This window comes from Mytilus galloprovincialis, chromosome 1, assembly GCF_965363235.1.
Source record: "Mytilus galloprovincialis chromosome 1, xbMytGall1.hap1.1, whole genome shotgun sequence".
Taxonomy (NCBI): domain Eukaryota; kingdom Metazoa; phylum Mollusca; class Bivalvia; order Mytilida; family Mytilidae; genus Mytilus; species Mytilus galloprovincialis.
In genome coordinates, this window is record NC_134838.1 from 69,244,138 (window position 1) to 69,388,316 (window position 144,179).

General features: G+C 32.1%; 2 protein-coding genes across 6 annotated transcripts; one reads left to right on the top strand and one right to left on the bottom strand.

Annotated features, from left to right (window-relative positions):
• Positions 1–13,849: 13,849 nt before the first annotated feature.
• Positions 13,850–72,919, bottom strand: LOC143082610 (tetratricopeptide repeat protein 41-like). Of its 5 annotated transcripts, none has more exons than XM_076258375.1 (19): positions 72,819–72,919; positions 63,307–64,214; positions 61,625–61,829; positions 60,247–60,467; positions 55,312–55,466; positions 54,126–54,570; positions 53,074–53,313; positions 52,133–52,186; positions 47,002–47,206; positions 46,476–46,641; positions 46,053–46,205; positions 40,725–40,827; positions 39,985–40,118; positions 36,876–37,065; positions 36,311–36,461; positions 31,988–32,137; positions 30,945–31,051; positions 29,871–29,963; positions 13,850–17,116 (listed from the first exon to the last, which is right to left on the bottom strand). In XM_076258375.1, exons 2-19 carry the CDS (start codon positions 64,091–64,093, stop codon positions 15,903–15,905), a joined length of 4,773 nt encoding a protein of 1,590 aa, XP_076114490.1. In that variant the 5' UTR covers positions 64,094–64,214; positions 72,819–72,919; the 3' UTR covers positions 13,850–15,902. The 5 variants fall into 5 exon arrangements, with proteins under 5 accessions (XP_076114490.1, XP_076114511.1, XP_076114519.1 ...); XM_076258396.1 differs by lacking the exon at positions 72,819–72,919 and adding an exon at positions 67,525–67,632; XM_076258404.1 differs by lacking the exon at positions 72,819–72,919 and adding an exon at positions 66,835–66,851.
• A 105-nt stretch (positions 72,920–73,024) lies between these two features.
• LOC143082640 (uncharacterized) lies at positions 73,025–105,560 on the top strand. The gene is made up of 19 exons (XM_076258438.1): positions 73,025–73,233; positions 75,871–75,976; positions 80,480–80,621; positions 81,131–81,247; positions 82,232–82,430; positions 82,997–83,126; positions 83,452–83,563; positions 84,754–84,956; positions 85,420–85,609; positions 86,210–86,287; positions 86,947–87,107; positions 87,685–87,856; positions 88,427–88,809; positions 89,114–89,192; positions 89,900–90,055; positions 90,342–90,410; positions 96,474–99,150; positions 103,068–103,418; positions 103,940–105,560. The coding sequence occupies exons 1-19, from the start codon at positions 73,182–73,184 to the stop codon at positions 105,256–105,258; spliced, it is 6,696 nt and encodes a 2,231-aa protein (XP_076114553.1). The 5' UTR covers positions 73,025–73,181; the 3' UTR covers positions 105,259–105,560.
• Positions 105,561–144,179: the final 38,619 nt, after the last annotated feature.

The following is a 144,179-nucleotide window of genomic DNA, read 5'->3' on the forward strand; positions in this document are numbered from 1 at the left end:
GATGCTGGTATAATTTTGATAATTGACGATTTTTTCAATGGTGTATATTGAAATCAAATAATGTTTATGGTACAAAATGGAATAATGAAAACCAGAATTTGAAGAAAAATTAGACACTATACAAAATTCAACCGAAGTTCTAAACTCGTAAATTCGTTTGAAATATCCAAACTATTGAAGAAAAAACCTATGTGATTCGACGAAAGGGTGAATGTCTTCTGCTTTATCCATCATCATATAACCACATGGACTATGCCTCAATTTATGCACTAGGAGATCAAACGGATTTAGTGACTTTATAGTGTCGTTAGATTTCAGACGACGAAAACATGTACTTCTTTAAATTAAAAACTGAAACATCGTACCGACCATTCCTTTCGGGATATCAACCTTTGTGTTGTGTAAATGGGATTTTTTGGGGGGTTTTCCTTGTTTTTCTGGTTATTTATTTGCTATTGAGTCGTCAGTTTGCCAGTTGACCATGTGTATTCAAGACATGACGAATAAAGGACTTACTGTTCTTGATATTGTCAGTATAAGACATCAGATTGATGACCATCTGTATTCAATACATAGCGATAACAAAACTTATCTTTCTTGATATTGTCAAATATAAGACGACATCCGTGCATTTTTCTAAGTTAGTACTAGGTAGTAAAGCATTATGTAACACAAAATGTATACATAGACCATCAGTGACTTAAGATTGTTCTTTACAAGGTTAAAAATCGTTTAAAAGTATATATATCATACCGGTATTAGGTCAATAACGGCCAGTGTAGTAAAGCGTCTCATTCATTATCTAATTCACTTAAGAATATGAACTTGTTTACAGGTAAATCATCACAATACTCAAAAGGAACAGAATTACCTGATAACAAGTCAACAGAATTTGTTACCACATCATTCAAATTATGTAGGTAACAAATATCTAAAAATCTGTACATGCACAGCATAAACACATGAAGCAAATAAACAACGCTTAATAAACATAAACAAACTTTGCCAAAAGTATATACCAGTATGTAAACATACTTTTTGTTTCTCAGTTACAAAATACATGCAATATCCTAAATTGGACAGCATATTCCTATTTCGAAAAATGTGCGTATAAAAAAGACAATAATGCAGCTTAAGATCAAGTCGCTATTTACAATAGAAACCACTCTTTGAAGATATTCTGTTTGAAACTTTGTCAGAATTGTTGGATTTTGTTAGCAGCATGAATTAGTCGTATTTCTATCTATTTCAGCAAAATCTAGCCGTCCTTTTACAACTGGTAGGCCAGATGTGAAGCAGAATGTTAACCTTCAAAAGAAAGGTAAGTATGATATAGAGATACAAATTTATGCTAACATGAATAGCATGGTAATTTAATTATTGGTTAAACCAATTTGGAAATTTAAGTATTTTCTGGCTTAGTTTCTTGATGAATAACCTTTTATTTACAGTAATGTTACTGTCATGGGTTTTGTATGCTAAAGAAAAAAAATTAGATTGATATACTAAATAGATAACAATAACTGATAAACCGATATTTGCAAAATTCATAGATGCTTATTATTGTATTTCCTACATTTGAAAGTAGCAGTTGTGTCGGGTTTTGTCTTTGTGGTGATATTATAGTAGCAAAATATGCAAGTATTTCCAGGCTGTGAATGCTATCCTATGGTACGTAAATAACATCCAAAACAGCAAGAAAAGGGAATACTTGAAAGATATAGTCTTTATAGTCATTGTTATCTTACATTATCGTTTCGTCTATGAAAAACACGACATTCTCTGGTGATTGTTTTGTTGTTTTCCTATTATTAAACACCACTGACCCAAATAAAATGTGTGATTTCTTGTCCTGAGATTTGTAACCGTCAAGGCATAAAAAGTTTATAGATCATCAGTTTTTAATATTCAAATGATTTTATAAATTATAATATATCAAGAATATGCATCTTTTGGACATTTCGCCTCGTTCGATCTTTCAAATTACCATGCCCAGTAAACTGCTAAACCTCAACAAAAAATAATTACGTGATACGAAAAGGACGAAATCATATGAAATAAAAGAACAAATATGCCAGGAAATATATGACCCGTTATTGTTGGAGGTCGGGCATTGTTATTGATCCTTTAATAAAAACATGACGATTCTTTAATGTTTCAATTATTGTGGCTTCAAAAATTGCATTACATGTTCTAAGCGATAATCATTTTAATTGATTGGATAAAATTTTGTTTGTATCTATTTCACCGGGGGAACGGTTTGAAGATGATTTCTCAGAGAATTCAGAAGACATTGGTAGAGGCTTTGGTTACTTTGTGATGCATTTACGATATCATAATGCATTTTATGTTTACGTTGTCTCTTTCCGCCTAAAAATTAAAAACAAAGAATTACAATTTGCTCGTTACACTTTTTTTTATCCAAAAAAACAATTTGAGACGAATAACGGTAAAAATTAACGAAATACGTTACGACACCTATTTTTGAAGGCGCGAACCTTCTCCATGTAAAAGTGGTGTAACAGCACAACATAGGACGAAACTACAAAAATCAGTCGCAAAAGGGCTTAACTTATCCAATCGGTACAAGGCAGGAAAACGTATGAAATAAACACGTAAAGCATGCAGACGTTGTAGCATACTATATTCATATTGGTAAGTGTCCGGAGCCTGTTTTCAATAAACACTATATAAGTTATTAAGCAATTCAATGAAAGGTATAACAAACAACTTTGGAAATATTGTCCAAAAACAAACATTCTAATGCAATTTGTATGTAACAATTTTTTTCATTGGCTAAAAGTTGCCGTCAAATCCACAGTTGACCAGGCGTAACTAAGGAGGGACAACCATTTTGAAATGATTGAATCAACAAATGTTCGATTACTAATGTATAATCCAAAAAAAAAACTCCTACCTCGAATTCGCCGTTTTAAAGTTATTTTATCCGAATTTGAACGTTCAGGTAACGTAATAACCTCTAGTTTGTAAGTTTTTGTTTGTATGACGTCACGTTTACCCATGATGTCTTTGCGCCAAAATCATTCATGAAGTTTTGCGGATTTTTTTTTATTTGTCAAATTTAGACTTTTTTCCAAGTTTTATCGTATTATTTCTTTTTGAAATGCATTAGAATCGGAATAACAGTACTGTAGTTGAAGAGTTGCCACCGTCAATTTTGATTTGACGGTCGCAAATCTCCGTTTTACTGTCTCCGCTACGCGTCGCCAGTAAAACTGCATTTGAGACCGTCAAATCTACAATTGACGGTGGCAACTCTTCAACTACAGTACTGTTATTCCTTAATTGTTTAGCAATTTTTGGTTAAGCGATCTATGACTGTTTTTCACACCTACTTTTTTTTTAACGGGGACACGTTAACAATTAGCTCAGAGGTGTTAGTAAGTGAACATATGTGTCAACACAGCAAAACATATATACAATCACTGAATTGTTGAAGCTTCCGACAATGGACTTCTTCAAATAAGACAGCCTAGGATGATGATAAGGCAAAAACAGTTTCGCTTTACAAGGACCAAGCAAAACCCGAGTGCACTACAAGGTGCGATTTCGGATGCATTGACAGGCTTAACTCGTCACAACGAACCCACTACACATCTATGCAGCGCCACGACATGTAATTTGGTCAAATCGCCGGTCATCTGTTATCGTTGTACTACATTCGCACGACAGTCACACGATATTTTGAGCATCGTGACGCTGTCGTTTGTCGTGGGACGAAAATTGGACATGTACCTTTTTGCTCTACGATTTTTTGTCGTGTTACTTTCTTGTTGCTGTCGTGAGAGCTTCTTACTACAGTCGTGCGACTGTCTTGAAATTAAACACAATGTCGTTGGTACCAACATAAACAATTTTAATAAAAACAAACGAACGACTGTCGCAAGACACTCGTTACATAGTCGTACGATTGTCTCACAAATACAAAATTTCGTACGATGCTCGCACAATATTGATTGTCTGTCGTACGACAGTGGTACGTTTGTCTTGCAACATGATTTCGTTTTATCTAGAAGAATACAACTCAATGGGAGAAGAGGAAAGCTATTCCACCAGAAAGATTCCGCTTGGCCCTGCTTAATAGGCGCCTTGCCGGACAATATGGTCTTGTTAGTGTTGATTCGAGCCCGTGACAGTATAGGAAACAACGATACGCCCGACGTTGGTGTGTTAGGCCAAGAATCGAACGGTTCAATTTCACTAAAGAATTATAATATAAACTAATACGAAAAACATCTTTTACTTGGACTGAACTTATAATGACACTGAACAATATTGAAAGCAAATGGCAAATGGCACCCGACGAATCGGACATTCTTTATAGATTAGTAGTTCGGAGTCAAACACGCAAGTGACTCACGACTGTTGTGCGACAGTCGTGCGACAACCATACGACAGTGACACGACAGTGACACGACAGTGAAACGACAGTGACACGACAGTGACACGACAGTGACACGACAGTGACACGACAGTGACACGACAGTAAGACGCGCATCCAATGACATGAACACCTGTTAATCTGTCGTGTGTCCATCGTGCAACCATCGTGGACATGTCGTAGCTGATGTGACCACTCGAAATATTTTTTTGACATTTTTCACGACAACTTTTTTTATAGATCTTCCACGACAAAAACTCTTACGATCTGATGTGACCGGTGCTTTAAGTCCCTTGTTATGCATGCACCACCCGACATGCAAATTCACATCCATTCAAATGGCACACAAGGGGATAGGACACAATAGGCAAAATTACAAATTAGACGACTTTACTGATATCTTCTGATCTAACACCATACACACATTTGTAATGAGTTGTGACAATGATACAACTTGCGGGTCAACTAATTCGCGATGGTGACAATAACACCTATGAGTATTACGATTTCATTCATTCTTTCCCAAAACTCTGTCGAAGCAGTTTTATATAAGAAGCCTATCCATGTTAATGAAGTCTGCATGTAAACGACATACAATAGGTATGTTACTGCTGAGAAATGGAAAATTGACAATTGAAAAGTTAAAATCCTCGCACACTTTAAAGACAATTTTGGTTTGTATTTTTATTTCATCATGCAATACAACGACTTGCAAAAATGATCAGTTGTTATCCAGATTTTCTATTCATTAATCACAATTTCGATTTTCTCATTTTTTAAAACTGTCTCATTTTAAATTTTAGGATCTTCCTCGTTAAACAACGACCTTATAGTTTATGTAGTATGTACTGGAAGTCTTGCTGTAGTTATAGGTCTAAGTATTCTTTTTAGACGGTTCTGTCCAAGACAAATGAGTACTTTTTGTTGGAAATTGAAGAACACTGTTCATATTGCAAACCATAGAAATGAAAATAACAACGATGATTTCTTACATGAAATATTTGAATTAGAAAGACATGGGAGCATTTATGATATTATTGATGAACAAAACATGATTGAAAATATTGAACACTTGTAAGGTGAAATGAACAGCCGAGATGTTGATGTGCCTTATTATAATGTAGATTAACTTGTGTTTGACGTTTTATGATTAATTTTTCATATTATTGATATTTGAATATATTTATTTAACTAACAACCCTTGTTCGGTTTGAATTTTGACGATAGTTGCGATCTTGGAATTCAATGTATGCTGTTTAAATTGTTTACAGCCAAAATTATTTTGGGGCCGAATAATCCAGGAGACAATGCAATTGCTTCGGGTAACTTTTTCTTATGTCATACTTTATTTTAAACAAATGAAAAAAGAATAAGTGGAAGATGTTTATGTGTATATTGAAACATATACAACTCAATATTTCATGAAGTAAATTATCAACAAAATTGATTAGATAGTTTTTTTTTTATAATATTGATAGTGTATTCAATCAGCTTTATTGATGTTTAGGTTAATATATTTGTACGAAAAAAAAATCCTTACAATATCAGGTGATACATATATATTTCTTTGACTGTATTGCATAAAGGCATTTTGCCGGATTCCGGGATAAAATTGATTAATTGCACATCACCCCTAGTTTTTGGTGGGGTTCGTGTTGCTTATTCTTAAGTTTTCTATGTTGTGTAATGTGTACTATTGTTTGTTTGTTTGTCTTTTTCATTTTTAGCCATGGCGTTGTCAGTTTATTTTCGATTTATGAGTTTGACTGTCCCTCTGGTATCTTTCGTTCCTCTTATTTTCTTATTTTTGAGCTTGTAGAACACTTATTTCGTTCCAATGGAATCCCTAAATACTTAGTGAACATTAACTATTCAGGCATGTTCAAGTGAAGGGAAAAACCTGTGCAATACTGATGAATTTTATTTTATAGAAATATACAAGTGGATGGAACATAGAAGTGAAAGTTAAATGCTGCCTTTTTAAAATACGAAATGAAGTTATTTAAAATTAAGGGAGAAGATATTTTGCCAGAAACTATTTTCGGATTAAAACAAAAGTTTACCAATGCCCTTTCAAATAAAACTACTGTTTAGATAAAAACAACATAAAACCTAAGTGGCTGTCAACATTCATTAAATGAAATTTGTCAGTAAAATTAACATTACACAGGTTGGGTCGGTTCAAATATCTTGCTAGCTACAGTGATAAATTCTGCATCCTTTATGATAAAACTGGTGTACACATAAATGGCATTGTTTTTGTGCAGAACATGAAATATAATTTCAGGTGTATAATATAGATAAAAGAATAAACAATTTCATGACTGTTAGTAAGGATAAAAAAGAAATCAACAGAAAGTAGATGTTTGGTATAAACATTTCAACTAGTTATAATAAATAAGAAGATTTAAATAGATAACATTTTACATTCAAAAATGCATGACAATTGGCATTTTCAAAATTCATCTTATAAGTTATTTTGCACTTTCCATGTATCACACAATTTAAGTTAATAAAATAAAGAACAAAAAGGGGGGTTGAAAAATTAAAATAAAAGTTTCATTTAAATTTTACTAATGAATTGGAAATCCATAAAAAAGGATTCACAATTTATTCTTTTAGTAAATTTCACTAAGGCTCTAGCAGAATCTCCTCCCACTCCACACACATCCTTTAATAATGATCCATTATGTTTCAGGACAAATGTAACTGTTAGTTTATCATTTAGTCATCTGAGAAACAACATTCCAATTCTGAGCTGACCACACTTTGCAGTTACTCTTTAATGATTTGTGCTTTGCGGAGAAGTCACAAACACCAATCTTATTTTGTATTGACTTAAGCACCTCCTACCCTATTCGAATCACAACGTCCAGACTATAAAATCAATGATTTAAATTTATTAAAAAGGGGATTTTCCAGTTTTGGGAACAATTACTCAAAAATGCTTTCAGCAATTCTCATGAAACTTTGGTGAATTGTTAATACTTATTGATGTAAGCTCCCTTTTGATTTTCATAAATTTCTAATTTGACATTGAAAAGTAATTGAACTTTATTCTATGAAAATGTAACGGGCGTATCATGCACTCAAGGCGCAGCTATTTATTCATAATGTGAAATCTTCATCTATGACAAAACTGTAGTCAGGTAGTGTTTACATTGTTGGGAATCATATTACACCATCTTTTACATAGTTAAACTTTTAACAGATAAAAATTGAAACAATAATATATTTAATTGAAAGTGACAAGTACTTAGATAATACTAGCTTATCTGACATTTAATACCAGATAAAAAAAAAGCGCTCCAGAAGAGCGAAAAATAGAGGGCTGTGTGGTGAACTGAGTTAAAGATCCTATTTCATAAACTGTATTTGGTGTAGATTTGGAAAATGTATATTATCAATTTAAGATTTCTGGTTGTGTGAGGGTATGGACTCGTAAAATACCAGGGTAGTCGTCTGGTATGTAAACTAACCGAAGATGTCCTTTTCCTTATTTTGTTATTTTTACTGAGTATTAGTGCTGATTCGTTTGGAAGCTAATGCATGCAAAGAAAGAGACGAAAATTCATCTCTTAGTTGCATATAACATCTCAAATTTTAGTATTTCCGAAATATAACTTCAAAATATTGATCATGAGAAATTTAAATTAGAGAAACATATCAGTTTCAACATTGATCTTCTCTTCCAAGAACATTAAGTATTTATTTTATTGAAATAATTTATTGAGAACAACTTAGTTACACAACAAAACAATATAGAAGCAGAAGAACAAAGTGATCAATTTGACCTACCCAACGCAGAAAATGCATCTACATCATACGTCAATCTCCGAATAGTCTTGAGTGTACAAATAAAAGCAACAGTAGTAAACCGCTGTTCAAAACTCGTAAATCTATTGACAACAAACAAAATTGGGATAACAAACTAAAACTGAGGGAAACGCATTAAATATAAGAGGAGAACAACGACACAACATTAAAATGTAGCATACACAGAAACGGACTAAGCATTAGACAAAATCCGATGAGAATAACAAAAATTATGAATTAATTCACATTGAATTGTTTATTCAATCTGACTAGAAACGAATTTTAGAGTAAAGCGATAATGATCATGCATATTGTCCCTAGACTTGATTAAGGGTATTTTGTATGGATATCACTGATATAATTACTAACCAAAAGTCTACACATATTAGTAATCTACAAGTTTCCGTATAGGGTTAGTTTGTTTTGATTCATCAATCAAATATATGATAACCCTAACAGAAATCTTAAAATTAGTATCATAGTCACCCATTTGGTTCTTGTTTCGTATGTTATATTCTGTTCTGTTTTTTTTTTTTTTTTTTTTTTTTTTCATTTGAGTCATTTTTGTGATGTTTGTAGAGTTTTTGGTTGGGGATAAGGTTGTATCGACGATGTGTCATTAACGAAAACAACCATATCGTTTTATTCATAGAGATAAAAAGTGAAAACAAAAAGTTATAAATTACAAGCGTTCGAATTGCTTTTCAGATTAACCTTTAGAAGGAACGCTCAAAACCGAATATTTTAAAGTCAAAGACGAACAAGAACCGAACCAGTTGAAGGGCGATATAACACAAATCGACATAAAAATAGACAAATCCATCTAAGGTCAAGTTTGTTTGTGGGAGTTTAAACCATAATCTCTATACAATTTCAAAATTTAAATACATCAATGAGCGATTATTGTTTCTCTTACTTCCATAAAAGATATACGAGAGAAAGCAATTGGTCCTTATTTTATATCATTAATTAACTTTAAAGATATGAAATGATAAAAAAAACTCTCGTTCTATATGTCATTATATACCCAAAAAAAATTAAAAAATAAAAATTAGTGCAATATCATGGAGATTTCTTTTACCCGAAGCATGCAAACCTGTAAGAGAAATATGAAAAATTTATAGATAAAGAAATATGTAGACGAAAAGGGAAAATATCAAGGAAAGAGAAATGTCATATCAACTATAACATGTATAGGATATTTAACCCATCGTCTCAATAGAGCAATTATAGGTCTATATTTCTATTATTTTGAAACAGCTTAAATAAAAGTTTAACAAATTAGGGGCTAAAAATATTAAATGACTAGCATCATAGCATACATAATATAGTTAAGGTTTACTAGTGCTTTGTTGTGCATGATTTGTCGAAACAAATCGAGGTGATGCAATATTTTAGGTTTTGATAAATGGTTCATAGTAAATGGAGTTTTTTTTTAAAGGTACATCATCACAATATTCAAAAGAAACTGATAAGTCTTATTACATAACAACACAATTTGTCGACACAACATTCAAACTGGGTGAGTACAATAATCATCTCTCTTTTTCTCCAATCCTCTTTCTTTTTAAATAATTTTTTTTCTTTTGATATACACTCTTAATTAGTTACCATTACATTTTCTTGGACAAGTGTGTTTTCCCCGAATAATAAACATGGAATATACAATATTCAAGGTCAAATCAATTTTAATCATTTTTTTTTGGCCAGTTATAAGTAATATTGGAAGTACTGTTATATATTATTATTCGGCTCGGTAAGAATTAGTGAAATCAATACATTCACTACATCTGTATTCCAAAATGAAAAGATGAATCTTCCAAATTATTTTAATATAATCTTTAACTTCCTTTTTGATTGCATTATATAACATCTGATCACATCAAAGAACACTATTATAAATTTTATGCGTTGAAGCTGTGTTTATGGTTTTTTTATTGGTATTTTCTCCGTCAAGAAAGAAAATAATACGGTTTATGTAGTCTGATGTGTATGTTGCATTTACAATATCAGACCACTTTCTATAGTTCGTTGCAAATTTCGTCAAAAAAATGTTTTAAGCGACATCAATCATGCGTTTGAGGGTATCATCACTTCCTTTCCAATTTTAAACGAGTGGCTGGAAAAATATAGTGTTTACGCGCGTCTGGCGTATTAAATTTATAATCCTGGTTCCTTTGATAACTATTTACACCACTGGGTCGATGCCACTGCTGGTGGACGTTTCGTCCTCCGAGGGTATCACCAGCCCAGTAGTCAGCACTTCGGTGTTGACATGAATAAATTTATATGATCATTTTTTTTTATTTCCTGTAAAAAAAAAACATACAATTTTTGTAAAAAAAGCTAAGGATTTTCTCATCACAGGAATAGATTACCTTAGCCGCATTTGACACAACTTTTTTGGTCCTCAGCGCTCTTCAACTTTGTATAACTATTTTGATCTGAGCGTCACTGATGAGTCTTATGTAGACGAAACGCGCGTCTGGCGTATTAAATTCATAATCCTTGTACCTGATAACTAATTAAAGAGGGGCGAAAGGTACCAGAGGGACAGTCAAATTCATAAATCGAAAACAAACTGACAATGCCATGGCTAGAAATGAAAAGACAAACAGACAAATAAAAGTACACAAGACACAACTAAAATCTAAGCAACACGAACCCCATGAAAACTAAGGGTGATATCAGGTGCTCCGGAAGGGTAAGCAGATCTTGCTGCATGTGGCAGTCGTCGTGTTGCTCATGTTATAACAAACCCGTTAAGTAGTCTAATTCGGTAGGTGACATTCATGAAAAGGGAAGGGGATTGTAGTTACGACGTAAGGAACGTATCCGTTATCATCTGTGAGACTGTTATTCCATAACGTTCAACCAACTCGTGAAGATATGAGGCAGGCTTAACTGTATCTGTTGTATCCTAGTTCGATGGGATAGATTCGTTCAACATAGTCACCAAATTTTGAATATTTAATGAGAGAACATCATCAATATAGCGGAAGGTAAAGTTGAAGGATAAATTGTACGAATTATTCGGCAAATAAAATTCTTATAATTGATAATCAGCACTGCTATCATTTGGGACTTGTGATTAAGTTCCTACGAAACAAACATTAGTTCCTGCACAATGACGATCAGGAGGACTCTTATTGAATTTTAATAGTGCAGGGATACACTCAATCTATTAATTGATGTAACAAATATGCGCATAATTGACGAACGTGTTCGTGAAGGACATAACTCAAAAGTGGTCTATTAATCAATGTCAAATCTGAAACACATTTTTTTCAATTGAAATTTTGATTTGAGATCGATATCAACTTTAGTTTCCCCTTATTTTGGTATGTTAAAACATCGAGTACTTGCTATTTAAGTTGCCGAGAGCGAAAAACTTCTACAGCCGTAAAAATACAACAAATGTAGTTCAACTCATTACATGTTTTATATCGATGATCATGATTTTAGAAATTGTTTTGATTTTAATTCTAGGGGTTTCTTCTTCAATCAGCAACACTGTTGTGTATGTACTGTGTATAGGAGGTGTTGTGGTATTAATTGGTCTGAGTATTTATTTCCGACAGCTCTGTTTGAGAAAATTGAGAAGTTCGTGTTGGAAAACAATTATTGGTGGACGGATCGCAAGCCATAGAAATGAAAATGAGTTCAAAATTCAATTTTTGGAATTAGAGAGACAAGATAGTATTTTGAACAGTATTGATGAACACCACACAATTGCAGGTTTTGGACATTTAAACCAACGCATGTATAGCGATGAGAATCACATGTACGATTATCCTTTCAATTAACAGATAGATAAGGTTTTAAAAAATATATATATAAAATCATCATAGATGCCAGGACTAAATGACTGCACTCATTCAACAAGCCACCGTTGCCTTGAAAATTGTTTGGACTGATATTGTGAAAATAATTGTATAAAGTTCAATATTGCATGTTTGTTTCGTAAGTGCGTCACTGTTTTTGATGTCATGAGGTGTCTCTCGTTGATGAAAGATGTTAGTTGTTGTTCTGCGGTTTGCATGTTGTGTCATCTATTATATTATATTACGTGTGTTTTTGCTGTATTTATGTCAAGTAGTGGTGTCATTTTAGCGATATTTTTTAACAGTTTTATAAAAGCAGGAAGTTTGGCTAGCCATACAACCAGGTTCAACCCACCATTTTTTCTATTAATGTCCTGTACCAAGCATGGAATATGGCGGTTGTTATCAAATAGTTAGTTTCTATGTGTGTTTGCTGTTTTTTTGTATATTTAATGCGTTTCCCTCGGTTTTAGTTTGTTACCCCGATTTTATTTTTTGTCCATGGATTTATGAGTTTTGAACAGCGGTATACTACTGTTGCCTTTATTTGTTGTTGCACTTCAGTGTTTCTCTTGTTCGTGTTGTTCCTATTATAGTTGATGTGTTTCCCTCAGTTTGAGTTTTTTAACCCGGATTTGTTTTCTTTTCTCAATCGAAAGATCACTTTTGAACACCAGTATACTACTGTTGCTTCTATGTATGGTCAAGTAATGAATGGTTGTTTTTGCATGCATATACTTAATTGTACTCAAAGTTTACATTAAGATATTGGATAAAGTTTGAATCTTGTATAGAAAAAATAAACCATTTTTATTATTTTCTGACTTTGTTTGATTAAAATGAATGAAATATGTTAGTTCAATCCAGCATTTTCTACTTTTGAAAATGCCTGTACCAAGTCAGGAATATGACAGTTGTTGTCCATTCGTTTTTGATGTGTTTTGTCATTTGATTTTGCCATGTGATTAGGAACTTCCCGATTGAATTTTCCTTGGAGTTCAGTATTTTTGTGATTTTACTTTGTAGTTTGATAAATGTCTGATTGTCTGTACGTCAGACAATAAACTGGTATAGTTCTATGGTTCACTTCCTCGAATAACAGGCATAATTGCTCCTATTATAATAGTGTAATAATGACAAAACATTTATGAAAAGAGTTATGACAAAAGGTGTCTCAATCAACATATAAACTTAAAAGTATGTAAAACCAATATAAAAATGAAAACAACACTATGAATTGTATGTGTCTGAAGCAATTTTCTTGTTTTACCTTCACCAAGAACGCTAAAATTCGAATATCTGAAAGCCAAAGATGTACATATATGAGAACCAAAATCAAATGAAGAACTATATTACAAAAATTGACATAAAAATAGCCAAATACTTTTGAGGTCAACTTTGCCTAGGGATGTTAAAACAGTTTTACTATAATTTTAAAATTGACTGACAAACAAATTCAGAATGGTTCATTATAAATCCTGTCATTACCGAAGTATGGACAACAGAGCTGCTGATACCCTCGGAGACTGGTAGTTCACCTGCAGTGGTATTATCAATGTCTGGAACCTGAATTAAACTGGTTGTCGATGATTGCCGTTCCGCATCTATCACAATTGTTCTCTGTTTACTTTTTTGTGTCTGGAACAAGACCGTAAGTTTTCATTCGAATTGTTTCATCTTAGAGATTTGAACATAATGATCAGTAAACTACTGTTGCCTCTAATTTGTCTTCAGTATTTTCTGAGTTTCAAGACATTAAATGCCTGAAATGTCTTTTAACTTACCTAAGTTATTAATTTAAAACAAGTTAACTACTTAAAATTTTAATTCATGATATTTTATCTAATTATAAAAGTTCTAAAAAATACATTAACAAGTAAGTAGTATCACAGAGAAATTACATTTTGCAGGAAACACTTGTTCAAGATTCTCGTGTCTTATTTATTGGAAGCACATATCTCAAACCTGTAAGCAACTCCAAGTAAAAGTTAAATAATAACGATTAAGTATTTGATAGATTAATAAAACTTATTAGGCTAAATTTTACTTTAAGGGAAGTGTTGGTGTTACAGTTATGATTGCACAAATATAAAAAAAAATAGTTTGGTCAGGAGCCATGATATCATAATAAATTAATAGAAGAAAAAAAATCTAAATTTATCACACTTGGGTTGAAATCAATGATGTCAATTTTGAAGAATTCACATTGATGTCACCGAGGTTGAACATTTTGATGTATTATTTTCAGAGAAATCAATAATTCTTCCTGAATTGAAAATATATATAAAACCAACACTAAAATAGTTTATACCTATAAAAATAAAATGTTTGTAACAAAAGTGTTTGAAATCCATTTCATTTGTTTTTTCTTCAAATTTGTCATGAATCTCTGAATAAGTGACAATTTTAATTTAGGAAAAATATCATATTCACTTTGATCATTTTTTTTTTTACAAGTTTGGCAATCATCTCATCAACCAGTTTGGGGGATATGTTACCATTGCTGAAATTTTCAAATTTCATATAACAGATTTGATAATTTTGAGAATCTAAACAGTACAAGTATTTCCCTTGAAAATGCATAACAACCATAAATATATAACAAAATTACATATAACTAATACTGACTAAAAACAGAGATCGCCTAGAGTAGATAAGTACATGCTTTTACAAGAGGAGAAACGAAAATTCACATTACAATACACATTTACACACATGAAAAAAATACATTGTTGTTCTACTTTTGCATTCATATATGTTTAACTCATAAAAGTAAGGAGTTGTGGCACGATTGCCAAACTATCTACCAGATTTCAAATGACGAAAATATAGACAATTAGTGTTTAAAAAAAAATTGTGCACAATCAAAAAGGTGTAAAACATTTAACATTGAAATCTTTATAAATGGAATGTCTATTAAATGTGCATTCTACAAGGAAAAGAGTTGAGATTGGAAACATTTGCTGTATATTTATGTAGATTATTAACTGATGATGAAAATACCCCTAAAAGTATACACAGGGTTAAAAAAAATACCATTAAAACTCTATTATCTGATTACAGATCAAAGTGTGTGGTTGAACTGTATGTTACTAATTCTCTTAGTAAAACTGATGGATTTTTATTGCATGATAATGACATGGCAAATGTTTTGTTGAGCTGACAGGTGTTATGGTCATAGAAATTCATTCAAATCTTGTCACAATTAAATGTAGTCAAGAGTACAATCCAGTTTTGAATTTGAACTTTCAATGGCTTTGCTTTCTAATATAAAAATGTATAAATTAGTTCTTCATGTCTGAATAGAATGGAGAAGATGGCTTTACAAAGTGACTAGGTTTATAGAACAAAGTAATGACTATTAATGTTGTTAAAATGAATAAAATACAGGAAAAATTTAGATAGAAGGAAATTGTTTTTTAAATAATGATTCAAAACTTTTGAGTTTCCTCTACATTTAGGATATCCTGCAAGTTTGTTTTATGGACAATTAAAAAAAAAGTTACACTTGACCAAAAATGTATAAAGTATGAAAAGTTGAGACATGTTTTTTTTAATACTATCCATAGAATGTCTCACAATTACATCCTTGCATGTTATTCTGTTTTTCCACTAAAAGGTCATATGCAGGTTTTTTTCAACTAAATATGTATTAGAAAAATAAATTTTCATAGTATGCTAGTTTATGCAATAAATTTAAAGTATGTGTGTATACTGTCAAATATAGGTAAAAAGAATTTCATCACATTATATAAACATTTAGCATCACAAAAAGTTTAAATACAGAGAATGTCAACAAGAAGACCCGCTTTAAAGAAGAAAATGTTGAAGTTTTTTTTTTACTAAGCACAGAAAGAACATTACTCCATATAATAAGCACCTCTAAAAGTAACAGTAGAACCAGGATTTTCATAAACATCATCTATATATTCACTTGAATAAGCTTCAGAAGCTACAGGTCCAATACCTTTTACAGTAGGACCAAAATTATCATTGTTCATATGAGACTCGTTGAAATATTTATGTTTCTTGAACTTCGTTGGAGTGGTTCCATTTCTGGGTGCAAATATTTTCGGTGGAGTGTTCATATTTAATCGTCTCATCATAGCTTTGACATCCTGTGTTTTTTGTGATCGTTTTGGCGGAAGTTTATCTTCATCTGTGAAGTAACGCCCAGGAACATGATACCATGCAGATTTATGGTGGACTTTCCTAGAAATATCTCTTGGTGTTTTAGAGTTACCGAGTAAACTGCTCAATGAACAATTAGGCCCAGACGTAACTGTGGATGTATTACCTAAATTTATAGAATGTGGATTTGTATCTTTCTTTGATGAGTAACTTTTTAAGCTACTTCCTGTCCGATAACTAGTTCCATAGGAACTTGCACTTCTTGCACTGCTTTCTCGTGGAGGTCTGACATTATGTTTAGATGATCTTGAACTTTCAGCACTTCCAAATCTTTTGAATAATTTAACAGGGCCACTTTCCTGGGTCTGTGGCATAAACTGTGTTCTCTTCTGGGCAGGACTTTCTTCACTTCTTGCAATATCGACACCAAAACTGTCAATGATATTATCTTGCAATTGTGTTTGCTGCTGCTCTGGACTTTGCCTCCTCTCTTGTTCCTCTTCATTTTCTTTGTCTTCTGTGATTACACTCCTCCCATAATCAGGCATACCTGAAAAACCATTTACCATTTGTTTTCCAATTTTGAGACGTCTTTCGACACTTTCTCTATTTAGCAGACGTGCAGGGCGTTCTGTTTCAATCATCAACCTTTCTGATGCTGTTATATGACTTGCATTGCTTAGCCTGCTCATTGAATGAAGACTTCTTTCATCTCTACTTGTTGGGCGTGAACTGCCTCTACTTTTTGCTGATGATCTTAATTTCGACCTTTTGTCCAGATTTTTCAGGTCATTGTCCCTCCAAGACATGTTGCTGAAGGGTCTTTCGACGGTGCGGATATCTGTTTCTTTAGCTGGACCAAACTCATATTTTCCCATCTTTAAAGTAACTTCTAGTGTTTTGAGATAGTTACGTACAGACACTGTGTCTATATGATCACCACCTGGAAAATACAATATATATGATCAAAATTTTAGCAATTCATTTTTAATTAAATTATTAACTCTTATAAACAATTAAGCTAACAATTTTTAAAAGATTTTGAGTTGTTTTTTTAAATCCATGAAAAAGGACATGATATTAAATTATATGACATAAAAATCAAATATGAATTTTACATTCGAATTCCAGGACTAAACTTCACCTGATCACTTGTTAATGCTGATTGACCTACAGGCACTTGAACAAAATTATATTCCTCTTGTATAAATGTTATATCTTTTGATAGAAAATGTTTAATATTTTTGGAGAATTTTGTTTTATTCCTGGATGGACACTATATATTTTTGTTTATGTATAATGATTTCAGATAATGATTATGAAATAAAGGTTCTTGAATACAATGATGGGATAGACAGCCCTGACAATTTCATTTTGAAACTTTGATTTGAGGTAATAATCGGTTTTGATTTATCTCCCTTTGAACTACATTTAATATTTTCTACATATATAATGTTCTACCATGACCTCTAGGTACAAACCAATTGTATTCATATATAGGATCTGAGTCAGTTTGGATGACATTTCCAAGTTTAAATCAAATTGTCAATAGGTCAATTGTGTCATATGATGCATTTTGGTGAGATTTATTATAGCCATTTTCCAAGTTAAAATTAAACTCAACAGGAAGTTGTTAAATTACTATTTGGAAAAATCTTTAATTTTTTTGTGGTGTGTTGTTTGGACTCTAATTATAAATCAAAACATCAATTTGAATAATTTCCCTTTAAACTGCATATAATCTGTTCTTTTTTAATGCTATATGGAAGAGTAAGGGTGTCGTCATGAATATGATTTATCCTGATTGGTCATTGTGTGGACTGCAGACGTAAAAATATTTATCAGGCAATATAGGAATTATTTGTATTGGCATATACATATATACTATATTTTTATGCTAAAAATAGTTATCACTAGACACCATGTGAACTCCTTTATTTATCAGAGGCAAAATAAGATGTGTGTCTCTTTTCATTAACAAGCTTAAAAAAAGTATTTTCTAAACTGTGAAAAAGGCCTACTACAAATTTTATTAAAATTAAATAGGACTCTTCATTTTGGAACTTGAAAATAGTAAGACATTTTTTTACTTAATTGAAACAATGAATTAGTGCATCAAATTTGCTTATTTAAATCCCAACCCTAAAGCAAATTTTACGCAGTATGTATTATATTGGGAAATTGTTAATTCCAATCTGTTGGGTGGTGGTGTATACAGCACATCTACTTTGCAAACTTATAATATTCAATTTAATAGCACATGCTTAAAATTTGTGTGCATGGCAGGAAATTTCAATCCCTCTAGATCACCCGATAACACTTACAGTTTTTAAATAGGTGCATATTCTTGAGCTTTGGTTAAAATAGTGCTATATAATTTATTTACATTTAACTATTCTTTTTATCATTTTCTGTTGCTGGTACAACTCAATTAACTTTCGTTTAGTGTTAATTGTCTATATCACTCTTGATTTTCAAATCTCACATTGTTCAAATTTGTCACCTCATAAATTTTCTAGATACACGTACATAGAAAGGGCATTTTTCAATTTACATATAGCCATTGGTCAGAAAGATCATACCCCAGCCAATGGGTACTTCAAAACGTGGGGTAATATAAATCACATGATAATACGGTAATATGACAGGCTACTATTGACTTAACACCCTCTTATCGTTGGATTATAGTCCGTAAAATCTCTTTAATACAACTTTTATCAGTTACTTAAACTACTTTGCTGACTCTTGATATCTGTCAAACGCACCTTTATCAATAACATAAAATCAGTACAGTCTTTAAAAATACTTATCAACTGTCAAGTATTTCTCTAAAACCTTTGATCAAACACTAGTCAAACAAATACTAGTTACTTTTAGCTTATGACGTCTTAACTCTTCAAGTCTATGAAATAAAATGGTTTATCTGTAGTATTATGATTTATTAGAAGATGTGGGAGTATATGTCAATGAGACAGCAATCCAACAATATATAAAAAACTAAACTTACTAAAATTGTTACTTTATTTGAAGAATTTAAAGGACTTGATACAGATTAACACTTAAAAGAGGACTGCCCAATTTCCAAGAAATTTATTCCAAACTAGGGAATGTTTTAAAACTCAGTGTATCTGTAAAGTTTTAATAATTGGTATATATCCAAACAATTTTTCATGTGACTACATTATAAATGCTCGTAGATGACTTTCAACTGTAATTTTGACAGATTTAGACAAATATTAGTATTTATTAAAATAAAATATATGACAAGACGACAACCAAACCTTAAATGTTTACTAATGATTTTCAGATAAAATTATGTCAGTTCAAATTGTCTTTTTATGTAACTTTATATACACAAAAGAATTTAAAATTTGCAATACATGTACTTCTATCAAATTTTCTTTCAAAAGCAATTTATAAAGCATTATAGATTTGAAAACTTTCCAATTCTAAACCTTTGAGTGAAACAAATACATATAGGAAACTCAATGGCATGAACTATATCCAATTGGTTTCAATTTTTTTTTATTACAAATTATATTGATGAAATAAGCCACTTGAAGGATTTTTTTTTTAAAACTAGAAGGATGAATAAAAAAGTAAATATTGAAATCCGTTCTTTAGTTTAGTTTAGTTTAGTATGAAGTCCATTATCACTGAACTAGTATACATATTTGTTTAGGGGCCATCTGAAGGACTCCTCCGGGTGCGGGAGTTTTTCGCTGCATTGAAGACCCATAGGTGGCCTTCGGCTGTTGTCTGCTCTATGGTCGGGTTGTTGTCTCCTTGACACATTCCCCATTTCCAATCTCAATTTTATTGGTGATATTAAATTTGGAAAGTGACTATAATTAAAACTAATCTAGTATCTGTTCTGTATGCAAAATTTGAAATTGATTCAAAGAATATTACCATCCAAAAAGGGATCACAATGACTAAATCCATTGATCAATATTAGGTCAAGGCTTATGTTTTGTTTAATAGTTACAAAGATTATTGTGGAATCACTACCTTTTTTATCTTGGTTATCAAATTTTGTGGATTAAGGATTTTTTTTTTCTTGGGATATTTGACTTTTGAAATCTTCATGGAAGTTTATAAACAATTTGTTCTTTGTTGAACATTCAAATTAGCAGTCCACCTATAACCACCAATTCCATGAAAATTGGTATCTCACCAATAACAATGATTATCCACAGTTCACAAACAAGATTTAAGTTAAAAATGCCTTGCTAAAAGTTATGTATTATTAATTCCAAGAATCAAACTTGTACAGTCATCTCAAAATTAAATTTAAAAGTTTTTTTTCTTTATGATACTTAAGAAGCTAATAGGTACATGCTAGCAGTAAATTTTATGAAAGACATAAAATGTTTTAGTGAAAGCAAATTATTTTGACATGTTTATAATTATTAAACATATCTTTGAAATATGATATGACATGAATTATAATTCATCTTGAAAGAAATAAAGATGACACTTTTATAATGCACAAGTTTGCAGACTCACTATTTAGTCTGTTATAACTGGATTTTACTATGTAGAAAGATAGGACACTGCAGATTTGCTGACCAAGACTGTGAAGCACTTAAAAATATAGAAGTTTTCATTTATTTTTTATTTGATTGAAATGTAGAATAAGTCAATTAGACGAAACCCTATGACATGCAGGGGCAACATACAGTCTTCAACACGAGACATATGGATTATTCCATGCAAAACGTCTAGCTCTAAATTGCCTGGAGTTTGACAGCTGTAAATGAATTCAACAAAACCATCATTGATCTGCCATTTAAACATTCAACTCTCCAATTATATATATACAAACATATGATCCTGCAGTAGAAATCCCCATTTGTCAGTACTGTGAGTGAGTGAGTTCAAGTTAAGAGACTAAACCAATTTGTGGGAGCTAGGTAAACTAGACCATAATTTTTTGGAAAAGAAGAAAAAAGAAATACAAAGATGAAGAATCTTACAGAATCAGTGTTAAATAAAAGAACTGGTTTAAAAATGGTAAACTAAACTACCTGGGGGTAAATAGTAACCAAAAACTTGTATGGTTTATTATTCTAAAAAGACCTCTGTGACATCGTTTCCAACAAATTGCATATTGATATATCAAATTTGGCAGATAATAAGTTTGCCTAGCTAGTATTCTTTGATATTGTTTGCCTTCCTAGAACTATTGAGATTTATTCATAAACAGTTAACTCCTTTATTCTACATTGATTGAGTTCAATAAGAACATCAAATTTCTATCACCTAAGCTTTTGTCATTATGGCAGCACAAACAAAGTTGTTAGCAAATTTTCCTGCAAAAAGAACTCAAATTTTTCTGACAACCATAAAAAAACACCAATTTTTGCATTCCTATTGTCTAAAATCATTACAAATTCAACCTCTTTATATTAGACCTTTTTATTTTTGTCTCAATTACATTGCGAATAAATTCATACACAGTAAAATATCCTTTACAGCTTAATCCAGTAATAGAATCTTTAAAGTGATCTGATTATATACCGTAGGAAAAAATCTGATTACTGTTTTTTCTTAATGAAGTATATTTTGATCAAATTACTGTCTAGCAAATAGTTGGGTACCACCCCTCTCCCCTTTTACCTAATGCTATTTGTTCAATGACACAGCCAGTCAACATTCTATAACATGTCCAACTGACATATAGAACTTTATATGTCAAATTCAATGTAAAGTTTACTTTGGTTTGCCTCATATTCAACCTTGTTGATTCAAAAGAAGATCAGAAAACATTTCTATAAGAAAAAAATGACATTACATTCATAAACAAAACAAAAATACGTACCCTGCATGACTAAATGGCCGTTAGGCACAGGAGGCAGATATTTGCTAGTTATCCAAATAGACATTGTTTCACTTTAGCCGAAAAACAAAGCAGGATATAAAATATATAACCACCATAAAACACTTGTGTCTCCTACTGGGTTATAAACTATTGTACGACATGAATATTAAATACTTCTGTGGTAATCTGCATGAAAATACCCATCAATATGTTCTCCGTTTTTTAAACTCTGATTTCATTCCCATAAATGATATCTAACATAATCTCTGAAAAGAAACGGCAATGTTCCCATGAAGCTCGACAAAAATCAATTCTAAATTAAACTACCACAGCTCATTTTTCCTTTTGTTAATTAATTTATAGACTGATTTTAAATTCAAATTAGTTTTTATTCCATGTGAGGTATGATTGATAGTTTTCTAATTGTTCCCACTACAATTCTGAATAATAGTTTAACACAGTATTAAATATATTGATATCATTTACATTTAATGGCACGTGTATGCACATTAATAAGTTTAAATCCATCTGCACAACTAAATAACAATTGAATATTTAAATAATTCCAGAACTCTTCTTCTTGATGTTTCCGTCTCTTTCCAATTTTTCAAAATGCAGAAATTTTTTAAGTTATTAAAGTTAAAGTTTCAGAATATTTCAAAATGAACAATTCATCAGAAAACTGCTAAGAATTCTCTCCAACATCTTCCAAATATATTCCCATGTTTAACATTGACCATTCATTTCCGTCGATTTAATTAAAATTTCCATATATAGTGGTACGGTTCTAAATTCATACCAATAGCGAGATAAGTTACAACGTGGAACAATTTTATCCTTAAATATCGAGGAGATTAAATGACTGGGAGGTGTACGGTCCACACGATTAGTGGTGTTAAAATTACAATAGATGTTTTATATGTAAACGTCAATGTTTATCTCAGTGAGGTTAGACTTGGCCTTTGTGGTTTTTAACACCCTGGTTTAACCTGTACATTTAAATAAATGTATATACCCAAAGTCATAATGATTCTTAATTCAAATAAAAAGAAAAGATTTTTTTTGACGATTAATTTATTTCTTTGTTTTGATGACGCAGCCCTTTAAAAAAAAAATCTACAGAAGATAATGAATGAATAACATAATGCAAAAGTACAGGTGTAGGGGTAGTGTCATTGCATTAGAAAACAAGAATGTGTCCAAAGTACACGGATGCCCCACTCACACTATCATTTTCCATGTTTTATGGACTTTGAAATTGGGTAAATATCTAATTTGGCATTAAAATTAGAAAGATTATACTATAGGGAACATGTGTACTAAGTTTCAAGTTGATTGGACTTCAATTTCATCAAAAACTACCTTGACCAAAAACTTTAACCTGAAGCGGGACGAACGAACGAATGAACGGACGGACGGACGGATGAACGAACAACGGAGCCACAGACCAGAAAACATAATGCCCCTCTACTATCGTAGTTGGGGCATAAACAAATTTTTAATTCAAATGTGTCCCTGCAGTAAAAAATTTTTTTTATATTATTCAAAAATACAGTTAATTGTTGAAAAACAAAATCAACTTCAATCAATGACTGCAATTTTTGAATTTGTTGAAACAACTCAAAATCAACTCAAAATAACTTGGCTCATTTAATTTGATTATATGATCTTTTCAATGCTCGTGATCTTCAACTTTGTACTTGTTTGGCTTTATAAATATTTTGATATGAGCGTCACTGATGAGTCTTATGTAGACAAAACGTGCATGTGGCGTACTAAATTATAATCCTGGTACCTTTGATAACTATTCGTTTTTTTAAAAAGGAAAAGAAAACTTCAAATGCAGGAGTAATTTCATGCATCTGGTGCCCTGTTCTGGATTTAACTACATCTAGAATGCTCAAACCCAAACATTCCATTATGTATAAAGGCAACAGTAGTATACCGCTGTTCAAAACTCATAAATCCATGGACAAAAAACAAAATCGGGATAACAAACTAAAACCGAAGGAAACGCATTAAATATAAGAGGAGAACAACGACATAACATTAAAATGTAACACACATAGACAAAATCCCACGAGAATAACAAATATAACATATATATATAACATCAAAACCAAATACATGAATTTGGGATAGACAAGTACCGTGACACGTCTTATCGCAATGTGAATTTACACTCAAAAATAAGAGAAAACAAACGACACAACGTTATAATGTAATACACACAGAAACGAACTATAATATAACAATGACCATATTCCTGACTTGGTACAGGGCATTTTTAAAGGAAAAAATGGTGGGTTGAACCTGGTTTTGTGGCATGCCAAACCTCGCACTTTTATGGCCATATGAAATATAACATCAAAATGACAACACAGGACTACCATATAAATAAATTGGAGAACACAATTGACAAAGAATCACACGAACAACAGCCAACAAAAGGCAACAAGTTCAAAATTTTAATACGCCAGAAGTGTATTTTGTCCACACAAGACCTATGTGTGACGCACAGATACAAAAGTTTGAAAGCCGAAACGAGTACAAAGTTGAACAGCATCGAGGACCAAAAGATCAAAAAGGTTGTACCAAAAACGGCAAGGGTTTTCTGTTAAGTTACCAGAAAATCCCTATAATTTAGAGTAATTTATACTTTTGCAAACAGTAAATTTAATAAAATGAATATACAAAAGATGTACATGATAAAGCTGAAGTATTAACAATTACAGGAAACAACTGAAATACATTTACATAACCAGACATTTGAAACACAAAAGTAGACACATCCGAATACGTTTAAACCTCTACGCCAAGTGACGTCCTATTTGAAACTGAAAAATGACGAAACAATGACGTCATTTGAATTAGTAAAACAGAGCATCAAAAAATGAAAAATGACGTCACATAAGAATGAATAAGATAGAATTAGGATTAATTTAAGATTATATATTTGAACTAAATACTGATATTGCATTTAATTTAATTTAAGTGTAAGGGGTACTACAGAGAAGAAATCAACCTATACCATATGTGCCGAATAAAAAAAACAGGCCCTTAAATTAAAGAGACTGAATATACCCATAATTAATCAAACTTAAATTATTTTCTTAAATATGCCAAAAATGCCCTGTTCCATCAACCAAAAAGCAAATTCAGAGTTTTTTGTAACTTTATGTTTGTCTTTTCATCTCTTATTGTTGGCAATTGTGATGGCTGTTTTCTTCAACCGTGGTACCTTCCCCCTTTTTCAATAAGCTTTTTAATATAATATTTCATCTTATGTAATACATATTTAATGAAAACTTATATCAAATGTAAATACATTTTCATTAAAAATCAATTACATTAAATCAAATCCTTATCAACCTGCTCACACATTCAGATACAAATAATTTGTTTGTAAAACATCAAAGGTGCAATCAATCTTTAATCTACATTGTTAAAGCCTAATACACAATTGATATGACTTTAAGAGGCCATAAAGGGAAATATTTCCAAAAGTATAAAAATTCAATCAAAATTTTATCACAGGTACATGCAATTATGCATATTTTCAATTTTTCATGTTTGAATGCCTATAACAGGTGCACCTCGGATTACATAATTATTACGGGAACTTCTGGGAGCCAAAAGTGCAGTTCCTTCCGTTGGTGAATTCTCATAGGTCAAAGCAATCATTGACTACACTACATTGAAATTTGGTTATCAGGAACTTCATCAAATTTAATTAAGAATATGATCTCCTATGCTGAGGGTTTGACATATTAGGGGAATTTACTTCAAATTTGGTAAATGAATACACATATAAATTTAATTAAGATTTACTGATAAGTGTCTTACATATATGAATGTTACATTGACCTAAGCTTACCTAGTAACATACAAATTACACCACCTGCACTCAATAGAAGGTCAAGGCCAAATTATGATGAAAAACTTGAAGTCTTTTGGCTAGACCTCGGAAATCAATTGGAGAATGTCCATCACAATTCAAAATTATATTTTTTTTTCTTTAAAATGGGGAATTTTATTGGGGATTCATGAGTGAGGAAAAGATGAACAACACCATTGCTCAAAAAGAAAAAGGCAAACAGATATACAAACACAGACACAACAAGATTGTGTCCAAAGTACACAGATGACCCACTCTCACTATCATTTTCCATGTTTAATGGACAGTGAAATTGGGTAAAAATTCTAATTTGGCATTAAAATTAGAAAGATCATACCTAAGGGAACATGTGTACTAAGTTTCAAGCTGATTGGACTTCAACTTCATCAAAAACTACCTTGACCAAAAACTTTAACCTGAAACTTGCACTTACATTTTCTATGTTCAGTGGACCATAAAGTTAGGGTTTAAAGTCTAATTTGGCTTTAAAATTAGAAAGATCTTATCTTTAGCAACATGTGTACTAAGTTTCAGGTCGATTGGACTTCAGCTTCATCAAAAACTACTTTGACAAAAAACTTTAACCAGAAGCGGGACGAAAGGATGAACAAATGGACAGACGAATGAACAGATGGACTGACGCAAGCACAGGCCAGAAAACATATTGCCCCTCTACTATCGTAGGTGGGGCATAAAAATTAAGAGACTGAAACCCCAACAAGACATTAAAACATTTCTCAGTTCCACGTTCAAGTTTATTTGCTAAATTTAGCCTTATATGATAATTTGGTATGCACTCACAAAAGTTCTTCTTGACATAGAATGACAAAATTATTCAAACTCAAATTAATTTCTTACCAAATATTCATATATAGGCCATTAGAAAAGAGGGACAGACATATGTGGTAAATGTTTAGAAGGAAGGAAGAATAGACAATGCAATATTGCCCCCAACTCCTTGAGTGGGTTATAATAGGATAATAGGGAGGATGAAACTTCAAAAGGGGCCACCACTGTTTTGACTGTTGACATCTTTTTTATGAAAATATAATAATATCAATATTTCCCTTTGGAACAGCTGAGACAAAACGGGCTTTTCAATGACAAATAAATGAACACTATTTTTTTTAAATATTTAATTGTATATCTTAACATCTTCTTTGGAATATTCTTAAACTATATCCTTTCTCTCTGTATTCAACATTTTTCGCACAATGAGTGAACATCATCTTGGTCTTTAGACAAGCAACAAGAACCCTTAGGTCAGCAAACTCACATACCCAACACAAATCCCCCACTCCTGGAAAAATTGTCTCCAATTCAGATGTTCTGCTTATTTCAACTGATATGGTTGTGGTGATTCAAAACCTTCATAGAATTTGAAAAGGATTGGACAAAAATGAAGATGCTGTCCTGGCAACATTTAAGTGTTGAATGACGTCAAAAGCAGACGGTCAAAAAAATTATACCCTCTGAAACTTTGTTGAGAGGGTAAAATTAAATTTGGTTTGATTAGCCATGGTGTATCAGATTTTTAACATCCGACTTATTCAGTTGATCATTGGATTAAATTTGGACTACTTACTTATAATTACTATATTATTGCATAATAATAAAATTCAAAAATTTGACCTCCATTTTTTGTTATATAATCAAATAATTGAAATAACTGACCTTTCTTACAAATCCCCATATCAAAGCAAGTGAGACCGGCTGCCTTGAGAATGATTTGGTACATATGTATGAACGCACACTATAAATTGATCCTTCAGATTAAAATTTAAGAAAAACAGACTCAAGGTATACAGTAACAACTGGATTATAATTGATCCTCTTAAAAAGGATTGACTTCTTACCTATGCCTTGTATGGATTATAGTTTTATAGGATTTATTATCCATTATTATCACAAAAAGATCAATAGACTAACAAGTAAGATAAAAAAATAATTATCATTATATGTAATTCACAAAAACAATAGAGAGCCAAAAAGATACATTTCTCATAAAAGGGTGCTAAAAAGGTACTAGTATTTAGTACTTACAACTGTTAAAAAGTTCATAGAAATTCAGTAAATCAATAAATGCTGAGAATACAAGAAGCTACCCTTTTGTAAATAGATAAACCCAATCTTTGTAAAAAGAAGAAAGTTAAACTAAAATTCAGAATACAGTCTTAGAGCAGTTGGTGATACAAGATAGTGCCTGCGACAGGATGATTACCTCTATTTTTAGGCAAATCAAAATCAATGTTGCTGTTGGTTATTATAATACATAACTTGAAGAAGAAAAAGAGAAGAAAACTAGAGGCTTCAAGAAGCCAGTGTCGCTCACCTGATATTTTTATTTACAATTGATGCATGAAATAATGCAACTGTTATACTTTTGCTTTAGTTACAGAGATATCAGTCAAAAACTGCATTTTCACCCCTATGTTCAATTTATAGCCACATCTGCCATGTTGGTTGACAGGCAGTGTCATCGGACCAATTTTACAAACAAGATACCTAATGCTTAATGTGGTCAAGTCTGGTTATACATTTTGTATTTGTCTCAGTTGTTTCAGAAGACTCTTGTAAAAGATAACAAAAATTTACAAAAATTATTTAATTTGACTTTAAAGGGCAATAACTCCTTATGGGGTCAATTGACCATTTTGACTTATTTGTAGATCTTACTTTGCTGAACATTATTGCTGTTTACAGTTTATTTCTATCTATAATAATATTCAAGATAATAACCAAAAACTGCAAAATTTCTTTAAAATTACTAATTAAGGGGCAGCAACCCAACAACGGCTTGTCTGATTCTCCTGAAAATTTCACTGAAAATAAACTGACAAACAATTTTATCCATTGTCAAATCTGCTCTAAATACTTTAGTTTCAGAGATATAAGCCAAAAACTGCATTTTACACCTATGTTCTATTTTGATCCATGTCTGCTATGTTGGTTGGTTGGCCGGGTCATCGGACACATTTCACCCCAATGATGATTGTGGCCAAGTTTGGTGTAATTTGGCCCAGTAGTTTCAGAGAAGATTTTTGTGAAAGTCAACTGCGGACAACAGAGGCCAAGTGATGAGAAAAGCTCACTTGACCTTTCAGGTCAGGTGAGCTAAAAAATGGCTTATTTTTCTTATTCTCAAATTTACTCTTCTGTGAGCCAAATCAAAATTTTCAAATAGCAATGCAATCAACTCCCTCCCTTTATTGATTTGTTCATGTAATAATCTCAATCATTAATTATTTAAAATATCAATTAAAAATAATTGTTCTCTATAGATGCAGGTTCTTCAATGCATTGGTTTTTAAAACAAATATATTCAATTTCTTGAAAGCCATATGAATTTTTCATAATTTCATTATTTTCATGAGATTTAAAATAGTAATCTTTTGCAATTTAATGGATCTGTTATATCTATTTTTTCATAAAACAAATGAAAGGAAATAGTATTGCGATTGAAACCCATACAAATCTACAAATGGTACACATCATAATAATGCCTTAAATTATGATTGATTGTTGCTATTTAACATGTACACAAAATTGAAATTCACTTGGCTATATCATGGCAACAAGTTTTTATTGATGGGAACGCAGGCAATCCCAGAGAAAACCATTAACTAATTATGGCTGCAAAACTAATCCTAGTCAATTAAATTGGAGTCAATTACACCTAGTTATGTGCTGTGTTTGAACATAAAATATGAGAAATTTGTTTGGCCAAAAATAAAAATTATCTGTAAAAAGTTACATTTTTGTTTATATACCCTGATTCAGTTTCGATTTATTTCAGAGGTCTACCAAGATCCATATTTTGTACCTCATTCACACTGCTGGTCTTATTAGAAAACAGGCAGGCCACTAGTTTTGACTAAGAACTTAGTTTTCTTACCTAAATTTGTGGTCTTAATGTTTAAATCTCTTCTAAGTAAGGCTACTACCTTTGTTTTAACTCCATAACTGATTTCTTACCTAAATTGGTGGTCTTAATGTCTAAAGCTCTTCTAAGTAGGCCTACAGCTTCTGTTTTAGCACCATAACTGATTTCTTCCATCAACACTTTTCCTATAAAATTGAAACATAACAGATTTCAAAACTATAATCCTAATACTGATAGATTATTGCTGTTTAATACCACTTTCAGAAAACTTATCATGTAGGCCAATTTTCATTAGTGGAGAAATATAGGGATCCAATCTTCAAATATGAGGAAACCACATACCTTGATAAACAGACATGGCTACGGGTTGTTGTCTCTTTGACACATTCACCATTTCCATTCTCAATTTTATAATTCAAATTAAACCACTGCCTAACATCTCAAGTTTACAAAACCAAAAAGTTACATCGGAAGACCTGTCAATCACTTACTCATTTAGAGTTGAATCTCCTTACAACTGGAGAGCACCTCAAATTACCTTTTATAGACTTGTTCATTTTTTTTTTCATTTTTTACCATTTATATGGTTTTTGTGTTTCCCTTTGGTTAACCTCTACCTTTTTTAACATTCTTCAAATCATAAACATCCATCTATTTTTCAATAATGTTAAAGCAGCCAGGAATGAAATGAATATCATCAAGGCAGAAATGTTCATTAGCAAAGGGAGATAATCAAAATAATTTATAAAGAAAATTTAACCATTTTAGACATTTTTTAATAATACATGCATAAAATATCTCAAACAAAATTTTCCTGGATATTTATTTGGATTTACATCATATCTTTTATTTCATAAGAGACTAAAGACCTGTAAATGAAAAGTTCAGGATATTGGAATTTTGTTTTTAATTGCATATTGCATATTATAATCAGTTGAGAATTTAAAGTTGTATGTAGAAATTACAGTTTCGAGAAGAAAATTACCTACAAAAATAAAATGCTTCACAACTCGAAAATGAAATGTGCATGTTTCAGTCTTATCAAAACATGCGTTCAATTATGTTTTAATATGAATTTAATCAGTTACAAGACACAACTTTTTTTATTACATATATCCCCAAAATGCCATTTCAATACTTTAACTTTCAAACAAGACCATAATTACCTAAAGCCAGTAATGTGTCAGCAACAGCTAAATGTGTAGATCCCAGACAATCTTCCCTAATCTTTACCGTCTTTCTATACAGTGTCTCTGCCCGAATTTTGTCATATCTGTAAGTAATATTTAGAGAAAACTTTGTAATTTCAATATTAAGGAGGAATCGTTATTATTCATTTTCAGTTTTAAATTGAGCAATTTCTGATTTTGATCTGTGTTAGAAAATCTAAAATTACCATATATTCTAGTATATCTGTAATTCACTTTTTTAACCAGGCAAAAACAAAAAACAAAAAACTTATCTACATACTACAACTTGAAACTACTTCAATTTTGACTGTTACATAACATTTATATGATTAAGAACAGGAAAAACACATTCTGTTGCTTTTTTTTAATGTGTACAAAGGAGTAAGTTCGGTAAGGGCCATATTTGGCCCCAATTATAAAGTTCATAGTAACAAGCCAATGAAGGTTTTAAGTTGCATTAAATACATGTGAGAAAGTTAAACAGAACTGTTTTTGTCAAAATTTAAGTCTAATATGTTGATTTTTACATCCCAAAAAGGTCAAGATAAGGGATTTTGTTGAAATTTGACAAAATGAGCTGGATTTCAACCAAATTAAGGACCAGGAAACATAGAGCGCAGCCGTCGACAAACTTAATATTCAAACAAGACATGTGAACTGTCTTCACAAACATTATTTTAAAAGATCTTTGTTGTCGACGTATGCGCTCTATGTTTCCTGTCCAATAATCTATTGAAATTTACCTATTTTCATTGATTTTTTCGTGAAAAAATCAATATGAGTGCAACTTGTGACGTCATAATGTAACGTAGAAAGGTAAAGTTTTCAACAAAATAGCTTATTTCCTATCTAGTCACTATATTAGCTTTAATTTATTGTGATATTGGTCAATAAATCCGAATTTGAAATTTACGCTTAAAAAGGGGGCCATTTTAGGACCTTACTGAACATACTCCTTTAACAACTCAAATGAAACTTGTCAAATGAAGAAGAGTTTTTTTTTTTTAAATGCAACATACCCTTTTGAGCTATCTTTCTTCACCATCAAATCAGCCAAAGCAAATAAAGTATCAGCAACCAGTGGATGTGCATTACCGAACCACTGCTCTCTTGTTGACAGAGATTGTCTCAGATCTGACTCTGCTAATATAAAGTCTGATTGCTGTGTCCTGCAACAAAAGAGAAAATTAACAGCTACATGTACTAAATTAGTGGACCAGTCAGATAACATACAACAATATGATAAGGGTTTGCTATTTTAAACTTTTAGGTTTCTCTGGTCTCGTCCTAATGATACAGCTTTCAAGAAATTATAGCCAGATATTTCATTTTCTTATGTAATAATTACCAGAACAGAAGGACAAATAAGATCTGTATTTTACACATGAAAACCATGGTCTGTTTTGTGTTTTAGTTTTGTTAATGAAAATTTTACATACAGGCCAGGTTACAAACATTGTTGCAAAGTTTTTTTTATTCTATTAGAAGAAGATAATCAATTGATATAATTCTTTGACAGAGAAATTAACCCTTTCAACGCTATACACGGCACATGCCGCGATGACATACGCCGTCCGCCACTGCTATTCGCGGCATATGCCGCGATGACAACGGATTTTTCATAAGGACTTTTAAACCATTCGGTTTTCATTCGGATCCTCTCTAATTTTTTTTCCTTGTATGAATCGAGGATATGCAAGGTCTCATTTGCGCTTGAAATCCCGGCAATTTTTATTGTAAAATCATGCAGTAGAAGGAAAATTGAAGGAAAATAAAAACAAATATTTTGACAAATGCAAATGGCGGAAATCGGAAAAGAAGCTGTAAATATGGAAATATTTCAGCATTTCTATGGCGAAACTGATGACGAGGATTAGTTAAAAGGTTTCTTGTTATCTCAATGTGTTTATTACATTCAATTCGTGTGGGAAATATGATTTGATCGATCATTACAAGACGTAGAAAAAGGGGGGAAAACGGAGGTTGACTGAAATTTTTGAAGACGGAGCCACTGATTTGAGCTATGATTACATAATACGTTGTGTATGGTGCAATACGCTACGGAATCGAGCAATTGGTGTCTTCTTTATTATATGGCAGATAAAAAAACAAAATAGATGAAGACGAAAAGTAGTTTTTATTCAAAATTCAACACAAATGTAACAAATTACACCTTTTACCTGTTAATTACCTGAAAGTGCAGGTAACCTGATAAAAATTTTACTGAAATAACTGCCTAACATTACAGTTCATACTCTCCTGAGCATTTTTCATGCAATAACTTTTTCTGTATCTCTTATAATAAAAAAGATACAGCAGTCTGAAAAGGAATATACTGTTCTAACACAAAAAAAATGCAGCAGCAGCAGCCATTTTTCTATTTTTTTGTGTAGCGTTGAAAGGGTTAAAAGATTGCAAAATTATTTTACCGAAAAATTGACAATTAACCCTTAGACTGCTGTATTGATTTCTATTGTGTTATTGTGCAATGCTGAATAAAAAATGATATTTTTATGAAATTGTCTTGTTTACTTTAAATTGGTATATCTCTGTGAATATTGACTGTACATAAATAAAACTTATATGAAAAAACATTGTTAGGTTCTGAATTTTGCATTTCTTGTGGTTGTTTGTGTTTTCGGTTATTTTTTACCTGTGTAGGTGCAAATAAAGGTATACAAAGGTAAAGTTTTATAATTTAATATAATTTAACAATTCAATAAACATAAAACTTTGTAAAACAAGAACATTTGTAAGTATAGATATTTGGCAAAAAATATTTTGCAAAAAAACTTGTAAAAGTCACAGGTAATACTGCAGGTATGGCACAGGTAAGTCGAAAAAACTCGTTAAGGACAAATAACACTTTAAAATGTAAATAAAACAGTATAAATATAACACAATACTTTGTAAAATTAATTAATGTTACTAATGATCAAAATTACTGATCAAGAACAGTAATACTAGGTAAGTTAACTGTTTATTCAGAGTCCGAGGAATTTTCTCCTGCAGGTAAGAGGATTGCGCGATAGTTCTGTCGCGTGTGGTACACCTGGAAACAATTAGGCACACACAATGCAACTTTGCATGTAGGACACCAGAATATTGTTTGCTTTCTTTTGCATGCTTGTCTCAAAGACTTTTTATAGTTACAAGCTACACAGTCTCTAGCGGGATGTGCGCGTTTCGCTCCAACCTTTGCAGGTATATGATTAGGAAAATGACGATCAAGTAATCGCGTTGGTTTTTCTCCCAAGATTTTTCTACCCATCTCAATTTGTGGTCGGGGAGCAGTCAAAGCCTCCTGAATAAGAGCAGTAACTATTGATGTTCTAAAAGTGTTATGCTCTTTCTTTGTTTTGTTTACTGGTGCATATTTCTTGTACAAGATAAATGAATTTATGACGCACAAGTTCAACAGGTAAAAGAAGAGCTTTTTATACCACTTGCTCGTTTTACGTAGGCACGAGTAATATTGATTGATCTGATCAGATAGATCTACTCCTCCCATGTAAGAGCAGTAGTCTACCACACATGTTGGCTTGACAATTGGATTGTTTGTCCTTCTATCATTTTTGTTAAGAACACTGACTGTTGCGGGATGAATAGTTGAAAGCATATGTACATCTCGCTTATCATGAAATTTGACAGCGAGAAGACCTTCCTTCCGTCTAAATATAACCTCACCACGTTTCAGCTTCAGATTTGTTTTTTTAAGGGCGTCGGGTACCCCCACACGGTTTTTTCTCAATGTGCCACAGGCATAAGTATTTAATAAGTTCTGTAAAAAGTTCTGGTGACACATAATAGTTGTCCATGTACACATGGTGACCATTGTCCAACAGTCCACAGCGGCTCATTAAACCAATAACTTCTTTTGTGGTTATATTGCAGTTGTTCTCACCCAGAACAAGGTCAGCCTGTTCACCAATTTCAGAACAACCAGTATACACATCAAACCCAATGCAATACCCGCTACTAGCCTCGCACACTTCATAGAGTTTTATACCAAATTTTGTCGGCTTTGCTGGATTGTACACTTTGAATCTCAAATTGCCTTTCCAGCCACAAGTACCCTCATCAAAACTTAGTTCCTTTTCAGGGGTATAAACTTCGGGAAACCTCTCCATTATCAATGTTATGAACGGACGAATTTTGAATAAAGGGTCAAACCCTACGTGTCCCCTTTGTACCTGTCTCTCGTTATCCACCAGGTGCAAGTTACTGTGGATAGCAAGAAATCTATCTCTACTCATATAATTACGGAAGAAAGGAGTGTCCATGACTTCTGAGTTTGACCAATATTGTTGGATATCACTTTTTTTAACAAGTCCCATGGCTATTATTAATGACAAAAACACCTTCATCTCATCTAGCGTAACAACTTGCCATTTTTTTATCCGGCTATTTTCTTTCAAACTTTCATCATCATTGGCTTTTACCTCGGCATATTTATTAGTTTGAAAAACAAGTTCATTCATAAAGTCATCAGTTATAAATAATTTCATGAAATCCAACGGTTCATTACTTTGCATGACATGGTTAAGTTTTGATTCTCCGGTAAACGGGGCATTTAAAACATCAGTGTCCTGACGTGACCATCCATTTCCGAGATCGTCTGGGAAATCCCGGTCATTCTCAGGTGAAAAGTCAAATATTGGCAAGTTAGCAAGTATATCATGATTTATATCTTCTAAATCTTCAGGACCAAATCCCTCAAAATCATCTTCACTATCGCCATCATTAAAAAAATCATTAATTTGTTCGTCGTCACTCCAGTCAATATCCGCCATTACGACTCATTTTTCAACAACAAAATATTTTTGTTTTTATTGATGATTACTGTTGTAAAGTCAAGAGAAACTCGAATCGCCGTTGATTATTAACCAATCAAAACCCGTTAAAGTCGTTAGTGCTGTCCTTTTATGATTAAGGAAACCTCCCTGTCCATGGTAACCGCATAAATAAACAAGTTACGTAAACGACAATAGTCGCGCGTAGCAGTGGCGGACTGCTAAATCGGAACGACAATAGTCGCGCGTAGCAGTGGCGGACTGCTAAATCGGTACGACAATAGTCGCGCGTAGCAGTGGCGGACTGCTAAATCGGAACGACAATAGTCGCGCGTAGCAGTGGCGGACTGCTAAATCGGAACGACAATAGTCGCGCGTAGCAGTCTAAGGGTTAAACAGATTTTGAATATTTTCATGTTAGAGTTGCAACTATCTATTTGTTAACTAAGTCATCAGTTTTTAAACATAAATAAAAGTTAAGTCAGTCTTTTAAAATCTAGGAGTTCCAGGTTTTACTATAAACACATCAGCAAAAGTAGTCTAACATACCTTAGAAGTCCTAGGTTATACTGTATATCAGCCCTGGCAGTCATGTTACCACACTCCCTCACATACTCCAGCCCCTCCTTCAAAAGATCTTCAGCACTGTCATATAACCCTTCCTTCATCCTCAGGAAACCAAGATGACTGAGCAGGCAACCTGGAATAACAAGAAAATGGTTGGCATTTAAGAAAACTTATGATTCTTGGAATGCAAAGATGTCAATGTAGTTTTTACACTGTCAATAACATGTATCAATGAATTTAAAAGTTACTTTGTTATAAAAACCAGAATTTGTGCATTTTGCCTTGTGGTGTATGTATTATCAGAATAAAGAATTCTGTCTGCCTTTAAACATGTCCTTTAAATGAAATTTTATTTTGTCGAACTTTTCATATATAAATATTGCAAAACAAGTTTATGGTAGAGGGACTATCGATAAGCAGAAGTCATGTTTATGTGAGATATCATTTTTTACTACAAGTACAATGCATTCTAAATATCTATTAGTATCAATACATTTCTATTCCATCAACTAATACCAACATTTTTTTCTATGAATAAGTTTTATACCTTTCAGATTAAGTAAATCCAAGTCTAATTCTGTTTCTTCTTCATCATCACTAGCATCCATGACAATACGAAGGGACTTAACAAACCACTTCTCTGCTTCCTGCTTATCTCCCCTATCTTGACAAAATCTTCCTAACATTTCCTGTGTTTTGGCTTGTAAGAACAAATCATCTCTAGTCAATGGGTAGTTCTACAATAAAAATATAAAAAAATAATAACGTAAATCCAAGGTCATGAATACTGTTCCCATAAAGTAACATTTCTAAACAAGTGAAACTGCGAGCTACTGCTCACTGATGATACCCCCGCCGCAAGTGGATAATATTAATTAAATAGTGTAAAAATATGCAAGTGTTCGGTAAACAGGAAGTTGTCGAGTGATGAATCTGAAAACGCATCACACGGTAAAGCTGACTTATAAAAATCCTGAAACCAAATATCAGAAATCCTTGTATTGTAGTTCCTGAGAAAAATGTGACGAAAATTTTTAACTTGGTTATCATGTGTAAAATCATACAAGTGTTCGGTAAACAGGAAGTAGTCGAGTGATGAATCTGAAAACGCATCACACGGTATAGCTGACTTATATAAATCCTGAAACCAAATTTCAGAAATCCTTGTATTGTAGTTCCTGAGAAAAATGTGACGAAAATTTTCAACTTGGCTATCATGTGTAAAATCATACAAGTGTTCGGTAAACAGGAAGTTGTCGAGTGATGAATCTGAAAACGCATCACACGGTATAGCTGACTTATATAAATCCTGAAACCAAATTTCAGAAATCCTTGTATTGTAGTTCCTGAGAAAAATGTGACGAAAATTTTCAACTTGGCTATCATGTGTAAAATCAGACAAGTGTTCGGTAAACAGGAAGTTGTCAAGTGATGAATCTGAAAACGCATCACACGGTATGGCTGACATATATAAATGTTGATACCAAATTACAGAAAGGGTGGATGTGTAGTTCCTGAGAAAAATGTGACGAAAGTTTCATGGGACGGACTGACTGATGGACGGACGGACGGACTGACAGACAGGGGTTAAACAGTATACCCCCCCCTTTTTTAAAGCGGGGGTATAATGACAGTCGTAAGAAAAGATCAGTACTTCATAGACTGAAAAGTTAAAAGGGTTAAATATAATTAAAACAAAATGATAATACAGAGCGATTTTTGTTCACAACAGTTAATAGCAGTTCTAAACAAATTATTGAGACTCTTACCACACAAACCCATTTTGGTGAAGTAAATTTTGTTAAACTTTTGTCTTTGGTTTTCTGTTTAGTATTGATATTTTGTATTCAGTTGTTTGTTCTTTTTCTTTTGATCATAGTGCCAGCCATCTGATTCAAACTACAGTTTTCAATTAATACCTTAGTAGCCTTTGGTCCTTTTTTTTTAATATTCTTATTTACCTTGATCCCATATAATGACCTTCATAGATTTATTATACATCTATATTAAAAAAAAAAAAAACAACCTTGGTACAAACCAATGTTTCTTTTATACCTCTTCTATTAACCTTAATCCAAAATATAAAGTCCTTTAAAAAAACCTCTCAATATATATACTCTATGTAATAGACATTAATTCTATCCAGTTTTTGGTATTTTTAGTTTTAATTTAGTTTCAAATTGGGTAAGAGTCTTAAAATATTCTCTTTTTTTGGAAAACATTGCATGAAATCATATATATACTGAGAAATAATTAGAACAGAAAAATGTATTTCTAAATTCATTACATCCTGATAAATAAATTTTCAAATTTTTAACAATTACCTGTACCCAAAACCGAAATTATTAGGAAAGTAAAGAAAAAACACTGTGTATTCCAGTACACCTAATATTGCTGTTTTAATCAGAGTTAATTATCATTAAAGAACGTTCGTAAACAGTATATAAGGATACACATTGAAATTGAAGTTTTATTTGAAGTTGAACCTTCACCAAGAAAAAGTACAAATCAGTGTAGATAGTAATAATAGAACAGATCTCTAATAGCTACAAGTAAATCTTCATATATCTTAGTTAAAAATAAAGTGAAGTACACCAAAAATGTCTGTGAATCTTCTCCCAAGCAAGATTATACATAAATATCTCATTTCATAACAAAAGTGTTCCATGTAAAAAACAAGCTAAAAATTTCTGTGGCTATCATAAAATCATTACCATATCTATGAACTGAAATACAAATGGCTACCATCAACAATTTATTCACAAACGTTATTTAAATTTTCCAAATGAAAATACTTTTCCAACATTTTATTTTAAATTTTTATTTAATACAATGTTCAAAACTTATACAATCAAATAGCATCACACTATAATATAGGTAGGGACATTTTTAGCTGCTGCTGCATAGCACTTATCAATTTTTTTACATGATTTATTTTATTTACATTTATGCAAAAAAAATCACACTTGTTAGGCTGACTTTAAAATTTGAGTTCAAGCCTTTTGTCTCTAGAATATTTAACATTCATAATGGAGCAACAATTTGAAACATTTTTTACAAGATTCTTTTTTTCTAAATAGAATCTAATAAAATTTCAAAATGGAGCATTCTATTCTTTTTTACAAGACATGAGTTGTCTCCCATTGGTAAAAAGTTGTTGTTCTTTGGTAGATGGTATATGAATATTTGCTAAGATTAAAACATTTTAGAAAAATAATAAATATATAGCAGACTCTAATTTGTATTTACAATTGACTTTCCAGAAAACATCATTTCAGAAAAGAGAAAAAAAGTTTGGTAAACAATGAAATCATTAGGCATAAATAAGAGACTTTTAAAAACACTTGTTAGATGAAAAGACATTTAACTTTTTAAAATGCAAGAAAAAATCTTACTTTCAAGCATATCATTATTTCTTAACAAATAGCAATAAATAGAATTCAAAACTTTACTATTTATTTACCTACCATATTGAAAATTTGCCCATATGATACAGAAAAACTCAGATTAAAACTTTGATTTAACTGAATTCAATCTAAGCCTGAGTGTTTCAACATCTGTTATTATTTCAAATGGAACTTGATCAGTCTAAATCACAATTAACAGCTGAAAAAGGGTTAACACATGTATGCTTTATGCTATAAATTTGTACATACCGTCTGTAGTTTATTGTTGAGTGATGTAAGGATATCTTCAGTAGCCCCACTATGTCCCATGTCTTTCAGGAACATGGCAACTAACCATGACAACTTTGTAGCAAATGGTGGGAATGCTGGCCCTTTTATGTCATCTGCAATATAAATATAAACAGCTATTGCTTCAGTATTGGTATGATTCTATTGATTCAATTTGTCTATAAATTTTGACTGTGATGAAAAGAACTTTGTTGGGGAAGAGTGCTATACATAGAACAAGACATAAACAAAATGCTATTTAAAATTGATGAAATTTCTTATACATTGTTATAATTATGCTTATCATTTTCCCCCCTGATGCAAAAAATATGTCTCTATGAAAATAAGAGTATGTGTGATACCTTTACCACAGATGCTTACTTCTAAGCCATGTAATCTCTGGTGAACAGTTTTCTAATTGACCATCATATCATATTTTTATTTAAATTGAAAGCATTATATTGATCATACTAAGATTTTAAAAGTCAGACTGTTTTTTAATGAATTTTCAAATTAATTTAAAAATTCTTATGTCTGAGATGCCTACAATATGTGGGAATATTTCCCAGTGTTGAAGACATATTAGTGCTCTTAAGCTGTTTCCTGTCCTTTAGTCTTGTTGTTGTCTCTTTGACACATTCTCTATTTCCATTCTCAATTTTATTGCTTAAAGGAAATGCCAAGTTTCAATTATATTATTCTTGATTTATCAACAATTTTACCTTTATTTTGAATCTCTACAAGTTTGTGTTTTGATTCTGTCAAGAAAATTGTATCAATTCCATCGTCCTTTGCTACACTTTCTTTCTTTGTGCTTTCTTCCAACTAAAAAAGAATAAGATTTAACCAAAATAAATACTTTTGTACAATATGGGAAATTGCAGAATTCTGTCAGGAAGCTTCATGACTGGTTTTTAGTCTAGTCGTTTACTAATAATTAAGTAAACGATTTAAAGCACATTAAAATCTAATTTTTCCTATCAATCCCTTCACACTCCATAGTTTAATTTTTCATATTTTCAAAATCTTGAAAATTTGTAAAACAATTGACTACTAATTAGCCAAATCTAAACAAACAAAAAATTATTATTTCTCGTTCTGATTAGTGTACGTATGTTTGTAAAATAAATAGACTAATGTGGCCCTATTAACATTAATTTTCAAATTGTACATGAATTTCATTTTTTAAATTTGCTTCATATCCCTGCTTGTAAAAAAAAACATTTTTTTAGACTCAAATTAAACAAACTTAATAATTCCAAAGTAAGACATCTTCGTGAAATATAGGTGTACTTATATAATTAGTCATAACTTTTGGCATGGTTTGTGGTAATACAGGGTCTTTGGAACATGTGGTTGCAATATACAAAACAATATAATATACTATTTTCTAAACCAAATCCACAGGAATCCCTTTCAAACTACCCTCAACTTGGCCCCCTTATTTTCTTTCATCAGATTATGTGTCTAAAATTAATGTCAATTTGTATCTCAATCAGATATTTTAATTTATTAATTTATCATTTTATAATGTGGATTACTGATTAAAAATCTAAAGTCTATCAAGATAAACTATTTACATACATGTGATATATGCAAGATAATTTCTTCTTAATGTTGAATATTATTGATTTAAGGTTATAAGTTATAGTAAATAGTTGATGTCAAAGTTTTTTTTTATTTGCAAACAAATTTGACAAAACATAATACATAATTTTGCAATATCTCTTATTCATTTTGAAAGCAAGTAAATTTATTAATGAAAACCAAGTTACAAAATCTTTATTTCTCAATAACCTGTCCTTAGATTAAATAAATGATTTGCTCCATAGATTTTTTTTCTCACATACTTGATTCACATAGGATTTTTTCAATAAAAAAAATTTATCAGGTTTAAAGTATTAAGGCATTGTGAAAACGAATATTTCATCAATGAAATTCAAGTAAGATATTTTTATGAATGTCCTTTTCATATTGGATACAAATTTTTTTTTAAGTCTGATGCAGACATTTTGTAGTCAAAGTGTTTCAACTGAGGTACTACACAGGCGTCAAAAGGCGTCATTATCGAGGAAAGGGGGTGGCGTCAAAAAGCGTCATTATGGAAGAAAGGGTTAATTCAAAATAGTTAAAGAGTCACTTAAACTTCCTTTTAATATTAACAAGAGTGCACACGCTGAAATGTCTCGCCTTCTATACTAATCATTGATATTATGTTGATAGTCCTAAGTATAAAGCTAAGCTTTATTACAACTGTCACATAAACTTAAGCTTAACCAAGATAACTAAACAGAGACCAATGAACCTTGAAAATGAGGTCAAGGTCAGATGAACCATGCCAGGCAGACATGTACAGCTAACAATGCTTCTATACAACATATATAGTTGACCCATTACTTATAGTTTAAGAAAAATAGCCCAAAACACAAAAACTTAACACTGTGCAATGAACCGTGAAAATGAGGTCAAGGTCAAATAAAACCTGGGCGACTGACATAAAGATCATAAAATATTTCCATACACCAAATATAGTTGACCTATGGCATATAGTATTAGATAAAAAGACCAAAACTCAAAAACTTAACTTTGACCACTGAACCATCAAAATGAGGTCAAGGTCACATGACATCTGCCCGCTAGACATGTACACCTTACAATCATTCCATACAACAAATATAGTAGACCTATTGCATATAGTATAAGAAAAACAGACAAAAACACAAAAATTTAACTATAACCACTGAACCATGAAAATGAGGTCAAGGTCAGATGACACCTGACAGTTGGACATGTTCACCTTACAGTCCTTCCATACACCGAATATACTAGCCCTATTGCTTATAGTATCTGAGATATGGACTTGACCACCAAAACTTAACCTTGTTCACTGATCCATGAAATGAGGTCGAGGTCAAGTGAAAACTGTCTGACAGACATAAGGACCTTGCAAGGTACGCACATATCAAATATAGTTATCCTATTACTTATAATAAGAGAGAATTCAACATTACAAAAAATTTGAACTTTTTTTCCAAGTGGTCACTGACGGAAACTTCATAACATGAAGCATCTATATACAAAGTATGAAGCATCCAGGTCTTCCACCTTCTAAAATATAAAGCTTTTAAGAAGTGAGCTAACACCGCTGCCGCAGCCGCCGCCGTCGGATCACCATTCCTATATCGAGCTTTCTGCAACAAAAGTTGCAGGCTCAACAAAAACCTTTCTACAACATTGTTTCAAGTGACAAATTAATGTTAAAAGAAGTAGATTAGTACTACAGTTGACATTTTGTTTCAGTCCTTTGGGATCTTTGCCCCAAAATGTAGTCTTGGAACTATTAACACCTGATAACTAATAAAAGTACCACCTTAAATTCTGTCAGAAATTATAGTGCTAAGTTTGAATGAATTTATGTACCCTGATTTTTAAAAAAAATAACAGACTAACTTATTACCCTGATTTTACATAACTTGATAGAACATAAAAAGCAGAGCAATCTCACCAAGAGATGTATTCAGGTTGACCTTATACCAGATGATTCATTTTCAATGGTATTTTTAATCACTGTATAAAATCAAAATTTACTAAACATGTGATAAATATCAACAAATAAGTTAAATATCTGTACCTGGCTACTGTCTTTTATCAACGATAATAAATAAAAGGTTAGGCTGGTGTAATGTGAAGTGGGAAGATATACTTCAGTTTTTATATCTGGATGGCTTCTACGATATTAAATGAACTATTTTATGACCAACTGTGTCTATGTAAAGTTTCTGGTGAGAAAAAATGGAAGTGTCTAAACTGCAAAGTGTTGCTTTGTGACTTATGTAAAGAACTACACTATGCTAAAGACCATGAAATTGTAGATATACCAGTTAAAGAGATTATTCCTGATGAGAACAACTCGTTTGATATCGTTTTAAATCAAGTGGTTTTGTGTGAACAACACGATCGGTCGTATTGGCAATATTGTGAATCATGTGATATGTTAGTTTGCTTGACATGCATTTCAAATTGCCACAATAATCACAAATTGAAAGAAATTTCTGACAGTTATAAAATCAAAATGGAGAAATTAAAAGAGCAACAAACAGCACTTAGTAAGTCAACTGCAGAACTAGATAGAAATTCTACTGAAATTTATAAATGGCATAAAAAAGCAGAATTAAAGTATCAAAATGCAAAAGATGATATTATTATCAAGGAAAAGGTTTTGATAGATGCTGTACACGAATACACAAGAAAACTTCAGTCAGATTTGGAAAATAAGTGGAACACAATGCATGAAACATACACAGCCAACCAGAAACATGTGCAGTCAACTAGAACAAAGTTCAACAATGAACACACCAAACTTCAAGATATAATTGAGTCTAAAGACCTTGCAAGGGTCTTTGGAACATCAAAATCAGATGAGTTAGCTGACACAAGTCAAGAATTGAACATGGACTCTAAACCAATGCAGGTTTTCATTCCTGGTGAGACCCCTGAGATAAACCAGTTCAACTTTGGAGAATTGCGCACTGATATTGAAGTCAAGCTAATGAATCTATTTGCAACTGAAATAACAGATGTGAATTACTTATTGTGCTCCCGCGATGGAAGTGTTTGGATATACGATGAAAATGAGACTTTATTATACCATGCAATACCCGAAGGAAACCATCTTACAATTACGTCACGTTTTCAAATATTTTTCTTAAGTATGGACACTCTTCCAAAATCAGATGACCTCCTTCTTTGTTCCGGTGAACCCACATTACAACAGTTGGACCGAATTCATGGAAAACTAACCGATTCTAAATATAGGACTGACTCATATGTATATACAACTGCCATCCACATCACCCATGATAAAAGAGTAATAGTTGGGGGTAAAGGTCAGAAGGGTGGGAATGTAGTAATTGTGCTCAATAAGAAAGGAAAACAAGACACATTTTATGAACATGGCCGAAACAGTGAAATTCTTTTCAAGAGAAGTCCTTGCCATATAACGACATCTGCTCAGGGCAACATCTGTGTGGTGGATCGTGAGAGACTGACAGTACTGGACGGAAATGGGGAGGTTCTTAATATATATGATGGAAACGACAGAATAAATACATCTGACGATGAGTTTAACCCAACAGATATGGTAATTACACCACCAAATAATCTTATCGTAGCAGACTCTAAAAATCATTATCTACACGTTCTTAATAGTTCCGGAAAACTGTTAACTTATTTCAATACCAAAGATATTGGAATATTATTCCCAAGAAGCATGAGTTTTTCAAAAAATGAACACTTGTTTATAAGCGGCTCTACTGAGGAAGAAAATTCAAAAAAGACTATTCTTTTTGAAGTAAAAATTGTTGGATATTGAAATAAACAATTAACTGACAAAAAGCCATTAAAAGCACTATGTTATTCACAAATATTTCTTGTCTTGATTTTCATTCAGCCTTTCAAATCAAGTTTTGTTTTGTTTTTGATTAATAAAACTTAAAGTTAACATTCTAATGTGCATATAACACACTGCCTGCCTTTATGACCCTATGAGTATCATATCTATAACCTTAAATGTTGGCTTAAGTTCAAACATGTTCTGATCCATTAAAGTTCATAATTTTTCTTGATTGATTGATTTATTTCAGCCCTTTTTGCTAATCTATGACAGCCATATTTTAAAGGCTGTGGAAGCCAGACTTAAAATAAGGAACCACCTAACTTCAAAAAGAAAACTGGCAACTATTGGGAAGAAAGAGTAGTGTTGATTGATAGATTGGTGTTCAATGCACTTTCAACACTATTGTGCTTAGTTAGTGGTGGCTAGTTTTTATTGATGGAGGAATCCTGATTGCCCAAAGAAAGCATTGGAAAAACTGGTAGCTGGTGAGCAATGAATGTGAAAATAAAATTGAGAATGGTAATGGGGAATGTGTCATAGAGACAACAACCCGACCAAAGATAAATATTAATGAAATCAATGTATGGCCTCTAAAACCAAGATACATTAACAATAAATTTGCTTGACCTTTTCTTAATTAAAGAATCAAACAAACCTTTTGAAGTTCCGTGTCTGGTATACTGCCTGTTTCTTCAATGATAGATAATTCTCCTTCTGGTGCTGGTGTTGTTATTATTATAGGTATGGTAGGTGTGTCTGATTTCTCTTCCGTAGACATACTAGTGGACATTTCTTCTCGGTCAAAATCCTACAGTAAAAGGTAAGTATATGTGATACAACAGATTACTAGTTTACTACCAAAGTCTACCATATATTGACCTGTAGAAATCAGACTGACAAAAAACTTTGATACAAGGTTAAGAGTAACAATGAGAACAAAAAAAGTGTGAAAAATGTATGCCATTATTCATCGCCTCAATGTTAATCATAAATATTAGCTTCAAAACTTTTTTTTTTCACGGTTTTCTATGAGTTCATTGTTTTATAAATTTTAATCAAAGGCTTAAATGTTCTGTACCTCACTATCATAAACCACAGGATCCAGTATACCAAGTTTCATTAACATCTGTTGGTATGTTGTTGTTACACTAATGCCCTCATCTTTCAGGATATTCCAGTAGAATGCTAGATCCTGTCTGTTCGATGGGTTCTTCTTGGTTTCATCTAGGAAACCTTCCAAAATCCTAAAATTTAAATAATAATTACACATAAAATCAGTACAAACTACTTGTATAAGAAGTTCAGTCATTCAATTCTTTAAATTCCATAGAAAATCATCCAAATGAAAAAAATACGATGTGTCAGTTTACGACATTAAGAATCTATATCACAACAACCAGCAACACCAGGTACCAAATGACAAAATACGATTAGTATTTCATTGTGACAGCAAACAAACAACACAATTTAAGCAAAATAGACATAAAATAGGTCTAGAGATTTTACATGTATATTAAACTTCAAGACGGACTGTCTATTGATGTAAAGTATTCAATAGTATATCATAAGGGTGTAAATTCTTTGAAAAATAACAAACAACTTACACAGGATCAGTCAACACCTTAACAAGAGTTTTTATGTCACCAGCACTCAACAGTTGCCATGGTAACTCTTCAATGGTTCTCTGACAAAATGGCTGCTTGAGAAAAAACTTTGCTACATGACTGTGGAACTTTTTCTTCTGTTCTTTCCATTCGTTTTCTGGTTCATTTGACGTGGCAGCAGATCCACCACCCGCTTTTAATGAATCTGGAATATATTAAATATACATGTCAATCTAGGGTAGGGTCTTTGATCATTTAATGATTTTTAAAGCAAAGTTAACCTGGTACAAACAGGATTTTAACAGACCCTTTTATTACAAATATCAAACCATAGCGTATCCACTGGGCATTTTTTTCAAAGTTTTGATTATTTTATAAGAACTGAATCTAAATATTTATACAATTTAATTGACATATTTTAATCTTGTAAATATAATTTGGATGCTCCTAAATAGGTACAAAAAAGGTCTGCACAGACTGGAAAAAATAAAAAATTCTCATGGGTTGTTTTTTTAAGATTTAGACCAAAAAATAGAACTTGACAAGGAAAATACATGTACATGTATGTAGATTATTGTATGTCTACTGGTAGTTTAATGTGAATTTATTAAAACCACATCTGCATAGAAAAGTTGTGTTTGTAAATTTTTGGTAAAAGTATCTTTAAAATAGTTTCAGATACACAGAACTAGAGGCTCTCAAGAGCCTGTATCGCTCACCTGATTCTACTTGGGTTTTTGAAATCATATAAAAAAATATAAAATTTGGCTAAAAGTGACAACACAACCTCATTTATAAGGAAAGGAACATGTTTAATTTCATTCAAAAGTCCCCCACTGGTGGCCATCTTGGATGACGGATCAGCTACAAAGTAACAACACTTGGTCAGCACCTCATAAGGAACATTCATGCAATGTTTGGTTTTATTCCATTCAGTGGTTCTCTAAAAGAAGTCATTTGTATGCATTTCCCATAGGGTCCTATGTTAAACTAAGTCCCCCACTGGCGACAATCTTGGATAATGGATCGGCTACAAAGTAACAACACTTAGTCAGCACCACATTAGGAACATTCATGCCATGTTTGATTTCATTCCATTCAGTGGTTCTCTAAAAGAAGTCATTTGTATGCATTTCCCATAGGGTCCTATGTTAAACTAAGTCCCAAGCTGGCGGCCATCTTGGATGATGGATCAGCTACAAAGTAAGAACACTTGGTCAGCACCACATAAGGAACATTCATGCCATGTTTGGTTTCATTCCATTCCGTGGTTCACTAGAAGAAGTGATTTGTATGCATTTCCAATAGGGTACTATGTTAAACTAAGTCCCCCGCTGGCGGCCTTCTTGGATAATGGATCGGCTACAAAGTACCAACACTTGGTCAGCACTCCATAAGGAACATTCATGCTATGTTTGGTTTCATTCCATTTAGTGGTTCTCTAGAAGAAGTCATTTGTATGCATTTCCCATAGGGTCCTATGTTAAACTAAGTCCCCCGCTGGCGGCCATCTTGGATGATGGATCGGCTACAAAGTAACAACACTTGGTCAGCATCCCATAAGGAACATTCATGCTATGTTTGGTTTTATTCCATTCAGTGGTTCTCTAAAAGAATTCATTTGTATGCATTTCCCAAAGGGTCCTATGTTAAACTAAGTCCCCAGCTGGCGGCCATCTTGGAAGATGGATCAGCAACAAAGTAACAACACTTGGTCAGCACCTCATAAGGAACATTCATGCCATGTTTGGTTTCATTCCATTCAGTGGTTCTCTAAAAGAAGTCATTTGTATGAATTTCCCATAGGGTCCTATGTTAAACTAAGTCCCCCGCTGGCGGCCACCTTGAATGATGGATCGGCTACAAAGTAACAACACTTGGTCAGCACCCCATAAGGAGCATTCATGCTATGTTTGGTTTTATTCCATTCAGTGGTTCTCTAAAAGAAGTCATTTGTATGCATTTCCCATAGGGTCCTATGTTAAACTAAGTCCCCTGCTGGCTGCCATCTTTGATGATGGATCAGCTACAAAGTAACAACACTTGGTCAGCACCACATAAGGAACATTCATGCCATGTTTGGTTTCATTCCATTCAGTGGTTCACTAGAAGAAGTCATTTGTATGCATTTCCAATAGGGTCCTATGTTAAACTAAGTCCCCGCTGGTGGCCATCTTGGATAATGGATCGGCTACAAAGTAACAACACTTGGTCAGCACTCCATAAGGAACATTCATGCTATGTTTGGTTTCATTCCATTTAGTGGTTCTCTAGAAGAAGTCATTTGTATGCATTTCCCATAGGGTCCTATGTTAAACTAAGTCCCCTGCTGGGGCCATCTTGGATGATGGATCGGCTACAAAGTAACAACACTTGGTCAGCACCCCATAAGGATAATTCATGCTATGTTTGGTTTTATTCCATTCAGTGGTTCTCTAAAAGAAGTCATTTGTATGCATTTCCCATAGGGTCCTATGTTAAACTAAGTCCCCGGCTGGCGGCCATCTTGGATGACGGATCAGCAACAAAGTAACAACACTTGGTCAGCACCTCATAAGGAACATTCATGCCATGTTTGGTTTCATTCCATTCAATGGTTCTCTAAAAGAAGTCATTTGTATGCATTTCCCATAGCGTCCTATGTTAAACTAAGTCCCCTGCTGGCTGCCATCTTTGATGATGGATCAGCTACAAAGTAACAACACTTGGTCAGCACCACATAAGGAACATTCATGCCATGTTTGGTTTCATTCCATTCAGTGGTTCACTAGAAGAAGTCATTTGTATGCATTTCCAATAGGGTACTATGTTAAACTAAGTCCCCGCTGGTGGCCATCTTGGATAATGGATCGGCTACAAAGTAACAACACTTGGTCAGCACTCCATAAGGAACATTCATGCTATGTTTGGTTTCATTCCATTTAGTGGTTCTCTAGAAGAAGTCATTTGTATGCATTTCCCATAGGGTCCTATGTTAAACTAAGTCCCCTGCTGGGGCCATCTTGGATGATGGATCGGCTACAAAGTAACAACACTTGGTCAGCACCCCATAAGGATAATTCATGCTATGTTTGGTTTTATTCCATTCAGTGGTTCTCTAAAAGAAGTCATTTGTATGCATTTCCCATAGGGTCCTATGTTAAACTAAGTCCCCGGCTGGCGGCCATCTTGGATGACGGATCAGCAACAAAGTAACAACACTTGGTCAGCACCTCATAAGGAACATTCATGCCATGTTTGGTTTCATTCCATTCAATGGTTCTCTAAAAGAAGTCATTTGTATGCATTTCCCATAGCGTCCTATGTTAAACTAAGTCCCCCGCTGGCGGCCATCTTGGATGATGGATCGGCTACAAAGTAACAACACTTGGTCAGCACCTCATAAGGAACATTCATGCCATGTTTGGTTCCATTCCATTCAGTGGTTCTCTAGAAGAAGTTCAAAATGTAAATTGTTAACGACGACGACGACGGGCCAGCTGAGCTAAAAATAAGTTGCTGTTCTGCTTAGAAAATATGACAAAACATAAAAGTTATCACAAAATGTTTGTTAACTTTTGAATCAAACTAAGTTATCCCACGTTCGGAGGGTTTTAATAAAAAAAAATATAACACAGTTTATTGAGAAACTGTTGTAATATTTTTTCCTGAATACAAAAAAATGACTGAATGACACTGTCATACTTTTCACATATTCAAAATGCATCCAGTTTTCTGTTGTATAACATAACATAAATATTTCATCATAGTAAATATTCAAATAATTTCTAAATTTACACCATCAATCTTTATTTTAATCAAATGTCAATATTTATTGACAAGAATTGTTATCAGTGTTGACTCTACTTTGACAGACTTACAACTGTAGCTTTAAATTTATGTTTGAAATGGTGTCATAGTGACCTACTTCATACAGTGTTTATGTTTTTAGTGATACTTCTAATAATATGTGATTATTTAACCTACATTTTGTTTATTTTGAACTTTTAAGAATTAGAGCTTATAGAAACAAATAACGAGAAGGCAAATGGTGTTAAATTTAAGATTTTAAGCATTTTTAAAAACTAAAATATATTTTAACATCTAAGAAATATTAAGCATTGTACTGTGTATATGAAAAGCTATTCTTGCAATTTTGAACTTCTATTTCTGAACAATTTCAAAGTTTAACACAATAAAAAGGAAGGTTAAATGGTACCAAAACATAAATGGTGTTTCGAAATAACTTTTTAAAAGGACCTAGTAAAAAAATACATGTCACAGTACTGATCCTGCTACCATTGTTAAGGATGGCACCAATACCTTGACAACAGTCACATCCAAGACAAAAAAACAAAACGAATTGTTTACTTTATGACTAAGTAAAAAAAAGTCATGATCACTGAGCAATTATGAATCAAATTTTATAGGCAAATATAATCTGTAAAAATTTACATTTTACATATATCACAAACAAAAGTGACAGATTTTGACAATTTTTAAGATGGAAACATACATATAGAACAACATCAACCATAAAACCAAATGGGGAGGGGGGATTTTTCCAAGGTTACATATATTTTTCAATGTAGCTTAAAACGGTATATCAAGATAGCATACATGTAGATGATAAGCAAAATTGTTAAGGTGTTACATATAAAGTTTTTATATAAAGCAAACCTGCAAATAAAATTGACAATTTGGAATTTTATTTATGAAGGGCCAAAAAGCATAATACAATGAACAATTAATTATTAGAATTATATTTGAGTGCCTCAAACAATATCAACGAGTCATTTTTTTTCATCGAAAAGAAATTTCAATATTTTTTTTGTTTTTTTCCAATGATGTAATATATACTAAACTATCAATTGCAATAATACACACTAAAATATGTCACTGGTTCCAAATTAATTTTGCTACTATTAATGAAATGTTTTTGAAAGATGCTTTTCTAGCAACGAGCAATATATATTACATTGTTTGAGTTTTTTTCCAAAATATATAGCTATATACCGGGTAGCTAACATTTATTTTATTGAGTTTGACACTAGGATTATCTACATTGATTTGAATTAAGGCACTAATGTTAATGGTTAGTCCAGGTCTAATAACACTGTTATGATGTAAGGCAGGGATTTCTCAAACCTACGGAGACTAAACTGCTTCATTTGGTTCTTTCTACTGTCTTTCTTTTTAGCACCTCCTAAAATAGCATGCATATATACATAATATTGGACTAGAGACTAACAGGAAGGATAAAATCTAAGAAACAAAGCAATGTGTGAGCATATTGGATTCTCGACTTGTGTATCTAATATGTCATCTTGTGCATATGACAAGGTACACCGGCCTATTTGTCACTTAGTTAAGTCAATATCAGAAAACAGCAAACAAACACATTTTTAAGTCTAGCCTGAAAAAAATTTAATACCTGCATCAAAACAGTTCAACATCGTTTCATACAGAAGAATTCTTGGATAATATACAACTTAAAGAATGATTTTCTAATACGAACAAATTTCAATCTTTGAATAAACATTTATAATAGAAGGTCAATGTGTGTTTCTTCATCTCAGAATTTCTAAATGCTATTTCATATTAAATCACTATAAAGAACAAAATTAACATCTTATACCCAAAAAAAAATTTAAGAAACAAAATTGATGTTTTATATATATAAAAAAAGTATTCAATTTTTGCCTTCAAATATTTTTTTTTCAGATTTTAAAAGGAAAAAGAAAGAACACAACCTGAAACATGAAAAAAAGAGAAAACAATATATCAAACTTTAATTAAGCTCAATACACAATCCACAACTGATGGTAGCAATATTAGCATGCAGCATGCAGATGCTATTTTGTGAAACTGTGAAACAGCAATTATATCATGATGTATTAAATGTCAAGCCTGATGATATTTTGGCAAATGACATTTTTAAAATAAAGAAAAATAGTCATGATAGTTGGGAGTTGCAAAACCCATCAAAATATAGATCAGAACTAACTATTGAACATGAAGAGGCAAAATGTTTGTACACAATTTGATATCTTTTCACTATAACCAAAGAGCTTTTTGTTCTACAATACTTACGTAATAAAACATATTCCACTATTTCTTTTAAATGCTGATGCGAAAAGTCTAAGAGACCATTTGCTTTCTCAAGAAGGAAGTTGCCAATACAATTTCTGAACTGCAACCAATCATAACTTTTCACCTCTCTCGTATTACAATAACCAAGAGTCTGTAATATTGTTAGCACTTCCTCTACTGTTAATCCACCTCGACATACAGCGAACAATCTTAGAGTATCAGGTATCCAACCCTCTAATTCTTTAAAGAAGAAAAGAAAAGAAAATCATGATTATTGATATGGGTGTATATCATTCAAAGGGAGATAACTCAAATTTATTTCTATTCTAATGCTGTTACATTTACAATGTTAATGACACATAAATCTCAGCTTCATGTTTTAAAAATGTTATTTTATAAGTTAATAGTTAACTATGTTATGCATGTTTTTGTGTTAAATCATGCTCAAGTTGTTTAAATTAAAGGATAACTACATATAAATACAAAAACTAAACAGTGGTTAATAAATTATGTATGTACTTTTTGATATTTGGACAATTGTTGTAAATTTAACATCTTATTTGACATTTGGATTAATTCATTAGTTAATGTCTACAAGTCAGCGGTTTAGCTAGCTTTAAAACGAGGTTTATTCCACCATTTTCTACATAAGAAAATGCCTTACCAAGTCATAAATATGTCAGTTGTTATCCATTTGTTTGATGTGTTTGAGCTTTTGATTTTGCAATTTGATTAGGTACTTTCCTCAGAGTTCGGTATTTTTGTTATTTTTCTTTTTTCTATTTGCTAAAGAAAATATGATGCTCGGTGTATTGTATGTACACATGTCTGTTGTTTGAGACTGCATATATTTTCCTCTAGATGTATTTTGGTTATTTTTTGGTTGCTGTCTCGTAAACATATGTCCCACATATCTTTACATTTACAACTATGATGGGCTTGTCTACTTCATTAAACTTTGGTGGATAGTTGTCTAATTGGCAATCATATGAGGTCCCCTTATTTTTATAAAGTAATACTCCACTACAGTAACCATAGAAACTATACCCTACCTAATTCAGCTTCATCTTCTGCATCTCCGTACAAACTTTCTTTATTCCAACTGTATTCTTTTGTCCATCGTTGAAAACATCGAACACATAAGTCCCTTAATGATGAAATTTTGTCATAAGTCTCGTCAAGATATTCGGCTAAATTTGAATGAACACTGTAAGATTCTATTTCATTTCCTAATATATTCAGAAATAGCGGATTTTTTGTGAGTTTGACGTCGTTAATTTGTTGATAGTGGTTTTTATTTAACAAGTGAAAATGTTGTTGCATGTGTTCTTCAAGAAATTGCATTTGTAATTGAATGGTATTAAATACAGGCATTGATAACAATGTACAGTCTTGTCTCCGTGAAAGTCCATGATACACCAAATCTGACCTACTCATTGTACAGATGATCTTACACTGAGGCGGGAATGGAAATGGCAGCCACTGTAGTTCTTTAACCTGCAAAGAATATTCTTCAGTAATATACAATAAACACACAGGGATTCAGTTCTTAAAGAATAATTATTGATTTTGGTGATAAGATCTGAAATAACCCACTGCCAACTATTATTTCAAAGTACAAATGTATAGAAAAAAACAAGAATGGGTCTCATTGGGGTCTAAGCGTGACGCAGGATGCCAATTTTTTTGTAAGCGTGACACGTGAAAGTCAAATTATTGTGTCGTGAAAATGGGAAATGAGGTCTAGCGGGACCCGGGAAATGACAAAAAAATGAGAATTGCTTACGTAAATAGTGTAAGCAGAATACGGGAATCTGACAAAACAATAAGTGGGATCCGGGATCGGAACCCCCCAATGAGACCCCCACAAGAAGTACTGGTGTCTTATAGATTCAGGCACACAATTCAACTACGGTAAACCATGTACAGCTGCTGACCAAAAATTAAGTTAATTTCTACAAAATGTAAAATATTTGATGAATTTTTTAAAATTCATTCAACATATTGAAAATTAAAGTATTAGCAAACAGGAAGAATGTATATATCTGACAGATTAAAATTGTGATCATCCAGTACATTTCATTGCTGTCAAGCAGCAGACCAAAATATATATAAAGTTATTGAGTTAGGTAAATTTTGTAGTTTCTGAGAGAAAACTGACCAAAATATTGGTTGAATGAACAAACTGATGGATGGAGGTGATTGCAATATATCCCACACTACTAGAGTATAAATTACCTGTCTGATAGTCTTCCCAAGTGTTGCACCAATTTCATCCAAACCATCAATAACTATGACAGATGGACCTAACGATGCCACAGCATTAAATGCTTCACAGACTTCCTGGAAGGTCCAAGGTCCACCATTATCTGTTACCACTGTTGATTCCCTGTCTGAAAAAAAAGTAAAAAAATCAAATTTATTAGCTTTGTTGACAACAGACACAATTGGTCACTGTTTACCTGATTGCGTGTGGGCAGAATATATACATGAAAATTGGGTTATTTTTATTAATCTTCATGATGTCAGTTTAACAATCATGCGAGTATTAAGCTAATTTTGGTCAATGATAAAACTTATTTACAATAAATTTAACAAGATGCTCTTGTACTGTTTTAATGAAGTCATGTTTCATTTTTCAAAATGTGATTCCAATAATTAGCCTCTTATATGGCAAATTTAGATTTCAAAATTAAGAATAACATTTTATTCCAATTAATTCAGATATACTTTTCATATAAGTTTCATAAATATGCCTTTCAACTTTCTCTAACTTAAATGGAAAAATTGCAAATGCTTTGTTATAAATTAAGGGTGTTTGTTTTTCTCAATAGAACTGTTTCATAGTTTCTCGTCTGTGTGATGTAAGCAATTATCTGCAAGCATAAGCCCTTCAACAATGACAAAAAGTCAGTTATCATTTGAACTTTGATGGATAGTTGCTTTATTGGCAATTAAACCAAATCACTTAATTTTCATAAAAAATATACTTTAAATTTATAGAAGAAAAATAATTTACAAATTGGAGATTATAAGATGAAATTGATTACAGGTGGGAACTTTTATTATGTTACTTTTATAATCTTCATTCCTTTGTCTTGGCATTATCCCAAGATTTTGGACTAACACACTTTATTAAAACTTTTCCTATTTCAGATTTATGAAGATTAATCTACAGTTAAATATATTCAGGTGAACTTTAAATTAATCTATTTGTTGACTTTAAAATATAATTCTTCAGGATTGTGATTAATATGCTGGTTAATTTGGTTAAATTCATAAACTATAAACATGATAAAGTAAAACATAATGGAATATAATTTTAAAAGTTTTAGAGGAAAGGAGTTGACTTAGTAGAATGATTTTCTATACAATAAGTATTGGCTCAGAAAGTTTTATTGGAACATTTATATTCAGTTTACTAAGTGTAGGGTTTTATAGGCCTTGTTTTGTCTTTTCCTATTTTTTTTCATTTACATTTTTTTCAACAGACATTAATTACATTAGATGTATGTTCCATTATGATACTTTATTCTGATTGGCTAACTGCACATCACGTGTTTGTCCATAAGCAATTGCATTGCTCAATAAAACTTTTCATTCGTGATAACATGTGGTCCCACAATAAAGTGCACAGGTGAATTAAATAAAACAATAATAAAATTCGTGTTTTCATGATCATTGCTAAAAAAATGTAATTGTAAGTATTTAATGCTTCTTTTTGTAACTTCATAGGGTTGTAAAAGCGTTGACCGTGCACACATTTTTAGTATGAAGTACTTCTGCGCTTCATACAAAATGTACTTCGGTCAACCATTTTACACCCCAATGAAGTTACAAAAAGAAGCATTCAATTCTTAAATAAGTTTTGTGTTGTCTGTTGATTATGGTGTAATCAGGTGTTGTTTATTGTCTGGTATTGTTTTCTTTTGGTCCTTGTTTTGCCTGGTGTTGTCGTCTGTTAGTCATGGTTATATCTGGTGTTGTTTTCTTTTGGTCTTGGTATTGTCTGGTGTTGTTGTCTGTTAGTCATGGTTATATCTGGTGTTTTCTTTTGGTTATGGCATTGTCTGGTGTTGTTTTCTTTTGGTCTTGTTATTGCCTGGTGTTGTTGTCTATTAGTCATGGTAATATCTGGTGTTGTTTTCTTTTGGTTATGGCATTGTCTGGTGTTGTTTTCTTTTGGTTATGGCATTGTCTGGTGTTGTTTTCTTTTGGTTATGGCATTGTCTGGTGTTGTTTTCTTTTGGTCTTGGTATTGCCTGGTGTTGTTGTCTGTTAGTCATGGTTATATCTGGTGTTATTATACCTTACATATATTTCAAACAATTCTATTGGGTGAAACGTTATCACGTGACATGGAATAATTCAGTTAATTTTCATTCAATTGCAAGGAAGGACGAATATCCCTAAAAATTTACACCAGCGGTGAATAACCCTATTATTCACCGGTGAATAACCTTTTGAGTTTGCCTTTATTTGTACTTGATTTACCTCCCATGAAAATGACGTCACAGACGTAAATAAACAAAAAGGCAGCGTTCACGTTACACTAGAAGCCCATCGAGAGACAAGGAAATATGGCATTAGACATAAATAGAGCTGAGAGTCCCAGCAGCCAATGATATCTCTTATAAACGGTCCTTTTCAGGGCCATCAACATTTTACAAAAAGATACTACTTTTGTTGTAAACTCGAGAAAAACGAACACAAATGTATTTTCAAACATCAGTCTGTGTGTTATGTTAAAAATATAGACTAGTAAGTGTTCGAAATGGCTTTCCACTGTTAGTTCGGTATAATAAAACAATTGTGGCCCCTTAAAATCGATGAATATCCAAAATTGTCAACCCTAAAAAGTTATTTCACTTCGGGTTGCGCCCTCAATGAAATAACCTTCTCGTGTTGACAATTTTGGATATTCACCTCTTCAACAGGCCATAATTGTATATTGTTTTCTTTTGGTTATGGCATTGTCCAGTGTTGTTTTCTTTTGGTCTTGTTATTGCCTGGTGTTGTTGTCTATTAGTCATGGTTATATCTGGTGTTATTTTCTTTTGGTTATAGCATTGTCTGGTGTTGTTTTCTTTTGGTTATGGCATTGTCTGGTGTTGTTTTCTTTTGGTTTTGGCATTGTGTGGTGTTGTTGTCTGTTAGTCATGGTTATATCTGGTGTTTTCTTTTGGTTATGGCATTGTCCAGTGTTGTTTTCTTTTGGTCTTGTTATTGCCTGGTGTTGTTGTCTATTAGTCATGGTTATATCTGGTGTTGTTTTCTTTTGGTCTTGGTATTGTCTGGTGTTGTTTTCTTTTGGTTATGGCATTGTCTGGTGTTGTTTTCTTTTGGTTATGGCATTGTCTGGTGTTGTTTTCTTTTGGTCTTGTTATTGCCTGGTGTTGTTGTGTATTAGTCATGGTTATATCTGGTGTTGTTTTCTTTTGGTCTTGGTATTGTCTGGTGTTGTTTTCTTTTGGTTATGGCATTGTCTGGTGTTGTTTTCTTTTGGTTATGGCATTGTCTGGTGTTGTTTTCTTTTGGTCTTGTTATTGCCTGGTGTTGTTGTCTATTAGTCATGGTTATATCTGGTGTTGTTTTCTTTTGGTCTTGGTATTGTCTGGTGTTGTTTTCTTTTGGTTATGGCATTGTCTGGTGTTGTTTTCTTTTGGTTATGGCATTGTCTGGTGTTGTTTTCTTTTGGTCTTGTTATTGCCTGGTGTTGTTGTCTATTAGTCATGGTTATATCTGGTGTTGTTTTCTTTTGGTCTTGGTATTGTCTGGTGTTGTTTTCTTTTGGTTATGGCATTGTCTGGTGTTGTTTTCTTTTGGTTATGGCATTGTCTGGTGTTGTTTTCTTTTGGTCTTGTTATTGCCTGGTGTTGTTGTCTATTAGTCATGGTTATATCTGGTGTTGTTTTCTTTTGGTCTTGGTATTGTCTGTTGTTGTTTTCTTTTGGTTATGGCATTGTCTGGTGTTGTTTTCTTTTGGTTATGGCATTGTCTGGTGTTGTTTTCTTTTGGTCTTGTTATTGCCTGGTGTTGTCGTCTATTAGTCATGGTTATATCTGGTGTTGTTTTCTTTTGGTCTTGGTATTGTCTGGTGTTGTTTTCTTTTGGTTATGGCATTGTCTAGTGTTGTTTTCTTTTGGTTATGGCATTGTCTGGTGTTGTTTTCTTTTGGTTATGGCATTGTCTGGTGTTGTTTTCTTTTGGTCTTGTTATTGCCTGGTGTTGTCGTCTATTAGTCATGGCTATATCTGGTGTTGTTTTCTTTTGGTCTTGGTATTGTCTGGTGTTGTTTTCTTTTGGTTATGGCATTGTCTGGTGTTGTTTTCTTTTGGTTATGGCATTGTCTGGTGTTGTTTTCTTTTGGTTATGGCATTGTCTGGTGTTATTTTCTTTTGGTCTTGGTATTGCCTGGTGTTGTTGTCTGTTAGTCATGGTTATATCTGATGTTGTTTTCGTTTGGTTATGGCATTGTCCGGTGTTGTTTTCTTTTGGTCTTGTTATTGCCTGGTGTTGTTGTATATTATTCATGGTTATATCTGGTGTTGTTTTCTTTTGGTTTTGGCATTGTCTGGTGTTGTTTTCTTTTGGTTTTGGCATTGTCTGGTGTTGTTTTCTTTTGGTTTTGGCATTGTCTGGTGTTGTTTTTCGTTTGGTCTTGGTATTGCCTGGTGTTGTTGTCTGTTAGTCATGGTTATATCTGGTGTTGTTTTCTTTTGGTTATGGCATTGTCCGGTGTTGTTTTCTTTTGGGTCTTGTTATTGCCTGGTGTAGTTGTCTATTAGTCATGGTTATGTCTGGTGTTGTTTTCTTTTGGTTATGGCATTGTCTGGTGTTGTTTTCTTTTGGTTATGGCATTGTCTGGTGTTGTTTTCTTTTGGTTATGGCATTGTCTGGTGTTGTTTTCTTTTGGTTATGGTATTGTCTGGTGTTGTTTTCTTTTGGTTATGGCATTGTCTGGTGTTGTTTTCTTTTAGTTATGGTATTGTGTGGCTTTGTTTGTTTATGATATAAGTTTTATAAAAATTTGACAAGCATTATACACTTGAGATTGCTAACAAGTATGGATAGATAGATGCACAGGCTGCTCTGTATTTCTATGTTCACTCAAACGCCATACAAGGGACAAATAAGTTATAAAATGCTATTAAATATCTGAACCATAAATACCTTGTCTTAGAAATTCATAGCGTAATTCCTGAATGCACTGTCTTAAAAAGTATGCAATGTCTGTATTTTTGGAACATGACCCAGTATATTGATGAATGACTTTTATCTCTGGGTTTTCAGATTTGAACTTTTTAATCCAGTTGGCGATAAGAGTGCTTTTCCCACAACCTCTGTCTCCATAAACAGACAATATTGACTTGTATTTTATTTCCACAGATTTTCTGAAAATACAAGCAAAAGCTTAAATATTATTAATATACATGTACACCATCTGACATTTTTATTTTACAATGTATTTTCTCCCTTAATGATAACATCAATAAAATGTAGAATGAACAAGTTTTATGCCGTTAGTTTTCTTGTTTGAATTGTTTTACATGTCATTTCAGGCCTTTTATATCTGAATATGCAGTATGGGCTTTGCTCATTGTTGAAGGCCGTACAATGACCTATAGCTGTTAATTTCTGTGTAATGTTGGTCTCTTGTGGAGAGTTGCCTTATTGGCAATCATACAACATCTCCTTTTTTTATATTTGGAGTCAGTTACATGTTAACTCCATGTATAAGTTATATATATATATGAGTAATCTATGATTGATGGACAGATGGATTGTGATTAACATCCAGTAGCAAATATTACATATTGTTGAGTTGGAAAAGTTGCTTCAAAATGAATATGACAGGAAATTGTGCCAATTTTGAAGTCTTTGGTTTTACCCAGCCGAGAGGAAACCAACAACCTCCAAGACCATTGAGGGGGTAGTGATATATGAAAATATTTATGAACTCCCTTTACAAAATGTAGTTTGAATTAAGTGCAATGTTCGTATTGCATATATGAAATTTAATAAATGTATAAGACTTATTAATTTTCTTTTCAAATTCCATTTAAACCTTTTAATCTAAATGGTACACAGAAATTGAACTTACATGAGCATGCTGAACTTCATGATCCCATACAATGACATATTTGATTATTCATATAATAACTTTTCCTCATGCATTGTGGTATTGATTTTTTGCATTAAAAAAAGAATAATCTTATTCAAAATTTGAAATTAAAGATATCAACACAAACAATTGACAACTCTATAGAATGTACCATTAGACCTCAGACATATAGTCCATTAATTGTCAAGGTGCATTTAAAAAAAAACATGCCCCTTACTATCCAACATCCATTTTTTTTAAATGTGTATAGACGATTTACAGGCTACATGTACATATCTGACCTGTAGTCAAGTCCTTAGGGAATGTATTTTAACAAAATGAAAGGCAACAATAAAAGCTACCTTTTATTCTCCAGACTGAAGATTTTGAAAAAAAAATATCCCCTTATTACAAATAAAGACTAGTGATGTGCAGAAATAGTCATACTTTTTCTTCAACATTTTTGTGAGTGTATGAGTTCTAAGTTTTGACAACTCCGCTTCAGGTTCAAATGATGGTTCATCAAGGGCAGTAAGAGCAAATTCAGTCATTTTTTCCATGGCAGTCTTGGTAGCAGGGGAGGTAATGAACACTTGACGTCGAACTTCAGCAAATGTTTCATTTGCTGCCCAATCTCTGTATTCTTCTTGATCTGTAATATACAAAATGTAAAATTTTACATTTTTGTTTGCCCTTATATAAAACATGAAAATGATACCACATATGAATAAAAAATATCAGCATGATCAAACAGCAGATCCCATGTACACCAATTCACCACTCGTAGTGTTATGGTGAACACTGAGAAACAATTGTTCAATCATTAATATACATGTATCATATTCATTCAATTTATCAGATTTTTAATTGTAGTCAAAAGTGTCCAGTAGAGCTATTCCAACTTTTATTTAGAAATTTTAAAATACATGTATGTATGTACTGCCCCAAATAAACTTGATAAAAAATGTGATACTGATCAATGCAAATAAAAAATCAAAATATTCATGATATTGACAAACAGGATGTGATTGTGTACCAGATTTTTAAATTAATTTAAAAATACATAATATATATGTTAAGGCTCATATACATTTTTTTTGTATGATGAATTCCAGACCAATTATCATACCTAAATACATGAAATACAGGTTTTGAGATATTACACAATTGTAATAAAACTCACGAAGGACAAGTACAGAGAAGTATAGTGTTTATCATAACAGTTATATATGATATAATTATATAATTATAGTATATTTATAATTCATCCCAGTTTTTTCATAACATGCATATTATTATATACATGTATAAAATTTGGATATTTTTTTTTAAATACAACCATGTATGACAGGCTTAATATTTAAGATAACATGAAATAAAAGTTTCTAATTACATTTTGTAAAATGACATGAATGATATAATATTGATTTTTGCATTTAATACACTAAAGGAACTTTTAAAATGTTTTAAATAATAAAAAGTAAGATGTACTTTTCTGTTTAGAGATAATTAAATCAAAAAAATTAAACAAGTTAAATGGTTTCATTATAAAGTACATGCACCATGTTTACATTGTACGTTTTTTGTACCTCTAAATCATTGTAAATAAATTATAAATTGAAATGAAAAAATCAGTAACAATATTTGGGCCTTTTATGGCCATCTATATACGATATGTTTTCTCATTGTTGAAAGACGTAAGCTAAGGTTGCTTATAATTATTTACATCCACTTCATTTAAAATTTGGAAGAATAATTATAAGTTGTCGCATTGGCAATCATACCACATCTCTTTATTTTTATATACATGTACATCATATATACATAGTAACATGTATATTTTAGTGAAAGAGAGATTTTTTTTAAACAGATTGCACTTTATATACTGTGACGAAATTGGTGCCCATCAGATTAAAAAAAAAATTCAATTACTAGAATGTCTCACTAAATAAATTTTTGTAGTAACTTTCATAAATTGATTAGTTCTTGAACTATCATGATTACATGTATAAAGTACCGGTATACTAAAATACAAATGTACAAAGAGAGTATACATGCATATCTTATACTGATATTTTACAAATAAAGCAGTTGAACAATTTTTGTGAACTTTCCAATGAGTTTCTTACCTAAAATCTCTATTGGATACTCCAAAAAGGGGAACACATTTTCTATAATTCCACTCCAGTCTTTCATCACATAATTTCCAAGCTCCTCCAAAGTTTTAAAGAATCGAACAGGAATACCCTTGTTAACAATTCTCTGTTTTAAATCCCTAATGTTTAGATCAGCATATTCGCTATCTGGTAAATGAATTTGACTTAGCTTTTCTTTCTCTTCTGATGGTAAATGTCCGTACTTATGATTCAAATGTTCAGGTTGACGATAATAAAAATGGCAGTGTTTTGTATTGTTAAGGAAAGCAGCCTGAATTATTTCCAATTCGGTCAAACTGGTATTCTGATGACCTTCTTGTAAAACCCAATCATAACCTGCTGATGCAGCGATAAGGTAGTTTTTATCCAACCAATCGGCATCTTCATTGATTTTAAATCGTTTCGGCAGTTTTGGAGCATCTAGAGATCTGTAGGGTCCATAAGTCTCGCCAAGAAGGCATATAAAATAAGGACAACAATTACAAATATAATCTAGTAGTAACTTTAACAAATGACCATTCACGACTTGTTCATCATCGTTTTCCCATCGAATATCAACAGGTGAGAAATATCCTCCTCGTAATTTACAAATCTCACGTAGTTTTGGAAAAACATTTTCCAGTAAAAAATCTCTTTCTTCACTAAAATCTCCAGGTGTTGAGCAAATATAAGGTTTGACTGGTTTCCTAATATGAAATTTCTGGTTTTGTTCTGGTTCCTCGTCCTCATCTTCATCAAAGATGTAGCCCTCCATCACCATATTGGTTTTACAGAAACTTTACCTACTGCATTATGGGTAATTTGACATCTTTCATTTTACTTTTTTACTTTTACCATCCCTCTCTGTTTCTTGACTTTACGTTAAATCATTTTAATTTCATCTGAAAAAAAAAATTAAAACATATCATATAATTAGCATTGACATTAGTCAATATATATATCAATATATCTAAACGTTACCTCTTTTTAGAAAAACATTAAAAATCAAAACAATTTAGCTCCAGTTTTAAAGAACAGCTGTCAGTTGAAGTCTCCTTCAAATGATGAAGAGTAAACCAGGAAATGATTCATTTTTTGTGATTGCACTCCTTAATTTCATGATTTTAATCCATATATCAGCATTTTCTCTGTTTCAATATGACTACATGTAGTTATTGTACAAAATGCCCTTAGCGTGTCTAGTTCCACTCTTTCCAATTCTTCCTGACAAGTTTTAACTGAAAAAACCTGCTTACTGTATTTTATAACTTAAAGTAGCAAATGATTTTCAAATATACCTAAATTTCTTATATATACAGTTATTAATCCTAAAGGTTTCCACCTTAGGTCGTAAATTTCTCAAGCCTCCTACTTGCAACCAAGCAAAAGCCCTTTGTAACTGAATATCCGTTAGCCTCAAAGGAATATCCTCAGATAACCTGTAACTTATAAATTGTTCACTTATATGAAATTCAAACAAATCCAGGTCCTGTTTCTCTGACAATACATGAACAAACTGTCTCCCTTTTTTAACAATATGGTAAATAAATTGAGTAATTAAATATTTAAACGTAAAATGAATGTTTACCAACTGCTCTTCAAATGACCATGAAATTTACATTTTGTATTCATATATGAATGAGAAAAGATAAAAGCAATTTATAATTCAGATATTGGTTAAGATAAATGTTTTTAATAAAAGGAATAGTTTTTCTTTTGTCAAAATACATTTGCAGTCAAGAAGCAGTCAATATACATTATGTACAACAGTTTATTTGATTGTAAAGAAAGAAAAAAAGGTCAGGGGAAATACATTGACATATACATGTTGATTTGTCTTATTTCTTTAATGAAAAACCTCCATACAATTATAAACATCTACGATATGTAGGAATCTTTCAATTAACTTTAGCAAAAACTTATCAGAAAATAAGACCGTGGTGCTGAAATCATTTAAACATGTATATCTATTTTGTATAGAACAATGGTCGCTGAAATGCACTTTTTAATATAAAAGTATTTTTCAAATAAAATAGATAATAGAATATAGAATAAAGAGATGAAAATCAATAAGAAAATGAACTAACAATGAAAAAACGCATCTATATTCACTTTGTGGCCTTCAAACTTTTAATGGACAAGTTCAAAAACCATACTAAACCATTGTGAGCTACATGTCTTTACATTGTAATTGAATACAGACATGACAACTTGAACCAAGACACAATGTTGCTATAATCCTAGATGTAATACACCCAAAAATATGTACATGTATGCTCTAAATGATCAAATTTATAAGCCCTGTCTTGCATGTCAAATTTTTAAACTCGTTAATTGACTAAAAAGAGAATTAAAAAAGTTTATGAACTCTACACTTTAATTTGTAAACAATGTATTTTTTAGACACTACAAATACATATCATTCATGTATTAGAATCCCCAAACCAGAGCAATTGTTACGAGTGCATTGAAATCTACTTATTTTTCAAAAAGAAAGGTTAATTTAATGTAACATGCTAATTTCAAGAAAATTTAATTTGTGGTACAAGGCAAAACAAAAGTAAATAATTCTGCATTAAAACAAACCCCTCCTTTGGAATTCAATACTGTTATATTATACTAGTTATTTCCCATTTTCTTCTAATTTAACTTTAAGAAAATAACAGGCAAAAGTCAAAAACCTATTCATACTATATATTCAATCATGTTCAAGGGTACTATGGCCAATTTTCAAGTATGGAGCCAAAAATTTAATTTCTTGGATGTTTGAATTTACAATTTTAACGATCAGCAAAAAAATGTATAGAAATTTGTACTTATTTGAGCAATTAAATTTGTGGTTCACCTATAACGACAAAATCCATGAAAACTTTTATCCAACAATAAGAATGGATCTATAACATTGATGAATTTTGTATCACTTTTGTAATAACTTTTTTAGATGTAAAACGTTTACAAAACATCTGCTGCCATTATTTTTTTTTGGTGTACGGTATATGAACTGTAAACGCATCCATTAGTTCACTACAGACACGTGCAAAGCTTTGAAACATTTTGCCATTGATTATAAATATTTAAGGCAATAAAAAATTGATTTACTTGTACATTAGACATTTCATTCTTTTTTTTCACCATTTTGTTCTTTTTTACTAAATGAATCCATATTCTTTATTTTTAAATGACAGCTAAGAATATTAATGTTTATTGTTTTCAATTTATAAATAAAATACTTACGAAAAAAGGCAAACAAAATCCTAAATTGAATTCTGTTATTAAAGAGTCCAAAAAGATTATATCATTTCAATTATAGTACTTTTTTACTACATTTTAATCCATATATCACGGTTTGCCCTTCTTACATATACGTAGATACTTACGCAATTGACAAACAAAAATCCTATCTTAAATTGTCTTCTTTGAGAACAAAAAGATAACATAACTTCACTTACATCATAACATGTATACAATAGCTTTGACAATTTATTATACAAATCCAGATGCAAAAAAATAACTTATCCGTACTTGAAATTACTTGCATGAAAGTTGACACAATGGGTTTAACTGCCCCAGTTTAATTCAATATAACAACAAATAAATGCAGGTATGCATGGAACATGTTACTTAACATGGTTAACGAAATCCAGACAACTTAAGACGATTAAATATCTATAGTAAACATAATATTTACAAACACACGGAAAATTTACTATTTAAATGTCTCAGATTAACTAAAAACTAAGTAACAAATTTTTAAGAAAACACACAGTTAACCCTTTTTAAAGATATTATCAAAATATTAAGTCACGAAGGCAACAAAGCTGAAACAACTTTTGTGTATTTAATAATTATCATTTTATACAATACAAAAAGGCATTAAAAAAATGTTTAAAACTTCCTGGTTCTGTAGAACCCAAATTTTCCTGTCTACTATTTTATAAAAAAAAAAATTGGATAAGAATCTTTTAAGTCCAGAACATTTCCCTCATGAACATTTATGAGTAAAAAACATTTTCTAAATTAAAATTTGTTTCTATATCATGTTTTCTGCCAAGACATGAAACAAGTATATGGTTTTAAAGGTCTTAAATTTCTGTGACAAAGTAGCAAATTATGAAAATATGAAATACTTTCTCTTTTCAATTAAATCTGTTTAATCGTTTAATAAATTTCACTGACATGACTGACAATTTACATTAATCAAATTATACTTACATTTCAGATTAAATATATACAGTGTATAGCAAATGCCAACTATAATAAGTGATCACAACTGTAGCATATTGTCGCAAGTTTCAAAGAGAGGATATAAAAGATTATCAATATCAATGGACTCAAATATACATCAATTTCACAGCTCCTGACTCATATGCCATTTTATTAGCTGAATGAATTTGAAAGTCTTCTCAAATGATTACTACCGACTTCACAAATACAAGCAATAAAATTTTAAATGTCCTTCTAAACATTTTAAAATAAAAGTCAAGTTGTAAAAATGTTTACACCAGCCGATGATGGCTCCGTATTAATTGTTATAGGTTTAAATTTTCTTGTCATGGCAAGTTTTCACTTTTTGATCAATATATATTTAATGTCATATGTTTGTTACAATACGGAACCCATCACGCAAATAGCCAATTTTATGTTTTTAATTAAAGCAGCCTTTAAAGTGTTAAAGAAATTACATGTTACAATATTAATCCTTAAAAGGACTGAAGTTTTTCTTTTCTTTGACAAATGATGTGCATCAAAAATAAAAAAATCAATAACATCATCAATCAATCATGGAAAATGTATGTTCGGAATTGTACATATACGGATAGATGGGTACTTTCATTTTACATGTAAAAATATTGCTTTTTGGGAAGCCTGGTTCAAGGCATAGTGGAAAACATAAAAAATCTCCTCATTTTCTTCCTTTAAAAATGTGAATAATGAAAAGAAATATCAGTTTAGTTTTACAAAGAAGGTTATGAATTTTTTTTTTATGAAGAAATAAAAATCCAAGTTTGTCATTACAGGGTTGAATAAGGTATAGAAATACATGTACACAATGTATAATACTTTTGAATTTTCCCATCCAATGAAATAACTCTTGATAAATTAAATTGCAACAATAAGCCAAAATTTCTCTTCCACTCTCCAACTTACTGTACTTATTTTTGAGTGGTAATCCAATTTTCCTGCCACTCAATCACAGTCAACATACATGTACTGCATTGCAGAAGCTTAGTCACCTACCTATTGTATTAGTAGTTAATTTGTTCTCGTTGTCCTGGCTGAAAATGCTTAAAATTTTTTAATGCTGGACATATTCATCAAGCAACAATCGATAGTATCATTACCAAAGTAAATTTCAAATAAATTTCACATCAATTGTATAACATTTTTTTTAATTTTCATTTATAAAAACAATGATAAAACATGCATAACTTTCAAAAGACATGTTTGCTCTCATTTTCCCGCAAAATAATGTCAGCTTTTAACTTGTCAAGAAGAGGGATTTTCATTGAGAAAAACATGAAATTTTAGGAGATTTCATAAATTCATAAACACAAATCAAATTTTTAAATTAAGCATGTTAAGTCCATACATAAATTTTATTTTATTTTCATCAAAAAGATTGATTGACATTACTACTACCTTTGATAGTTAGATATCTCAATGCAACCAAACCACATCTGCAATTTTATATGTAATATATATAGAATTTAAAAGACATAAAAAGTGTTTGATGTGGCAGGTGGTTTTTCAAATTTTTTCTTAGCTGACAGCTTGATTCAGATGAGAAAAAAAGATACATACAATACATTGTATTCTATAAATTCCATCAAGGTCTTTTCTTCATAAAACACATGAACATGTACATGATATACATGTAGAAGGGAATGAAAATTTGAAAATCCTGCAAAATATCTATTGTAAATTTATGAGTTTAGAGGTGCGGGATGAAATAGACATGTAATTATATTTAATATATTAATCAACAATAATTAATCTTTTTCATATTTGAAATAGATTTTGAAAATTTAATAAATATGTTGATTTTAAAGACAAAATAATGTAATTTTTGATAGACTTTATCAGCATGAAAATCAAGCATGCTTGCAAGTTGAGCTGATAGTGAGCTTCTGACATGGATATCCTTGTCATTAAAAGGACCATTCCCAAACACCCTTGTATCAAATCCCAGTTGGGAATCTCAACCCTCTTGTTTTTAGGCTTTCGGGTAACACCTGACCCCATTAATTTGAAAAATAACTTTAATTAAAAACTTGTAAGGGTTTCCGCTGAACCTAGTGTCTCGTCTTCATTTGCTGTCAATCGCAGGCTCAACAAAATTGAGGAAAAAAATGAATAGAAATATTCCTTTCCATTCTACCTCTTGATTGTAAGAAGCTCTTGTCCAAGTTTGGTAAAAATCCAGGATAGTTTATGAATCTAATTAATTTAAAAAAAACTTTAACTGCAGACTGTATGTAATGTTGACTGGAAGTCCATTTGTAAGTAAAATACAGATAAACAGGTACAAAATTTCAACAAAATTTCTTCTAGATACTAGCTTTTGATAATAAACAAGCTTCTGTCTAAGTTTGGTACAAATCCAGGATAATTTAAGAAAGTTATTAAAATTTTAAAAACTTTATCCACAGAGTGAATGTATTGTTTCCTGGCAGAAAAACTTAAGTCCATTTATACGTAAAATACCAAAAAATTGGAATTTTTTTTTACCAAATTTTCTTCTGGATACTATCTTTCGATCACAAACAAGCTTCTGTCCAAATTTGGTAGAAATCCAGGATAGTTCAAAAAGTTATTAAAAGTTTTAAAACTTTAACCACTAAGTGAATTCAATGTTTCCTGAGAAAAACTTATGTCCATTTGTAAAGAAAATTCAGAAAAACAGGAATTTTATTTTTACAAAATTTACTTCTGGATACATTTTTTTGCACTTTCTTATGATCATAAACAAGCTTCTATCCATGTTTGGTAGAAATCCAGGATAGTTTAATCAAGGTATTAAAATTTCAAAAACTTTGACCACAGACTGAATATTTATGGAAGAAACTGACAACAAAATGTAGGATTTTAAAAAAAAAAAATTTATACAAAGGTTCTGCAGTTCTTTTTTTTAAATTTTTTACACTAACTGTTAACAAAATGTTAAATTAACGTCAGGAAACAAAGAATTGTCAAACATTTAAAAATCTCATACAAATTGTATAATAAGATTTCATGCTCATGGTGATAAATCCATAGATAAAATTAATAGGATAATGTCAGTTTATTTGCCAATTTCTTTTAATATAATGAATGACCCTGTAATTAGAGATCCATTTTTCAGTTGTCTCCCTTAGGAGGAAAATACATTTTTATTGATGTGCATGTGCAATCTTTGAAGCTTTTCAAATATTTTAAATACATTTATTATTAATTTTGTGTTATGCTAAAAACCTTTCAGTAGTTATTTTTCACTAACAATTGGTTAAAATCCCAATATGTCACAAGTTTGCAAGATTAACGGCTCATGCTCTGTTTTTACCAAAATAGAACCAGTCTAAAAATTACTAGAACATGTATTGACAAAGGGAAGCAATTTGTGTTATAATTGTGTTACAACAGGTTCTAATCAGTAATGGGCAAATGGAGTTTTGGAAAATTGACACTTTTTGTAGTGATCATAGTAAATTATGATCTCATCATCTTTTTTATTACATGTACAATGTAGATAAAGAACTTTGCATACAGTGTACATGTACATCATAATATTGAATTAGTATACTTCTAATGTTCAAAGTTTTGATTCATCACTGCAAAATCTTACATTTTTTTTTAGAAATCATAAATACTGTAATTTAGCATTTTAGGGGCCATAACCCAAAAGCAACTGGCCAGATTTTGTTATGTTTTTTGAAGACAAAAAAACTGCAAAAAAGAAAAACCAGATAACATCACTATTACTCTGTCAAACATTTACAATTGCAGAATATTGTATAATTATTTGTTATTAGAAGTCGGTGTGGTTATTGTGGTTCATTTGTGTGAATTAAAAAAAAAACTTCTACTATACATTGATTTCTTGAAAGATAATCATTTACCTCATTTAGATCCATTGGATCAAGATGCATGCAACATTTCAAGTAACCACAGTTGAAGATGATTGGTAATGTGCTCATCAGATTCAGTTATTGAAAAGATTGACACTTTATATATGTAGCTAGAAAAGTGAAATCATATTAAACTGAATGTTTCTATAACGAAAAAAAATCTTTCACAGGTTGTAGCAAAAAAAAGTTCTATATTATTTTTTTTTCTTCCATGAAATTTTAAAAGGTAAAATGTGCAAGTTGACAATGATATATATATGTGTTTGATTCATGAGTTAGCAATAGTTTTTGATGACTAAAATAGATCTAATTGCTTATTTTCAGCTGTAAATCTTGTAAATAAATAGTAGTTCTAGTTTCACAAGTTTATCAAGCTGATTTCCAAATTTTGACAAGACCTACATGTGTCCCCTTAGTATTTAAATGTCTTTCAATATCATCCCAAAACATAATATTGGTTTCGATTTTTCATCTGCATAATTTGGGTACATTTGAGTAATCAGTACTAGTCCCAGAGCTGACTGAATCGGTGTCTGTTACTGTTATAATTAGCTCCTTTTCATGTTTTGTCATGGGACTTGTTTGTCATAGTTTGACAGAGTAATAGATGCACCCATTTATAATGGTTTAGTGTTGAATGGGTTTTTAATCATGCTTGAATAGTGTACTACTATAGGAAATAAATAAAGTAAGTGGTTTTTTTTTAATATTGTTATAAAATAAGGTGACATTCTAAAAACGTTAACAGGTTTTCTTTTGGGATTTTTTTTTTAAATTCAACGAAATGAATATTGTCATGAAGATCAAAGACTAAGTCAATCCAAGACTTGTTAAAGAGAGACATGAGATTCAAAGCCAATGAAAGGTTATCTTAAATAAATAAAAGATTAATCATCTAACAGTAACATGTCTAACATGTCTAACAACAACGAAAAAAATATTTCACTTAAAAAAATCATGAATAAAATATTTTGATAATTTAAATAAAATAGGTATGAAACAGACCCAGGAGGCCAACATGTGGGGTGCGATCGTGTAAGGTTCAAATGTGTTTTGGGAGCAAACAGACTTGATACAGGACTGACTCATGTATTTTCATGCTTATTTGGCTGCATTTTTCTTTGGTCTATAATTTTTTTCTCTTTTCTCTTTACGATTTTGACCATTTGCTTCATAAATACTTGGCAGTACTGCTGTCAAACATGTATATTGTACAGTCAACACTACAACACTCAACAGACTCAGGCTGTTCAACAGTTGTATCAACACAACAAGTAAATAGTTATAAAATAAAGTGTTTTACTAATTATGAAGCATTTTCTTCACGTAGGAATTTAAATTATGACATATATCAATTGCAAATCACTCATGATAAGGGGTTCACACTTATTCTTTTCTTACAAAGCTTTCATGAAGTTTAAATCATATGATTTTTCTTCGGTGTTGATCACCAAGACTGCATGTAAACTAAAATATTCCGGAACCGGAAGTGTTGATACGGAAGAAAGTGGCCCTGCTTTTGCATAAATTTTGACAACCAATCATACCCGGCCAAGTTTGGAGTAGTCCGTTTTTACTTGTGATGATTTGATTGGTTAATTCTAAGGTCGTGGTGAAAGTTGATTGGTTCATTTTACCAAAAGGGAATCCCAAGAACGATCTGACGGACAGACGAGGCGAATTTTTCACGTTTTAGGTTGAAAAAGTTAAAATTTTAACAACAGTGCATCAATCTTAGTAAAGCCATCAACCAACGGCAAAAGTATGAGGTGGAAAACGTTTTACTTGGCGCTATTTGGAGTTCTGTTTATCAGTGGTAAGCATTTACAGTGCATTTTCACCAGTACCGGCACAATCTCATGTTTTTGTCGGCTTCCATAAAAAGAGAATCGGAGGTGTGGGGTATCTTCGGTGTCATTGATTCGTTGATTGTTCTTATCTTTTAATTAACCTTAATTTACGAGTCAGCAATAATGAAATGTATTTTGGAAAGAAATGAAATGTCTTGAAATGATTTCAAGTCAAAGTCGTTATGCACTTCTACAAAGACAAAGATTTACACAAGGAAATAATTTTTGCTAGTACCAGGAGTGGTTCTGGAGATACATGTACGTGGATTCATTGGTGTGTTATTTCTTTAAATTTGTCAAAAAAATTGTTGAGTTCCTTGGAAATTGGAACTATAGCCCTGAGTCTGAGGTCCTGTTGAGGCTTTTTCAAATTCTGGTTTGTTTTCAATGTTGTCAGAAATCTTAGTCTTGGAACTTTTCTGTATTTGGAATGTCCGACACAAGGTCGGATAGTTAGCAATTGACATCATTATAATAGTCTTTTCTTTTGTGGCATCAGGCATTTTATCTTGTGACGTCTCAATTTAACGAAAACCGTCTAAAAATAGTCAACAACTAGTAAAAAGTTGGATAGATGACATTCAATTTCATATTTATGCACTTTGAAACTGTTTTCTCGTTCATTTCATATTTCACAGTAACAATTAATTAAGAAATGACTTCATTTACATGGATTGATTTTGGGTCAAGTTTCAGTGTTCTCCTGGGATCCTTTTAGCTACAAATGTACTACATGGTAATTATAATGTGACACTATATTAGTAGAATGTATTGCTACCTGAAATAAGCTCAATTCTTAAAAAATAATGTTATGAATGGGATGTTATTTTTTGTAGAAACCAGAAGGTATTTTGTAATTCTGTTAACCAGAATGATATAAGAAATTTCTACGGAGATCAGTGTAGCTCATTCATTAAAACAACTTGAGATTGAAGGCTGTACAATAACATTTGTCTCTTTATATTGAAATATACATTCATGGCGAGACCTCCTTTTGATCCAATTTTTACATTATAACATGTACATTACGTCAATGCTTTAATGCCCACAGACCTGTTTTAACTTTAAAACTACCAATATCAAGTCTAAAATCAAAACTTAATGAAGTTTAAACTTGAAAATGATTAAACACCAATAGAAAGTGACTGCACCTTAACAATATGCAGAAACCACCTCAAGTTATGTGGATTATCAATAGTTGTCTACGATTTTCAATAATAAATAAAGAAACTAAATATCAAAATTTGTCCCTATATGCCTATATGAAATTTTGAAAAATTTCACTAGTTCGAATCAATATTTACTAGTTTGGGGCATCAGACTAGTGGCTAACCGTGCAGACTGGAACATCAGAACTGTTACATGTACATTGTTTTCAAAGATAATCTTTCATAATTGTGCGAAATTGGCTCGGCTACCAAAAGCTTTGGGACAAAACATTTTGAATTCTTTTTATTATAAGACCACCGGTGACCTCATTGAACCACCATATCTAAACAAAAACAAAGTGACAAATTTTCTTATACTTTTTCTAGTAAAGCCTATCATTTTAATGAGCTATTTGTGTCAAGTTGTTTTTTCTTATCTCCTCAGGGAAGGGAGGCGGTATTTGTCATTAATATTATTATTAAATGGATATTTAAAGAATTTTTCATTTTTACTTGAAAAACATTACTGAAGCCCTGACATATACATTTTTACATGTATGCATTTGCTTTTATAGGGGTATACACTATAGGGTATTAAAAACTCCTCAAATTCTCCATATGACTCGCTCTAATACCCCAATTTTTTTATAAACATCCAAAATAATTGTTATAACTTTCATTGGACTGAAACTACATGTGTACCATTTGTTTTTTGAAAATTTCAAATTGTTTGACATGCTTATTTTCATGTTAATGGTCATATGCAAATCATTGAGCAAGTGAAATAGTAAAGAAGCATTAAAGTAAATCAGCAAGTCATAAACAGTTTTAACTCATTGTTTATTTGTTTTACCTGACATAAAGCTTTGAAGTAAAAGATAAACGATCAAAACATGCAAGATGATAGGAAAGCATGAAAAGAACACATCTATTTTTGTATCTCCCCAGTGCAATAAAAACCTTGGATCTATCACACAGATTATACCTATATCATAACACAAAATGTAATGTTAAATTTGATGGGGAAAAATAAAATTTTATATCTGTTCAATCATGTTCTTGCAAGGTACATGTAGTTGAAAATTATTCTTTTTTTTTCTCTGATTCATAAGCATTTATGGTACAATAACTTCAAAGTCAGGGTTGTCTTTTGGTCAAGACATTCTCAATCTGCAAATGAGAATTTCAGATTTATTCTCAAAAGCATCAAGTGAAAGTCAAAGAACATTGCCACATGTCCTCTTCATCATGTCTTACATGTATGTAATAAATGTATAATCATTGAAATCTTGTCTGTTCTAAAAATCTGCGAAAATGGTCAGATACATTTTATTTCGTGGATTATAAAGAATATTAGACATGTAAGAAGCCATCTTCAATATAATCTTATTTTCTTGATACAAATAATAGATTTGATGCTTATACATGTACATGTAATGTTATATTTTATTTCAGGATTATGTTTGGCTGAGAACAAAAATGATGAAGATGAAGCTAGTGTTGATGAGGACATTGGAAAAAGTAGACAAGGATCAAAGACTGATGATGAAGTTGTTGCAAGGTAAAAGAATAATAACACCCCCCCCCCCCCCCTAAAAAAAAGAGGTGCATTTACTGTACTCTAACACACCAACGGACCTTAACCTTGTGTAATTGTCACTTTGTCAATGTACAAAATGTTTTGTGTAAAACTGAGTAAAAGCATATATTTGATTGTCAGAAACATTTTTAACAAATTGGCTGGCCACTATATCGTGTATACATATATTTTAAAACTAGTTTGAGCTTGGAAAATGCAGTGCAGTTAAAAATTCTGAAACTGCCTTCAAAGAAATGGCCAAGAGTGAGACTGTCTGTCTAGTGTCTGATAGTTGTTTTTCAATGTAAACCAGCTTCTTCAAATAGATCCAAAAATACAGCTCAAGTTGACTGATACATGGCAGTTAGTATTATTTAGAACTTTGCACTGAAATGAGCACAATAAGATATACACATGTTGTCTATCTCATCATGTTTGAAAGAACAGTAGGAAGTGAGAAGTGAAAACAATATTTGTGTCCAAATATTTCTCAGATTATGTTCTTTTTCTTTGAATTGTACATTTGTATGGTTGCTTAATTTCCAGTGACAGATAATTAATACATGTTAAGGGTCACCAGGACTACATTTTAATTCTTATTTGTAAAAAGGTTCTATACTACAAAGAGAAGACAGGGATTGAGTTTGGGGGTAATTGTCCCCAGGGGCACAGGGAGTCAAAGAGTTTGGGGGAGTTTTTTCAGATTATTTAAAAGGTTTCAAGAAGAAATCCTTAATTGTACAGTATTGCTCAATAGATTTTTAAGATCTTTGACCACATTTAATTTGTGTCAGAAACTTATAGTATGTCAAAAATTTTATCACAATCCAAATTCAGGCAATATCGAGCTTGAATATTTTGTCAAAATTTGCCCCATCTCTTTAGGGTTCGACGTCTGCGGTTGTATCAGGCTGGGCTCAGCAAGCATTTTATTAATGAATCTGACCATACTGACTTGTTACTTGCATGTAATCATATAAGTTATAATTTGTTATTGCTCAATTCTAAACAATTGAAAGGTCAAACAAATAAAGAAGTAAACCAGATAGAAATTCTGAATCTTGACTAAGCATAATTTCATACATGTATCTGCTGTTTTACTGTACATGTTGATTAGCAAAGTAGTATCAATACAATGTATGTGTAATATTAGTTAGACCGTGACTGTTGAACTTTTCTAATTGGCATCAATCAAACAGCTAATTTGTAAGAACTAATTTTACCTTTGGATGATTGGCAGTACATTTGTAATATACATTTATAAATAAGTTTAGCATATTGTAATAATTGAACAGAAATTGCTAGTTTATTCATTAGAGATTGGTAAAGTATGTTGTAAATTTCTGTAAAGTAGGCATCACAAGGAATAAATTTAAGCAATAAAAGATTCTAATGAAAAAATATAAATTGATTGATTATTTATTTGTTGCTTGTTTAAATTCAAGTGGCAAATTGAACTTTGGAAGTCCACACCATGAGTTTGACTGCAACAAAAGTATCCCTTTATATACATGTAGATCCACATGCCGTAAATAGACTGTTGGCAACTGATTTTTAAACAGGAATTCTAAAGTATAATATATGTAGTTAATGTATCGAACAGAAAATTGAATGTGTATTGTTTTTATCATTTGGTTATAGAAAGTTGAAGGCCTAAAGATACGTACGCTTAATTGAATTTGTCTATTCACATAATCTCTTTTGACAGAACTTTGAAACTGTTGGCTATTAATCATATTAAAGAATTATTTTTAATAGCAATATCAGAAATACAAAACATATGTAATTAAGTCTGACGTTGACAAAGATTCTTTATATCATAACAGTATCTGCATAGATCTCTGAAGAGTGAATTAGATGCTATGATAAATTATCATCTCTTCCCATCCATTGCCAAGTGTTGATGTTAGTAACTTATTACGTATCTATAATAAACTGCTACTTCCATCACAGAAATTGTTACAATAATAAAAACAGAACATTTTTCTGATATTTCTGTTTCACACACAAGTCATGCATATTATTGATGAGTGTTTTTTGTGTACTATTTATAAACGTCAAGGGGACCCACAAGGTGATGACTATAAATAGAAGTTTGGAGAAAAAAGCTGCAGTTTTTATAATGTCAAAGGTTGCCTTTGCCAAAATGATGTTGTGTATGATGCATGTGAATACATGTACCATTTATATGGTTGAAATTTACATATGCACTTTCAATAGTGAATACAATACATGAACATGTACTGTGAATTCAGAAATTATTGCAAGGTTTTTATTAATGTGGATTGGTGGGTGTCGCAATAATAAGAACTCACATTCTGACAACTTGAACTTAGATCTGTATTCAGACATTTTTCAAAATTGTTCATTCTTGAAAAATAGAAATAATTAATGCATTTAGAGTACATATACTTAGAATAAATTTACTTGAGGAAAATAAGTAAATTAGACTTAACACTTTCATATACATGTATCTGATGTAGAACATATACAGGTCTTTGATTATTGAATTTCTTGATTTTAAACTAACATGCTACTGCAGATATGTTATGCAATTAAGCTGTTGAGAGATGGAGTTATATTTACCAGACATAGCAACACTACACCAGATAAAGTTTTAAAAAGTACAAAAACTCAATCTCGTGAAGAAAAAAAAATATTTATGTGGTTCTTCTCAAGCATTCATTTCTGTTGATTTCAATATGTTGAGGTAACACATGTAGGAATAGAATTTGCAGACGTAATAAGGGAGCCTGTTAAACCAGTACTTCAATTAATGATTTAACATTCTTAGATATATATAGGAAAATGTGGTGTGAGTGCCAATGTGACAACTCTCCATCCAAATAACAATTTATAAAAGTTAATCATTATAGGTCAATGTACGGCCTTCAACACGGAGCCTTGGCTCACACCGAACAACAAGCTATAAAGGGCCCCAAAATTACTAGTGTAAAACCATTCAAACGGGAAAACCAACAGTCTAGTCTATATAAAAACGAGAAACACATATAAATTACATATTAAAACAAACGACAACTACTGTACATCAGATTTCTTTTGCATATTTCTTTTGTCCACTGATTTTAAGAACATAAACATAAAAATATCAATGACTATTTTATTAGAGAGCATGAAGAAATAAAATTTCTAAATATATATAACCTCATACTACCATGTGCATTGAATGCAATAAGCATGATAATTGAAAATAATGTGATTTATATAGTTTTATAAGTGGTTTGCATTGATACACTTTACAGCTTGCTATTATTGAAGATAAGACTTTCTGCAGAACTGTAATAATACATCAATTATCCAATAAATACACAGATAAAACCAACCTTAGCATAAACATTATATTTTATTTATAATCAAGAATGTAAAAAAATCTGAGTTCACAATGCATTAAAAGATGTTACATCATTTATTGGTTAGGGGTATTAAAGAACCATAATCCAATAATCCTAATCCAGGTTGTAAGTTTCAGTCTTGATCTGATAGAGTAGATTGTCTGATTTCTAGGTGTAAAAATTATTTTGTCTCAATCAGATACTGCAGTTGACTGATCATTAGTATAATTAGTACCAGATAACAGTAATGATAAAGACTTTGTACTTTGCATCTGGTTGCTATTATGTTGGATGTAGACATATCTTTTTTTCTGACCACTTGCAATTGTCATTGATTGGTTGTTTGATTAAATCGTTATAAAATTTGGCCAAAAACAAGTAGAATAGACTGTCATAGAGATAGTTAATTATTAAAAGATTGATTACTGAAGATTAGTATTGCAGAAAAATCAGCTAAAAGAGCTTAATGATGAGAATAATCAACACATGTCTTAAATGTGTCTGTTAAGCAATTATTAAGATATTTTGTCTGATGACTTTGCCAAAATCTAGTGATAGAAAAAATCTTGCATGTTTTTATCAAGTATTAGAAAATCCAGAAAAAGCCTACAATCAGAATAGATTGATATTATTATTAACAAGTCCTATTTTCTATTTTATGTTATACATAAAATCACAGTACACATTTTTTGTCAGATAGTGATTTTTAATTTTTGATACCTCCTTTTCTTACAACCATGACAACAATAACCATAGAGAAAATATCTTGCTTCAGGTATCCTGTATACTTGCTAACATATGATTAGATTTATAAATAAATCATGAATTTGAAAATGAAAGCAACCTATCAATAAATTTTACGAAATGTGGTGAAATAACTGTCTGACATTTAAACAGCAATTTATGCTGTTGGGCAGAAAAATATTGGTAACTCGCTTGTCCCAGTGTCCTGTAAACAAAAATATTTGATCCCATACTTTCAGCCCAAATCAAAATGAAATTTGGTTAAGATATCAATTTACCTACATGTACCCTAATGATTAAACCTTAAGTATGAATTGATGTCTTTCGTTTAAAATTCACAAAAAATTTCTGTAATTGTGATTTTCACTACTTAAATTTTTCTTTGCAGAGAGGAGGAAGCTATTAAGTTGGATGGATTGAATGTAGCACAGATGAAAGAAATGAGAGACAAGGCTGAGAAACATGTGTTCCAAGCTGAAGTCAACAGAATGATGAAACTTATTATCAACTCATTGTACAAAAATAAGGAGGTAAATTACATTAAACCGTTAAATTTGAAGTATGATAACTACTAATGGCCAAACAACAGTATACAACACATAACAAGAAAGCAAAGGACTGAGTAACTCCAACCTCACAAAAAAACAGGGGAGATCACAGGAAGCGTTAGCAGATCCATCACCACATTCAACACCTGTGCAACCTAAGAAAATACATGCGACTTTGGCAAAACATGTAAAAAAAATTTTGGACATGTTTACATTTTCTTTGAAAGGTGAAATTTATTTCAGGAAGGGAATGGACAAAGGTATTGAGAATAGGCAGTAAAAAAATTAAGAAACATTTATACATGTAGTTCCTGCTTAACATACTATTTAAACTATTTGCTAACAGATCAATAATTGCAAAGCCAGCACCATTAGTAAAAATCAAACACACATTTCTTAGTGACAAGTTTAAAGAAACACTACAGTTGAAAAGATTGCATGTCTACTATTTACACACCTTCAAAAAATTATGATGTTTTTTTGTTTTTCAGATTTTCTTGAGAGAGTTGATTTCAAATGCCTCTGATGCCTTAGACAAAATCAGATTTGTTTCTTTAACAGATAAAGAAGCTTTACGGCATACTGATGAATTCAGTATTAAAATTAAGGTAAGGAACACCACACTAAGTTTACACTTATTATTATACTTATCATGCAAATACATAAAAAGAGATAAAATGTTACATAATATAAAGAGAGATATTGATTGAAAAGAAATAGAATCCAAAACGTTGGTGCCAAATTTAAGTAGTTGTAAACTGTTGGACCTTACTAATGTCCACCTGTGAATAACAAATGAATATAAAATATTGTCTTTGAACCAATTAATGTTATACAAAGGTATAGAATATAAGATCCAAATTAATATGTGTAAAGTGTGTGTGTTATCTCCCTTTTATTGATTGGAAAAAGATTATAACTGAAAAAAATGTTTTGTATGGCCTAAGAAATGTGAATCTGTTGCTATAATGATAGAATGTGTACAAGTGATTGTTTTATGTCTTGTGGGATCAATCAAATAAAACATTACATAAAGCAGTTTATTATTAGATTGCTTTGAGAATGCACATTTGTATAATAGATTTGTTTTCAATATTTATATAAGCTTTGATTTCAGGGACTGTTTTAAGAATGGAGATTTTCTGTCCAAGATTTAACATATTTAAGAAAAAGTACAATCATTAATTGTTAAGAATCTAAATAATTTTTTCGAAATTCTGAACATTCTGTCGATATTTTTACTCCAATGAAAGAAATGCAAGACAGGGAAAATGAATATCCTCGATCACTATCCAGTGTCCTCGCCAGATATATATTTCATATAGCATCCCTGGTAAAAAAAGGAAATTTGAAATACCATCTTCTTTCTAAAAATTATAGCATGGCATCCATAACACAATCTGAAAGAAAATCAGATAGCATCAGAAATATAGCATCTTGTAGCCATAATGCTAAAAGGCCATTAGGAAAACACCGCTATCTATACTGTGCCCAAAGGTTCAGTATCTGGAATGATTAATATCAATAACATTGTAGCATGAACATTTAGCATGTTTAGATACAAACAGTATATATAATTTTGTATTTGGTAGGCTGATAGAGACAATCATGTTCTCCATGTAACAGACACAGGAATTGGTATGACCAAAAACGACTTGGTTAACAATCTTGGAACCATAGCCAAATCTGGTACAAGTGAATTCATGTCCAAATTGGGAGAGGCTTCATCAGCAACAGAAATGACAGATTTGATTGGACAGTTTGGTGTTGGTTTCTACTCATCATTCTTGGGTAAGAACAACCTTTGAAACATGGGCTTGTATGAAAATATATAACATTGAGGATTTGGAATTTGCCACTATCTATCATGTCAGATTACTATGATTTTGTTAATTTCATTATAACATTTCAACCTACCACAACCAATTTCATGGCCTGCCATCATGACAAACTGTAAAACAAACTTGGTTTTATGAGGGTATTTCATTAAAATGTACGTGGGAGGGTAGGAATGGACTTTCAAAATATCCCTACAAGTAAAAACCATTTTTAAGATAATTTTGCACAATGGTAATTATATGGTAATAGAAAAAAAGACCTATAACCCACATTCAATAATTCAAATTCGCTTCATACACTCCACAGCCCATTTTGTTGGAAAAGCCCTGATCTATTTATACATATTATATTTACAATTACTTGAAAAAATGCAAATTATTGTGAATGTGTCAAACTTGGATCTTTTCTCAAATGAAAATATTATATTATATTTTCCTGGCACTATGGTAAAAAATCACACGTTACTGAATTGTTAAGAGGGCTTGTTTAGAGATGTAAATGGTATACCTGTTTTTTAGTATCTGACAGAATAATTGTAACATCAAAACACAATGATGATGAACAACACGTATGGGAGTCGGATTCTGAGGCCTTCAGTGTCAGTAAAGATCCTAGAGGAAACACACTAGGTAGAGGAACTCAGATCAGGTTGGTTTAGTTTGTATTACTGGGGATTTTTTATTTTTTTCAATAAAAAACAAACTTGAGAATATTAAAAACATAGATCTTAATTTAAGACAACAACTGGATTACCGACTCCTGGCTTAGTACAAAAACATAGAATGTGTCTGATTTTACATGTTACATGTGAGCAATAGAACAATTTGTAAAATCAGCACCAAAAAAAAATACAAAATAACTAGTAAAGACATGAAGTTCCAATCAAATACAAATTGAAATATATTTTTACATTTGCCTATTTGAATTTATTTCTATGCTATTTTTTATCATTCATCTTCCTTTTGTATTTTAGTCTTCATCTTAAAGAAGAAGCTCATGATTTCTTGGAAGAGAATACATTGAAAGACCTCGTCAAAAAGTACAGCCAGTTTATCAACTTTAATATTTACATTTGGTCTAGCAAGGTACAGATTAGTTTCTCTAATACATGTATGTTTAAAGGTCCCTTGTTCATAGATTCCAAGTTTATATAGATATAAATATGTGGTTATGGCATCAAACACCAGAAAAGACTCCTGAAGATTAAAATAAGCTGTTGAACTATCATGACTATAGGCAAAAATATACTGTAGATTCTAATATGACTTGCTTCTTTCGCTTTATGAATAAACCCATGCTCTAAATCCAATAAAATTTGTTCGCACATGCGTATTTTGACTTCTTCAAAATAATGAATTTTATCAAATTGGCATGCATTTAATATATTTCATTTACTTAAAACACTTCCAAACTCTTTAATGATGCAAATGTTGTTACTAAGTCATTTATTTTGACTGTAATGTGTTGCATTCTGAAATTGACATATTTGACCTAGATACAACAACTGTTTATGCTAGCTGTTCAAAAAATCCTCCCTCTGAAAAATCACAATTCCAGCTGTTTGCTTCTTTACAAACAAAAAAGGGAGATTCATGGAAGAGCCTACACAATCGCTTTACCCTTATACACATCGAACATGGAAATTACCTTAATTGTCCTAATCAGAATCCAAATAATTGAAGCAAGCTATACTCTATTGTAGTTTTAAAATGGGTAGGCATTATATTCGTGTTATTTTAGCCCTCACTATCGCTCAGGCAAAAATAATCACGATTATAATGCCTACCCATGTTAAAATTACAATAAAGTATAGCTTGCATCAATTATTTCTTAATTTTTGCATCGTTTGTATTTTTGTGAAAATTACGATGAAAAAAGGTATTGAAAAAAATAGTCACTTTGAATTTTGATCACATTGTTTGTATACAACATATACAGATATATAGCAACAATTAATCTCACATTTTAATTTGTCAATTCTAAAAAAATTCGCAACAAAAAAATGCATTTTAAAATTCTGCCTATACCATATGTCAGGCTGTAAATCATCCAAGGAAAAAAATCTGTGGCTTAATCTTTGATTATCTGAAAAGTGACTTGTAGACATAAACAAAATTTGTTAAGAATTATGCATATGAATCAATGAAGAGACTTTCAAATCACATTTGATTTTGAAATGGGGTTCAGAATTTTTTTTTAAATGCTAGCGTCTTGAAGAGTTGCATAGAACGATATATTCAGTTTGATAGAAAAGATTATTTTTTTTTTTTAACAGACAGAAGAAGTTGAGGAACCCATTGAAGACGATGAAGCAACTAAAGATGAACCAGAAAAGAAAGATGAGGACAAAGACGATGAAGATGATGATGCAAAGGTTGAGGAAGACAAAGAAGAGGAAAAACCAAAGACAAAGAAAGTCTCTAAAACTGTGTGGGATTGGGAGCTAATGAATAGTGTCAAACCTATCTGGACCAGAAAGTGAGTATTGGGTTTAAATTTCATCTTTTTATAAAAAATCTGTGTATAAAATTCAACTTTTTGCAGTAATTGAAATTTAGTTTAAAAAAAATTACAACTGTATCATTGTCATGATCTGACGAGCAGTCTAGAAGAATTGAATAAAAAATATATTCAAGAATTAGATGTGCCATATTAAGCAACTAGCCCATTGCCATAGAAAGATGTTTTTACTGTTTAAGAGAAAACAGGTTACAAAGTAGTCTGCTTTTAGATTGTTGTCACAGTTATTTGGAACATAGTATGTATGTGTATTGTGATGTGACCTTTTAAAATATATGCTTATAATAAGTGAGAATTTTTTTGGTTTAATACTCAACATTGAATTGTTAAAGTGTGAGTGGGTTAAGATGCCTGTGGACTCCTATTCTTGATTTATATTTTTTTGTTCAAAGTAATGATGAGATATTTATTATTTTTTCAGACAATCAGATATCACTGATGAAGAATATAACGAATTCTACAAAAATCTTAGTAAAGACAGTGATGAGCCATTGGCCAAAGTCCACTTCGTTGCTGAGGGAGAAGTCACATTTAAATCCATTTTGTTTGTTCCTAAATCATCACCACATGATACATTCCAGAACTATGGCAAAAATATTGACAATATTAAGGTTTGTAAAGATATATTTTAATGTAGTTTTAATAAAGAAGATGTGGGGTATACTTCAATAAGACAGAAAACCAACAACATGAATAATTATAAAGACATCAAAGGGTCAATTGTAGACAGATGTTGATCCAGTATCAAGCAAGCTCTAAATGACCTTCATATAAACTACATCTGTTTATTAATTATCAAAAATTGCTATACAAGTCTTGAATGCATGAGGAATTTTAAGGTGCCCCTTGATAGCATTAGCATTATGTTTAAATTGAGCAGTTTTGATTTAGCATATGAGTATATTGACAGAATATGCCCCTTAAAAAATCAGTAGCTTACTTCAAGAACCTGCTTTTAATATAAAAACATGGAGTTGTGGTATGGTCACTAATGATAAATTATCTACACGAGTTCAAATGAAATAGATGTAAGCAATTATGAGCTAATATCTTGACATTTGTTGTTAAAGTTCAAGAATAGAAATAATATTCAATTTACTGCTTAAGAAGACTATGGACCATGGTAAAATTACCTTTATTTACATTAAATATTAATAATTGGGGAATTTATGGCATTATGAATGCAATTAATGTTGTTTTATCATTTTTAGATGTATGTACGAAGAGTATTCATCACAGATAACTTTGAAGACATGATGCCAAAATATTTATCATTTGTTAGAGGAATGGTAAGTTTTAATTTATAAAGATATTACAATACATGCAATAGCACTTTTGTGAAATTTTCTATGGCACATGTCAAGATGAGATATAAATGTCACAATTATAAACTGTCAAAATCTTTTTTAAATATTGTGTCTGCAACTGCACAATATTCACACAAAACGATCCTTTAAGTTATCTATATAGTTCTTGTTAATTTTTTTCCAGTAGTAAATATTGATAAAATATGGCAGGTACAAAAAATCCTCAGAAAAACAATACCCATCAAAATTGTGACACACAATTCTATTAAATACTTGAGTTATTGGTCTTTGATATCGATTTTATGATAATTTTTATGAACTTTTAAATGTTTTTAGATATAATCTTAAAAACAAACAGAAACAGTGATAAGGAAGCAATTAAGACCATAACGAAAGAAAAAAAAAGAGCCCAACAAAAATCTTCAAACCATTCGACAGAAACACAAAGAAACACAAAACGCCAAGCCAAAACAGGCAAAAAAAAGGAATTCTGAATAGCACAGAAAAAATATTAAAAGAAGTCACTTCCCCTGTTTAAATTTGTAAAATCCAATAAATTGAAATCATATTCCCTTGCCCAAAAGTTTGTATTTTGTACACAAAGCATTGAACATTTTATTTCACTTTTGTTTGTTTTACAGGTTGACTCTGATGATTTACCATTGAATGTATCCAGAGAAACTTTACAACAACATAAATTATTGAAAGTAATCAAGAAAAAACTGGTCAGAAAAACTTTGGATATGATCAAAAAGATTGAAAAAGAAGATTATGCTAAATTCTGGAAAGAATTCAGTACAAAGTAAGTGTAGTTTCAAATTCAGGGATTAATGGTAACAACCAAGTTGAGATTAAGGTTTTTGCGTTTATCTTACAAGTACCATGGCTATTTTCATAGATAACTGTACCTGTCAAATTACAATTCTATGTCACCATTTTACCCAGTCATACAGGAGATGATTTGCATTTACATTACCTGCTAGTTTCTTTGTGATACAAGTACACATTATATGACTAAATAGACTGTCAGATTCAAATTGGTGTTAGCTTTGATGATCATGCTGGAATAAAAATGAACTGTTAACATGTTGAAAATCGCTTTGATGATCATGCTGGAATAAAAATGAACTGTTAACATGCTGAAAAAGAACGCTAATTTTTAAATGGCAAAAATAAGTGATATTATTAAAATAAACATATTGCCCATAATGTGTAAAAGAATCGAAAATATTTTGATAAAGTTCTTGTAGATATTTTGTTATTTCAAATTAATTCTTATTTGGTATATTTGATGCATATAGGAATTATATTAATTAAAAGTGTTTATATAGGTATATTTGTCTTGTGGAACTATAAAATTTATTCTGTTTAATTTTTAGCATAAAATTGGGTGTAATTGAAGACAACTCCAACAGAACTCGTCTGGCCAAACTTCTGAAATTTTTCTCCTCCAACTCTGATACAGAACAAACCAGTTTAGGGGAATATGTGGAAAGAATGAAAGAAAAACAAGAAGCTATCTTCTTTGTTGCTGGAACAAGCCGTGATGAGGTAAAGAATTATGAATGGAGGAGTACATAATTTATTGCAAATTTTGATAATTTGTGTTGTATGTAAATCACATTGTGACAAATAAGCTAGACAAGTTCAATAAACAAAGAGACTGTAGTTAGAAAAAACCTTAGAAAACAAAAACATTGAATTGTTAAAAAATGAATTCATCATCATCATTGGAAACAGGAACTTTTACTATCTATGGAATTGGTATCATTCAATCATTGACCATTGTTTGCTCAACTTCTAATGGCAAACATTTCATGAATGACCAATACTAGAACTTCTAAGGGTTGTCAAAGGGTCTTTATCATGCAAAGATCAAGGCATTTTCTCAACATAGGTATCTCATTAAAGATCTGTATTCCAACAGGATGTGACTGCCTATTTATGCATCAAGCACAGACCCATGAACACCTTTTCTGCATTTGTTTTACTGTCATACATGAAGCCAGATTATTATACCTTTTTGGATGGTCCTTAACAAATATCTAAATAAAAAGATGTTGAACGCTTTGGAAAAAATTTCAATGAAAGAACCAAGGTTTATTGGTTTTATCTTTTTAGGTAGAGAAATCTCCATTTGTTGAAAGATTGTTGAAAAAGGGATATGAAGTGCTGTACTTGACAGAACCCGTGGACGAATACTGTGTTCAGGCCTTACCTGAATTTGATGGCAAGAAATTCCAAAACGTCGCCAAGGAAGGATTGAAATTAGATGATTCTGAAAAATCTAAAGAAAGAAAGGAGGCATTAGAAAAAGAATACGAGCCATTGATGAAATGGTTGAAAGAAGATGCACTTAAAGATAAGATTGAAAAAGCTGCCGTATCTGATCGTCTGACATCATCACCATGTGCTTTGGTTGCCAGTAGTTACGGTTGGTCTGGAAACATGGAGAGAATAATGAAGGCTCAAGCTTATGCCAAGGCACAAGATGCTTCTCAAAGGTTAGATTTATTTGAAATGAGATTTGTTTTTAAAATATTGAAACTTATTCACTTGCTTTCTATGAGACTATATATATATAGAAAAGATGTGTATGTTCAGGTTTTAAAATGTTTTAAAATTGAAATTTTGTTTCTATATACATTTTATATGAAAAATATATACTACAAAGGCAATGATATGTTTCAAACAAGGAAAATTGCTCACTGCCAAAAATGAAAATCTAGAGAGAACAGTTTTTGAAACAAACTTTTACTCCATTTACTCGTATATTACTATTTATATTTATGTCTTTGTTTATTGCAGTTTTTACTCCAGTCAGAAAAAGACATTAGAAATTAATACAAGACATCCACTTATTAAAGAATTAAAAACTAAAGTTGATGTAAGTACAAATATTTTCTTTTTTATGAATTTGGTCGATTTAAATGAATGCCTACTTTAAATCAAAGGAGAAAAAGATTTGTCTAAAGAAAACAATGACAGTTCTTTATTTCATTCACGGAAAAGAACTAGTAATAAAATAGAAAAGTCAAGGATATAGGATATCCAACCATAACACAAAATCAGCAAAAAACACACAAAAAGCAAAGGAACAGTGCTTTTATTGCAATTCTTAATCTCAAATCACAGTAAAGCCTTTAACACTGAGCAAAAAAAACTCAAATCACTGCAAGTTTGAGAGATATATATTGGATAAGTTTGATATTTAGTATTTGTTTTATTATACACATCATACTTTATCTTGATTTATAGTTGTCTTGGGAACACATGTATTTATGTGTTTAAACTAAAATCATTTATATGAGGATATATTTAAAAAAAAAAAAAAGAAAAGAAAGAAAGAAAGAAAAAAGTATAATTATAAAAGCTGCAACAAATATCTTGGCAATGACAGACATAAAACAAATTATGCATGGAGGAGACATATTTTTAAGTTGACTCTGAAGATTAAAAATTGCAGTTAAAGCAATGTTTCGTTCTTTTTCAATTTGTATTGTCTGTTATTTTAAGTTCTCTGTTCATGTCAACATTATTATATCTCATTCTATAAAACTGAAAGACTTAATGTAAAACATTTAAACATTGTAGGCTGATGCAAATGACCAAACTGCTAAAGACTTGGCCGTTGTTATGTTTGAAACTGCAACATTACGATCAGGATATTCATTACAAGATACACAAGGATTTGCTGAGAGAGTAGAAAGAATGCTAAGACTTTCATTGGACGTACCATTAGATGCAAAGGTATGCTTTCAAGGTTATTCAGACATGTATACAAAGTGTCATTCTTTGAACCAACAGAAACTAGCTTTTGAAGAGTATGTGACCTATGAATTGAGATTTTAAAACATTGATATTACTACAGTTGGAGTTTTGTTTCAAAATATGACCTTTTTGAGATTTGTAACTAAGTTAAAAGATTTTTCAATATCTAGCTGTGTCAACCAATAACGCTTTTCAGACTTTTATTCAGCATCAACAACTAGTTCATAGATTTGTTCAAGAATTAAATGTTTATTGTTAATTACAGATTGAAGAAGAACCAGAAGAGGAGGCTGTAGCTGATGATGTGGAAGAAATAACAGATGCTGATGACGAGGTAAGAAATCATTTGCATGGGCACCTCAAAATATTCTTCCAATTTTAAGTGATAAAATGTTTTTATTCTTTTAAAAAATTGTATTGGTTTTCTTAGCCATAGGACATTTTATATCAAAATTGCAGTTATTTGATGGCAAATTTTGTTGATTTAGTGAGAGAAAACACATACAGGTTTAGGTTGTAGATTTGTTTTCACAATACAATAGAAATGTGTTATTTTCTGCATGAAAGAAAGTTTTATACACAGAAAAAACAAAAAAAAACAAAAAAATTTCAAAACAAATGACAATATGCAAATGTTCAAAAGACAGAAATAGACTATAAATACATAATCTGAAGTTTAAAAAATCAGAACTGTTTTGTTGGTTAAAATATGAATAGTGCTATGTTATCATCATAAATATTTGAATACATAGAAATTAAAAGTTCAATATATGCACACAATATTAAGGTTTGAATATTATGTTTAGAGCATGTGTCTGCAGTGTGATCTTATTATTTTCCCGTCATACCTTTTTGCTTTGCCTGTGTGTTACATCAGAATTGTCTTGGAGAGTTTTTAACAATCATGATCATGTTTAGATATTTTTTAGTTTTTGATCATCATATTGAGGCATGCACACAATAATGTGCTCACAGAATTCTGAATACTCAATTAAAAATGTAGATTTTGCATTTATTAAGCAAAAAAAAAGTATAAATTTCAAAAAAAATATTTCATTGAGATTTACAGTTTCTTTGAGAACATTCTATGCATGAACCTGTGTCAAGAGGGAATATCTTGAATGAATTGTCAATACTAACACAAAAAGCGTGTTCGCTAGCGAAAAAATATACACACAGGCAAATTAGGGGTATGATGGGAGAAAAACTGACAACTTTTGTCATGTTTTCTCTCATTTTTTCAGAAAAAAGAAGAATCGACAGAAGATGGCCACGATGAATTATAACACTGTGAAAATTTAGACGATCTTTTTTTTTATACAAATTGGTGTGGAAATTTTGTTGACAGTTGTGATACATGGTGTTGAATGGTGTGAATGGATGTTTAATAAGTGAACAATTGTCAGAATGCTGCCAACAATATTTTCATATAATGAGGTCATAGAATAAGTCATTTGATTTTTTATTTTTTTTTTGTATCTTCCAAACATAACACGCTTAGACCTGAGATCATAGTAGTGATTGAATTGGATGAAATTGTGATTAAAATTCAATATTTGTATGAATGTAATTCATTAAAAAAAAAGACCAATCATTTGAAAGAAATATATTTTTATGTTGTATTGAAGTTTAAGGTGTAATGGAGGATATGGGGGAACAATGCAAGTTTAATCAAATGTCCCAAACGTATGTGTACTTAACAACGAATATTATGTATTAATCTGGATAAAGTGACCTGATACACGAAAGTGAGAATAGTCCTTTTCTTGGCATTTGAGAGACGATAAATGATTTATGACCTTATGCTTTTGTTTGACCTCACACTCGCAGTGCTATTTCTCATTTTTCACATTTTTTTCCCATTTACATTACTTACCAAAAATTGGCAAAATTTGGCCTACCCTATGTTTAGTGAAGTGATTTGATTTTAATGCTAACATAAGGAATCCACGGTCATTTTTTGTGTGTATGATACATAATACTAACTGCTATGTGGTTTTATTGGACCATATGATTTATCATTGAGGTGTTTGTTTAAATATTGTTGTGAGAATGTAAATGAATCTAATTTCATGTTTGTTTTATTATGAATAAATTATATTTATACTAACTACATTGTATTGCTTCATTTTAAGATATTTAAATCCACAAATGAACTAAGGTTCAAGGAAGATTTGTCATAAAAAAGAAAATCATTATACACCTTGTTTATTTTTTTTTTTTTTTAATAATTTTTCAAATATGTAGCTATCTTCTTATAAAATTCTTGTGAGGATGATTTCATTTAATTACAGTATTACATAAACCAAGGCAATATGTCTTGAAACTGGTAACGATTGGTATCCAGCAGTACCAGTTTTGAAAGACGAGCAAAAAAATTGCTTTAAATAAAATACAAAGTAGGGTAAATTTCAATGAATAGGCCACCCAATTAAAGTCTTATAACATTTATAGGACAACAAACTGTATTCAACAAAAGATTTTAATATATACTAGACTTTTCTGTAAACACTTAATTCCATGAAAGGCAAAAATCATTAAGACTTTACGTAAGACAAAAATGATAAGGATACAGACTAAAGACAGTCGCATCTACATGTGGTAAAGCTAAAGAATTTGTCTTTATTTTTTTTTTTTTTTTATAGATTACACCTTTAGTTAATGAATGTTTGGGTAAGACAAATGTTTTCAAAATTGATAAGTATTTTAATCAATCAATAATTTTTTGCTGTGATCTTTGGGTCAATTTCTCGATGACAACAAAAAAATAGATATACATGTATGATATTTGGTCTCATATTATTGAAAGGAATAACATGACTGTATGACAGGAGTTGCATGAATTTACTTCTTGTTATGTTGCATTAATGAACATTGTGTTCTTGCACTTAGCTTAGGTCAGGTCAGCTTTAGATCAACTTTAATTGCCGCAATTTGTGTTATGATATTGTTGGACGGGGAACATGTCTGACGGTCAGCCAATTTATACCTTATTTTCAAGCACAGTAATCAAGATTAAGTTTTCTCCCCTTACTTTGTAAAAGGTAATCTCTCTTTATTTGGTGTACATATAAAAAAGAAGATGTGGTATGATTGCCAATGAGACAACTATCCACAAAAGACCAAAATGACCCAGACATTAACAACTATAGGTCACCGTACAGCCTTCAACAATGAGCAAAGCCCATACTGCATAGTCAGCTATAAAAGGCCCCAATAAGACAATGTAAATGTCTATATGACAAAGGATACCTAAAATAAACCTCCTTGTATGTTTTATTGATACATGTACATGCATATTGAATACTATCAACATATTGAGTTATAATTGAATGAGGAAGATATTTCAAATTGAGACCCTAGTATTTAAAGGTTGCAAGATTATTTACTGAATTTCCATATTCTGGTGCTCCCCTATTTAAAAGGATGTTTTAATATAAAATATGAAAATCTAGTAAGCATTTACTGTCAAGCCACACTTTTCACTCAAATGATAAAATAATCAACAAGACCAAAGGGAAGTAACTGTAATTGACTAAGGAATAAAGAAAAATGTATGTTCTTGAAACCAGAAAAATTCTACCTAATTGGTTATTAAATTCGAAATGAAAAAGTAAAATGCCACCATAAATAGCTATCTGCATTAAAAATAATTGCTCAAACTTATTAATTTCTTTCTTCATGAAAATGTTATATGTGAAATCATCAACTTTGATACCTTCTTCTACTCAGCTTGGTCTGAGTTATGCCCCTTTGTACATGAAAATAACCTAATATCTCCTTAAAGAAAATGGAAGTTCGGATTTTTGTGCGTCTGTGATGAAATAGAGCCAGAAAATGCTGATTTGAATTTAAATAGTTTAAAATGTTGATACATTAAGGATGTACTTAGGTGAGGTTTTGGAATTTGTGCCAAATGTTCGGACTCCTTGGGTGTTTTTCCATACAATACAATGTAAAATATTTTGCCCCATAACACCCATTTATTTTTTCATGTAAGACTTAATAGCTCATGAAAGGTCATTTACCAAAATTTTACAAGATTCTTGATTTTCTTTCTTTTGTTTTGAGACCCAAATAATACCAATGCAAATATAAGGTAAATGTCCGAGTCAGCCTTTTCCCGCCATATTTTAAATCTTAAATATCTCGAAAAGGAGGTCCATGACCTATCAATATTTTAAGTTTATCTTTACTCTTAATTGATACTCTAACAGCTTATAGTATCAATTTTAATTTCTTAATTTCTTAATTTTTACCTAACCTCACCTAAGTACATCCTTAATAATTTTAAATTAAAAAACTAGTGTGCAAAGTTTACCTGTTTAGATGGATTTGGCTTTACTTTATATGTCCTTCTGGTCATCACATGCTTATTTTCTTATACATCATTGGCCTTTAAATATACGGGTTTGTGCATTCCTGATTATGTAAATTAGAGATGGGTGCTTCAGAGGCATAACATTTATAAATTGTTGCTTCCATTTTCTTAGATATTCAACTTTTTGAATTGTTTTGCTATTCTGTTAAACCATTTCCATTTTTTCACTGATGTAAAAAATAATAATAGGGAAAGTGAAGGTGTTGTGTACTAAGAAAACTGCTAATAAATTGCCTGTTCCAAAGTGGTATTACAATTTGATACTGGTAGAAATGTGTATCATTTCTGGAACAACTCTTAATCAGAAACACTCAAAGCCTTTGAAAAGCAAAATCGTTATGTAAAACATTTAGGACCAAAATGGACTAGCTTTTCCAGAGAGAACATTTACTGTCATAAAATATACTTTTCCTATTGATCAACTTTATATATGTTGCAATGAAATTATGTCAGTACAAAAGTACCAGCCTTTATGGATAATCTTGGAAAGAAAATCTAACAGCAATGGTACCAATGCTTTTGTAATAAAACAACCGAATGGTATAGCTTGCACCACAAGACATACAATGTACAGTGTTATAGATGTCATAGCTACATGCATGTATGTATATATTTAAAAGAACGTTGCGCTTAAAACAAAACAATTTAAACATTTCAAATAACAAATCAAAACCATCATTTTTTGTTTTAAATAAAACATAGTACATATAAAATATATTACAGCTTAGACATTTCTTAATGTGATATTAGTCCCAGATTCATATAGAACAGTTTATTTTCAGGCATATTTGCTCTTTTCCACTGCAGGATACAGCATTATGGAGTTTGGTGTGTGCATGAACCAATCCTATGCATGCAAATTTTCAAAAAGGCAGTCCTCTTATGAATTGCACGATAACATTATATGTTAAATTGATAGCCAGTACATGATTTGCAATGTATAGAGCATGCATCGTTGAAGCGTCATAAATCATCAGTAATTGGTACACCAACATGTAAATGTTAGATATGTGTTTCTTGTTGTATAGGGATTAGGTTTGGGTAACGGTCAAGGACAGTATACTAAACAAGGAATATTATAATACATACCTTCAGCATTGTGAGGTCGCCAAAAGTGAAATAAAGTCACGATTTTATGCATATTTTAAGTTATTCCAATATTACTATCATAAATATTACAAAACTATTTCAAAATTCTATCTGGGTGTTCACTTAAATAAGCACTCAATTAAACAATACACATTAAAAAAAATATAAATTACTTACGACCGAAGCTCTTTCCTGAATTTACCGTGTGGTTACCATGAACTTTTATAGCAGAATCTTTGAAAGCCTTAAATGACTAATGCAAGACAAAAACATAGGCCAATTTGATCATATACTGAAATTAAGATTGACCAAAAGAAGAATTGTATACATGTAGTGTATTGACCCCCTCCCCTATATTTGTATTGGATGAAAATAACATAACTTCCGTAACTATCTTAACCATTTCCATTATCAAAAAATATTTTGAGATGCATTTTTATAAAATTTATCTAATGACAGAAGTTTATCTTTTCTAAGGTTTCCACCTAATAATCGACGATTTTTTTTCAGTCCTTATAGGCATTTAAAATATACAAACGATGACATACATACTCAGTATTATATTATAACGAAAATATCTTGCATGAGCTGAGTGCACCCATGTTTTACATGCATAAAACTCAAAGTTGGAAAACTGAATGCAACATTGGTATACTGCTGTTCAACACATTCCTGACTTGGTACATGACATTTTAAGAAAAAGACATGAGTTGAACCTGGTTTTGTGGCTAGCCAAACCTCGCGCTTTATGGCAATGTTAAATATACCTCTAAAAATGACAATATTACATGACGGGAATACAGTAAAAATAAATGCAAGAATGCTCAGAACAATAAATAATATTTAAAGTTGGCAATTTTAATGAGCAGTAATAATGTTATTATAGGTAAACAGTTCAATATTTCAAATATCTACTGTCAATTTCAGTATACGTGCACGAATTGTGGGAATAGAAGAAAGTTACTTTCGTGGTTTTCGGAAGACAGTGAAAAAGATAAGAAAAAAGAGAAAGCAGCACCTGTTGGGATAGATAAAAAACTGGACACTGACGGCGACGGTATTCCTGACTATCTGGACGACGATGACGATAACGACGGCATTCCAGACGATAAAGATGATGATGATAACAACAACGGCATTCCTGATCGACTTGAAAAGGATACTGACGGCGATGGAATTCCCGATTATCTTGATGATGATATTGACGGGGACGGTATTCCAGATAGTCAAGAGGAAGATGCTGACGGTGATGGCATTCCCGATTATAAACAAAAAGACACCGATGGTGACGGAATTCCCGATTATCTTGACGATGATGATGATAATGATGGTATTCCAGATGCTCAAGATAAGGATGCCGATGGAAATGGTATTCCAGATCATATTGAAGTAGATACCGACGGGGATGGCATCCCAGATTATTTGGATGATGATGACGACGGCGATGGTATTCCCGATAAACTTGATAAAGATGCCAATGGAAATGGAATTCCAGACCACCTTGAAGTTGATACTGACGGAGATGGCATTCCTGACTACTTAGATGATGACGATGACAATGACGGTATACCCGATGACAAAGATGATGATGCAAATGGCAATGGTATACCAGATCGTTTGGAAGTTGATACTGATGGCGATGGTATTCCGGATTATCTGGACGATGACGATGACAATGATGGTATTCCTGATGATAAAGATGACGATGATAACGGGAATGGTATACCCGATTACCTTGAAGTTGATACTGACGGCGACGGAATTCCCGACTACCTTGACGAAGATGATGACAATGATGGCATTCCAGACGTCAAGGATGATGACTCGAATGGCGATGGAATTCCCGACAGTAAACAACACTGCACAAAATATGGATGTGGTACTCTTCCAGATAAGGATGGTGATGGCATTCCAGACTATCTAGACAACGATGCAGATGGTGACGGAATCCCTGATGACAAAGAAAAGGATACAGATGGTGATGGTATACCAGACTATCTTGATGATGATGATGACAATGATGGAATTCCAGATGATAAAGATGACGACGCGAATGGAAATGGGATACCGGATCATTTAGAAGTTGATACTGATGGAGATGGAATTCCCGATTATCTAGACGACGATGATGATAATGATGGAATTCCCGATCACTTAGATGATGATGCCGATGGCGACGGTATACCAGATGAAAAGGAGAAAGATACAGATGGTGATGGAATTCCAGATTATTTGGATGATGATGACGACAATGATGGCATTCCTGATGTAGATGATGATGATGCCGATGGGAACGGCATTCCTGATAATTTGGAGATAGATACAGATGGCGACGGAATTCCAGATTATCTTGACAAAGATGACGATAATGACGGTATTCCAGATGACCAGGATGATGATGCCGACGGCGATGGAATTCCCGATGACAAAGAAAAAGACACAGACGGAGATGGTATTCCTGATTATTTGGATGATGACGATGATAATGATGGAATACCAGATCATTTAGATAACGACGATGACGGCGATGGAATTCCAGATGACAAGGAAAGGGATACTGATGGAGACGGGATTCCAGATTATTTGGATGATGATGATGACAATGATGGCATTCCAGACGATCAAGACAACGATGATGACGGCGACGGCATACCTGACGATAAAGAAAAGGACACAGATGGGGATGGTATACCGGATTATTTAGATGACGACGATGATGGCGATGGAATTCCTGACGATCAAGACGATGACGATGATGGTGACGGCATACCAGATGATAAAGATAAAGATACCGATGGTGATGGGATTCCTGATTATCTTGACAGCGATGATGATAATGATGGCATTCCGGATGATAAGGAGAAAGATAGTGACGGAGATGGAATTCCAGATCATCTTGACGACGATGATGATAATGATGGAATTCCAGATCATCTTGACGATGATGATGACAATGATGGTATTCCTGACATTAAGGAGAAAAATACCGGTATTGATAAGACCAAAGACACTGATGGTGATGGAATTCCTGATTACTTAGACGATGATGACGATAACGATGGTATTCCTGACAATTTAGATGATGACGATGATGGAGATGGAATTCCAGACAACCAGGAGGATTCTGATGGGGATGGAATTCCAGATAGCTTAGATGACGACGATGATAATGATGGAATTCCTGACGACAAAGAAAGAGACACAGACGGTGACGGTATACCAGATTATCTTGATAACGATGATGATGGCGATGGAATCCCAGACGATCAAGATAACGACGATGATGGTGATGGAATTCCTGATGATCGCGAAAAAGATACTGATGGAGATGGAATTCCCGATTATCTAGATGACGACGACGATGGCGATGGAATTCCGGATGACCAGGATAATGATGATGATGGAGATGGCATCCCTGATGACAAAGAAAAGGATACTGATGGTGACGGGATTCCTGACTACTTCGACGATGACGATGACAATGATGGGATACCAGATCATTTAGATAACGATGACGACGGTGATGGAATTCCAGATGACAAAGAAAAGGATACTGATGGTGACGGGATTCCAGATTATTTGGATGATGATGATGATAATGATGGTAAGTATTTTGGTTTACAAATCAAACAGGCGTTTCGGAAAATATCTATGATAAATGCATGTCAACAATTTTGGGTTTTTTTTCATAACGTTGCTCAAGATATCATGTATTTTGTGGTAATATTCTCGATTGATTTTTCATGAAACTAGCAAAGAGTTGTTGCAACTACCCTTAATATTCGCATACTCGAGATCAATTTGCATTTAATTTCTCTTGAGTAAAACAAAATAATGATTTACGCGGAATGACTTCTCAAAAAGTCAGATTAATATTTTTTTTAACAGTGTATCCTTTATGTAAGCTTTTTTTTGGAGACCATAAATGACAAAATATGTTCTAGTAAATACGGATTTCATTAGAATTTTGAAAACTATGCTTAATGAAACTAATAAGCCTAACGCTACAATCTCGCTAAACATGCTTAGTATGGTGGCATAAAATGGTTTATGAAAGCCTCATTTTATACGACTCTTAGTAATTTTCTTTATCTTTATTTAGACAAGGTAAATGTTGTAATACACCAGTATGACGTTGGTTATAAGTTGAAAAATAATGATCTGAGATTTTTGTAATCCATATTTATTATAATCCTTTCCAAAAAAAATCATTAATTTGGATCTAATTAGCTATAAGGATTATTCCATCCATATTTATCTTGATTATCCAGAAATAACGAACACAATCTAGAATTGGATTTAATTGTATAATGCTTAATTATTACATCTATATCTTATCATAGTTCTAAAAAGAACAAATGCGGCATTAGCTCTTCTAATTTTTTTAATTTTTTTTTTAAGTATTGGATATTCAAATTTTTTGGCCACGCGCATCACTGGTGAGACATTTATTGTCGAAATGCGCATCTGGTGTAAAATAATTAGTACCTGTAAATGTCGTTTTTTTATTTAATTATTCAATGATTATTACATCTATAATATTCATCACAATCCTATCTAGAAAAATAATTTCTGCCAAAGAGTATATTACAACAGTCTAGTAGCATCGATTTGCCAGTTGCAAAAGAAAGAAGTAGATATGCAATTGTGTTTGTAATCGTATGTGTATCATCGTTAGCATGCCTTTTACGGGTGTCATTCGGTTTAACGAGAGAAATGATCGTGAAAGAATATCTAACGGCGGTCAAGTATTGAGAGACGATCGTGAAAGTTCTGGTAACGGATCGTGAAAGACATTTAATCGAGAAGACATATGAAAGGTCAATACATATTCTAATTTAATTAATTACACAGACAAATTTACGACAAAATAAAACTGTCTGTCAAAATGGTTCAACATTATGATCAGTATGTGAGAATAACCAGTTTTAAAAGTACATAGTTATTACAAAACAACAAAAGGCAGATTGCTTCTCGACATTTCAATGACATAAAAAAATGTAAACAAACATGATTTTTTTCACAAATTCGACTAGAAAAACTACTTTAATACGAATAAGGGCATTCTATTTGAATTAATCAAATGGTTCTTATAGTTATTGGTATAAACATAAACTGAAACTTGGTAATTAAAGAACTATTTACACAAAAATTGATTTTCAAATCGTGAAAGATCACGTACCGCATTTTTGAAGATCGTGAAAAGGATCGTGAAAGATCTGATGCTACGAAGACGTTCAAATTATTCTTCAATTATATCATAATTAATATTTGTTATTGGTGTTGAGAAAAACTGTATAGGTCAACATCCTCAATAGGTTTAAGCTTTTCAAAGTATTAATATTATCAGAAAATGAAATGTAAAATAGTTGGATGATTGTAGGATGAAGCTTTTTATTGTCATGTGAAGTACTCACTTATCACGAGTTATAGGATACCCACATTTTGTATATTGGATCCTATAAACTAAATGTTCGTCAGACAGGATTCACCTGACCCCGAATTTGCCTCATTTCATGGATGAAGATTCAGTCCGTATAGCGGATTCGTTAAGCTTTAGGATAACTGTCTATTGTTATGATTGTAAGGTGTACATTTTCGACTTCTGCAAGGTTTCAAATAACATCGAACTCATTATCATGCATCATTCGGCAATGTTCGTTTTATGCTGTTTAGCCTTTTGTATATATACCTGTATGCTATAGCGCCATGGTATTTCGTGTATGGTGTACATGTCTGTCTGCATGTCTATATATGACCATGATGACGTCAATTGTATTTGATATATTGAATGATAGTAAATTGTCTATGTCTGGCTGTCGGTCAGGGTTCATATACTTTTGACCTTATGTTCCAAATTAATTGGCCAAGCATAACTTTTACATGTGTCAGTTTCTAAGAAACTGTAAGGATCGGAACACATTTATTTGGTCTACGGAATATTTGTAGAGATCTGTATGTCATGGTTCATCTGACCTTGCACTCTTTTTATGAACCATTGACAATTCTTATTTAAAAAAGAAGATGTGGTATGATTGCCAAAGAGACAACTATCCACAAGAGACCAAAATGACACAGACATTAACAATTATAGGTTACCATACGGCCTTCAACAATGAGCAAAGCCCATACCGCATAGTCAGCTATAAAAGGCCCCGATATGACAATGTAAAACAATTCAAACCAGAAAACTAACGGCCTAATTTGTATAAAAAAATAAACGAAAAACAAATATGTAACACATAAACAAACGACAACGACGGAATTACAGGCTCCTGACTTTGGACAGGCACATACATAAATAATGTGGCGGGGTTACACATGTTAGCGGGATCCCAACCCTCCCCCTAACCTAAGACAGTGGTATAACAGAACAATATAAGAACGAACTATGAAAATCAATTGAAAAGGCTTAACTCATCAGATGGACAAAAATACATTAAGCGCATTTAGCGCATTTAACACTTCTAGTAAAATCCTTGATATTATAGACGTTCAAGAAATTTACTATCATAAGTAAAGCAGACGAGACATCACAGCATTTGCGCTCCGGTATTCTATAGTCTGTAGTATATAGTTAAATCAATCCACATCTGCGTTGTATATAAAGAACTTAAGTACTGTTACAAAAAATGTTGGTTATCGTTCAATCTCAAATTACTCATGAAAGATACTGTTTTGCTGTAATTTTTTGTTTGATGGATATCATTTTGGTTTAAACGTTGCATATCCAAATTATTGGCTAAATGGTGTCGGTCTGCCTGAATTGCACTTAACCGATTCTCAGAGCTGAAGCTTCCAAACTTATTTAGATACGTTTTCAGTTGTTGTTTTTTAATCTTCCCAGGTAAAGTGTTGAATAGAAAAAAAAACAATAGCTTTAATGTTCATCCTTATCAAAATAGTTACAGGCTTCAACCAGGTGCAAGTTTATCAAATGGTAAAAGAAATATCGATTTCTGATCACTAGTTATAAGTCTGGTCACACATTATCTTTCACGATCAAAATAATGCGTTGCCTGATCTTCCACGATCAAGTTTGATGGATATTCAACAAATTCAAGGTTTTCATATACAAATTAATGCTTTTAAGGGAAGAACATACCTTAATTTTACTGTACTATCAGATACACCAAAGATTAAATTTTAAATATATCACGATAAACTAAAATATGACCATTGTAGGTACAAAAAGCTACCAGAGCTTTCACGATCGTCTCTGAATACTTGACCACCGTTAGATATTCTTTCACGATCATTTCTCTCGTTAAACCGAATGACACCCGTGACCTTTGGTTTAATATACAAAGATTCATATTGTGTGATCAAGTTTAGTCAGAAATAAGTTGTAAAAGCCATGACATAAAAGTACCAGTAAATATCTTTTTCTTACTACTTAAAAAAAAGGGAGAGCAACATTACTAGCAAGTAGGACGAATCGGTAGTTTTTATTATAATTTTGGTGTTCTGAATTTGATTTCTGGCACGGGATATAATTTTTAACAATTATTTTGATAATAGGTATACCAGATCATCTAGACAACGATGACGATGGTGACGGAATATCCGATGATAAGGAAAAAGATACCGACGGTGATGGGATTCCCGATTATTTAGATGACGATGACGACAACGATGGTATTCCTGACGACAAGGACAATGATGATGATGGCGATGGTATTCCCGATGATAAAGAAAAAGATACAGACGGTGATGGTATTCCCGATTACTTGGATAACGATGATGATGGTGATGGCATTCCTGACGCTCAAGACAATGATGATGACGGCGATGGAATACCAAATGACAAGGAAAAGGATACTGATGGCGATGGAATTCCTGATTATTTAGATGACGACGATGACAATGATGGTATGTTATAATGCCAATTTGTATTGCAATATAAAGCTATAAACTTTTTTCTAATATTCCAACCACAGTCAACACTAGTTTTTTACACACTCCAATCTATTTAAAAAAATCCTATTGGAGAAACATATTTGGTATTATCAGTAAACTTTATTAATACCACTGGACTATTCCAAGCAAGCAAATTGATTCTTCCGCATTGAAGATTTTTGTGAAGGTTTAACATTGTCACATACTAGTACGTATATGCCTGTCATAAGTGAGTACCCAATAATATCTGTTTAATGACTATGTCATATCAATATAAGATTTTTTTTCATTTTCTCACCTAAAAATATTTAAATGTTTCGCGTTATGAATGGATTCATGATAATCAAAATTCTGAATGTAAGAAATTTAATAAAGTATGCGTAACTGTTTTTGTACACATATTTCAAACAATAATTATAACTCAGCATATGGTACATGTACATGTATTAGGATTTACCATAATCTTTAAAAGTGTATTTTGTAAATAATTGTAGGTATACCTGATCATTTAGATAATGATGATGACGGTGATGGTATTCCCGATGACAAGGAAAAGGATACAGATGGCGATGGTATTCCTGATTATTTAGATGACGACGATGACAATGATGGTATTCTAGACGACCAGGATGACGACGATGACGGTGATGGTATACCGGACGCCAAAGAAAAAGATTCAGATGGTGATGGGATTCCAGATTATTTAGACAAAGATGACGATGGCGATGGTATACCTGACGATAAAGAAACGGATACAGATGGTGACGGAATTCCTGATTATCTGGACGACGATGATGATGGCGATGGAATTCCAGACTCTGAGGATGAAGATTCAGATGGAGATGGAATTCCTGATTTTAAACAAGTTGATACAGACGGTGATGGAATTCCCGATTATTTAGATGATGATGATGACAATGACGGCATTCCTGATCATCTTGATAAAGACGATGACGGAGATGGAATTCCGGATCATTTAGAGAAAGACTCTGACGGAAATGGAGTTTTAGATCACCTCGATGATGACGATAACGATAATGGAATCCCTGATTACCAGGAAGTTGACAGCGACGGCGATGGAATTCCAGATTATCTTGATGATGACGATGATAATGATGGAATTCCAGATGAAGAAGATTCGGATGCAAATGGCAATGGCATTCCAGATTTTATGGAAGTTGATACTGATGGTGATGGGATTCCCGATTATCTGGATGACGATGATGATAATGACGGAATTCCTGACTATTTAGATGACGATGATGACGGTGATGGTATTCCAGACAAGAAAGAGGATAGTGACGGCGATGGTATTCCCGATTATCTGGACGATGATGCTGATGGCGACGGAATACCAGATAAACTACCTGATACCGACGGCGATGGAATTCCAGATCATAGAGATAAAGATCGTGATGGAGACGGTATTGATGATGTTAAACAGAAAAAGAAACCCGTATTGAAAAAATCAAATCCATCGGAAGGTAAATTAAAAGATGATGACGATGACGATGACGACGATGATGATAATACTACTGAAGAAAAAAGTTTATTTTCTAGAATTTTGACTTCAATTAAAAATTTAATTATATCAAATGACGATGACGAAGATGACGATGATCAAGTTAAGAAAAATCCAAACCCTTCAAGGAAGAAAAAGAATGAAAAAAATGAAGATGATCATGATGAAGAAATAGATTTATTTGACATTGTTAAATCTGTGATTGGTAGTAATGAATCTGACGATAAAACAAAAGATGAAAATAAAAGTAATAAAAAACGAGAAGAAATAAAGAAGAGAAAATCTGGATAAAAACACTAAATTTTTAGGTACTTTTGGAGGCTATTTAAAGGAATATTAGTTTAAAATTAAAAAAAATAATGAAATAAAGAAATAATGAATAGTAAACAATGGAAATTATTTTTTAATTGGGAGGGGATGGACAAAGCGATACTTGTTGTTGTGAGATGTATGCACCAGAGTAAATTGAAAATGTGCCAGTGTGTAACTTTTAGGAGTAATTGTAACATGCGGAATGTATAAATGATTTAAGTGATACATGTTCTTAGTTTACTGATCTTAATTTATAATTGTTTTATGGGATTTGTTTTTTTTTTTTGAGATTGAGATATAAGAAGCAGTATTCCCGAATCTTTGAATTTGACTTAGATATGGAACTTCCGTTGTACATGGATATATTTTTTATGACTTACCTGGTATAAGTGGTTTGTAGCCACAAATGAATATAATTTGAAATAGGTTAACCTTTCTCATATGTAAAAACTTTCACACCATCAATTTATATGTTTGAATGCGTTTTTTTCTTTTCAATCGATTAATTTTATTTCGATATTTGTTCATTGTCAATTCCAGATATATCTAAGATTCATTGTTTTGTATTAAATATCTCAAAGTTTAAAACAATCCAAGTAGAAATGATAAAGTTTTCCTCTCGAGAAAATGGTTAACACAAGTTTGGTCCATAAAGAGAACCATGAAATACGTCACCTTCGCAAACAATTATACCAAACAAAAATGTAGATGCCAGTAAAATTAAATACTCGAAAAGATTAATTATGCTTGATGAATTCTTAAGTTATATAAAATGATTTCCAACATAATGATTTCAAATTTAGAATTATTTACAAAATCCAAATGTTCCATATCTAAGTTCATAAGTAAAACTATCTACTGCAGTATATGTCTTTTGAGTGCAATGTGAATGGTCGATTTCAACGGCGAAAATCACTGAATGTATATTTATTTATTTAATTATTTGTTTATTAATTATCTTATTTATTTGTGTCAATTTCATTGATTAATTCATTCCAATATAAATGTACTTATGTTAACAAGTATGTAACTTTCTTTTGCATTCTGTTAAAAAATGTATTTCTGTTTCCTGCCTCAATACCTATGCTAAATTGTCACATTCTAAAGACATTTTAGATTAAGAAAATACAACAATTCAGATGATAAAGCTGGCAACAAAATATTTTTCTGTTTAATAGTCTATGTAAAATTAATCAAAATTCATGTCGTTGCAGGAAACAAGGATAAGATTTTTGCATTTTTTATTTGTTTAAAAGTGAATTTTAGAAGAATACTTTAGGTTATTTTGTTGTAATCCAATAACAATGTTTAAACTAGTGTGTATTAATATGGGAAGTTGTTTCCCTTTTTACAATTTGATTCAAATCTCATTTACAAAATTATTTAACTGTGTAGACATTGAGTGTAGAAAATACTTTAAATTTTCACATGATTTGCAGGTCCATCTTTTAAATAATGCTATAACTGAAATAAGCCAATTACAAACCAGTTATTATTCATTGTTCGTTGTTATATATATATATATATATATATATATATATATATATATATATATATATCTTATTTTCAGTCATCTCCGTTTGTCTTTCATTGAACATTTGTTATTTTGCTAGTATCGCTTGTTTTAAAATGTGTTTGACATACGCTCTTTAGTTTCATTATTTAAGGCGGGTATAATTTAGGTTGTTGATGAATTACATTAAAAGTACATGAAATAATATGAAATATTGAAGAAAAAACGATAGACATACATCTATGTCATGCAAATATATAATTAGATTCTAGAGTATGTGTTACCCGTAAAACAATAAATTAGCAGCTCAAAAGGCTATTTTTTTTTAATACTAGTTACTTATTAATATATTTATCATACTAGGTTCTTGCATTCACTAGATTAACTCTGATTATTTTCAAAACGTTATTTGTCTTTCCATTTTCATCTTGAAGCACCACGGAATGAATGTACATGTAAAAATTACATTTTAATAATGTATGTCTTCCATCAAAACCAATTGTCATTGTTAATAACGGTTCATCGTCATTCCTATGTCATAATAATGGAGTATCTTTTGGTTAAGGGAGATAACTCTTTAAAATCAGTAATGCGTTTGTTTACGTCGCTTTTTTTAAAATTCTTTCTAAGTATTCACTTTGAACAGAATTCTATTAATTTGTATAATTTTGAATCTTAGAATGTAAAATATGAAAATAATTGAACCAAATGTAAAAGTCAGTTTTAAGAATTATTTCTGTTAGCTCAGGTCTACTTCGTTAAGTTTCTTTAAGCAATTCTCATTAATGGGATGTGTGCAATACTAGTCATTTTGTAGTCGGAACTGTCTTTAAATAGGTTTTTTTTACTCACATTTTTTTTTATATTCAGAACATACTAAAACGAAAATTTTGAAATCATGTAATTTTCGAATATTAAAAGGAAAGACAATGTGGTAAACTTAACCTATTCGACATTATACCAGTTAACATAACATATCATAACAGATTTTATTGCTATTCCAAATGTCCAGTTGACACATTGCGAAATTTATTTATTAAAATCTTTGCGTTGAGGGACAGCCGAAACAAATAAGTTGGAATACACATATCAAAGACGATATTTTCTTTCCGTTTTGTATAAAAAAAAATGTATGTACTAAATATACATTTGTTTATTTTTGGTAGTGGGGTGTTGGAATATCCCCGTTTACAATGTTCGAGAATGCTGTATGTTTCTCAAAATCATATTGATACTTAGTGTTTGCCATCTAGAAGAGCTTATTTGATCAAATGTTGAAATATGATACCATGCTGTCATGACTTCTTCTCGGTAAATAAATGGGTTTACTGTAATTGTGTTTCTGTGATTGTACGTAAAGATTATTTGAATGATTTTGCTCTACAAAAAAAACAAGGGGAAAATGGGCCTACCTTTTTATATGTTTTCTTTTTGTTATTCTTTTCATTATTTAAATAGTGTAGGTATCAACATCCATGTTCTATTTATGTTATATTTTAATGAACACTATACACATTGGAAATAACTGCAGCTGTTAACTGTATATACTTCGAGTCCTACATAACGAGTGATGGTACTTCGTAAATACCGACATCAGATACAAAAATTCTGAAATACCGACTTGAGATACAAAACTTTAGTTTACTTTTAAATTTATGTTAAAAAACGGATTAGACGTTTGAAGAAATAAAATGTCCTAGATGATAATGATGATATTGATATATTCTCCTTTATTTAATCCGAAAAGCGACCTGCAGATGCACAGATTCATGCATTCACAATATTGTTCTTTTCTTCTTTTCCCTGTTATATTTTACGACAACTCATATGTCAAGATATGGTATCCTAAGTCGCTATTTGGGAAGTCTGTACAATTATTTTTTTTTTTGGGGGGGGGGGGGGGGGGGTTAAGAAAAATCTACAATAAATAATTTCGAATATTTTCCATTATATTATATATGAGACAGTTCCATAGTATTTTGTTTGTTTATGTTAATGTGCTTAAAAATATCACCGAAAATAAATTATGAAAATATGTTATCATGTGTTTAACTTATTTATTATATGTCTGATGCCGAAGTTCATTAGAAGAACATTGTATGTACAAATGAAATAAACAACAATTGAAAGAGAAGTCTATTTCCTACTTTAAAGTTTTAACATATCAGTGTCGTAAATGGTCTTAATGAAGAAATCTTGTAAACTATTTTTTATAGTATCCAAGATACAAACGCGTTTAAGTGTAACAGATTTAACACAAGTTCTGCGTTTAGTGTACACAAGATAAAAACGAATATGCATTATTTCAGGCTACCTTAACATAAGATGATATTGGCTGAACGTTGAATGTCTATTTTGTATTTTTATTACCGATGTATTTTTCTGTATCATCTCTGATTATTCCAATTTACTCGTGGCTCTGAGGCCTCTAAATGATCAGGAAGTAAAATATAGATATGCAAGTTCGTAGCTAGGGAAACAGAAACTGACCACCAGAAACCATGGAAAGGGGGCTTTCAAGAGATTGCAGCTGTTACTCAGATTTTGTGAAACGACGCTAGTGTCTGAGCTGAAAGTTGTTGAACCAGGGTTATGTCAAAGAACGGCTAGTCCTTTTCCAAAAAAGTTATTCCGAAGATACCAAGAGCTGTTTACATTTATTCCGTATCAAATTCACGAATAACACACGATGGCTGAAGTATAGATTCTAGGTACTAACGTTGTTTATCATCATAATTACGACATATAGTGTTCTTTTATTTGTCTTTGTAAATTATTGTTTTACTGTTTAGTCTATTTTTGGTAATATTCATTTGGCGTGGCTACCATTTTTTGGTAATATCTTTACGATGTGTACATCTCGCCGTTGTTTTATTGTGCTAAGGTATTTTTTTGTATTCTTGTCTTCCTTTTTTATTTATGTGCTTTGTCTATATGGCTTTATGTTCTTTTCTTTGTCAGTGACATTTTGTCTTCTTTTTTTTATAGTGATTGAGATTATAACACACTTTTGATTGCTGTACAAGTGGGATAGCTAGCTTTACAACCAGTTGTAAAACTAGGTTTAATCATAGATATAATAGCCATAGCTTTGGCTATGATATCAATGGTTTAATCCACTGTTTTCTACAAAAGAAAATACCTGTACCAAGTCAGGAATAAGTCAGTTGTTTTCCTTTCGTTTGATGGGTTTGAGCATTTGATTATACCACTTGTTAGGAGACTTTCCGTTTTGAATTTTCCCTTGGAGTTCGGAATTTTTGCTACTATACTTTCTGCTGTCGAGAGGACATATGAAAATGTTTTTTTTTCAAAATTGTAATAAAATAAACAGTCCCGATAGTCCTTAATAAAATTACATTGAGGGAACACATTTATTGGCAGATCACTAGAAACCTACCCATTCGAGTAACATTTGTGTGTATCATTGATTTTCGATTGATAAGCCCTTTACCCTCAGTAACGAAAACAATCATTTTTTTAAAATACTAATTTGTATATTAGCTACCTTCACATTCTACTTCAAACAAATTATGTGGATTAGGGGTCAAACTTCCTATGTATAGTTTCCTTGACCTTGAAAAGGTTAGATAGTATGGTAATTTTATCCCGATCGACATAGTATCAAACTGGAACAAACATTGTCCATCAGAGTTTAGAAGGTGAAGTAAATGGTTAGATATATCAGTTACAATGAAATTGTCTGATGTTGTAGATACTATTCCTCCGAAATTTAACTTAACATAACTTGTCTTGATATCGGAACTGCCATCATAGACGTTGACGATATCACCATTTGATGCTAGTATTACCACTTGTCCTTTTCCGTACTCAGAAAACCAGTCTACAATCCCGATATTTCCCTTACTATTGCTTGAAATGTACTTTGGGTAGGTAAATAAGCGCTTATTATTTTTATCGAATTCGTAAGTCGCCAAGATTTGTCCTTCCTGATCCATCTTTACGAGCCGCGTCTCGCTTTCAAATGAAAATCTCATTCCCTCGGTTCTTACTCCAATGATTAATTCATTTTTTTCATTCAAATGCACTGCAGTAATGATTGTGTTCTCCACTTTAAAGATCGACTCGGAAATCTGCCCAGTACTAGCATTAATACTTTTTAGAATCGAATCTCCTGTGGCGACTAGAGGATCACCCTCTCGAGTAAGCACCATAATGAAAACGTAGAGTTCGATACTAAGCAAAACTTTAACGCTATCTGTTTCTGTCGATATCTTTTGCAGTTTGCCATCTTTAGAGTCGTTAATCCATAATGTACTATCAGTACCGATAGAAATAGAGTGAATCACTCGTAACTCAGTTGTAAATCTTTTTGAAACCTTAAGTTTAAACTGTAACCCAGACTGAAGCATTCCTACATTGGATTTTGCTATTTTTCCAGAAATAAACTTTGCAATGGGATATCTACCCTCATAATATTGTTTTGGTAAATCAGCATGGAACTCTATCTCGTTTTCTTCAAGTTGAATTAAATCGTTGAAGGATAACTTAAGTAATTTTTTCCTGTCCTTCAATTTTTCTCTCAAGACTCTCTTCTTCTCCTTAAGCTGACGTCCTTCTTCATCAAATGAAGAATTGATTAAGTCTACCTCCCGATCTAATTGTTCGACAAGTTCCGTAGTATGTTTATTAATGACTGTAGTTAATATGTCTTTCTGAGTTAGTATTGTCTCAATTACTTCCCTTTGTTGTAAGATCCTACGAAACTTCATATCTTCTATTTTATTCTGGGTCGTCTCCAATTCTTCAATCATAGTCTTTATAGTGTTTTTACTCTCCTCCAACTGTTTCCTCCTTTTCGTACATGTTTTATTTAGATCTTGTACTTTGTGCCCATTGTGGCACTCCGCAATACATTTGAGACAAACAAGATACTTGCATTTTTGACAAAACAAACAATAATAATCTTGAACATGATTTGAACATGTAACATTAATTCTATCCAATCTTTCTTGAGCTTTTTTATTTACTGCGGCTTGTGCCATATCCGTGCATGCATGATGTCTTAAATCTTTTTATTTCATTGCGTATGAATACCTCAACAGTCTGTGCACATAATATACTCATTGCCACTATGGAATCATTGTCGTATATGGCCTACATCGATAATTAAATATATTTGGAACTAAAATACCTTCATATCCAAGTGTTTAATGCACAATCATTCTGTATGTATTTGTAACACGTATATCAAACAGTGATATCTATGTGTTCGAACATTGAATATCGATTTGATACTATCATTAGACTTTTTTTTCTAATTTACACAAAAATGTACAGTATAACAATTGATAACCTCAGGTTCGAATAATTCTGCAATCATAGCTTAGTTTCTTTGAATCAGATAAATAAAAGAAAATACTTTTTTGCTTCATTCTATTGTATGCCTACAAAAATTAAAAATCAAAGTGAACATTATTTGGTTAGATTTCGCTTTTTCTATTCGAACCCTGAAGCTTACAATGGTTAATCTATATGAAAGTACAGTCACCGATATTATAGTATAGGACGGCGTGAGTTCATTTTCGTACGTTAAATACTTCTAGTATAGGTTGAGTATCTGCTCGTAGTTTATGTCAATTGTTTTGCTGCACACACGTGTAATTTCAATGGTTATCTCTTTTTATTGTATCGATTTCTATCACAAGCTTGTTTGTACTTCTTTTATAATACGGACTTCGATCTAAGATAAAATAATTTTAAATGACACAAATACACTTATTTCATCATTTGCTATATATGCTGTTTTGCTATATGACGTTTTGTCTAGAAAACTAATAACTTACGGAATATCATTAATAGTGATGCTTTTTTTTTAACTTTTTAAAGTCATATGAAACGAGTGATTGGTGAAAAATAATGTTTATTCAATTCTTGAATCAATGCACAATGCATGTATTTATCATAAACTTAGTCGTCTGTGCACGATTTTATCATTTTTTACGCAAACATATCGTATAATCTTCAATTTTTTCTCACTCTGTCTGTTATGATGCGAAAATATGGCGGCTAGTTATTTGTCGTGTTTTGAAGCCGAAGTTTACCGATTGTCATCTTATAGTAAACAATCAACAAAAAGCATGGATATTGAGAACGTGTATAACATGTACAATCAGAATATATTTTATTTCAAAGAGAAATCCATGCGTATTGCGATTACCGGATTTTTACGAGACGGTTCAAGCTAAGGCCACTTTGCATACGGTACCTTTGTCGGCAAATTTCTACCTGGAAGCAAGCAATTAAAAAAAATAAACTTTATCTAAATGTGGACAAATCAAAGAATTTTCTTCAGAAAAAGGTATATGTACATAGGTTTTATAATGAAAACTATCCATTCAGTTATAACAAACCTATGCATGTTTTTTTTTTTTGTAATTTGAGGTTTCATATGACTTTAAGACACTAGGCGATCTTAAACTTGACATTGTCACATACTAGTAATCGAACAATTGTTCGCTATCAAATATTTTTACCTTGCGTTTGCTTGATATGCCGGTGGTTTCATTGGAAAATACTTGATGTTTTTGGTTCATGCATGAATATACATTATATAACATGACGTTGAGTTAGATTTTTTAAGTGCAACCTAATATGTTAAGAGTACATTGCACTCTACTACTTGGATCTTATTTTATTCCCGAGTCGACCAATGGTAGCAAATGTTTAAATGTTTCGTTTCGGGACTGGAACACTCACACCATGTTATCAGCCATCACTACGGTTTGTTGTTCCGATGGCCTTTGAGATATAATGGGATTTTTTAATCGTGTACAACGAATTTTTATTTGTGTTTACCTAGGGGGCAACCATTTAACTTTAAAAGGATGGATTAGGGCTTTTTGTCTGAGTCAGAAATTGATCACCTATTGCATCTGCAATCCCGGTAGCTGTAAGTAGGGTTTGTATGGAACACCATCACTGCCTTATAAGAAGTATCAATATCATGTAATAATGTATTCATCTGATGTAATTGTGGTCTGACATTATGTAAGCAACATTTACATTATGTCATTGTGGTTTCTTCATATCTATAAGGCAATGATGGCGTTCCATAGTTTGACTCCTATTCTTGTGATTTGACGGCACGACGTGACGATCGAGTCGTCTATTCGTATTCATATAACAGGATTGCAGATAAAAAAAATAGACTACACATTTTATTAATTTATCCAATAATACCTTGACAAATGAACAAAGATATCACAGGATGCCCTTTTCACATTTTCCCGCGCTAAAAAATTGACCCTCGCCATGCTGTTCTTAATAGTTCGTGGGAAGAAATAATTTGTATTATAGTTGATCACATAAAGAAATAATCGTTTGGTTAGTATTTACAATATTTTACATTACATTTAACAAACTGCACGACATCAATGTAATTTACATTTATGCATTGCACACCAGACGACAGATGCAAAGACAAAGTTGCACCTTTAACATTTCCGCGTGACGACAGTTGCATATAAATCAATGCAACATGTGTATGTTATATTCTACTGATTAAAAATAATAATCGGGATGGTTATATGACATACGTAAATATTAATTTAATTTTCTTATGAATGAATAAACGCGGAAGCGTTTTAATTCGCAGTTGTAAAAGATGACGCTGTTGAATTACTTATAATTAATGATGAAATAAAAGAAACGTAGTAAGGCGTTAAAAACAGTTACAAAATTTCAAAATCAAGTTTAATTATCTTCCATTTTCTACATAATAAAATGCATTTATTAAGTCAGGAATATGACAGTTGTTTTCCATTCGTTTGATGTGTTTGAGATTTTTTTTGCCATTTGAAGAGACTTTCAGTTTTGAATTTTTTTTATATTATACTTCTTTTTATATGAAACTATTCAAATAAACAAAATAAAAAACAAAAATCTAAGATTAACTCATAGTTTCACCCCAGATATATAAAGCCACAAAATACATTTTCATTGCTCAAATCTGTTTGGGTATGCATTACATATTTCCTATTGAAGTTAAGGCAATAATCAACCCTTTATCAGAAATATATATAAAACCATACAGGAGAGAGAAAAAAGATGGAGTCATAATAATAATTTCAGGAACTAACAGTAACACATTTGGCAGGGTGAAGAATGTGTTGGGTTTCTTTTCTTTTGTCTTTCTATTGAATAATTTGTTCATTATCTGTATCAAGTCAGGATTATGGGGCAGTTATTATCTGATAGTTCCTTTCTATGTTTGTTGCATTGTCGTTTGTTTTTGTTGCACTTCTATGTTTCAGTTGTTTGTTGTTTCCCTATTATGGTTGATGTGTTTCCTTTGATTTTAGTTTGATTTCTTTCAAAAGATGTATGATTTTTGAACAGCGGTATACTAGTGTTGCCTTTATCTATATAGTTATCTCGTTCGTTCAATTTAAATCAAACCCAGCATTTTTTTTTCTTTGAAGAAACTTGTATCCTATATCCAGATCTAACTTTCTGAACATACAAATATTTATAAGTATATTCTAAGTGATGTGTGAACTAACAATTAAAACGACAGCTAAATAACTGTATTTCTTATTGATGTGACCATGGGTTCGATGAAAAGTCGATTTCAATTTGCAACACTTTTTCTTAATCATAACCTTCTCTTTCAGTAGTATATGAATGAAAAAGTCATATACATGTAATATATTTTTGAATGGATTACAATTTTTAGTACAAAACAAATGCTGTAACATTATTTTTTACGATAAAAAAAACTAAGTATGACATTTTTTATAAGTAAATCATTCAATTTGCAGCAGATGTGACACTTATATGTTAAACGGGATAGTTTATACTATAATTCACAAAAAAGAATGTAAGGTATTTACTAGAACTTTGGAGTTATTATGGCTTCAGTGAACAGAACGACTTTTGTATCGTTAATCATGGCTTTTCAGTGAGCAAGAATTTATATATACAAAATTTCAGTCATGGTATCTATGATGAGTAAATTTATATCGAGGAAAGAAAATACAATTGACGAAACTGAATGTCTATGCTTTATTTTTATCCTGTTTCTCTCCCAAGGGTAACATTAGCGCTGTAGTCTGCACATCGATACTTAGATGATTTTTAACATAATTCACTTAAATTCTCCTTTAGTAAATTGAGAAATAATTTAGTGACTAAAGTTCCAACTCACTCAGGCAATATTGACCATATATAGATTTGCCTACACTTTCAAACGGTCAAAGGTAACGGGGGAGGGGGGGGAGTGGACATTACCAGCTTTTTTCTTGGTTATGGTTTGTTTATTTAAAAGATTTTTACGAGTTTCGAACATTAGTAAATTACTGTTGTCTCTGATTTGTTCAAAATCAAAAATAGCACAGATTGTGATTAAATAGTTGACACAACATAGGTTTCTGACACAGAATGAATGTGGTCTAAGAACTTAAACTTAAAAACTTAAAAATTTTAAATTGAACATTTACCTATTATGGTCCAATATCCAAAATCTAATTACATAGTTAGATTCAGCATATTATAGAACCCCAAGAATTCAATTTTTGATGAAATCAAATAATATTCAATTTTAGACCCTTTAGACCTCAATGTGGACCAATTTGATAACCGAGCCCAAATATTAGAAATCCCGAACATTAGTAAGTTACTGTTGTCTCTGATTAATTCAAAATCAAAAATAGCACAGTACACAAATAATATGTCCAAAAATGCTAGTTAAATTCTTTGATGTGAAAATGATTTAGTATGAAACGTATGCAACCATCGAACACGTCTGCAGCCGAGAACTCTCTTGGTCCTTAATAAGAATGGCATAGTATTTTATTTCATGAAAATTTTAGGACTTATAAATGTAAACGTGTTTCATGAACGTTCAAAAGGCGAAATAGTACAGAGGCAAGTTATTTTATTATACAATAACATACAATAGATTATTTCAATATAGAATTAACATACAATAATGCAATTTAATAGTATATGTATAAATACTACTACTTATCAATAGAGTATAAAACAGACGTACAATATTAATATACATGGCAAGGGTTGAAAACCATTATTTCTTTATGCATTTTAATATGTTATACCACCAAATCAAATTACGTCACACACGACAAAAGGGTCGAACAAATCCTTTGAATCTGACAGTTGTATCAGTTTAACCCTGCATTTCATTGCAGATATAACAATTTGTGAGCCATAAACACACATGTGGGGTTTTTCAAAGAACCATTCTTTTTTATTGGTGTTTAAAATTAAATGTTTTGGAAACTTGAGGTGACATGGTTACTAAAGCTTGTAAACAGGGAATAAAAATCGGTGGAAATTTGGTTATTTTTTTTTCTAGTGATGGTTATTATCTTATATGCAATAAATTGGTATGTGAAATGTTCACTGTAGTACTGGAAAGGATACAATATTTTTATAATCACAAATTAACGAATTAAGACAGATAGCAGGAATACAATGGTGGTATCACCCCTAAATACACGAGTTTCAAACAAACGTGTCATTCTAATAATTCGATTCATCAACAGATTTTCTTAAATTCACATCGAAACTTTCAGTTTCAGCATATCGGGTTGTCCTTTTTGAAAATACCTGCTAACCATTTATGTGTCGGTGCAAAAGCTGAGAAGAACAGTTAATTTTTCGAAACTTGAAAACCAGTTCTTGTGTTAGAAATAAATTCCATTCCAACTTTCGACAATCAAAATAAATCATTACTTTTTCAGTTTTCAGAATCAATCAAAAAGACTTGAAAACGGGATATATCAATAATTTTACCACAGGATACATGTTCCTGTCTTTCTGAGCATAATTACTAAATAAAAACATAAAATTTGATTTACAAAATCTTATTAGAATCCAATATCCTCGCTTGCTCTTATTTTATCATTGGTCGCTGCTTTGATAATGGCATTGCTTATTATCTACTGACACAATAAAGTTCTAATTTTTTTTTTATCTTGGTTTGTGTTGAGGGGATATTTTTTTGCCATAGCGCTTGTGAAATAGACGCAAAAAAAAACGGCATTTCTTCTATATCAAACCAGTCAGTCTCTAGTTAATATGTGTACAATACATAAACACGGTTAAAATAGCTTCTTTTGTTATAAGTACTGATAATTATAATGTTGAACAACATACATACACAAAAATATATATTTCTTGTATTATGATCTTTATAATGTATATCTTGCTGTTTGCAAGCTTTAAATATTTGCAATTAATCTTGTCTTTATCAATCAGATCTCTGTCAATAATATCCTTTTGATGCACTGTTAATATCAGAATCAAATCCTCACGATGCTTCTGTTTGTTGCGCTATCACACTATCTTGTTCTTGTTTCCACAATGATTTTATAGCATTGAACAGTTTATTCCATGCAGTTCTGTGAACGTCTGTCATTTCGTCACCCATAATTTCTTCCAAAATATCTATAAATACTGGTTTCAACCACTGAAAAGAAAATACATCAACTTATTTAGAATTTTTTTGTTTACAGTAAAAAGTTTTAATATTCCAAGTAAAAAATTTATCCAATAATCTTTATCACAATCCCGTCCTCTTTCCCTCGAACGCGACCTGCCGAGTTAGACTTAATGGTCGATTTGTACTTATGAGCAACACGACAGGTACCATTAGTGGAACAGGCTCTGCTTTCCATTACGGGGCACCTGTGCTCACCCTTGTATTTAGAAAGGTTCTTGCTACTCGAGCAGTCTCGAGTGTTTTATGTTGTATTTTGTTTACGATCGTTGGTCTTTTGGTCGTTTTTTTTTTTTTGTATTTTGCCTTGACATTATCAGTTTGGCATTGATTTATGAATTTGAATTTCACTTTTGAATCTTTCGGCTCTGTTCTGTTTTCATCAGTGGTAAGAAGAATCCTTCTTTTTCTTTTATTCCTTTGATATGTGATGACTTGCAGAAATTGAGATGTACTCACATGATCGTCCTCAGATGATCGTTAAATGAAATATCTTCTCAGGGAAAAAAGGGGGGAGAAGATTTCGAAGTTAAAAAAAATCATAAGCCGAAAAAAATCAGAAATGAATTACTTGTTAACTGAAATGTATAATATGGATTTAGATGTTTTTCTTAAACGTAAAAACAAAACCCGACTTTTCCCTTAAATACTTTAGTAGATAAGCAATTTGTGAGAGAAAAAAAAATGGTTTTGTAGTTCCAAAACTACGTATAAAATAAACTGAGTGAAAAAAAAATGCGAATATCTACAGCAAAATCAAGCATTTCAACTGTAAACATCCGTTTCAAACAAAAGTGAAAGACAAAAAAATGAAATTATGAAAGGAGTGTGTGCAATTAATCTTTGTTTTTCCAGTGTCAGTTAATTTCTTTAGCAGTTTCAAACAATAAGACATAACTTGCTAGATACTTAAGAATTCTGAAATTTTATTCATTGATATCTTAAAATCTTTTATCAGTAAGATTTCTTATTCACTTCGATGAAAGACAAAATACCACCAGGTGTGAGGCATTCTTCAATGTTCATTTTATCTGATTATAAACGGTTATTAATTTTGAACAGGAACTTGGTATCTGACGTTTATAGCAAAAACTTTTGTTGAGGAATTTGAAAAAAAAATGTTTTGAAAGAGGTCTACCTAATAACAAAACATGAGTAGAAAAGGACTTCGTTTTCCGACTATGGTAAATTCTATTTACAAATGGCTCGTCTCCACTGTTTGTTAACTGTTGCTTCTTAGGAATACAATACACCCCTCAGAATCTGTGTTGCTTTTTTTAAAAACCATTATTCGACAAGGAACAATGCACCAAGCAGACTTAGCAGCCAGTGCTTTGGTAAAACATAGCTACTATTTTACTTCTACAACGGGTTAGCACTACAATATTTCCAAAGAGTATACAACCGCCTCGGTGGTCTCGTGATCGTATATTCGCCTCGAATGCTGGAGAACGTGGGTTCAACTTCCGGGCGAATCCGACTAAAATTGAAAACTGCTCAGTGCATGTTGCTTTCCGCTTGGAAGGTGCCATTTAAACATAATTTTGTCATGAGATCTTGACGTCATCAGCGGTTTTTTTTCATGATTTGCTCCTTAAAATTTGAATTTAGTATTACACAAGTAGATAATATGGAAAGACTGTAATATTTGTTCCTGTCAATTCAATATATTACTATTAACATAAAAATGTGGTGCACACGTTTATACAACCTGTTACGTGGGTTATCCAGTGTGCACCACATTTCATATGTTATTTTTTCAAAGACAGAAAAATTAGCATACTCCTTGCTTAAAAAGATCGCAAGCCAGGCTGTCTCTGTCTAAAGTTATCTCTGGGAATTGTATTATTGATTGTCTTTAAGTTGTTGCTCTTGTTTTTCCATACTATTTTATATATGATTTGTGCTTACCATGATTTGTTTTTCCGTTACGTTCCTTTCAACGTGGTTACTGGCATTTTTCTTAACCAGCTCTACTAGCGTTTCCACGTCATCTAGGTTGTCTATAAACGATTTTAAGGCATATATCACTGACAATGCATGGGCGCGCAACTTTTTGTGTACTTTCACTTCTTCGAGGGTTAAACCATTGAAGTCTTTAAACCTGCTTATTGCATCAGGATACAGTGTAAACAGTCTGAAAGAAAGTATGATAAAGTAATCTTATAATATTGTTGATTTTTTTAACATAATTACTTAAACAACATGACTGTTATCGCATGTGTAGCAGGATCATCCTACTCTTCTGTTAGTTTGTATGTGTTTTAGTGTTTGATAGACTGTTTTCTTGTTTATGTTGACTTATGAGTTTTTCTTTTCCCTATAAGATAATCCGCCTATTGTTTACACCTAAACTCACTCTTATATGTATGTGTGTTCTTTCATCTATAAACTAGAACTTTTGAAACTTTGTTGAGCTTTAAAAGAGGGACGAAAGATACTAAAGGGACAGTCAAACTCATAAATCTAAAACAAACTGACAATGCCATGACTAAAAAGGAAAAAGACAAACAAACAACAGCAGACATGACACAACATAGAAAACTAAAGAATAAACAACACGAACCCCACCAAAAAACTAGGGTGATCTCAGGTGCTCCGGAAGGGTAAGCAGATCCTGCTACACATGTGGCACCCGTCGTGTTGCTTATGTGATGACAAATCCGGTAAATAGTCTAAATCGGTAGGTCACATTCATGAAAGGGAAGGGGATTGTAGTTACAACGTTAGGAACATATCCGATATCATTTGTGAAACGGTTATTCCATAACGGTCAACCAACTCGTGATGGCGTCCGTGAAATTTACGAAGGGATGATTTCAACTTCACCATTTGGAACTCTTGGTTTAATAGCTTCCTTGTGAGCTATATTTGTTTCTCTGACAGGGTCAAAATCTGAAATGTGTTCAACCCTTCTTGAAGTTGAATATACTATATCATATACTTAAAACCTTTTTAACAATTTTACAATTGCGTTGTGAGTTTGTCTTCGATTTATGAGTTTGAATAGCGGTAGCCCTTTGGTGTCTTTCGCATCTCTTTTACATGTTTCTATTAAGTCAAAATGTAATGCAACCCTTAATGCTACTGTTGAATACATATGGATACAAAATTGCAAATTATAAATATCTAGGAATTAGCTACTACTTTTACAAACAAATACATTTTTCACTCAAACTTGTTCGATGAAAATGTGTCATAAAAGAGGGGCGAAAGATATCAAAGGAGTATTCAAATTCTTATGTCCACATCAGTGGTCTGGTGTTATCTTCAGACATTTAAAAATTTGATGATATGTTTGAAATAAGCCAAACTATGTTTAGAACCTACAAGAAGTACAGGTTGAAAGACACTTTGAACATGGAAATGCATAAACTTCAATCTCATTTAAACATATTTTATATTACACATAGTGGCCTCCTCATATGAGAACACTAGACTATAAAGGATTTCATCCTTGAGACATGAAAGGGTAATATTAAGATATACTTACTTGACAAATATTTTGATTCCGTTGGTCTTTTTGTCATTCCAGATAACTGTCCAACTTTCCCTTACAGCATGTTCCTCTTCTTCAGATAATAATTCGTTTGTACCGTTTTGAGACATTTTACTGAAAATACAAAATAGTTTTAATATTTAAAAACATACTTTATTGATATCAAACTGCATGTAGAAATAAACCTTTCACCAACGAATTACAAAATTGAAATATAATTTATGAATGAAAATATTTTTCCTATTACACCATTACAACAGGTTACTATAGCTTTATTGATAAAACATCTGTTTACAACCACCAGAGTCTTACGCAATTAGAATCCCGAGATGGAATAAAACTCTCAAAATATCCCAAACATGCCGTTCCAATGTCGAACCTTTCGGGCTTTTACTTGAAAGGGTATCTTTTATTAGCGATATTCAATGTAACAACGTTCATTTTGTAATGCATGGATGGTAATAGTGGAATATATGAAATATAAAGCAAGATCGGTTGATAGAATTTTACCTAGTAATAGCAATATTGTAATTAGTTTGTCCTTTCTTGTTTATAATGTACTTTTAAAACTTTCTATTGATTACCCAGTTTTGAAAAAAAATTAAAGAGAAAATTTCCTTCTCTAAGTCAGTCGATACATAAACATACTGTCTGAAATTTAAAAAAGCATAGGAACCACTGAACGAATGCAAACATCTGCAATTGAAACGTTTATATACCGGCCTTGCAACCCTGTAAATTCTATAATTAGAATGACTTAGTTTTTCCCCCATAAAAGATTGAGTCGTATTTGTTCACGGAGGTAAAATGAAAGTCAATATAATAATTCCATGCTCTGTTGTGCATTTACTAGATGGTACAAACAGACGTACAGACAACACAACACTATACTCTCATTTCTGTAAAGTTGTAACAGACACACGTATACCATTTTGCTAACTTTAATTGTGAAGGGATATCATTAACCAACGTTCGAAAAAACAGTTTGTTGCTCATTTTTAACTTTCGTCTACCGATATATCGTCTGATTTTGGAAGGTATTATTTAAATCTTAGTACATTTAATATCAAACTGTCGACTGCCTTTGCAAATAATTAAATATGTAAAGATGTATATAATTGAGTCGTATAAAAAAGACAAAAATTTAAATAAATCTGAAGACTCCTTTTTTTTCAACTGAATGGAAAGGATTTGTAATGCATGTCAGTGTGTATCTTTATTACATAATATTGTTTAATTGAGTGGAAAGTATCATATCAAATAAAACTTAATCTCTAAACTAATTTCAAAGTCATGTGTTCTTATTGTACAGAGTTTGCTATATCTTCCTTGGGTACGATAAGATTTAAATTAGAAAAATATAGAATATGGCTTATCAAGTCAAGTAAACGACATCACATAAAAAATCGTCCGTTCGTCGTCTGCTCTTCGTATTCGTAATTCCACCCTAATCCAGAAGATGAAAATAATGTAACTTTCACAGAATATGATGTTTTAGTGCGCTTCTTGTTTTATTTTTTATAACAAGACTAAAACTCCCAAAATCAATCCCAACCTTCCTTCTGTGGTCAGAGACCTTATGTTAAAATTTCATAGATTTCTGTTTACTTATACTAAAGTTATTGTGCGAAAACCAAGAAAAATGATTATTTAGGCCCTTTTTGGCCCCTAATTCCTAAATTGTTGGGACCAAAACACCCCAAATTAATCCCAACCTTCCTTGTATGGTCATGAACCTTGTGTTTAAATTTCATAGATTTCTATTTACTTTTACTAAAGTTAGAGTGCGAAAACCAAATGTCTTCGGACGACGACGACGACGACGACGACTACGGACGACGACGCCAACGTGATACCAATATACGACCAAAAAAATTTCAATTTTTGCGGTCGTATAAAAATATACTTTTTTATTATCAAACTGCAGGCAGATAAAACCTTTTCAGCCACGAATTTATTAGAAGACTACATGTAGAAATAAACCTTTCACTAACGAATTACAAAATTGAAATATAATTTATGAATGAAAATATTTTTCCTATTACACCATTACAACAGATTACTATAGCTTTATTGATAACACATCTGTTTACAACCACCAGAGTCTTACGCAATTAGAATCCCGAGATGGAATAAAACATTCAAATATCCCAAACATGCCGTTCCAATTTCGAACCTTTCGGGCTTTTACTTGAAAGGGTATCTTTTATTAGCGACATTCACATTGACAACGTTCATTTTGTAATGCATGGATGGTAATAGTGGAATATATGAAATATAAAGCAAGATCGGTTGATAGAATTTTACCTAGTAATAGCAATATTGTAATTAGTTTGTCCTTTCTTGTTTATAATGTACTTTTAAAACTTTCTATTGATTACCCAGTTTTGAAAAAAAATTAAAGAGAAAATTTCCTTCTCTAAGTCAGTCGATACATAAACATACTGTTTTAAATTTAAAAAAGCATACGAACCACTGAACGAATGCAAACATCTGCAACTGAAACGTTTATATACCGGCCTTGCAACCCTGTAAATTCTATAATTAGAATGACTTAGTTTTTTCCCCTAAAAGATTGAGTCGTATTTGTTCACGGAGGTAAAATGAAAGTCAATATAATAATTCCATGCTCTGTTGTGCATTTACTAGATGGTACAAACAGACGTACAGACAACACAACACTACACTCTCATTTCTGCAAAGTTGTAACAGACACACGTATACCATTTTGCTAACTTTAATTGTGAAGGGATATCATTAACCAACGTTCGAAAAAACAGTTTTTTGCTCATTTTTAACTTTCGTCTACCGATATATCGTCTGATTTGGAAGGTATTATTTAAATCTTAGTACATTTAATATCAAACTGTCAACTGCCTTTGCAAATAATTTAATATGTAAAGACGCATATAATTGAAACGTATAAAAAAGACAAAAAAAATGAATAAATCTGAATATTCCTTTTTTCAACTGCATGGAAAGGATTTGAAATGTATTTCCGTGTGTATCTTTATTACATAATATTGTTTAATTGAGTGGAAAGTATCATATCAAATAAAACTTAATCTTTAAACTAATTTCAAAGTCATGTGTTCTTATTGTATAAAGTTTGCTATATCTTCCTTGGGTACGATAAGATTTAAATTAGAAAAATATAGAAATATGGCTTGTCAAGTCAAGTAAACGACATCACTTGTTTAACTAAAAAGTATAGCTATCGTTCGTTCGTCGTCTGCTCGTCGTATTCGTAATTCCCCCTAATCCAGAAGATGAAAATAATGTAACTTTCACAGAATATGATGTTTTAGTGGGCTTCTTGTTTTATTTTTTCCGCATGATTTAAGGAATTTCAATTAATTAAGTCACCAACAGATTCGAACAGTTAACAAGTTCTTTATAATACATAAAAAAGGAAAAGTCGTACTTTATTTGCGATTTCATCCTAAGACCAAGACCTTATTTCAATGACTTTTCAAGGACTGTTTCTTTTATAGTACATCTCTAACTTATCTTATATTTCGATCTAATTAATTTTGCTGTCTTTTTTTTAAGTTTTCCATAATCATAAATATGTTACAGAATGGGTATGCATTTCTGGTCCTTAGTTTGTTACGAGCAAATTGTATATAATGCAACATGTTTTGAACATCCCCGTAGCTTTTTTTATCAATTTTATGATGTTTTAATTTCCTGAATCAAAATGTCTGTCATTTGAACTTTACAACAGTTTAATAAACCTTCAGACTTTTTTTTTAACATTTATTGCGCTCTTTGAAAATCATTAAAAACAAATGATCTTTTTTAACCTTTACCTCGACATTTAAAGAAAGTCTATCAAAATATGCCATATGTCACACAATGTAATCTGACTTGTCATTTTACATTTGTTGCATTTATTAAAAAAAAAAATAATAATAGTATTATCAGAAACGTAAAAGGTAACTTACCAGAATTATTTGTTTCTACTACAGCATTCCGAGACTCATCTATAACTTATTATTTTCCTTTGTGATAATATATCCTACAACACATAAATTATATATCTAACCACTATGAGAATGTTTATTTTTTTCAAGTACCGGTATGAAATTAATCACTTTGTAACAAAAAGACGGTCTGGTAACCGTTATTCCAAGACAAGCAGAATAACCAAGACTTTAGTTAATAGTACCTACGTCATTCAATTTTTAAACAAGCTCTCTACGGTTGAAGTGAGAAAAGAAATACAACATAAAACGTTGTTTATAAATGCTAGGAACATGTGTTAACTTTAATATATATATCTTATATGTTTCAGCGTCAGTTAATGTAAATAAATCCAGGTGATCTCATTACGTTTTTCTTGTTGACATATTGATCATTAAGGTATAGTGGCATTTATACAAGTAAAATCATATACATAGGACAACACAGGCAGAAAAATACAATCCTAACCCCCCTTTTTTATCAAAAAGAAAAAGAGAAACTGCAAGCATATCTATAATAAAAGATGACCGTTATGGAAGACATGGACATAAGTGACCAACAGATACTAATTTGGGCCGATGCATGTATTATAAATACTGTAAAATTTATGCTTATTCAATGTATAAATACAGTAAAATTTATGCGTTATAGGTCAAAGGTCAAAGGTTTTAATCACATAATATATAAAAAGAAACGTCCGAAGTAGTTCTCGATCGATTGCTGTTCTTTTAACGTCCAGTAGCAAATATTTCCGAATATGCAGGTCGAGATCAAATTCACAACGAATCAAATTGTTGCGTAAGTAAAGAAAGGCGGGCACTAGGAACGAAATTAAAATTAGTTTTTGCAAGGATTCTTTAACGAGCAACGAGTGTCAATTTCACTACGCAATGCATGGGGTTTACTTCATATCTTAATACGGTAGTTCAGGTTTTACCATATTTCTATGCCCCAGTTAACACTGAATCTTTAGAAAACCCCTTTACATTGCAGTAATCTTCCTTAGCTAGAAATAACAATTAAGTTGAAGGCAAAATGTGATACTAGCTAGTATGGAATTAACTAGTAGCTTCAGTAGTCCTATTACATATGACTTTGTATTCTTATTCAATTTTTAACGTTTTTATACCGATATTTTAATTTAATTTTCTTTTAATGCGTGGCACACTGATCATACAAAAAAATATTCAGAAATATAGAATAGAAATATTAATTAATGCTTCCGAGGTCATATGTTTAGTTATAGGACTAACGGTGACCAATGGATGCTATAAATACGAAAATTGGTCTCTGACGAACAGTTGTGTCATTTGTAAACATTAACCTTTACTCAGAACCTCATTTGCTCTTAGTTAAAAAAAAAAAACCAACATTATGTTAAGAATTTATTTGCCTTTTCTTGAACATGTGAACATTAAGCTTAATGAAATGTTGTAAAAACATTGCAGAAATTACTGTAAATTGTTTACGTATATCTTCTTAAATTTAAGTTGTTTTAAAACACTACTGTAAACGAACCAATTCGACGTAATTTCTCTTAAAGTTTATTTGAAAATTTATGTTCGATTTAAGAATATATTACTTGTTTACATATTTTTTAAATGAAGATGCGTTGTGATATTTAAAAAGTGATCTTTATTATTTTCTTATTATGATGACCCTTAACTATTTATTTCAACTTGAAAACTTGTTTTAAAATTACTGATACTTAGTGCTTAGTAAGTGCGTAATAATTTAATTCAAAAAAGCAACACGTTAAATATGCGTTTTTACTTGTATATATATAACATAGATCAGAGACATTCAGGTCAATGGTATACTAGTAGATGTATTTTTCATTACGACGTAGCAGCAAATCGTCTATTAAACATTAAATATACATCAAAGGTAACTTTATGAACTTTTTAAAAATAATGCGAATTCACAATACTTTTTCATCTAAAATGTCTACATGTGACATTAATGTTTTAATAGTACATTTTTATCGGAGGAAATTTATGTTTCGTATTATTAAATCATATATTTTTACACTTTTACAGAATAAAAATGTAATTTATATTTAGAATTGACTGCTAGGGGGAGTAATTGTAGGCATTTTTATTACGTAACTCCTGATTTATTTTTCATTTAACCGATAGCAAATTAATTTGGCATTTCTTCTGAAGATATTAAAGTCTGTATAGAAGAATTTTATTAACATGTAATCCCAATTAAGAAATTTTATTAGCATGACTTCTATTTAGAAATTTTAATAAACAATTCAATGACGACTAATATATACAGACTGAGCCTTCTTAATGTGTAGGAGTCTTCGAAGAGCTAGAGCTTTCTTTGCAATCTTGTTTGTACCAAAAAAAAAAACGTTACCACGGCTAGCTCTTATATCTTATAACTGATTTTGGGACATTTTTGGGGTCGTTATGATCTCTGAGCTAATCGATGATCCTGAAAAATGTTTGCCGCTCTTTCACTAAGAACGGCCATAACGAGTCCCGAAAACAAACAGACCACCATAAAGAGGATATCAAAGGGACCGTATCAAAGGGTATGGATTGACAAAATCAAACAGAGAAGATAGTCGTCTCTTATAGTGTATTCGACGCTTTAACATAACGACTTCGCCGCTTGTTCAGTGTTGTACTTTTATACTTTTGAACTAAAATTTTAATCCGTTGAACGACATCTTCTTCCAATATGGTACATGTGTTCCTTAATTTCAAAATCATTTGAATTGTGCCATCCAGAGGCTGACATATGCGAAGTTAGGCAATCGTTAGGACGCAACTAAGTTGATTTGATCTTCACGAATGATTAAATCCCAACCAAATGTCGAGCATAAGGAAATCAGTTGTGATCATCAAGTGCTACGGGCCAGTGGCGTTTGACCAAACCAAACTATAGAAATTTACAAATATTCTGTGTCATTCGTTTATTAATTCACCGCGTGGCATTCTCTTCTTTTTAAATTATTTTGGAACACTGGGCTGATATGCATAAAACCACATTTTAAGATATCCAACCGTAGTACTAATTTATCGTAGGTAATGAAGACAAATCCGTCCGTTCGGAATAATCTTTACTTTGGTCGTTTTTTGCATTTCAGCCCAGATATTTTGACACCTACCTCTCTGTTTCTCTGCTTCGGCACCTCTCAAAATAGTCACAACTAGGTACTTCCGAACGTTTTTCTCATGCTCTACATTTGTTTGAGAGTAGGAAGATTCCCAAGCATGTCTAGAATTTTTCGGATTCCACAACTGATTTACAACAAAATCAAGATTAGATTATGTCACAATAGCCATAAATCTATTTCTAACAGCTGTATGATGTATAGGCTGAATTCTTCCTTTTTTATTTTACTTTTTTTTTTACTTTTACTTTACTGTGTGTGCAGTTGCGGATTCAGGTGGCGTAGAACCAACCCCCTACCCTTTGACAGCAAAAGTTATCATTTTATAGCATAAAATCGTCCATTTTTTTTTTTATCGCTCAGCGATAATATGACATTTATGAAATTTCGCCTCCCCGTTTTAATATATTTTCTGGATTAGCTGATGGTGTGGTATGCAAAACTGGATTCAGTCTATTTTCCATACAAGATACACTTGGATTCTTAGTATTAACCTCCGTAACTGATAAATGAAAACAAAAGGGAACCCCATCTACAGGAAACGAAATTAATAAACGTATGGACAAATTAATTATGGATCATAGATGGATTGTTTGCATGCTTATCAGGACGTGCACATGTTGACTTAAAAAACGTAAAACCCTAAATTGTACTAGTCCAACGTGGGTTTTGGCTTTAAACGTCCTCGTTTACAAGGTAAATTATTGAAGCAAACATTTCACTCCATCAAGTTCCATTATTCTGACTCCTCGTCAGCCGCCTAGTCTGTGCGTTTACACCTAAATATCATGTGCTTATCGGAATAATTGCAAATGCCCAGTCCTTCTTTTGATTAGACCAGCGTTCGAATACCCGAAATCCCTCGTCACTCAAGGCAAACACGCTGAACGTTATGGAATATCTGTTTCACAGATAACAAAATACGACGGTTGCCACTAGTGGAGTCGCATCTACCTACTCCTCCGGAGCTGCCCTATTTTGGTGGGTTTTGTATTGTTCATTCTTTTATTTTCTGTGCGGTGTTATGTTTACTTGTTTTACATGTTTTCTATCATTTTTACAATTTACAAGGGTGTCGTCATTTTCTTTATACTTTTCAAAATGGTTACAGCTTTACCTTTTTAGCTCACCTGGCCCGAAGGGCCAAGTGAGCTTTTATCATCACTTGGCGTCCGGCGTCCGGCGTCCGGCGTCCGTCGTCGTTAACTTTTACAAAAATCTTCTCTGAAACTGCTGGACCAAATTTAACCAAACATGGCCAAAATCGTTATTAGGATATCTAGTTTATAAATTGTGTCCGGTGACCCGCCCAACCAACCAAGATGGCCGTCATGGCTAAAAATAGAACATAGGGGTAAAATGCAGTTTTTGGCTTATAACTCAAAAACCAAAGCATTTAGAGCAAATCTGACATGCGTAAAATTGTTTATCAGGTCAAGATCTATCTGCCCTGAAATTTTCAGATGAATCGAACAACCCGTTGATAGGTTGCTGCCCCTGAATTAGTAATTTTAAGGAAATTTTACTGTTTTTGGTTATTATCTTGAATATTATTATAGATAGAGATAAACTATAAACAGCAATAATGTTCAGCAAAGTAAGATTTACAAATAAGTCAACATGACTGAAATGGTCAGTTGACCCCTTTAGGAGTTATTGCCCCTTATAGTCATTTTTTAACCATTTTTCGTAAATCTTGGTAATCTTTTACAAAAATCTTCTCCTCTGAAACTACTGGGCCAAATTAATCCAAACTTGGCCACAATCATCTTTGGGGTATCTAGTTTAAAAATGTGTCCGGTGACTTGGCCATCCAAATAAGAAGGCCGCCATGGCTAAAAATAGAACATAGGGGTAAAATGCAGTTTTTTGGCTTATAACTCAAAAACCAAAGCATTTAGAGCAAATCTGACTGGGATAAAATTGTTTATCAGGTCAAGATCTATCTGCCCTGAAATTTTCAGATGAATCGGACAACCCGTTGTTGGGTTGCTGCCCCTTAATTGGTAATTTTAAGGAAATTTTACTGTTTTTGGTTATTATCTTGAATATTATTATAGATACAGATAAACTGTTAACAGCAATAATGTTCAGCAAAGTTAGATTTACAAATAAGTCAACATGACCGAAATGGTCAGTTGACCCCTTTAGGAGTTATTGCCCTTTAAAGTCAATTTTTAACCATTTTTCGTAAATCTTAGTAATCTTTACAAAAATCTTCTCTGAAACTACTGGGCCAAATTAATCCAAACTTGGCCACAATCATCTTTGAGGTATCTATTTAAAAAAATGTGTCCGGTGACCCGGCCATCCAACCAAGATGGCCGCCATGGCTAAAAATAGAACATAGGGGTAAAATGAAGTTTTTGGCTTATAACTCAAAAAACCAAAGCATTTAGAGCAAATCTGACTTTGGGTAAAAAATTTTATCAGGTCAAAATCTATCTCCCTGAAATTTTCAGATAATCGGACAACCCGTTTTTGGGTTGCTGCCCCTAAATTGGTAATTTTAGGAAATTTTACTGTTTTGGGTTGTTATCTTGAATATTATTATAGATAGAGATAAACTTTAAACAGCAATAATGTACAGCAAAGTAAGATTTACAAATAAGTCAACATGACTGAAATGGTCAATTGACCCCCTAAGGAGTTATTGTCCTTTATAGTCAATTTTTAACAATTTTTATAAGATTTGTAAATTTTTACTAACATTTTCCACTGAAACTACTGGGCCAAGTTTATTATAGATAGAGATAATTGTAAGCAGCAAGAATGTTCAGTAAAGTAAGACGTACAAACACATCACCATCACCAAAACACAATTTTGTCATGAATCCATCTGCTTCCTTTGTTTAATATTCACATAGACCAAGGTGAGCGACACAGGTTCTATTATCAGACCACCGAGGAAGTTTGAAATAAATCAAGAACAATGAAATCAGCACACACAAACAAGTAAAATACCATATGAATAGCAATTGGCACCCGTCGTGTTGCTCTTGTGAATACAAACCCGGTGATAAGTCTAAATCAGTAGCTCACATAAATAATTAAACATTTGCACAAAACATACAATATACTTTAATATATGTAAAAATTAATATTCTCATTAAAATCAGCTTCATCATGTTTATGATAAGTCGACTAGTAACTGTACATGCTGTATATTGATTGTTCTATCTAATTTCCCATTTTAGAAAGTTATTTCATATACAAAAATGTAATCTTTCCAAAGCGTACCCGAGATGTTTTGCACAATACAGAATATCTTAAATATTTGATAGTTAACCTATGATAAAAGTTAAACGTTTATTTTCAATTTTTGTACGGAAAATGAATTTACTATAAACACCTTGAAGATTCTTCAACGGCAAATTAACTCTATGCCTGATTTCATATTCTAATAACTAAAAACTTTACCGAAAATTTCAGTCGATTTTGATAATCCCATCAATTTTTCAATATATCAAAACTAATTTGCCATATCAAATATGCAGTAAATAGAATACAATTAATATTTTATCTAATAAAAAAATTTAAATTTAAAAGAAAGATGTCTTACCTGTTATCTGAAATTTATCTCGATATAAATATCATTTCATAATTTAACAAAACGTTGAAGATGTCTAATTTGTCTGAGTTCGTATTAAAATGTAATATCCATCATGTCGATATGGCCATTATTTAGGTATTTATTCATTGTATTACAATGGATTTGTTGTATTCTATCTTGTAAGTCAGGAGATGATTACCATTACATAGATTCTCGTTATAAATTCATCTCTTTAGAAACTCCTTACATAATTCAAGTGATCAGATGTAGAGGTATTTGTTGAATGAAACATGTGCTTTATTTCACAAAAACACGCTGATCTTAATACTTTGATTTATCTCCTTTCCATATGCTCTGACATTTACAGTTTCAAGGTCCATTTATCAATTATTATATAAATTTCAACATACGAGTAAACCTTTTTAACTAAACGAATATACCCATCCTTCGTTCAAAACGGTAAGAGAAGTGAACTTTAATAATTGTCTAAAACTTTTTATTTTTATTGTTCAGCCAAGATTCCTTATTACTGTGAAACACATTAAAAGTCTTTCCCAGGATTATAGGATATGTTAGTGCTAATGAGAACATTCATATTAGCTTTATTACCCTTCCTACATTTGTCCTGTAATTGTACAGATAAATAAAAATAGAATACTTACCGAAACAACCACTGTGGGTGGATAGAATGACAGAAATATTAACTCAAAAATATTAAGGCAGACACGCAAAAAGACAGGTGTCAATCAATATAATTGCAAATCAATGCAATTTAAATGATACTTTACAATCAGTTTGGATAATACGAATCCGTTTAAAAGTCGGGACGATATCGCATAATCTAGAATAATCTTAAACCGTACGTACTTGAAAAATTAATTGAGTAGATACTTGGTGTTTCATGCCATGTAGAAAACATCACTAAAACATAAAAGTTAGCACATACACATCAAAGAAGCTAAACATTTCAGCCCAAACCGCGCAAGAGCAAATTTCCATTAGGGAGTTGCATGAAGTAATAAAACGGATTTTACAGTTCTTTTGGGACCCATGTAGAACCCTACCAACGTATCTAAAAGCCCTATGATTGTAACCTGGAGGCTGATAAATGAAATTCGGTGTCCTATCAGTGGACCCCGTTTCCTCAAATATGTTAAAAAGTACCCGAAATGTGTAGCTTATAGTCAAATGGTAAAATAAGGAACGAGTCTAGAGCTCAGAGCATAAGTTATCAAAAACAATTGCAACCTCATCTTTATCACAAGTTTATAATTTCGTAAACGGGAAAACTGTCGTCATGTCATGGCAATGGATGTTCTTGCCTAGTCTTACCTGTGTTAACTTTTCTATAATCTATGCAGATACATATATCTAAATTGAACCTGGTATCCTATCAATTAAAATGAGCGGCGAAATGATTAAACGACTGTAAATAATGGAATGGTTTAAATTATATGCTAAAAGTGTAAATCTACTGTTTATAAATAGGAGTAATGTTATAAACTAAGAATGCATCCCTTTAAGTCAAGTATGGCTTTCTTATCTCCTTATTCTGTTTAAATATATATCTGCATCCATAGCTTTTGAGTCGATCGCATTGACGTTTATTCAATAACAACGGATTATACATTAAAAAAAATGAAATACACCGCATCTATACTTAAATCGGTACCATACGTATACACAATGTAAGCGTATTAATAATGCATTTTAAGCAAGTGGTAATTTTTCAACGTAGTTTCGAAAGCACGCGCATACCCTAGATTGTGATATTTTTTAAACTATCGAACAATACAGAACAAAAAGCAATCTCTAGGTACTTATGTCAGTATTGTTTATATGTGAAAATGCATACCTGCACTCTCGTATCGACTTTGAAGTCTATTTGAAATAAACAAAAATACAGTTAGACAAGACCTTAAGCAATGCTAAGATTAAATGTATGTGTACCTAATGAAAAAGGAAAAAGGAAAGAAGCAATTGTTTGAACAACAGCATCGGCACAACTTTTTATCGATAAGATAGTTAATACAACTGTCGTGAACATAGGCCAAGAGACTTTAGGACGTTATCTTATGTAATTGTTTCCCGAACTTTCGCGCACACTATTGTTAATGTAACGTAACGTTATTGTTACGTATCTTTTTATCTTCGATCATAAAGCATCTCAACTAGCAAGACGTTATTTTCTTCCACAGCAAAAGTGAATAACCCTCAAGATATTGGTGCCGTGACAAAAAACAAAACTAGATATGAGTTCGAAACTCAAAACAGTACGAGCCGCACATCGACGAGCAGTAATAAAGCTACTGAAAAAAGCAGACCCGACAGAAGAACCGCAACAAGATGTTGTCAACCTCAGATCCATGGTGGAGCTTATCAAAACCAAGCAGAAGACATTGTCCGACCTCAATTAGAAGATTCTAGAATCTATTGAAGAAGAAGAAGAAGACCTCGACGTAGAAATTGAAGAAGTTGACAGATACGAGTTAGAGATTCAAATTGGAATAAAGAAAATTGAGAAGTTCATAAAAGAAGTAAGTCAGTCTAAAAATCAATCAGCCCTTAACCCTAATGCATCAGATTTTATATGCAATAACCCCAGCGTGCAAGAACATTCTAACCAGATAATTTTCAACTCAGAACAAACAAGCCTAAGCCAGTCAAGCATGCCCACCTCCACAGTGTCAAGTCATTATAACAAATTGCCTAAACTCAACTTGCCAACTTTCGGCGGAAATCTACTAGAATGGTCAGCCTTTTGGGATTCCTATAATAATTCCGTACATGAAAATCCTTCATTGAGTGACGTGCAACGATTTAATTATTTAAAATCGCTACTTTATGGAGAAGCTAGCCAGTGTATTTCGGGAATGCAAATGACTAATACAAACTATAATCAAGCAATACAAATTCTACACGAGAGATTTGGCCAACAACACAAAATAGTAAACGCATACATGCAAAAGTTGTTAAATTTGCCTGCACCAACACCCGGAATTAGGGGATTGAAATCGTTCAGTGACACAATAGAAAGTAATATACGTGAACTAGAAGGAATTGGTCGATATCAGGAATCGTACGGAAGCCTATTAATACCAATAATACTCAACAAACTTCCATGTTTTGTCAGACAAAACATTACTCGAGACCACGGTAATGATGATTGGGATATTTCAAGTTTACGCAAAGCAATAAAGAAAGAAATGTGTATCCAAGAGGCCGCTAACGCCAATTCTATTGAAACCGATATTATCCCCACCGCATCGTTCGTGACAGAAACTACAAATAAAAGATGGAAGTCAACAGGGTCTAAAGATAGTAACAACAATAGTTCCGTTAAGACTAAAAGGCCGTGTTTGTTTTGTCAAAACCCGCATCACCCAAATGAATGTTCAAAGATCACCGATATAAACGCCCGCACCCAAATTGTAAAGGAAAAACGAGTTTGCTTTAACTGTTTCGGTAATCACAAGGTTTCGGAATGCAAGTCAAAATACAGTTGCCGAAATTACAGTAAGAAACATCACAGTAGCATCTGCCGTAATAATTTACTAAATAAAAACTCCACTTCAAATGAAAATAAAGCCGTAACAAAACCTGTCAACGAAGAGCTACAAAGTACCACAGGAACAAAGAGCGCCGCTATGCATTCTGCCGTTACAGCACATACCGAAATTCTATTGAAAACCGTTGTAGCGCCCGTATGGTACCATGATGAAAGTGTTATGACTAACATTCTATTCGATGAAGGCGCCCAGAATTCATTTATTTCTCAAGAACTAGTAGAGAAACTCCATATCAAACCAACTGGTACAGTAAGCATGCAAATTTCTGCATTTGGCGGGAAAGAAGGTGAGGTTCGCAACCTGGAGAAAGCGACAAAATCGATTGAGACAGAAAGAAAAGACAGAATTTCAATGGAAGTAATAGTTGTTCCAAACATTGCCGCACCGATACATATGAAGAAACGGGTAAATATCAACAGCTTGTCCTATTTACGAGGATTACAACTTGCTCACCCAGTCACGCATGATGAACAGTTTTCCATTTCACTTCTCGTTGGAGCAGACTACTACTGGTCTTTAGTGCAAGATGAAATTATACGAGGTGACGGCCCAACAGCTGTTAAATCCAAAATAGGCTATTTGCTATCAGGACCGCTGAACACAGATACTGACAATAAACAATGGAACTCTACAATGATGAATGTTTTAGTGGCGCACAAACCCCAGGAGTGTGATTTACAGAAATTTTGGGAAATTGAGTCGAGCGGATTAGAGGCGGATTCTGACGAAAATACTGAAAATGTAAAAAACCTAATGCTTGAGTACCAAAACTCTAGCATAACTTTTAAGGAAAATAAATATGTCGCAAAACTGCAATGGAAACCAGATCATCCCGAGTTACCCACTAATGAATATATAGCAAGAAGGAGGACCCAGAATGTTATAGATAGGTTGGCTAAAGATCCGGATATGTTAAATCTATACGACAAGATTATCAAAGAACAGGAGATGAAAGACTTCATAGAAAAGGTACCCATTACAGAAATAGATCGCGAGCATGGAAGAATCCACTACATACCACACCATCCCGTTAAGAAAGATTCAAACACGACCCCTATTAGGATTGTATATGACTGCAGTTGCCATGAAAATCCAGATTTACCCAGCCTTAATGACTGCCTATCTTCAGCACCAACTATTTTAAATAAATTGACAAACATGCTTACAAGATTTAGATTAGGAAAATATGGCATCACAACGGACATAGAAAAAGCATTTTTACAAGTAAGACTTGACAATGATGACCGAGACGCCACACGTTTCTTTTGGTTGTCCGATTCAACTGACCCAACAAGTAAGTTGATTATGTACAGATTCAAAGTTGTTCTTTTTGGAGCAACGTGTTCGCCGTTTATTTTAAACGCAACATTACTGAAACATTTATCCATGAATCCGAGCAAAGTAGCTTATATTCTACAAGAAGATCAATATGTTGACAATATACTATCTAGCATGGCCTATGAAGAAGCCGCAATTAAATACTTCCATGAATCCAGAGAGTTGCTAAAACAGGGAGGCTTCAACTTACGTTCATGGATGTCGAACAGCGACAAACTCAGAGATTTAGCCTTATCGGAAAAAGTACTGGATGCAGACAAGGTGACAAATATATTGGGAATGTGCTGGGATGCAAACTCAGATACACTCAGCTTTGCCGAAACAAAACAATTAAAGATGGACACACAGTTGACAAAACGTGAACTTTTGAGACAGTCTTCTGCTATATATGACCCGTTGGGACTACTCGGACCGATAACAATTAGAGCAAAAACACTTATTCAAGATCTTTGGAAAAAAGGATATGCATGGGACGAGACACTACCGAAAGAAATTGAAAACGAATGGACCGATGTGAAGAATGACATCTTACAGATAACTACGAAACTTAAAATACAGAGATACTATTTTGCAAACCATGACGAGGAAACCAGCGACACTACTCTACACATTTTTGTTGATGCAAGTCAGAAAGCATACGGAGCTTCAGTTTACTTGAGTAAAGGCACAGAGTCGACACATGTTATCACGAAGAACCGTGTTGCACCGTTAAAATTGATAACTCTACCAAAATTAGAATTAATGGCTGCAGTGATCGGAGCACGACTCTCAAAGGATGTAATCGAAAACTTAGGAGTTAAAAGAGCAGTATTTTGGAGCGACAGCCAAATAGTTCTACACTGGCTCACCTCATCGAAATCGTTAAACAAGTTTGTAAAAAATCGTGTTAGTGAAATTAAAGAATTAACTGAAACTCATGAATGGAAATATGTACCCACAGAAATGAACCCAGCTGATCTACAATCACGTGGATTGACTGCATCGCAATTTGAAGATTCGACATTATGGATGAATGGACCCCAGTGGATAACAGACGAGCGTAAATGGCCTAAGTGGAAAGGACATGTGGAAATAAGTACTCAGCTATCCAATATCACAGGACCAAAGACACACAGAATTGACGATAAAATACCAAGTGATCCGCAGCGAATATCACAGATCATAGATATGCCAAGGTATTCTAATCTACGTAAACTATTAACTGTAACTGGATATGTCTTAAAATTCGTTAAGAACTGTCAGGTAAAACGTCCATATCGACTAAGGAGTTCACAAAGTGACAGGAAGCTCAAGACAATTCTAACAAAAGAAGAAATTTCATTAGCTATGAATTTATGGATCAAAGATACACAGCAAGACAGGTTCGTAAAAGAGCTAGAACATATTTCTTTAAATCCGAAAGTTAAATCACTACCGCTTGTACAACAGTTACGTTTATATTTGGATGAAAATGGAATCATACGATGTAAAGGCAGTATACAAAATTCATCTATAGAAGAAAACGCAAAGTTTCCTATTTTACTACCAAAGAACCACAAACTTACAGATTTTGTTATTATGGACGCACATCTAGGAAATTTACATGCAGGAGTCGGACAGACAATAACACATATAAGGCAATCATATTGGATACCGGCAATTAGACAATGTGTGAATAGTGTCTTACGTAAATGCATACAGTGCCAAAAAATAATTGGTAAACCGTATAACAGCCCGGAACCACCACCACTACCAAAGGATCGAGTAAACGACAACATACCATTTTGCACAACTGGGATAGATTTTGCCGGACCTTTACACATCAAGGATACATCAACACAACAGCGGAAGGTATATATATGTTTATTCACATGTGCATGTATACGAGCTATACATTTGGAACTTGTACCTGATTTGTCATTGAACACTTTTATCCTAGCATTTAGACGTTTTATCAGTCGAAAAGGAACGCCACAAACTATTTATTCTGATAACGCGCCTACATTTGTAGCCGCATCAAATGCACTTCAAAGTCAGCTGAATTTACATATCAACTGGAAATTCATTCCGAAAGGAGCGCCGTGGTATGGCGGATGGTGGGAACGTCTAATTGGCTTAACGAAAATGACATTAAAGAAAGTATTTAGTAAGCACTCGTCAGCGAACAATCTTTGACAACAATACTCACTGAGATTGAAACTATTATAAACAATCGCCCACTTACATATATATCTTCAGATATAAGAGATCCCGAACCCTTGACACCATCTCATCTTTTATACGGAAGGATTATTACGACCACAGAGATGCACAACGGCAAACACAACACGAATATTCAAGAACTTGATACGATCACAGCAAACAAACTATTTGAGAGAAAAGGACTCTTATTAGACCATTTCGCAAAACGCTGGTCTAATGAATACCTAACCGGATTACGTGAATATCATCGAGCCTGTGGAAAACATACTGGACAAGTTAACATCGGAGATGTAGTTCAATTAGGAAGTGAATCACCACGACTTTTATGGAGATTAGGAACAATAGAAGACGTCATCAAAGGAGGAGATGGACTTATTCGAGCAGCAAAAGTACGGATTTCTAGAGGACTAGTTACCACACGACCAATTGTGAAGTTATATCCATTAGAACTATAGTAACTGTTATAGGATTTTTGTGAAGGACAGTTAACGTAAAGTGAAATTACAAAAAAAACTTTCAATGTGATCCATTTATAGAACTTTAAAGTTTTGATTATTTATCATTCTAAAATAATTTTATTTCTTATGCATTTTGAGGCCCCCAGAATGTCGTGAATATAGGCCAAGAGACTTTAGGACGTTATCTTATGTAATTGTTTCCCGAACTTTCGCGCACACTATTATAAGTTATATGGTTCGCTACTGACCCCATACGGATCCATAGAGGGTTAGTAAAATCCATAGGGGGTGAGGCCGGAGGCCGAGTCCCCTATGAATTTTATTCACCCTCTATGGATCCGTAGGGGGTCAGTAGTTAACCGTATAACGAATTTATCGGACGCTGGTCTTTTTCTGCGGCGTTTTGTTGAAAAAGAAACAATGAAACACAACAACATTAATGGATGACGTCGCCATTAACGCGTCATGAACCCCATATGAAACTTACTAACCCCATACGGTCTCATAGGGGGTCACCACGTGACGACATTTAACCAATCACAACGTGATAATTCATCTGTGGTCCGATAATGTTAATGTAACGTAGCGTTATTGTTACGTATCTTTTTATCTTCGATCATAAAGCATCTCAACTAGCAAGACGTTATTTTCTTCCACAGCAAAAGTGAATAACCCTCAAGATAACAACAATTAAAATATGAGGCGCAATTCCTCAATCTTCGAATTATATAAGAAAAGTGAAATACCAAAATACCAAATACCAAGTAAAATTCAAAACGGAGAGTCCTTTAACAAATGGCAAAATCAAAAGCTCAAACACATTATCGAACATATTCCTGACTTGGTACAATAAAGTTCAAAAACAAGTTTGGTGTTATTACCAATTTCCTCTTGTTGTTACTTGTAATAAATGATTGTTTGTTGATTGCTTAACATTCGATGGTTAATATTCCATGTATTTTTAGAATGAGAACACATGAAAAATCCCTGCGACAGGGAGCTTCTAGAAAGTGAGACAAAGAGAGTCACCTGAAAAAATGGTCAGTGAATAATGGATACGGGCATCGGTTTGGTTTGGCAAAATGTCATTGCTGACCTCTCGAAGAAATGTTGCAAGCATTCTTTACCGCGCAGAGAATGATGCACACCATACCCTCCGTTCCATCACAAAGTTACAACGAAGAACGACTGCATTTTAAATAAGATGTGTCGGTGTCTCAACGACATGCTTTCTGAGACTTGGATCTCAATGTACCGGTAAAGGTGTACGATCTGTTATTCTACCGAGTGTGTTCTATTTCCAACTGTGACATTTTGAAGAGTGCGAATTCGAATGGGGGTCGGGGTGATGGCGTATACCGTAATGACAAAGACGGTCCCTTAATTTCTGGAGTGTATGCAATTCCCTCGGTTTTGGTTTCCTGGTTTTATTCGTCAATCCGTATCCATTTATGAGATTTGAACATTGACAATCTACTGTTGACTTTATTTAGTATGTAGTTTACTGTCAGACGGAAGAGGTTTAGGGATGAACATTGACAATCTACTGTTGGCTTTATTTAGCATGTAGTTTACTGTCAGACGGAAGAGGTTTAGGGATGAACATTGACAATCTACTGTTGGCTTTATTTAGCATGTAGTTTACTGTCAGACGGAAGAGGTTTAGGGATGAACATTGACAATCTACTGTTGACTTTATTTAGAATGTAATTTACTGTCAGACGGAAGAGGTTTAGGGATGAACATTGACAATCTACTGTTGACTTTATTTAGAATGTAATTTACTGTCAGACGGAAGAGGTTTAGGGATGAACATAGACAATCTACTGTTGACTTTATTTAGAATGTAATTTACTGTCAGACGGAAGAGGTTTAGGGATGAACATTGACAATCTACTGTTGACTTTATTTAGAATGTAGTTTACTGTCAGACGGAAGAGGTTTAGGGATGAACATTGACAATCTACTGTTGGCTTTATTTAGAATGTAGTTTACTGTCAGACGGAAGAGGTTTAGGGATGAACATAGACAATCTACTGTTGACTTTATTTAGAATGTAATTTACTGTCAGACGGAAGAGGTTTAGGGATGAACATTGACAATCTACTGTTGACTTTATTTAGAATGTAGTTTACTGTCAGACGGAAGAGGTTTAGGGATGAACATTGACAATCTACTGTTGGCTTTATTTAGAATGTAGTTTACTGTCAGACGGAAGAGGTTTAGGGATGAACATAGACAATCTACTGTTGACTTTATTTAGAATGTAATTTACTGTCAGACGGAAGAGGTTTAGGGATGAACATTGACAATCTACTGTTGACTTTATTTAGAATGTAGTTTACTGTCAGACGGAAGAGGTTTAGGGATGAACATTGACAATCTACTGTTGGCTTTATTTAGAATGTAGTTTACTGTCAGACGGAAGAGGTTTAGGGATGAACATAGACAATCTACTGTTGACTTTATTTAGAATGTAATTTACTGTCAGACGGAAGAGGTTTAGGGATGAACATTGACAATCTACTGTTGACTTTATTTAGAATGTAATTTACTGTCAGACGGAAGAGGTTTAGGGATGAACATTGACAATCTACTATTGGCTTTATTTAGAATGTAGTTTACTGTCAGACGGAAGAGGTTTAGGGATGAACATAGACAATCTACTGTTGACTTTATTTAGAATGTAATTTACTGTCAGACGGAAGAGGTTTAGGGATGAACATTGACAATCTACTGTTGACTTTATTTAGAATGTAGTTTACTGTCAGACGGAAGAGGTTTAGGGATGAACATTGACAATCTACTGTTGGCTTTATTTAGAATGTAGTTTACTGTCAGACGGAAGAGGTTTAGGGATGAACATAGACAATCTACTGTTGACTTTATTTAGAATGTAGTTTACTGTCAGACGGAAGAGGTTTAGGGATGAACATAGACAATCTACTGTTGACTTTATTTAGAATGTAATTTACTGTCAGACGGAAGAGGTTTAGGGATGAACATTGACAATCTACTGTTGACTTTATTTAGAATGTAGTTTACTGTCAGACGGAAGAGGTTTAGGGATGAACATTGACAATCTACTGTTGGCTTTATTTAGAATGTAGTTTACTGTCAGACGGAAGAGGTTTAGGGATGAACATAGACAATCTACTGTTGACTTTATTTAGAATGTAATTTACTGTCAGACGGAAGAGGTTTAGGGATGAACATTGACAATCTACTGTTGACTTTATTTAGAATGTAGTTTACTGTCAGACGGAAGAGGTTTAGGGATGAACATTGACAATCTACTGTTGGCTTTATTTAGAATGTAGTTTACTGTCAGACGGAAGAGGTTTAGGGATGAACATAGACAATCTACTGTTGACTTTATTTAGAATGTAATTTACTGTCAGACGGAAGAGGTTTAGGGATGAACATTGACAATCTACTGTTGACTTTATTTAGAATGTAATTTACTGTCAGACGGAAGAGGTTTAGGGATGAACATTGACAATCTACTATTGGCTTTATTTAGAATGTAGTTTACTGTCAGACGGAAGAGGTTTAGGGATGAACATAGACAATCTACTGTTGACTTTATTTAGAATGTAATTTACTGTCAGACGGAAGAGGTTTAGGGATGAACATTGACAATCTACTATTGGCTTTATTTAGAATGTAGTTTACTGTCAGACGGAAGAGGTTTAGGGATGAACATAGACAATCTACTGTTGACTTTATTTAGAATGTAATTTACTGTCAGACGGAAGAGGTTTAGGGATGAACATTGACAATCTACTGTTGGCTTTATTTAGAATGTAGTTTACTGTCAGACGGAAGAGGTTTAGGGATGAACATTGACAATCTACTGTTGACTTTATTTAGCATGTAATTTCTGTCAGGCGGAAGAGGTTTAGGGAGGAACATAGTTCTCTATCCCAGTAGACCTGTGGTTATTTTTAAATTTAAAGATAAAGATATTACGATCATAGAAATCTGCGAATTCACTGTTGCAGTAGAATATTGGACAACCTTTGCCTTTCTTCGTATTTTATACATCTCTAGTATTTATACATGAACATGCAGACCTTTACTTTTGTATGTATCGTCTTGGTAAGAAAACGATAATTATATCACTGAAGTTAGTTGACCAATGATACCTTTAACTTAATATGGGAGCAGAAGCGCAGTTTTGACAGATGAAACGTTGATAGTGCTTA

Excerpts from the sequence above, each read along its gene's own strand:
- LOC143082640 (XM_076258438.1), top strand. The coding sequence starts at position 73,182 with ATGAGGTGGAAAACGTTTTACTTGGCGCTATTTGGAGTTCTGTTTATC. Across the intron at positions 83,127-83,451 it reads GGTAGAGGAACTCAGATCAG|TCTTCATCTTAAAGAAGAAG; the intron begins GTTGGTTTAGTT and ends TTTGTATTTTAG. Across the intron at positions 90,411-96,473 it reads TAACAGATGCTGATGACGAG|TATACGTGCACGAATTGTGG; the intron begins GTAAGAAATCAT and ends TGTCAATTTCAG.
- LOC143082610 (XM_076258375.1), bottom strand. The coding sequence starts at position 64,093 with ATGGTGATGGAGGGCTACATCTTTGATGAAGATGAGGACGAGGAACCA. Across the intron at positions 40,828-46,052 it reads CAGACACGGAACTTCAAAAG|TTGGAAGAAAGCACAAAGAA; the intron begins GTTTGTTTGATT and ends ATTCTTTTTTAG. Across the intron at positions 31,052-31,987 it reads AAGAAAGATAGCTCAAAAGG|ATATGACAAAATTCGGGCAG; the intron begins GTATGTTGCATT and ends TATTACTTACAG.